This window comes from Gasterosteus aculeatus, chromosome 21 (assembly GCF_964276395.1).
Source record: "Gasterosteus aculeatus chromosome 21, fGasAcu3.hap1.1, whole genome shotgun sequence".
Taxonomy (NCBI): domain Eukaryota; kingdom Metazoa; phylum Chordata; class Actinopteri; order Perciformes; family Gasterosteidae; genus Gasterosteus; species Gasterosteus aculeatus.
In genome coordinates, this window is record NC_135708.1 from 10,738,782 (window position 1) to 10,875,726 (window position 136,945).

General features: G+C 43.6%; 3 protein-coding genes across 5 annotated transcripts; 2 read left to right on the top strand and 1 right to left on the bottom strand.

Annotated features, from left to right (window-relative positions):
- Window positions 1-56,488: 56,488 nt before the first annotated feature.
- On the top strand, window positions 56,489-67,095 carry LOC120811648 (myosin-7). The gene is made up of 38 exons (XM_040167206.2): window positions 56,489-56,535; window positions 56,815-57,026; window positions 57,124-57,267; window positions 57,362-57,518; window positions 57,623-57,650; window positions 57,736-57,841; window positions 57,935-58,027; window positions 58,224-58,287; window positions 58,384-58,482; window positions 58,564-58,667; window positions 58,747-58,885; window positions 58,977-59,095; window positions 59,181-59,330; window positions 59,409-59,579; window positions 59,659-59,968; window positions 60,079-60,149; window positions 60,228-60,433; window positions 60,949-61,072; window positions 61,158-61,294; window positions 61,375-61,630; window positions 61,734-61,976; window positions 62,371-62,547; window positions 62,630-62,775; window positions 62,871-62,961; window positions 63,049-63,438; window positions 63,691-63,817; window positions 63,998-64,116; window positions 64,194-64,390; window positions 64,496-64,679; window positions 64,767-64,932; window positions 65,029-65,153; window positions 65,242-65,550; window positions 65,647-65,850; window positions 65,929-66,225; window positions 66,310-66,414; window positions 66,513-66,608; window positions 66,717-66,851; window positions 66,968-67,095. The coding sequence occupies exons 2-38, from the start codon at window positions 56,823-56,825 to the stop codon at window positions 66,986-66,988; spliced, it is 5,814 nt and encodes a 1,937-aa protein (XP_040023140.2). The 5' UTR covers window positions 56,489-56,535; window positions 56,815-56,822; the 3' UTR covers window positions 66,989-67,095.
- A 1,083-nt stretch (window positions 67,096-68,178) lies between these two features.
- Window positions 68,179-83,058, bottom strand: LOC120811670 (uncharacterized). Of its 3 annotated transcripts, none has more exons than XR_013453998.1 (6): window positions 80,398-80,412; window positions 80,229-80,315; window positions 77,739-77,854; window positions 77,469-77,628; window positions 75,184-75,229; window positions 68,179-74,601 (listed from the first exon to the last, which is right to left on the bottom strand). XR_013453998.1 is itself a non-coding variant. In XM_078095665.1 (6 exons), exons 1-5 carry the CDS (start codon window positions 82,835-82,837, stop codon window positions 74,926-74,928), a joined length of 474 nt encoding a protein of 157 aa, XP_077951791.1. In that variant the 5' UTR covers window positions 82,838-83,058; the 3' UTR covers window positions 73,732-74,601; window positions 74,803-74,925. The 3 variants fall into 3 exon arrangements, 1 of the variants encoding a protein (XP_077951791.1); XM_078095665.1 differs by lacking the exons at window positions 80,229-80,315; window positions 80,398-80,412 and adding exons at window positions 74,803-74,958; window positions 82,719-83,058 and having other exon boundaries at window positions 73,732-74,601; XR_013453997.1 differs by lacking the exons at window positions 80,229-80,315; window positions 80,398-80,412 and adding an exon at window positions 82,719-83,058.
- A 1,567-nt stretch (window positions 83,059-84,625) lies between these two features.
- Window positions 84,626-105,920, top strand: LOC120811701 (receptor activity-modifying protein 3). The gene is made up of 4 exons (XM_040167315.2): window positions 84,626-84,965; window positions 97,869-97,898; window positions 98,252-98,411; window positions 103,948-105,920. Exons 1-4 carry the CDS (start codon window positions 84,914-84,916, stop codon window positions 104,201-104,203), a joined length of 498 nt encoding a protein of 165 aa, XP_040023249.1. The 5' UTR covers window positions 84,626-84,913; the 3' UTR covers window positions 104,204-105,920.
- Window positions 105,921-136,945: the final 31,025 nt, after the last annotated feature.

Below are 136,945 nucleotides of genomic sequence, written 5' to 3' on the forward strand. Positions count from 1 at the left end.
GATTCTGAGATGAAGAATATAGACGCAGAGGAAAAACAGGCTTTGTGTGACAATGCAAAATAAAATGTATGCAAATATTCTTTAATTCGGCTGACGTTAAGACGGGAATACACTGAGTGATGGATCAACCGCCGCCTGCATCGTGGCTGCAGAGCGCCTCGACATACTGCCAAACATCAGCTGAATGCTGCACGCTGAGCAGTGAATGCCACAGCAGAAAGATGAGCCGTGCACTTACCAGCCCCACTATGAGAAATTATGATTGATTACAGCTCCCTGAAGCGTCACGACTCTCCTCTCTGTGAATTGTATCTTGGCTCCGGGGCGAAGCACCATTTCGCACAGGGACATTTGAAAGCCAACTGCAGCCTGCAGAGGTGGTTAGCCTAGACCTGTCGCAATTAGCATATGAATAAATGCGACGTCACGCCAGATGAGTTTTATCCTCATTCCATTCCGACCGCACCAGCCCAGCTGTCGGCAAAGATTAGCCTATGGTCGGAAAGGGCCGGAGACTGAGCACCCAGACCCTCCAGACTGCAGCCGCGGCCTCAAGGTTTCTAAAATGTGTCTGGATTGTTGGCCCAGACAGTCGAGGTTCATGCAGAGTGAAGCAGCCCGAGACTCAGAACGTTTCTGTTAGTGTAGCTCAAGGGAGGGAAATGAAAATATACAGGAACTACAGGCACTTTCAATAACAATGCCCACTTTCACACACAGTTTGCATCGGGGCTTATTCCCAAATCCAGACCCTCCACTCACAATGGAGAAATCCTTCAGATAAATCCAACGACGTAATTACCCCACCCTTATCTGAGGCGCTGCAAATCTACTTTTCTCCTTAAAGCTGCTTTCATTTGATAGACAGAAGTTGTATGGCGTACTGGCGTATTTATCTTTAACTTATCGGCATTTGGCTGCTAAATGTGTTGCTAGCCACGTAGCGCACAACATGTTTGAGTTTTTGATTGAGTAGTGAGACTGATGAGATCATTTAAAGAAATCATTTAAAGACAAAAACAAAGTGTCATGTCCAGGGATCTGTGTTAGTCAAGTCGTCTCGTGTATATGTGTCTTTGCTGTTTTATTTTGAAAATGAACCTCCCTCTCGTTTCAGGCAACCTGCTCCTTCGCCCCGTGTGCTGCTCTGATTGTCTGCCCCGCCCCTGATTGTTTCCACCTGTGCCTCTACACTGTGTGTATATATTGTCTGCGTCTTGTCCCACGTCAAGGAACCAGTGTCTGTCTGCCGCCATGGCGGTACTACGTTTTTGTTCTTAGTCTTAGTATAGCGTGTTTTCCTCGACCACGAGTGATTTTAATTTCAGTGGCACTTGTCTTTTTGCTAATGAACTTTGATTTCTTTTGGAACTTCGTCTGTGGAGTCGTGTGTTTGGGTTCAGGGCCATTGTCCGTTTGTGACACAAAGAGCTGAAAACACTCGATAGTAGGTGATAATATGAGTGCCATTTCTCACACCACATCCCTGTAACAATCTGACCTTTTATTTACATACAAATATTAAATAGATCATCTTTTACCCCAATATCTTTAATTATTTTCTGTGATGTTCAGTGCTGGACTGAGGCTTAAAGCAGGCCTCTTATAAAAAGTGATTTCGCTATTTTCAAACAACGCAATTTCTCATGATGATCTTAAAATTGAAGCCTACTTTAATGACTCCGTGTAAGCAGCCCCAGATACAAGTGTTAGCTACACGCCTGAAATGTAAATGTTAAAAAAATGTAATGGGCTAAATTTGCTCTGGGCCAAGAATAATTGAGCTGCAAATGTGCCGTGAGAGAACCATTATCCTGCAGATGCTTCCCAGACGAATGATCACATTAAAGCAAAAGTGTTATGACATGCAAGGCCTTTAAAAATGCTAATTGTAAGCAAAATGCCCTGGGCTTCCTAAGACAAAATGACTCCAATAGTTAGGAAACACTTTGAGAAGGCGGCGTTACAGATGTGCAGCTGATATGATGACGAGGACTCCCATTAAGGCTGCGATCATTAAAAGACATGTGCCTTGCGAATGAGCTGAGTGAATTTGGAACTCTGGTGAGGAGTGGAAGGAGCACAAAGGCTTCAGCATTACATTCAGACGGATGGAAGTAGAGAAGTGGAAGCCCTCCTGGGTGCAGTAAGGAGAACGGAGTGGGGGCTCGCTGTGCTTGTTAACACCAAATAATGCAATCCGGAAAATATTTATTTTACAGACACACCTGCAGCTCAGACATTAAACCAACATAAGAATGCCAAATAAAAGTCTACCGCAGCCCGGCTACAGTGTATCGCTGATGATGAATCCTTATGGCCCACAAAAGCACCAAAAACAAATCCGATAGCGTCAGCTGTCCTGTCAAAACAAACGCTTTATAATATGTACAAAACTGAGGTAGCAAACATGTTAATTACACCTGCCAAAAATCTGCACGTTTGCGTTGACATTGTGTGCGTATTGGCATGCTAACATTAGCATTTAGCTCAACGCACAGCTGCCTCTAAAACCGCCAGAGCTGCTGGTGTTGCTGGACAATTAGCCTTTGACGGTTGCTCATTAAGTCGTGAATATTTAAGGAAAGGATTGGTAAGCCGCTATAATACTGCATGTATTCTGCTTGCACTCATTGCTCGCCACCTGAATCTTCCACATGCTACAGGCTTGACATCTGTGATCGCTAACGATAGCCTTTCGTTCACGTTTTTTAAGGTTCGTGGATCTCTTAAATCTAGCATACTCTTCTCTATCTCAAGATGGCCAACCTTGCCTTCAATGGTCCTATGGTTAGATTTATACAGTATCTCTCCCCCATGTTGTCTATTTCCACATCTTGACCAAATACAGCCGGAATTTTTGACGGATGCTTCACGCTTCATCAACATCCAAAACATCCCCCTGCATCACCAGCAGCCACCTGAGGTCATGTGGTCCATATGGGGAGGAAATGAATGAAAATGACATTAAACATCCCGTCCTTCGGGATAGAGACCGCACTAAGAAACATATGGGAGCATCACAGAGGGACACACGGTGAAAACGGACAAAGTGTACGTGCTTTCTGTCAGAAAGTGACCTGGCAGCATCGCCTACTAGACGACGTGTCGTTTCCTGGCAGCCCCCCTGCACGCACATGTGACGGCATCACAGGATGTCTCCCTGCTGCTTTTGACCCTGACTCATAAAATAAACTGTCAACTGGGGTGAGGATGATGTGCAATGTGTTCATGTGTGTGATGCATCCACATTGATATTTACTGTAAGTTGGTCTTTCAGTAGATTCAATCTTCCTCCGGTCATTTTTCTTTTCTTTTTTACTAAAATATAACATTAGCAAAATAAATAATTTGAACCAGGTGACAGTGTTCAATAAAAAGGCATAAATGGAGGTTTAAAACATTTGACAAACTGTAGCGTAGCAGACTATTGGTTGATTTTTATGTTTAAATGGATTGTTTCATAGAATTCTACACGAAAGACAAATCAGGAACATACTGCTAATATGAACTAATGGCAGTTTGGGAGAGTCAAAATATCTTATATAACCCGGATGTTGGTAAAAGTGAGCAACATGGCAGCAGTTCTGGGCGCCATGTGACCAACACTGAAGACAGTAAATGTTAAACTGTACATTTCCATTACTCCATTCGCGTTTTAGGACCAAGTAAGAAATGTTGATCCAAGGTGAGAGAGACGATTTCTATCCTCCTTTTTGACCGGCTCGAGTGCTGCGAGTCCACAATCTCTTCTCCCACGTGAGCTGCCGTGGACGAGGAGCTTGCGGCGCCACGCAGGGCGCCATCAAGATGCCCAAGCAAATAAATTCAGCCCAAGGGAGTGCTGCTGCTGGTGTGCAGCACAATCGATCAAATGTGTATTCATGATAGGATGATGTATTCATTCGAAAGGTCAGACTTGTCAGAAAGTGACGACTGAAGATGTTTGCAAATATTACATTATCTATTTATTGAACATTTTCAAACTAGAGTGGGTTCAGGAGACGAGCATAAGTTCAACCAATCAACAAATGCATAGAGATAGAGGCTGAAAATGTACTTTACTTTCTTTCTTTTCTCGAAGAAGCGGAGAGAGATGAGAGACTATTTTCTGCGTGAATAAACTGGTTGTCTCCAATGCGCAGCACTCCACTGACTTTCTCATCCTCATCAACCCACTTTACAAAAGCAAACAATAAGATTCGCCAATAATAATCACATGCCCCCGTAGTGTTGTGTAATTGATCCAGTGTATGTTGTCCTCCACTAGTGGCCTGATGCTGAGGCCAACATCTGTGAACGCCGCTGTACCGTCAATGATGCCCATCGCTTTCTGCATTATTATCAATCCAACCCATGTGGGTGCTTGAAGCTTGATTTAAAGCAGGCCAATAGCCAATAGACCATCTGTTGGGACTGTAATTAATGGCTATTAACTATTGAGGCAGCTACGCAGATTGTTTGGACAGCCAGTTGTGTGCCACACGAGAACAATAATCAGTTTCTGATTCTGAATGAATGTCGCGAGCCATTAAACAGAATAGTTCAATTACAGAGTTATCAAATAAAGAAATCCCTACAAGCATCAGATTTGGTTTGAGCTAGTTCTAAATACCACAAAAAGTCTGTTGCGTTTTCGATGGAACTGTTTGTCTCTGTCGGTCCCCGTCCATCTCCGACAGCCTCTCTCATTAAGACCATGCTGTCATCTGTTTTCAGTCTCACTCACACTCAGAAATGGGACATGTCCCTCCCACCGCAATCTGTCTCGGTTACACAGCGAACATGGGGGAGGGACTCCGGGTCGCTTTGCTCTCTCTCTCTCTCTCTCCACCCACTCCTCATTTGGTACCCAGATGGAGCCGGCTCAGGCTGAAGAAGCTTTAGCTGGGCACCTTAGTTTTAGCAAAAAAATGATCTGCAGGGCAAAGAGAGGGGGGAGAAATAATCAATGAACACCTTCGGTTGTCATTTGTGTCCAGCAGAGTAAGCAAATGGGCACAGAACCATAACGAGCTCAGCACTACAAGCTAAAACTAAACATTCATGACAAAAAACACAACCTGTGTAGAGATTGAGTGATCACGCAACACCGTCAGGTAGATGTGACCAATATTTTGCTTCGTAGCCAAATACTTGCCAATCTCACAGTTTCTCCATTAGCCAAAGGCTTGCTTTGCTTTAAATATGCTTTAAACCATGTTTGCACAAAATCGCCCCTGAGAGCTTGTTAGTCTGATTCAACATTCAGTTCTCAAAGAGCCGTTGGCTTGTTTATGAGTCATGTTATGGAATACTGGGGAACGACGTTAGTAATCAACATGTTTTCTTTTTTAGAGAATGTATTGCACAATGAGATTAGGTTTATATTGGTTTTGACAGGATCTTGTGCTCTAAAATGTGCAATACAATGCATGAATTTGCACGGGGTGACTCAGTCGTCTAAATGATATAAAACGACTAAATGTGTCATTGATTGCTCAAACGAGCTTTTGGGTGAATTTGTGTGAAATGCATGACTAGTATTTCTAATATTGACCTTTTCCCCAAGACGATATGAACACTGATTTGTGAAAATACAGGAACCTTTCATATAAAGGAAGAGCATCCAGTCTCCTACGCTGTTAAATGAACCCTTGTTTACAGGCACTTCCCTCTCATTCCCAACCCTGTTAAATAATCTGCTCATTGGTGATTTGGTTTGAAAAGTCTAACCATAGTGATGCCGTACGTGAACACTTGTTATTGTAGAAGCCCGTGGTTCAGTCTCGGCAGGAGACAAGCATGCTGAAAGCCCCCAATGTCCTTTGAACGAGGACACCTGGCTCAGCAGCACCAGCGCTCCACGTTCTGGACGATCCTTCGGAGGAGGGCGCTCACTGCACGAATGAAAAGCGCTTCAGCGTGTTGTCAGAAATGAAAACAACAGAGGTTGGCGAGGGAGTCCCGTCGGGGGGGAACAGTGGAGCTCGGATTGGATTACGGCTCAATTCCAAAACACGTCCTTCCCCCCTCACATTCTGTACATACATCAGCTGCCCTTCAGGTTCTCACAGGGAACCAGCGTGCAGCTCTGCCTTCTCACTCAACAACATGAAAGTGAGGAATATAGTGCCTCTGAACTCCCGGGTGGATTAGAAAAGGACTTCCTGAATATATATTATCTATTTAATAGAAAGAAATGCTGGTGGGGATTGAGTAGATACGCTCATTACAGGAACCGTGTGCAGTTTAATGAGAAGGTAACTTAGATGCATGCATCTTCAAAACCAGCGTGTGTATGGACAAATTATTATTATTTTTAAAAAGCAACATAGACACCTAAACATGTCCTGCTGTAAGCTGTTTGACAATTGCTGTTGCCGAGAGTTTATCTTGTGTTCACATTCTGAAGATATAATACTTATTATCATAGCATATTTAGATTTTTTTTTCTAAATCAGAAAAAAACACCTTAGACTTGACTGCACCAAATGTGGCAAAAAATCCGCTGTAAATAAACAAAAATGAGTTTGGAAGCCGGTCCAGTTGACTCCAAATCATCTGGAACAGAATGAAAAGGTCTGAGAACTATTACTTAGACAATGCCCCCCCGGTCATTAGTAGCACATTCATTGCTTTTTAGAAATCCCTCTTCACCTCTAAGTGAAGTAGAAGTTCCAGAGTAAATTTAATGACATACTTAGCTCTCAGCTCTCCGCCTGCTGTGTCAGAACATGAACAGCGGCTCCTCCAAATGTTCATTTCACCAAGGAGAAATGTGGGAGAGCATTCAGCTAATGCCCCCTGGCAAAGCACCTGGTTTAAACAGGATTCCATTAAAATCTTGGCTTGAATTACTTCCTGTTTTAATGCCTGTAATCAACAGAAATGTCCTGTCGACAACAATCCCCAACATGGAACATCCTACTGACCATTTAATATAATATGTGTTAAACAAATATAGGAAACCTTAAAACATGTATTTGATCCTGCGAATATATTTGCAAAGAAGGTTATGTGTCAAGAGACAAGAGCAGCTGTGGTCTTAAAGCACAATTCTTTAAATTACAAACGCAGGCAGAGTGATCAGGCAAGTGTCAAATGTTAAATGTAGTAAATAACTTCTGCAGTACCCAACTCCTCTGTGCGTCACCTCTATGGAATGTCCATTTCTGAGAGGTATTCCTTCTGAAGCACCTCGAAGACAGTTAAGATCTCTCAAAGTGAGGCAGCAATACCTGATATGAGTGACACATTGTGCAGATTTCTGAAAAATTAAAAACAAAAAAATCCATGTTGGTCTCTCCCTTTTGAATGAAGTTTTTTTTAAGACATCACCAAACTTTTTTAAAATGCATTTTCAAGACGATGAGGATGTGACGTAAATGAGCTTTATCTTTTCAAAGCAGTGAGAAGAACTCTTCCAAACACTGTCAGTCAGACGATAAAGCTAATGAACCAGCAAACTGCTTGCCAGTATGCGGCAATAGTTGTTGTGTTTGCTGAAAAGAAAAGTATTAGTAAGAGCTGAATGTCTTATTGTTTTTTCTGGGGGTTTTTGACAAATATGAAAAGGAACATAAAACAACAGGTCGCTCTTCTGTTATTTCTTCACTCTGCTTTCGGGCAAAAACAACTTGCTGAAACCGCTGCTATAGTGCATCATTGAATTGGCGAAACTTTTATGATGAGAGTGCACCTTATGAGAACAATAACAATAACCCCAATATTGATACGCAGACAGGAGCTCTGAAGGCACCACTAAAAAGAGACATTAACCCCCCACTGTTCGTATTGCGCGCTGCAAGCAGGAGCCGCCGAGAGTTTATATATATATATGTATATATATATATATATATATATATATATATACATTATACATTATGTATAATGTAGAGACAGAGCAAACTGTGGCATAAAAAACAAGCCGCTATGATTTTCTTGGGGGGAGTGTTTTTAATGTCCAAACCTAGATGGGCGAGTGAGATGCAATGAGTCCCCTTGACTGCGAGTCCTCCCACACCCCATCATTTCACAGGGGGGGGGGCATGGTGCACTTGTAGGAGAAAGTAATGGACTACAATTTGGGTTCCACTTCGTGGCACTCACCTGTGCGTCTCGCTGGCAGGTCAGCGGGGAAGGTCGGCCATTTAGCTCAATATGTGCAGCAAACTGAAAGTCGACGTGCCGGAGTTTCGCTCTGCAGCCGCTCCGGTTCATCTTGAACAAAAGCCGGTTTGTCAAAGGCAGGGAGGCCGTAACTCTGTGCGTGGGAGGGTGGGTCGGCGGTGTATGTCATTCGGTCCTGTCATCGGCCGTGGCCTGCCTCTGACTTACGGCCGGCGTGCCCCTGACGAGGTTTCCAGTGACCTGTCGTCGCCGTCTCATCTCACTTCGTCTGAGCTCTTTTCTCGTCTCCCGCCGGCCTGCCTTTCGCATTTATTTTTTGCAAAAAGTAGCATTTTCAAACATCTGGGCACCACGTGACATCGGACTCACGTACGAGCCGCGAATCCGGTGCACCTATGTGTCAGCCATGTGCCGTTGCTTATAACTGTAAACTTGCTAAGTTCATTGCGCCCTTCAAGGGTAACACCGCCCTCGAGGAGATTATTTGTCATGTCAGCGATTGGCTCAATGAGACACTAAAGAATGCCATCTCTTAAGAGCCATGGATCCATTTAAAAATGAAGGGAGCTGCTTTTTGCTGCACAATGCAAATGCATGAAGGTATATTTGTCTTTATTGCCCCAAAACAAATCTGAGACCTTTGCTATGTATAGAGCAAAGGTTTTAGATTTGAGATGTTTGCAAGGTGCCCCGCGTTTGTATAATGGTGTTTACCATTTACTTTAAAACTAATAATAATAAGTTTTCTTTCTGGGAAAACCTTTCGTATTTCACCGCACAGTTGAAATGCTCATAAAAAGACAAGGCTGTGTGAAAAGCCGTTTGGTAAAAAGTATTTGGACGTGTCAAAACTTCCTGCCTCTTATCTCACAAGTTAGAAAATGTTCTTTTTTCCTTCGCCGTCTCGGGTTCGTGATTTATCCATCTGGCGCTGCAGTCTGGGCCCAAATGGCCGATGATGAGATACCGCGTGCACTCTGTGGAGGTGAAGAAGGAGATGAAGAGCCAACGAACCGCATAAATGAGGTGGGCGGGTGAACTGTGTCCTCCACTGAGTGATCATCACGAGGCACCGCAGCCTGTCTGCTGATCATCATCAAGAGACTTCAAAAATAATAACATTTTAGTTACACTTCTACACATGAGAACTAACATGTGTTTTGGATTATATCAGCAACAAGCCTCTTTTCAGGAAATGTGTTTTTTTCTTCTTGGCATATAGAGTACAGAGCTCTTTAAAGGGATTTGCCTTTCAGCTGATTTTCTATATGCTTCACCACAAAAATGCATTTGTACTCTGGACCTGAAAGCACATTGTGAACTCTGAGCTTCACGGATCCTTTCAATCAGCATCTGCTAGCTGAATACGTGAAGTCCTGCACGAAGCTTTTTGTTGTTTGCTATGAGTTACCCGTATTTTACAGTAACTTTATTGTTTTTCAATGTTTTCAGTATATATGGTCTCAGTAATTGATCTCACTTATTATTTTTTCAAATATCTCCGGCACGGTGGCGTGGTGGTTAGCACTGTTGCCTCACAGCAAGAAGGTCCTGGGTTCGATTCCGCCCAGTGGCCTTTCTGTGTGGAGTCTGCATGTTCTCCCCGTGTCTGCGTGGGTTCTCTCCGGGTTCTCCGGCTTCCTCCCACAGTCCAAAGACGTGCTCTGGGGATCAGGTTAATTGGGGACTTTAAATTGCCCGTAGGTGTGTGAATGTGAGTGCGAATGGTTGTATGTCTCTGTGTAGCCCTGCGATTGGCTGGCGACCAATCCATGGTGTACCCTGTCTATCGCCCGAAGTTGGCTGGGATGGACTCCAGCCCCCCCGCGACCCTGTGTGCAGGATAAGCGGTTTGACAATGGATGGACCATTGAACCAATTGTTTGGAACATCACAAGGATTCAAATTCCATTGAATCCATGACTTTGAGGAATCAGGAACATTTATTGCCAAAGTATGTTAGACATACAAGGAATTTGACATGGCGATTCAAAAAGTTCAGATTGGAAATTACAAAAGCCTTTTTTGTGCCGCGGCGGTAAGAACCGGCTCAGCAGTTCACCTCCCAAAACAGAACAGAAAAATCCCTTTAATGTACAAGATTCTGTTCGCAGCACATGTTCAATACAAGCAGATCTGTGTGATTCTCTCCCGAAAGCCGCCAGAGAGCTCCAGTCTGTGGAACGTTTCTGGCTTCCTGAGCCGACCTGACTGCTCGTAGCCTGCCAGGTTAAGGGAGGGGGGGTGGCTGGCAACTCCCTCCAGTCTAAACCTTTTTATATGGGAGACAAACTTCGATAACGAACACAGAAAAACTGGCTTTTCAGCTTGACAGGGCCTCTGTGAGCAGGTGTTTCAGCTTAAACTCTGCAGACATGAACGATGCCTATGATGTTTAACACGGACTCGGAGGATCTCTTTCCCCCCGAATGGCATTTCCTCTTTTATTTTAAAGCTGGAAGCAATTTCAGCCCAGTGGGTTCGCCAACTCTCTCTTTTTCCCCCACTTCCCGGTCGTATCCCATATCAACCTTTGTCCTGTGCGCGAAACACACACAGAGCGTATTTACAGCGCAGAGACACGTTTCCTCTTCAAGGTGGACACAAACATGCACTTTGTCAGCGATTCTGGTGAAAGATTGTTGATGTTTGAACTCAACGCTTAAACAAATAGCAGCCTCGCTCCTCCCCCCTCCCCAGATTTACCGTGCCTCTCGCTCCTACTGCATTTCTTCTTTATACATCCATGACCTTTTCCCTGTCCTGTGTTTAAACATGAGCCCCGCCCCCACCCCCAGTTGCTGATTGGCTGGGATTGTGGCGCGTGGCTCGGTGCGAGCCCCTTTGTTTATTTCCCATTCAGAGAGTCGGGGCTGTTTGAACGCAGAGCAGGCGGCTAGAGGACGGATTAGAAACACGGACCTTTAACATGCAACATTGTACACACACACACACACATCCACACACATTGCCTCAGTTTGCACAAAGAACTAATATTCCTCATAATGATAATATTTCAATTTTGACACAGATATATTACATTTTTTACATCCTTGCCGGTTGCATTTCTTTTGGTCAGGGATTGCTCGTGGAATCCAGTTTTGCTCAATTTGCAGTGTGGTGACAACAATGACTGCATATGGAAAACAAGAAAAAAGACAAGTGAATTTGCATAGACTGCAGTGCGCTTGGCTTTACCTGATGTAAACAAGAATATTAGATGGAATTTCACTTTCATTAATGTTAACAGCTCAGTAGGGATATTGTCTTTTTTTAAATAAGGGAAAAAAATTCAATATTTTGTGCATAATAAATGCAACTGGCACCTGCTTTACATTCGCCTCTCCACTCGCATATTCCTGGAATCTCACCTTCCAGACAAGCAAACACACACACACAGACACACACTCTCTTTTCTCAGCCCGTTTAGGGTCTCTGCATTGAGGGGCCCCTGTTTGATCTGCCTGACGGGTTTCTGCTTCACAAACTCCTGTGGGGCTCTTTGAGAGAGCGAGGGAGGATAGAGGGGGATCGAGGATGAAAGAGTAAACTTTGAGGTTTAGAGATCAGTTCTGGATCTGACATGATCTCCTGTCAGCTATAAGATGATCCATTTGTACCGTTTTCACTTGGATTATGCAAAAGTCAAACAACACCACCCCTACTTCTGATCTGATGTGATCCACCTGTGTTCAGTGGGATAATACATTCATGGCTCCCAGATGATGAAGATGATGGAACAATATGTGTTTGGCCGTAGTGGCAACATCTCCCTTAGGGTGAACGTGTTGATTGGTCGGCATGCCACTTCGAAATTTGGGGTTGTGAGTAAAATGTTTTAACAATGGGATGGGTTACACATTCATGTCCTCTTCTTGATGAGCTGTCATAGCTTTGTTGATCCCGTAACCTTCCCTCTTTCAGTTCTAGCTCCAGGTGGAGATGTTACTTCATTCATGGCTTTATAGCTGCAACAATAATAACTTAAGTCTCTGTGGCAAATGTTAGCGCGCTATTACGTTACATGAGCATAGTAAACATTATATGCTAACCGCTAAACACACACGTTAGCCTTGTTGTCACGTTAACATGGGCCTTGCTGGTGTTTAGCATTTGGCTCGAAGTAATCCTGTGACTTTTTTTTTAACCCTTTCTGTGTTCCTACTAGAAATGTCCAAAACTTAATGGTAAGATTTCTTCAGGTTAAGAAGATGCATCCTCCTTCGGACAGGAAGCCTTTAACATTTTGGACGTTAAGATTTAGTTTTGGCTGGTCTTACTGTTTGGTTCTAGTGTCTATGACAAAACTTTACTAGTTGATGCTCCAAAAAGAAGAAAAAGCTTTCTCATTTAATTTGATTTTTTATGAAAGAGCAAGGTCACTGACACCAACACGCAGCCTGCCAGATTACCGGTTAATATCCACGTGCTCTTGTTTCTATGGGACCAGCCAGTTTGCTCTATCAGTCATCAGTCTCTGGTGAGTCACCGCTGGCCGGGTCAAACCCTGAATATTTCATAACAACATTTTGTTCCATTGATTTCTGGCGGAGTGCTGTTAACCGATTTACTGCGGCAGCTCGGCCCTCCACTCGCTGCACAGAGGAGGACTGTGTGCTGGAACCTGTCCATGCCCACTCGTCTCTATTGGTTATGCTGAGCAGTTATATTGTCATTTCATACAGAATAAAAAAGGATACATGATTGTTTGAGGGCCTTTGACGGGTTGATTTTTAAAAAGCTTCTTCCGGTGTTAATGCTAAGCTAAGCTAATCCCCTAATGGCTTCCGCTATATATTAATCAGACAAACACAATCTTCTGCTTTAACTCTGCGATACATCAAATAAGATATTTTCTCAAATATTCTGCTGTGTGTGTAAATTAATGATGACGCATCGCCCAAAGGGACCACGGGCATGAAACATTAGCCTTCATGAAAGTAGCACAACATCCCCCTCTGACACACACAGGCACATCAATCACACCAACGACACATGTTTACACATGTATGTTTACACATGTATGTTTACTAAAGTCGCGCCCTCACATGCCTGCACTAGCATATACTCCATTGTCAGCTTGACAGTAACCATGTGTCTCTGTCCATCCTTAAAAACCTCCTCACGGGGCCGCGCGGCAGTTATGGGAAAAAGCTGGAGGGGCTAATAGGTCCCCGTGTTTATTTAGGGTCAAACCGTCACGCAGTTTACATTCCTGCCTTCGGTGGGACTGAATGAACAAGCAGCACTGACATACATGTAAAACCAGAGCTTTGGGCTGCAGGACTGAATCATTATCGGTATGCGGTCATATATAGTGCGCTTTATTTGGTCTCAGTTGGATGAAATAACATTACAGCTCACAGTGGGGCGAGGCGGATTTGTGTGTTATTTTCCCGTTGAGGCTGCTGCAACCTAGAAAATTGCAAGAACTGTGATGTAGAGCCGGTCGATTAACCTGTTGGCGAGGAATGTTGGTGCAGTTCTGTGAGAATTTATTCTAAAGAGAAAACAAAGCTCTCAGGAGCAGCTGAGCTTTATCTAGTGTAGACCTTTTCCTGTCTAGCATGGGTTTTGAATTATACTCAACAGAGCACTACCACTGTGCTGATGATTGAATGGTTGTATTGATAACAAAAGTGACCCTGTGTGTGTGTGGTAGTCGATCCCGCTCTGACTGGTGGGAATGCGTGGCGTCTGGCCAGAAAATGGATTGCATTGACAGCAGGAACTGGTACTTTGGACCCTTCGGGAATCTCCCGCTGACTGACTCTCCCCTTGATCAGACGTAAAATATTTATACAACATTTTGACACAGGGCCTGTGTGGAGAGAGTGAGAGGGTGCGTGTGTGATACAGACTTTGCCCTGAGCTTTATGGGACGCTATAGAACAGAACCGGAGCGCTCGGCGTGCTTTGCTGTGAATCGGGAGCCTGGTGAGTTGCCATCTGCAGCCTGGCATCAAGGGGCCTCACGGATTATGTCCTGATACGCCGTCACCCACGTGGTCAGAACTCCACGGAAGCCATTTCCAACCATCAAAGAGGAAGTTTTACTGCTCGGCTTTAGTCAGCAAATATATTCACCGCTCGCTTACTAAAAACCTGCACTCGTGCTGGATGGTCCTCCGAAAGACGCCACAGCATATTTGGAAAGATCAGAGTTTATGCAAAATGAGAAAAATTGAATAGTTAGCTGGAAGTAATAGATTAACTAATCAAATAGTTAACTCAAGGTAGCAAATGGTTGGATAAATGGTTGAGCTTCGCTAAAAGGGTGTGGCCTTGTAACTAAAGTTTAAAAAAGATTCACTCAAGTGGTATTAGTATGAATATGAACTGCGGCCAAGCTGACCTAAATATGACATTATGAAAATGAATATAGCAACAATGTGAAATTTTAAATAGTGGACATTTTGAACAACATGGGTTTGCTTGTTTTTCACTAATTAATTGAAACACTTCCTTGTCTTATTGTGAGTTTACCTTTTTAGGTTTGGCTCGTGGGCCATTGCAGGTGATTTCCGTCACTCAGCAGGTTGATGGGTGTAATGTGCATTATCCTCTGTGAGACGTATTAAGGACACCGGAGCTCTTTCAATCAGAACCCGTCCTTCTCCCACCATTTCTATTCAACAGACACCAAAGCCAAGAAGGTTTTGGCAAAGGCTGCAGGGTTTTTCGCTACATTATTCTAATTGCCTTCAACCTGTAATTGATATTTACGGCACAGACCGGCCATTGGGTTAGAGGACTAAGCCTTTCTCCCTCTCTTCTTTTGCCTCTGATTTGATTAAGGGAGACTGCAGCCAGACTAAAATTGCTTTTCCTGGTTGCAGCTCTCTATAACTTGGGGATTTTTTTTCTCTTAACCTTATACCATTCAAGTCAAAAAGTGTATTCAGAAAACATTTGCCTCATAGTCATTTGAATAATGTGCCTAACACAGTGGACCTCGGCCACGCGAGGTGTGCAAAAAAGGCAATCGGAGCACCGACAGAAAGGTCAGATGGAAAGAAAATGGTGAAACGGAGGCAAGGACGCGTTGACAAAGAGGGGAGAGCACGGAGGAACTGGGGCAAGTATGAGGAACGAGAAGAAAAATAGGGCGGAGAAAGGAGAAGAAACACTGAGAAATCAAGTCTCCGGAGTGTGAAAGGCCAACAGCCCACGCTGTGATTCCATCTGGCCTCCTCGCTCAGACTGCGTGTGTGTGTGCGTGTGTGCGTGCGTGTGATACAGCGAGTGGAGGCGCTGCAGAACGACAAACGACCCCCGTATACGTGTTTGTGTAGCGTCAGGCTGCACATGTGTCTCTATGTGCGAGAACACGCCTGCTCGTCTGTGTTTGCTCGCAAGTTCATGTGTCTACAGTCTGTGAGTGAGTGTGTGCGTGATGTTCATGTCTGTGAGAAGAGTCAACAGCCCCTCTGCGTTAACAGTGTCATTGCATGGCCTGTGTACTACGTGGCCTGTGTACTACGTGGCCTGTGTACTACGTTTTGGACTCATTCAACTTCTAACAACAAAATAAAATCCAGCAGCATAATCCCGCCCGCTTAAACAACAAATGGTGTTGAAACAAAGAGCCTTTCATATCCCTCAGAACACCATTTTGTCACTAAATATTTCACGGCCTATTTGAGGATTTAGATGGTTTTACCAATTATACAATAAAAGCCATATCTCATGTGATTTTTTTACTGGTTTAAGGCTGCAAGCAAGTGTCTTTTTTTCAGTCAGCTGTGCTTTGTGGAGCCACAGCTGAATGTATAAATACATGCTTGTTACACGCAAAGTTTTCTATCTACAAGAACATTTTCACATATTTTCAACAAACAGCATTAGAAACTATTTCTTTCTCGTGGTTCAAAAAAGGGTGATTACATTAAACAGATAATAGCTAAAAATAGACAATATAACCCAGTAGAAAAAGACAAAATGGGTTCAAACAGGTGCTGCCAACAATGTCTTGGTGGATGAATATGATTAATTAATTAACAGCCAATGGTTTCCTCACCACCTTCTAAAATGTCCTCCAGATCCCCCAGCGTGTCTCGTGTTGACCTTTACCCATTTCAGTTTTTGGCAATGGGCAGATACAGCTGACCCTCCTGAGGAGAGTCACCGACTGTCACCGGAAGAGGACTGCGCAAAGAGGTAAAAAAAGGGAATAAATACGTCTGATTTCCTTTCAGGTGGCCTTTTCAAATCTGACATGACATGAGATTCTCAACCATCTGAATTCATTGAAATAAAAAAGGGATTCAGTGCTGATTGGCGCTGTCCAGATGCTGCCGGGAAGGAATTTCCACTTTTTTTGCCTGCTGGATGCAGACAGGGTTGCCTGTTACTGGGCTGCAGCACAGGGAACGTCAGCCTCCTCCAGCTATTCATTATCTTAAGTGTGTCTGCGGCAGACAGGGAGCGCTCAGCGGCACGATGCCGAGGTACTGCTGAAGCAAGCTTTTCAAAAAAGGAGATGTCACAGAACGCCGTCGATTAATCAGAGGACGTGATGAGTCGGATTAACGCGTCCCGCCCGCCTGCTGCTCCGACAACAATTGTCACTCTAAAAAAGGACTTATTGCTTAGTAGCAATTCTATTGGTTTGCTGATGCTCCCAGAATATATAAACTCATTATTAGTTTGCTAACGCAAAAGATTTTGTAATTATAGCTCATTCTTAAGATTCCGAATAATCCCGTGCTGGGAATAATTAGGACACGAAACAGAATAACGTCTTGTGAGGTTTTTGAGGTGGATCCGCCTCACCTGTCGATGTGCACCGTGATCACCGTAATGAGCCAGGAAGCAGGAGCAGAGGAAGACGCTGATTACTGATCTGATCTTGTAACCGGCCTACTGATTGATTAAACACTGTGAATGTTAAATGTTTGCTTGTCAAAGTGAGACAGGAAGAGAAACTCTGCTGCGTCTCTGTGCGCCGGTGTCTTCCAGAGAACTACAGTGATCCGTCACTTAAAGCCTTAAGTTAGTGCAGGTTCCTTTGGAACAAGCGTTACTGAGAACCAGAGTCCCTTTGTGAAACATCTCATTTCACGGGGACGTGGTCCGACAGTCCTGGTTCTCCAGCGCCTCCCTTCCCTCCAGCTGGAGTCTGAGCTGCAATCAGCATTAAAACGACAATCACTGGTCGGTTAATCTTATCTTAAAACACTGGATACTAAATGTCTCCCCTCCGACCGTTCTCTCTGTATTATCAACTTTTGCTCTGCAACAACATAAAATAAAGTCAAGTAAGGGGAGCACATGTTTCTTCTTGTTCATTGCCGCCAATCAACCAGACAGATTTTGTTTAATTTCCAGTATCATCAAGATTGATCGTTGTTCAGCCACATGAAAGGAAAGCTAATCAGTTGGGTTTGTACAAGGAAAACCACGAGGACGCTCGAGCAGCCGAGGTTGTCTCTTTCTTTCTCAGAGCGAAACAAATATCAACTCTGTTCCGTCTCCAGAAGTCTAGCCGCGGTCGGACCCGAGGTAATACTCCAATACGCCGTAATCCACCCAAGGACACATGTTTGCTCTGGTTTCTTAATTAAATATTCACGCTATTGATGTTTGGTTTTTGTTAAACGGTGGAGTTTGACGGCAGTGGGCAGAATCCATTTAGTTTCCTGTTAATCGTTGCGATGAAAGAAATAATTTGAGCGTACAGCTTGCACCACAAGTGCAAAACAAAGCCACAATGGTTGAGATTATTATTATTGAGATTATTATCTACAGAAGTGAATATTTAACTTACAATTGCAACTTTTAGGGTACACAGTAAAAAGATGTGGATAAAAGAAATTAGTATTTTCTCTGGAAAGCCTATTTTTTAAAATGTATTTCCATAATGGTCCCAAAAGGTTATGGAAATGGAATTACAATCGCAAATTAGAAAAAGCCGTCTCTGCTACATGTTATATCTTTTTTTCCACTCTCCACTTTTAAAGAGTCACTCCCGCTTTAAGCGGCGCAAAGCCAAGAAAAATCGCCTCAGACAAAAACAGGCTGTTATCTTTCTCTCTCCATAATAACGGGAATCCGGTACATTTCATTAGAAATTCTAATTACTGCCCGGTTTATAAAGGCCAGTCAATCAGTCAATATTATCGTCAGTCGGGGCTGGATGCCGTCTTAGCTGTGGAGCAAAACGAGGGCTGCGACATGACACGATGTCATATCTCGTTTCTGAGCTGCAGGGCCGACGCTGCAGACGCCCCAGATTTCTGTATTGAGAAGAGCCTGACGCAGCATCACGGGTCGTCTTTCTGCTTCGCTTCTCTCACTTTGCGGATGAGGTTGGCAGAGGCGGCGCGCTCCGTATTTCAGACTAATTTATGACCTCTGCAGGGGAGGGTGCATTAGGAAGATCAGCCACATCAACCATGGCGATGCTGCAACAACCGGCCATGAGGAGGCAGGAGAAGAAACCGCTAAAGAGAGAGAGAGAGAGAGAGAGAGAGAGAATGTGCATTCAATTATAGCATATCAAATTATTTTGGTACTCTATCAGTCTTCGGTTTCTGTTTCTGCTGAAAAAAACGGGCTTGGCTTTAAAATGTGGTCTTCAAATGGATGAAATGATTTGCAAGAAGGACTGGGGTTTAAATCCGTCCATATTCCCTCTTCCCGTGGACTTTTTGTCTTACAGCATGCCGGCGTTTGCTATTATTATTCTGCATGGCTCCAGGACGGTGCTTGACAGGAAAACAGAAAGATCCATTGAAAAGTTTCAACTAAAAGGCCAGGGATGTCTTGTTTCTGCTGAAGACATGCTATGGATTTCGTTATGAAACCAAAGCCTAACGTTACTGTATCGACATTCATGTTCACGAGACATCAATGTTTTGAGAGTCAACACAACTCAAAATTGATTTCCCAACCACCTGCTTACGCGTTCACGGTTTCTTCGTCATGTTAAAAGAGTAGTGGCCTTTTAAGATAATATACTAGAGTAACTTCAGCAGCTGAGGTGCCTTGTTGTCTCCCTCCTCCCCCTTTCACCTCGTCCAAGGAGGGGAGGGCAGAGGTACAGCCTACAGGACACAGCCTCCAGCACCGGCCTCCTCTGATGACAACCATGTGCTCCTATATGAAATATGTACGGCTGTGAAAAGAACCCGGCATGGGAAAGTCCATATGCTCCAAATCCTTAGGGAGGGCGTAGTGAACATGCACACATGGTTTCATGTAAAGCTGACGTCAACACCTTCACACATTTAGACAAAGTATAAGTCAGAGATCCCCAGCAAATGGAAATGCCGATCTCAGCTCAGCTGGGTTGAACCGCGTTTTTTGTGGGATCAATTTATACTCGGCTCCGAATGTCGCTCCAGCTCAACGCAGAGGTTCCATTGTGTTACTATTCTGCACGTTTCTCGAAAATCATACGTCTTTGTTCGGTCAATAAAAGGGTCACAAAGTGCTCTTTAGTCTCGCGGCGACCACACGGTGTGCGATGCCACGCTGCTGGGATGCAGCTTTAGGCTCTCGGGTTACAATCATTAACTACAGGGCCAAACAGGCACTTCAGCAGTGGAGACGCAAACCTGCAGAAAGTCACTGGATGACATCGCTCCTCCGCCTCTTGGAGCCTGGCATTTAATCCATAGAGCAGCTACTCACACGGACGTGATCTCACAGCCAGGAGAGCAGATGCAGTCACGTACGGGGATGAGAAACGTTAAATGTCAAGTGAGTCACGCCCTCTACGAGCCCTTTGTTTTTGTGCTGTTTTTTGTTTTTCTTCTACCCGATGAATGGTATGTTGTCATTATTGTGATGAACTGTGTATTGAATCACACACTTCCTGAGGTGGGATTTTCTTCCGTTAGAATTTTTGATTTCCACGTTGTCTAAGCTCTCGGCGAAAATAAAATTAAAGGATATTTTGCCAAAAAGAAAAATGGAATTTTGACAGATAAATATAGTCAAAAGCCGCGTACACATGTGAGAGAAGAGAACAAACAAATGGGCCGAGACAGAACAGCAAGTAGAAGAGAAGGTGCCACAACAGAATAATTAAAACTAAGGTAAACATTGACAACTAATTGTCTCACGTATGGCGTTGCGTGTCCCCGAAGGACAAAAAACAACAACTGTGACGTCAGTACGAGCTGCATGTAGACAGGTGTGAAATGAGTGGCAAGTAAGAAGAGCAGAAAACTGCAGGAGGAGAGCCGCTATGTTCCAGCAGGAGCTGCGACAAACGCCGCCTGAGAAGTGCAAGTGACGACGAGGATGAGCCGAGACGGAAAGAAGCTCAACTGGAAGATTCTGGCGGATAAAAGTTCAAAGAAGCCAGCGAGGGGCCTTTAAGCATTTCCCTCAGGCAATCAATAAAAGTTTTTTTTTCAATTTCATGAAAGCCTTTAATTCCCAAGATAGTTGTTCAGAAACTCAATAACGCAATTCTTTACTCCGGAGACAGACGGGATTTTCTTTGAAAACACACCCTCTCCTTCTATGAGCCACATGTGCATCTGTGAAGCGGAGTCCCGAAGGTCATCTTTCTATCTTTCATATTAAAGCAACGATGAGTTTGACCTTTCGGCGAATCGACTTCGACCCAACTACCGACAACACTTTGTGAACCACTGGTTGGTGACACCGGGACGTCCAGCGCCCCCAGTTCACCGCAATAAGACGCAGCCGGCGCTGCGCATGCCATCGCATTCATCTTGCACATTAGCGCACACACTGCATACACAAGCTCACATGTAGACAACACCCGCATACAAATGAGCCCTAACTATGTACAGTGAGCCTTTACAGCTCGCTAGATTCAATTACTGTGGTAACTCACATGATCTTGTGTTATTGGACGTATCCATGTCAAGGAACTGGAAAAGAGATTCTTTTTTTACATTGACATTTTCCTTTTTGGTGTTCAATGATTGTGTGGCACTACATTTGTGAGTATTAAGTAGTGGAAGATGTTACCATCTTTAATTTACAAAAATAACCCATCATCCCAGATGCTGCTGAGTAGCTCAATCTGGAGATCGTCATGTGAAGGCAGATTCATGCTTTACAGGTAGATTCACACCCAAAACACAGCAACAACAGTCTGCCACCCCAAAGCTAAGAAAGAAACAACCTTCCCATCTTCCCCTGGAACCCCAGTGAAGCGTCTGCTGACAGCACGTGGTATTTGGAGCGATCAGCGGTGATTGTCTGCTGACTCACCGCGACAGGAGCTCCCTGAGAGGCCCGTGAGTCATCGGCAGGAAAAGGTCAGCTCAACTGGACATTTAGTTGGACATTCAAGAAGGAATTCGGCGAAGGAGAAGGGAAGAGAATTCAATTTCGAACCGCTGGAGCTTCAATTTGAGAAAACTCGCCTGGGCTCTCGATGAAGTCGCCTTAGAGCTCCGGCGCGATGATTCACTCTGAAGATGAAACGACTGCTCGGTTTTAAAAGAGATATAAAGCCACACGCTGGGAATGATGGAAGATAATCAGCATTCGGAATCATTAATTCTGCTCTAATTACTATTGATTAGATTAGCTGGCAATAATCCATGCTTATCTGCGGAGGATAATGTGTGTTTGGAGTGCGCACAAACAACTCCGGGGCCAAATTAAAAATAACAACATTTTAATAATGGATAGAAAAGACTGACAGACAGAGTCATTGAACTTCCTGTAGAGCAACAACACAACTGTCTTTTCATGATAAACCCCGCAGCAATTAGCTTACTTATCTGCATTGCTCATCCCTTTCGTGGCGTTGTTTTGGATTGCAGGCGTTTATTTTATGACGCTGCTCGCTGCAGTTAAGTGGATGTCCAACGGCTCACAACAAGCACCACTTCACTCCGAATGGGGAAACTACTTTCTTTCTTTCTCGCTCTTTTCTTTTTGTGAAAGAATAAAACCTCCCCCCCGGCCACTCAAAGCTGCTTCGCTTCCTGATGGTCCGTCTGTTGTGTTTATCTGCAGCAGCACATCTCTGTGGTTTTCCTCCTTTAGGATTCTGTTTATGCCCGACTGGGCCCCCGCACTTCTAAAAAAAACCATGAAGGGGAGCTGCAAAGTGTTGTGAAAGGAGATCTTCTATTTGGATGATGTATTATGCTTATTATATCATTCGTTATCAGCTCACAGCAGCCGGACGGAAGAATGTGAGGAGACTGACAAGTTAACGCCGGTCCACCGGTTCTGTTTTCCCCGCGTGATGACAGCCGGCGTCTGCTGTGTGGAGCCTCCATGTGCTAAATGTGAGACAGATAAATAGAAACCGCGTGTGAAACCAGACCTGCGATTACACCATTCAAAACCACATCGGGATGTACTATTATTTTAGTTTTTAACCCCTTTTAAAACCAAAAAGAAGATGATGCTCAACCCTGGATATAAAATGCACTTCAAAATGGTTATTTCATAATGAGCTGGAATTGCCGAATGAGTGGCAGCCAACAGTTCTCAAAGGCCGTCCGAGCCGTCCAACGCAAGACATCATCGGCGTCGTGCGACATGCCGCGCTGGAGGCAACTCAACACATTAGAGCGGACAGTTATTCTGGGATCGTAGACATGGGCGAACATGTGCAATGGTTAAGCAAAAATCACCCACCAGAATTCAAAGGGTTTGTGTTAAAGCCTGTTCGTAGCCTTGCCAAGCGTAGGGGAAAAAAGCGAGCTTAGCGAGTCGCTGTGTTTTTTTAATCATCATTTTAATCATTCAAACCTCTACAAGTTTCCGGAGCCAACTGGCTGAATTTGCTTGAGATGCAGCGGTTAAAAGATTTTGAAGAAGTCGAGACGTTTCGCCTCAGCGTCTCATGCAAAAGACAAAAACACGACACATTTAGCCTTCTGGCACCATTTGGCTGGTAAAAACCTTCAGACACGAGCCATTACTGACATTATAATAGCTTATGAAAATAGTATTTTAAGCACTTCCGCATATCCAGGGTGATTGTGGACTAATTTTAGGGTGTCATCAGCTCAAAACTCTGGCTCACACTCCAGGAGATCTCTGATTTATTTACGTATGCCGACCACGTTTTCATGCAGATCTGTTGAAATTTTAGTCATAGTTACACGGTTGGCAAACACAAAGCTAGTTTACTGTGTTTATTTGTTCTCAGCGGCAGCCTCTAACTATTGCAAGTAATAACTGGCTGTGGTTTAGCTTGCTTGTGTCATAGATCTTTCATCATAGGTGTTTATAAATTAAAAATCTGATGTAATATACTGCATTGAACTATATCAAAATAATCTGTCCCAAAAAAAGTGTATTGGTCGATTTGGACATTTATTTTACACATATTATCCAAATGACCTCTTTTGGGTTTAGTTAACCTTAAACAGGTTTTGGCCGGTTGAGGCAATTCAAGGCTCAAAGAGCACGTCTCACGAACACGTGACTTAGCATTTATGAGTCCTGCACATCTGCTGCATATTCAAGGCAATGAATTTCTCACAGATATATTCTTAACAAAACAGAGCTTCTGCTGTTGTCTGTGCGCCGGGCCGAGCCGTGTCAGAGTGAGGGGGATTTAATCAAATGATCCCTTGTAAATGAAACCCCTCATTAGGCTCGGATAAGGTGGAGGAGCAGTCAGCTGCTACCCTGAAGTGCTGTTATAATTAAATTCACCTTTACTCCTTTTACATTCTGTTGTTGACATGGTGTCCACGCTCTCCACAGCTCTCCCTCCAGACACATCCACTAATAGTCACATCTCGGCAGCTGTGTGTAGTGTTACTGGAAAGGGAGGACCAATCAGATTTGACTATTGAATGATGTAACACGAGTCGAGAGATCCGCCGAGCTGCTGCACTTCAATGACGGAAGCATGTTCGCAATGTAAAACCGCTCCGCTGAAGTCTTAAAACTGACTTTCACACTGTTACAATCAGTTTTCGTGGTCCCGTTGTGTATGTATCATATCAAGTATAATAACAGATATGACACATGTATAATGAGACAGGTGTGTGTGGCTAAACATGTGAGGGATGAATTGTTTAGCAGCATCTATTGGATGATTTCAGGAGTACACGGTTACTATTCAATGCGATGGTCCATGTCGGATGAACCGTTTGACTTTCTTGTACTAATATTTGACTCTGACACTGTAAGAACCTTAAATGGAGCCAGAACCCAGTCGGCTAAATTACAAGATGGCAATGATAGAATACTGATAGTGGGGCTATATGCCATTACCAAAATATATATATATATCAATATTATGCTACTGGTTCTGACCCGGTTCTGGCTTTGTTTGCGCCCAAATGGCTAGCTGACTAGCTGTTAGCACGCGGGACACAAACACTGGTCTCCTGGGTGAACGTCCAGTGTTTAACACCCTACGAGAACTTGTGTGGACTTCGATTAAAGATATTTGTAATTGGTCAAATACAAAAAATTTAAAATTTGCCGACGTGTATGGTTTTCAGCTCACCATATCACATTAGACACAAGTTGTTGTTCTTGCTCGCGGCAGGAAACGGTTGTGAATATGCTCATGAAAAAAGATCTACTGTGTCCAAGCCAACGGCCGGGCGGAGCTTTAGCGGATTGCTGCTATCGCAAATGAATTCTCCAAATAAGAGAGATAAAGAATGTGACAATGTGGTTCCCCGATGGATTACGCTCTCCTGTCCGAAGTCAGGCAAAGGTTGCCGTGGAATTTAATCCCTGGTTTCTTCCAATTCGGAGCTGCTGTTGACGGTATTTTAAAGAGCGTAGGATTTAAGTCTCATCAAGACCGGCGGGAAAGATTAAGAGTGACACTTTTTGGGGCTGATGACTGATCCCTGAATAGCCGTCAGGGAGCATCTGCAATCTGTGTCATTGGGGCAAATGCAATCAAACGTGTGACCTGAGCTCACCTCAGAGTGTGATTCCAAGAGGCGAAAACGCCACACGTTGAGCCTCGCAAAATGAAAAACCTTGGATTTGCTTCACATTATTACGTTACAACGTGGTGGGAAAGGACACAAGTATCTGAATCACTTGCACGTGTCAACAACGGATTATTGTGGGACTTTGATGGGGGTCATCAGCTTGATTGCTGACACTCTGCTGAACCCACAATGTTTTCCCGTTGTGTGAGAAGAAAAAAAAAGAAGCTCCGGCTCGCTCCCCATCACACAGCAAGGATTAAAACCCCTGATCCGGTCTGCAGATCGGCGGTAGGATAAACGCGATGCGGTTTCGTTATTTCCCCCGTGTTGATTGCCCGAGATCTCAGCTTGACCCTCCGGTCGGCTGCCGCCATGGCGAGCCCACGCTTCACATCCACGTGGTCGGCGAACACAAACAAATACCAACACCAACCGCGGGGTTTCTTCTACTTTCCCCCCCTCGACCCTTCGCAACACACACTCCAGCAGCTCGGGGCAGCAGTCTAAACGTGTTGTGAGGGAAAGACTTCTTAAAAAGACAAAACTGCTCAAAACTATTTCAACAAACCACAGAAATTGATGTTTTTTTTTTAAAAAGGAAGGCGAAATAAGGATGTGCTTCCGTGCTTCTGCCGCTCCGGAGGAAGACCGACATCCACTCGCGACGGGCGACGTGTCTCGTAATTGAATTCCTGTCAGATCTGCTCGACGTGCCGGCCGTCGGCTTGGAAACGGGACGTCGAGCAAAACTTCCATTGTGCCAGTTAGCGAGCCCACACCAATGTGCCTACACGGTGACAGACACGGTGCGTATGAAACTCCCACCGAAACGATCAAAATGAAAAGCAATCTTTCATTTACAGTTGCAGCCATCTGTCTTCTACCGCAGTGGTCTTTGCTCGACGTCGGCCGGTTATGCCGTCGCTCAACTTCCTGCCCATCCGGTCGAGGGCCGCGCCTGTTGGCCTGTTGGCCTTTTTTCTTTTTCCTTCACATTTTGCAAACTCCACACCATCAAAATATCTTTTGGAGAGAGGGGGGGGCGGGGGGGGGTTTATTATGTTTCCGGCCAATCTGCAAATAGTGCGTGTACTGACGCGGGAACGGACGGGTTACTGTCTGCCTGCGCTGCCGGATTCCAGAACACGACGTGGTTTTTCGGAGATGGAGGAGGGACTTTTTTTCGTTGGAAGTGCGTAACATTATTTTGTAATAAAAAAAAAACCTGCCATTGTGTTTGTCTGCGTTTGTTCTCTCCTGCTTTCACCCACGCCGGAGCTATCGGCACGTGGATTGATAGCATGTATAAATCAACAATGCAATTGCTTATTCAGACGTCAGGTAATGAAAAAAAGAGAATTTATGAGTGCTCTTTTATTCGGACAAACACACGCACATACACACACACACACACACACACACACACACACAAACGTTGTTAGCAAGCTGAGCAGGGACAGCGAGCAGAGAGAATAACGATAAGCCTGATGCAGCATTGCAGTCTCTCTGGCCGCAGACTGATGGGCCGGGGAACTCATTGCATTAGAGAGTGAGGGATGGAGGACTGGAGCACAACACAGTGATATAGTCACAACACACACACACACACACACACAGAGTAGAAGTGCGTTCTACACAGGCACAAACTACCTGCCAGCATCAATTCCAGCTCCTCTGTGTCACATTTATGCAAAAGGTTAAACAGAAACGAGTGGTTGATTTGGCCCGGCGCTGAGGCTTAGCGGGGGCCCGGACCAGTACGCCACAGGGGTCCCAGGGTAGACGAGGGGCCGCCGGTGTACGGGGCTCCTGGACGGCTCCAGTAGAAAAAGGCATAGCTGTTCTGAGATGTGGACAGATCGAGTAAAATAAAAATAAATAGTTTCTTAAGTTGTTTCTAAAGTTCTGGGCAGTTCGGGGAGAACCTCAGTTCACCTCAACCGCAGCAAAAAAAAACTCAATTCCACAACTTTCCCAACACTAACAATTTCTCACAAACAGGAAAAAATGTGAGTTTGAGAAAATGTCATTTTCAATTTATCAATTTTTGTTATACTCCATGTAAGTAACTCTGCAGATCTTCTGGTAAAAGGGAATTGTACCTTTATTTTGAAAGGGTAAAAAGAGGATGTTTCTGCGTTTTGAATGTGAGCTTAACGGAACTTGTTACTGACAAATGTGAATTTTATTCAAAACTATTCGTTTAATGGACCCGTAACAATAATGGCAAAAAGCTCTTACGGTGGTGTTTTTACGCTGACGTTCAAGGATGGTATTGCATGGAAAGGAAGAAAATAAAGGAGTAATTTCACCAGCAGTAAGTGCCATGTCTCTTTATATGCGGGATCCGTTACAGTAAGAGCTTTACCTCGCCAGCTAACCTGCTGCATCAACGGACTATAACGGACTTTAAGGACATTTTTCACGGATATAAAAGAACGCTCGTACGGAAGAATGGAGAAGGGCAGCGGTGAAAAGAAGACGGCGACGTGGTAGGAAAGAGCAAGAAGAGGAGTAAGGCTAGCAAAATGGAGGGAAACGAGACTACTCGGCGCAGCAAGGATAAAGAGCAACAGATCGAAATCCTTCAAAAGGTAATTCAGGAATACAAGGAAATGATAGAAAGGGAAACCGAACAAGGTGCTGTTAGACAAGAACTAAAAGAGTCTTTGCTTAACAAAAAGGAAATGCTTGCTGAACTGTTGAACGATGACGATGAAAATGCTACAGATTTAGCTAACGTTAGACGTTTGGAACGCGCGCGAGCTCCCACGGAAAAGATGCTAGCTTATCGTAAACAAGAGCAGAGCAAACGTGCTAAAAGACTTGATAGCCTTTATGAACAGTGGAAAGCCCAAGCTCGACAAACACGGCAAGAACTAAAATCTGAACTAACAGAAAGTCGATTGGCATGTCTCGCAGACAATCTGGAAATAAGGAAAATCGAAATCATGAAAGTGTATGAAGAATTGAGAGGGTGCGGCCCGCCCGACACTGAGCTAAGGCGCAAAGTTGATGCTTGTGCTGCAGTAACAGGTGACATTATTAAAATCCTGAACGAGAGGCTAACTGGCGTAAATGGAGAATATGATGCAGAATATGAAGGACAGCGCTTGCACGAGCTACTCGAGCCTGACTATGCCCGGTCCATTTACGGCTCCTCTGCCTCAGCGCTGACTGGCAGTCATCGCTCCACACGTTCAAGTGTAGCAGCCAAGCGAGCAGAAGCAGCGGCGGAGGTAGCTGCTAAGGAGGCTGAATATAAAATGCTAACGGAGGAAGAGAGTCAACGGGAAAAGATCCGAGTTTTAGAGGAAGAGCACAGGAGGGAATTAGAAAAACACAAAGCAGAATTAGAACGATTACAAGCTGAAAAAGACTTAAAGGCTGCCCAAGCCAGACTTGAAGTATATGACAGAGAAGTGAAAGAGGAATCTGATGCTCAGTCCTTTCAGTCATTTCAGAACCCTATTCGGAACATTCTGCCTGTCGCAATAAATTGTCCTCCTCCTACAATTGTCACTCCATCTGCTCCCATTGATATATCCGGCCTAGCACAAGCTGTTCAGGACAGCATCGCTATTAACAGACTTCCAATGCCAGAGCCCCCAGTGTTTAATGGCAATCCCATTGACTTTGTTGAGTGGAAAGCTTCTTTTATTTCACTTATAGATAGAATGAACATTCCCACTACCGACAAGCTGCACTACCTAAGGAGATATGTAGGTGGCTCAGCTCACAAATGCCTAGAAGGGACATTCTATCGTAGTGACAGTGAAGCTTACAGCGACGCTTGGAAAAAGCTCAATCAGAGGTACGGCCAGCCATTTATCATTCAAAAGGCTTTTAGAGAAAAGTTATCCAACTGGTCAAAAATACAGTCAAAGGATGCTGAAGGATTGAGAGACTTCTCAGATTTCTTAAATGCCTGTCTGCAGGCCATACCCCATGTAAAAGGTTTAAACATCCTAAACGATTGTGAGGAAAATCAGAAGTTGGTGCGGAAACTGCCAGAGTGGCTAGCCTCACGATGGAACCGGCAAGTAACATTGCGTCTCACGGAGGGAAAGGATTTCCCTAGCTTCAAGGACTTTGCCAAGTTTATGTCTGTGGAGGCCGAAACCGCCTGCAATCCAGTCACCTCTTTCCTCGCTCTCCATCCACCTGATGGTTCTGGTCAAGAAAAGTGGAGCACAAGGGTAAGCAAAAGAAACAAAGCCAGCACCTTTAACACACAAATTGTGGTTGAAAACAGTAAGCAGACCACAACAAAGGAAAAGGTCAAGGCCCCTTGTATGCTTTGTAAGGATATCAGTCATCAGCTTTGCAAATGTCCAGACTTCATGCAAAGAAAACTGGAATACAGAAGGGCATATGTCAAAGATAACAGACTGTGTTATGGATGTCTAAAACACGGTCACAGCGCGAAGGAATGCCGACATCGGCACACATGTGACTCATGCAGAGGACGGCATCCTACATGTCTCCACGATGATGGCTACGGAAAAGTTGAGATCAAAGAATGGACAAATAGGGAAATGTCAGCGCAACACAGGGAAACGGAACCAACGTCTGCCGTTTCTCTCAATGTCACCAGTCAAGGTCAGTCAGAAAACACCTCAATGATAGTGCCAGTGTGGGTGTCAAGCGACAATAATCCATCCAGAGAAAAACTTGTGTATGCCCTGCTGGATACACAAAGTGACACAACATTCATTGAAAATGATGTAAGTAATGAACTTCAGCTGACTACTTTCCCTGTTAAACTGAAACTCACTACGATGATGGGTGAAAATATGATCTTTAAAAGTGAACGGACATCTGGTCTGCGTGTGAGAGGTTTCAATTCTACTGTGCACATCAAACTGCCTCCTGCATACACCAAGGACTGCATTCCTGTAAACAGACAACACATACCAACGCACGAAACGGCAAAAGGATGGCAGCATCTCCAAGCAATTGCAGATCAAATGCCGCCTCTTCTTAACTGTGAAGTGGGGTTACTCATAGGATACAATTGTCCAGGAGCTCTCATACCCAGGCGTGTCATAACAGGAAAGGATAACGAACCCTTTGCTATTCTCACAGACTTAGGGTGGAGTATTGTCGGCTGTTCAGCAACTCACTCTGATGCACAATTGTCAAACGGTCACTGTCACAGAGTAACTGTGAAGGAGCTGCCCGCAGTGACTCCATTGGATGCAATAAGAATGCTCGAGACTGATTTCAGAGACACTCAAGGAGATGACAAAACAGTCAGTCAAGAAGATTTGATTTTTCTTGACAAATTAAAGGAAAGCATAAAAACAAACAAGCAGGGACATTACGAAATGCCCCTCCCTTTCAGAGAGAGGCCCTTCCTTCCTGATAACAAGCAACTTGCTGCTGTAAGATTAAGCCACCTGAAAAGGAAGTTCATTTTAAATGAAAGCTACAAGAATGACTACATGAACTACATGAAGGACATCATTGAGAGAGGTGATGTCGAGGAGGTATGCGATGTGGGCACTTATGGAGAAAAATGGTACATACCTCACCATGGTGTTTATCACCCCAAAAAACCTGAAAAGCTGAGAGTGGTTTTTGACTGTTCTGCAAAGTACAAGGGAAGTAGCCTCAATGAACATCTTCTCCCTGGCCCAGATATGATAAACAGTCTGACAGGTGTTCTCATTCGCTTCCGACAGCATCGCATTGCTCTGATGTGTGACATAGAAAAGATGTTTCATCAGTTCCATGTCTCAGAAAATGACCGTGATTATCTACGCTTCTTATGGTGGAAAAACAGAGACCTAAGCACACCTCCCCAGAAATTCAGGATGAAGGTCCATCTTTTTGGAGCTGTATCTTCACCGGGGTGTGCAAATTATGGATTGAAGCAGCTCGCCAAAGAACACAGTCACACACACCCATTAGGGTCACAGTTCATTGCCAGAGACTTTTATGTGGACGACGGCATCATTAGTGTAGAGTCTGCTGAAAAGGCCATTCAAATAGCAAAGGAGGCACGCGAAATGTGTGCAAATAGAGGTTTACGCCTTCACAAATTTGTGTCCAACAACATTGCCGTTTTGCAAAGCATCCCCGCAACAGAACACGCCATGGACATCAAAACAAAAGATCTCAGATTCAATGATCCAGCTTTAGAGAGAGCATTGGGGATATATTGGAACATCGAGAGCGATTGTTTCACTTTCAAAGTCTCTCCAAAGAACCAGCCCGCAACACGTCGCGGCATCCTGTCATCTGTCGCCTCCATATACGACCCGCTGGGCTTCGTAGCTCCCTTCCTCCTCAAGGGAAAGAAAATTCTCCAAGAAATGTGTCATCAAGGAACAGGATGGGATGATCCAATTCCAGAGCGGTTGAAGCCACGGTGGGAGAAATGGGAAGATGATCTTGTTAAGATGGAAGGAATACAGATAGCTCGCTGCTATCAGCCTCCTGGCTTTGGAAAGGTGATGAAAACTGAATTACATCACTTTTCAGATGCCAGCACCACGGGCTACGGCCAATGCACATACCTGAGACTGAAGAATGAAAGAGGAGACATTCACTGTGTTCTTCTAATGGGAAAAGCGCGAGTCTCGCCGCTAAAGGTCACAACTATTCCAAGGTTAGAACTTGCCGCAGCAGCTGTCTCAGTCACAGTGAGCAATATGCTCAAAGAAGAATTAGGCTACTGTAATGTAGAAGAGTTCTTTTGGACAGACTCAAAGGTTGTATTAGGCTACATTAATAATGATGCTCGCCGTTTCCACACCTTTGTAGCAAATCGAGTGCAGAAAATCCGTCGTGGCTCAGACCCGAAGCAATGGTTCTATGTACCAACTGATGAAAACCCAGCAGACTATGCATCAAGAGGGAAAACAGTAGATGAGTTGCTCTCTTCTGATTGGTTCACCGGCCCTAGCTTTCTGTGGAAAGGAGAAATAGAAGTGCCAACAGAGGTGCCTTTGGAGCTACCTGTTGGTGACCCAGAAGTTAAAAGGGCTCAGACATTCCAGACAAAGACCTCAGAGCAAGTTGATCTTGTAGGAAGATTAAAGAAGTTTTCATGCTGGTCTCGGGCCGTCGGGGCAGTGGCGCGTCTCTTGCGGCGTGCTAGAAAGGTCAAATCGTGTGACCTTTCAACAGTCAGCGAAAGACAAAGTGCAGAACGACTTATCATCAAGGACATACAAAGCCAAGCGTACGGAGAAGAGATTAAACTATTAAAAAAGAGACATCAGCTTCCAAGACACAGCAAGCTGTATCACCTCGATGCTTTCCTGGATGCAGAGGGTGTGCTCAAGGTGGGAGGTAGGCTCAGTCGCTCACCTTTTCCTAACTCTTTTAAACATCCAACAGTCATTCCTCCAGGACATCACATGACTAATCTGATCATCGCCCACCATCATGAAACAGTAAAACATCAGGGCAAAGGCTTCACCATGAATGAAATTAGGTCCAATGGCTATTGGATCTGTGGACTCAGCAGAGCAGTCGCAACACACATCCGCCACTGTGTGACATGTCGAAGGTTGAGAAGACCAGCTGAAAGCCAAAGGATGAGTGACCTGCCTGTTGAAAGAACAGAACCCACCCCACCCTTCACTTATTGTGGGATGGACTGTTTCGGCCCCTTTTGGACAAAACAAGGGAGAAAACAAGAAAAAAGGTATGGATTGCTCCTTACCTGCTTCTGCTCTAGAGCCATTCATATTGAAATGTTGGAGGACTTGTCCACAGACACATTCATTAATGGATTGAGATGCTTTATTGCTTTAAGAGGTGCTGTACGACAAATTCAATGTGATCAAGGCACCAACTTCATGGGTGCAAAAAATGAGCTGAGTGCTACATTAAAGGAGTTGGACACGAATAGATTGAACGTATTCCTCACAGAAAAGCAGTGTGACTTTGTAATGAATGCACCTCATGCCAGCCATGCAGGTGGTGTGTGGGAAAGGCAAATCAGAACTGTCAGAAGTGTTCTTAATGCCACTCTGTTACTTGCCTCTGGTAGGCTAAATGATGCATCATTGCGCACCTTCTTTTATGAAACCATGGCTATAGTGAACAGTCGTCCGCTCACAGCTGATACCTTGGACAGCCACAACAGTTTGGAGCCACTCACTCCTAACCACTTGATCACGATGAAATCCACCACAGCCTTGCCTCCACCTGGCAAGTTTGAAAGAGAGGATCTCTATGGACGAAAGAGATGGCGTCAGGTGCAGTACCTGACAGAGCAGTTTTGGAGTAGATGGAAAAGGGAATATCTACACAATATCACAACAAGACAATGCTGGCATAGCACTAAAAGGAACCTGCAGGTTGGTGACATTGTACTGGATGCTGAGGACACTTTACCACGAAGCAAATGGAAACTCGGGACAGTCTCAGACGTCATTAAAGGCAAAGATGGACTTGTGAGACGGGCCAAAATCTTGTTTGGAGAGAAGGAGCTGAATCACAAAGGAGAGCGCACCAACAGGCCTGTTTTGGAGCGCCCTGTCCAGAAATTAGTTCTATTGTTAGAGGCTGTTTAAGCACTATTGCAGTTAAGAAATGCTATATTGTTTTCTGTGTAGTTTTAGCCCATACCTTTGAAAGGTTATTCTGTAATTTGAAATTGAGTGTTTTAAGGTTTCTATTTTGTAAAAACACTAATTTGGTGGGAGTGTAAGTAACTCTGCAGATCTTCTGGTAAAAGGGAATTGTACCTTTATTTTGAAAGGGTAAAAAGAGGATGTTTCTGCGTTTTGAATGTGAGCTTAACGGAACTTGTTACTGACAAATGTGAATTTTATTCAAAACTATTCGTTTAATGGACCCGTAACAATAATGGCAAAAAGCTCTTACGGTGGTGTTTTTACGCTGACGTTCAAGGATGGTATTGCATGGAAAGGAAGAAAATAAAGGAGTAATTTCACCAGCAGTAAGTGCCATGTCTCTTTATATGCGGGATCCGTTACACTCCATCTTATTATATTGCACATTGTTAATAATTTACACCAGGGAGGCACTTGTGAGTCAGCTTAATGTGTTTACTTCTGACCATTAGAAATGTTTTTTCTGCCGATTCGGTTCCTTTCTGACGAAGCCGGCTAATGATAATTAGCTTCTAATCTGCTCAGCTAAGCTCTCCGTTCCTTTCACATCTTCAGTGATTCATATTGAAACGTTAAGGTTATTCATCTCTTCTTCTCGCTTGTCAAGAGGACATTTACCCAAAATGTAAGGAAATGCTCTTTAAACGTCATCGTAGTGAATGTTGGACACGTTTGCAGGAGGGTTTTCTTCACCAAATGTTTGCCACATGTAAGCTGCAATGTGCAATATTAGATGATTTCCGGTTCCAACATAAATGACATCATTGCAGGAAGCTGTCAATTACTGAGTGATTAGTGTGAAAAGTGACACAATTTGTGAAAAGGCGCTGCTCGCAAACGGCTTCTGTTAAATTAGGGCCCTTTCCTCAAGGTTATATGTAATTGCATGAGATTTACCATTTAAATGTGATGCATTCGTCTGAAGCTATATTGATAAAATAACACTATCGTTTTCCTATACCGACATCTATTAACAGAAGAAAGTGTTAATGTTAGTGTACTTCAAGGAAACACATTTTCAGCAAAAAATGTAATTTCCATCAAACTTTGTCACAAATTCTTACCTGATGGAAACAGGAAACTAGGGATAGTTTTCTAGATTAAAGTCTCTCTCGTGACGGCATTGACCTCAGAGTAAGTTAAATCTATATTCCAACAAAGGAAATGAAAAGGAAACGTTTAGTCCTTCCCAGCCATTCATTCTTTGCTCTAAAAATCCCATTTAAAGTTCTTTTCATGCAAACTACACATGTTGCATCCTTCACCCCTTTTCCCACTTGTTCACAAAAAACGATTCTTGCTCTGAACAATCCTGGAAATACTTTACATCTTTCAAACATTATTGGTATTATTCACTTCTTGAACCAGCCTCGGCTCAGCAACAGAACATATTGCACGGGTTTCAAACATTATTGGTATTATTCACTTCTTGAACCAGCCTCGGCTCAGCAACAGAACATATTGCACGGGTTTCAAACATTATTGGGTTTCTTCAACTTTTCAGGGACCTCCATAGAAAATAAACCTATTTCTACTTTTCCAACTACAGTAATCCCTCGTTTATCGCGGGGGTTACGTTCCGAAAATGACCCGCGATAAGTGAAATCCGCGAAATAGAAAACTTTTTTTTTTTTTACAATTAGCAACTATTACATGTATACAAATACAGTGACTCGCGTGTAGGCCGTTTCACTGCTCTTCAGACTGGGCCGCTGCATCCTGACTGCGCTCTGCAGTGTTCTGCAGGTGTGTTTGTTCGGGAGAAGAACATAGTGATAGGCAGCTGTTGTCGCTCTTTTTTCTTCTTTGCAAAAAGATCCTTGTACACCGACATGCCACCATCGATTACGTTGGAGAACTGTAATGAACGGCTCGGGAGTGAGTTTTTAGCGAATCAAAATGCAGAGCACAATGCACCAAAAAAAAAAAAATGCAATATGAAAATCCGCGAAATAGCGAATCCGCGATAAGTGAACCGCGAAGTGGCGAGGGATCACTGTATTTCTACAACTTAACCTCTTTTCCTATACATTTAATCTTAACGCAGTGCAGCGTCCACTCTGACAACTACAGTTGCCATTTGAGTTTTAAATGATGTTGTCAGGGTGGGTGGGAGGCAGGACTCAAACGCAGACGTCAAAAGCAAAAAAGACTTTAATAGTCATAAACTCCAACACAAAATGACCAAGGGGCAAAAATACAGGTGTCGGGGGGGAAAAGGCAGGCAGGAACTAGAGACATCCAGGACGATAGACAAGGAACATCCGGGACAATAGACAATGACGCCACAAGTGACACAAGAGACACACGGCTTAAATACACATGGGAGGTGCAGGTGATTGGACACAGGTGGAAACGATCAGACAATCACAGGGGATGACAGGACAAGGCAGGAAGTGAAGTTACCCGGGGACACGAGTGGCAGAAAAATACAAAATAAGACAGGACGTGAATCACACCGTGACAGATATCATGGCTTAATTACTGCAGGTTTACCAGCTACAGCTATAGCCATGCTTTTAGATCTACGAATACAAAACCCCTCCGGTAGAAAATGGCCTTAATGAGCTCGGGGTGATTGATTTCTGAGTCAAAGTCGTGCTCAAGGAATTGCAACAATCAAATCAAAGTTATACTTTTTTGCCAACTCAGATCCAGGAACATGCTTGCATCTCCTTTCCTCTTTTTCCTTTAGACTTTCTTGTCCCCAGCTCCGTCAGATGCCATGTAATGATCCGCTGACTCAAAGTGTTGTTATTGACGTCTTTGATGTGTTAATTATACACTGGCACAGAAGGCCGGGGTAACAGCAGACGTGAATCACTAACGTGTGCAGTGGGGGGTCCATTTCCCCTCCCTTCGCTTCACGCAGAACTTTCCTGAGGTCATTCTTCACACGTCACGTCTTCAGAAATGGCGAACTGGTCCCTTAATAGACGTTGAGTGCGTCCGATGGGGCCGGTTGTTGAAGGCGTCGCACGCGGGGACAAGTGACGCTCAGGGAAGGGGCTCAAGGAAGGGGCTCATGTCGGCGATCCGTCTGCGAGGCCTCAGAAGGACTTCCGAGCGAGAGTGTGATGAGAATAACACCTCGCCACCCACGGCCGGGTGAAGCCAGACAAACACAGAAGCCGCACCTGCGGAGGAGGAAAGAGAAGTCGATTCCAACGACGCAGGAGCGACAAATCATTCAGCCCTCGCTGTGCGTGTGCACTGCGAGAAACACAAGCGTCCATTCACTGGAAGTACGTTTATTTCCGACGCAGCCCGAAAGGGGCAGTCGAGGTCAACAAGCCGGGCGGCCGGCAAAGATGAAGCCGGCCCCGACTGAACTTTGGTGGAGCGGCCTGTCGGGTTTTGAACAAAGCGTCGGCCTTGATGCCTCGTGGCATTTCGGATATCCTCAACTTGTCTTCCTGTTTATCGCAGCCTCTCTGACATTGACGAACAAATGCATTCTTATGTTCATCGCAAATGCAAACCCTTAAAATGTGATGCATAAAATAAAAAGAATCTAGGCCATTTTCATTTTTCTAAATAGATGTTTTCTCTTTATTACGTTTCAACTGTTTCAACAGACATGAAAATATAAGACGAGTTGCATCATAGTGCACATCAACTTGCGTGTCTTTTTAATAGTAGCCCATTTAATAGTCATAAAGAAATATTCAGACTGGACGTGATGTTTATCTCCGTTGTTTTTGTAAATTTCACCTCTGAAATGTGCGTTAAAGTGGTTTTACAGTCAACATGTTGTACAACTGTACAGATGTTATGTTGTGTAAAATATGTGTTTTACATCCTGAAGTACGACTGCAAAAAGGGTTTATTTTACCCATTTGACTTGTTCCATTTAATACAGCCTTCGCATTCACCTCTCTGTCGCTATAATTAAACACATCAAAGGCAATCAAGGAAATTGTTCTGTATCAGCATGTACATTAGAAGGCATATTGTAATGAAAGGAGCTGACGATATTACCAAACGTTATACAGACTATAATCATTGAGTGGTCTACACACAGCAGAGTCCAAACAGGCCAGTTAGAGACCCCCCACCGAGCAGAGACGAGGACAACTCAAGACAAACGTTGTCCCTGGTGAGGCATCCATGTCTGTTTACTCTTTTCAGGACGCGCATGGAAAGTCTATTTCTATTTTGCAATTCAAAACACAATGCAGCTTGAACATGATTTACATTTAATCTCTAAAAAAAAAAAAACTAAAAGTGCCAAATCCGATATTTCCCCCAGTCCCCTGGTTGTAAACGTGGCTCGGATGCCGACCTCAAATTCTGACCTCCAAAACAGACGATTGCGCTTCCTGTGACGTGAGATAAACAGCATTATGCTGCAGCGGTGCCTCCAGGTGAGAACTGATGTGTACGGTTGTTCTAGTTCACAAAAAAACCCTGATGATAATCTACTGTTTACATCTACATTACAAATGTTGGGAGAACAGATATTACAGAGTATAACTTTGTGTCCTTGTGATTTGTATTTGCACATAGGAATATTTTAAATGTGTTCCTTCTGGGCAATTGTGATCTAAAAAGCTAATTAGATTCTCTCACCAATATGAATGAGCCGCGGTGTTTGAGCGGGAATCAGTGAAGTTAAAGGTGACTCGTGTTATGAGTGCACTGCAATCTTCTGGTAATCACATACCGATGAATCATCACTCGAGTTCACAGCGTGCAGATCTTACTAATTACCGTGCAGAGTGGGTTTGTACGCATTAGTAACCACGGCGATAGGCTGAGATTTCAGGAACAGATATCAAGACAAGACTACTCAATATGCAGCCCCGAGGGAACATCCAGTAGCACAGTCGCCTTTGTGTAGGGACCGGGAGGACGTGTTGTTGGACAGGCGAGACAAAAGTGTGAGAGGGAAGGTGTGAGAGTCAGGTGTAAGAGTGCAAGTGTCCTTGAAGAAAAACCCATTTTAAATTGTGAGACTAATGTGACTTTCTCCCTGTGTTGGCAGCCGGCCACAGCTGTGCTCTGTCACATTACATTTGTCAAATGAGGAAAATGACAAGTTCAGCTCACTGGATGCAATCAAATATATTCTAAAGCATCCTATAAAGCAATAATAGCTGAATCATCCATAGTTCTCAGAGTAAAATGACGTTGTCTTAATATCCACTTCAGCAACAGGTGGGTAGAAGAGGGAAGAGTTTATCCTCTGAAACAGAGTTTGGGTTTGTGGGTCTTTTGATATTGTAACAAGAACCATGTTTCTCTGTGTGCTCCAACCTAACATGTGAGATGGAAAGGGTGCTCTGCACAGAGAGAACACATTGTTTGGAGTCATTTACATCCATTATCTCCCTACTTTCGTGGGTCTGTGCCAACATAAATGTTCTACAAGAAATGGACTGTACTTGTATAGCGCTTTTCTAGTCTTCCGACCACTCAAAGCGCTTCAACACTACATGACATCATTCACCCATTCACACCCATTCATACACTGATGACAGGAGAACCACACACAGTGACACCTGCCCATCAGTAACTAACATTCATACACTGTAGTCGCAGCTACAGGAGCAATGTTGGGTTAAGGTTCTTGCCCAAGGACACATTGACATGCAGGTTAGCCAGGCCTGGGATCGAACCGACAACCCTCTGACTGGAGGACGACCGTGCTCCCCACTCACCCACAGTCGCCCGCAAGAAAGCAATTTATTTCAATACAATTTCTCTAGTTTTACATGATAACAAATTAACTCCAAGTTTTGAGCTCAAAACTGCTGCTTAATATTGTACGTATGCTACTCGAAGGCAGGAAACAAAAAACAGGAAAGTAAATAAAGCAGTAGAGCGTGTGACACCCTGAGTGTACTAACTGAATGAAATCCACGCGTACCGACACACACTCGGGTTTATTACGTAACGCACAAGATGGTGTTCGTTTATTATACAACCTGTCGTTCACGAGTAAATGTTTTAATATTATACAAATGTTAGGATGCAAAAAGAAAAAAGGCTTTGGTATTAAAGTAGTAAGTTCAAAGACTTTATCTGCCTTTTGAAATTCCCTACGGATCAGAATAAAGTTGCCTTGAGCTTCGGACCATTAAACATCCTCAGAGTTGAACACATTCCCAACAAAACACATTTATATATATAAATATATATTTATATATCAAAGGGTGGTGGGTTTTTTCAGTTTTTCTCTACTTATGTGCATCAGCACTTGTTCCCCGGCTCCGTGTTGGACTTTGCGTGGCTCGCTGCCACTTGCTGAGCTGCATTTATGTGAGGAGGGTAGTAAAGAGAATCCTGTTCAAGAAAGTAGTTTCTTCAAACAAGTGCTTCGCCTCTGAGGAATTTCTGCCTGTGTCCTTGAGAGGCATCGTGAAGTGCGCCTTGAAGGCCTTTTTAAACCTCCTCCTTCCCCTCTGCCGCTGCAGGGTGGGTGTCTCTCTCTCTCTCTCTCTCTCCACGCTCCCATGGGTTTTATTGGCGGCGGTTCAGTCATGGAGGACGCCAGCGTGACTCTCGATGTCGCGCTTGATGAAGATGGATCAGCACATAAAATTAGGCGAAGCAGTTGTCTCTTCCATGCGGTTAAAAAGACAACGTCCGGCGATAGCTGGAACATCGTCCGGTTGTCGGTGAGATTCATGTTGGGTTATTCGTCGCCTTTTATATCAAGCCTAAAGCTTTATGTCGGTATACAAATCACAGCAGTCGCCGCACTAATGCTGCCCCAAAATTGATTCATGTTTGGATGCTGTATATTTTATTATTCAAAAAAACAACAGTCACGTGTCAGCGAGTGAAGAAGAGCAGTATCTGTCAGGACGAATAAAGTGGTACACGTATGACGTTGTTGTTGTTGTTGTCGTGGCAGCAGAGACACAATTGGGAGTTTTTCCACAGAATTTCAGATAATCGTTTGTGGCAGATATTAGGCAGTGAGTAAAGCCGACCTCAGGTGAGGCCCGGGGGGAGCGCGGCCTATTGCTGCTTCGGCCACTTGTTTGCAACTATTAAGTACAATTAAAAGCAGTTGTTTTGTTTTCATCCTGCTTGTTTGATTTATCTCTCTATCTAGAAAGCTTTAGCTTTAGCTCAGGCCTTCGCAGCTACTAACATTAGCTTTTACTTGTTACAGCTGCCTGGTTTGAGCCGTTTGGTATCAGGCAGCTGCCTTGTTGTGATGGTTCATTTGTGGTTTAACAAATAAGTGACTCAGTAAAGTGCCCCCCCCCCCCCCCCCTCGTGTGACTTGGTTCGCACCGTATCGGCCCTATTTAACTAGAACTGAGAAACTGAAAAGAGAAGAAAGGCCTCAAGGACGAATAGCGTGGCATTTTATCCGTCTCCGGGATGTGGCCAAAGCGGCGGATGAAAGCAGCGTGGAAGCCAAAGCTGTGAGGGTGTGTTGTGTTTGATGACAAAGCGTTGTGTGTGTGTGTTATGGGGGGGCGGCAGTCCTTTACAAGTTCAAATTGTGTTACGCCACTGCGATTGATGGAGAAATGTCCAACACCCACTGGGGGCGAGAGATGAAGACCGAGAACGAGGGAGAGTTTAAACCACCCACAGTAATTTGATGTCCGGCCCGTCCAAACCCCACGAAAGGCAAAGACGGGAAGTCGTCTCCTTCGACAGGCGCCCTCGCGGCAAACGTCCCTTGGAGCGCCCTCCTCGCCGAGCATTTGCCCCGTGACCCTGTGTTGTTCTGCTTATTAACACTTCATTTTGAGGGCTTCAAAATAGTCGATTCGGGCAGCTTTCATCTAATCAAATTGCCTAAAAAGAGGTTTTCTCCCGGCGGCGGGCGATGCTGAGGCGCAGGCCGTCAATAACGAGGCCGAGGGAATGTGGAGAATAGCATCCTGCCGCCCACCGAGGCTCCGCGGGAACGCTGCTATTCTAGTGCAACAATCAACAGCTATTTTTAAAGGCCGCGGCGCTCACAGAGTGGCTTCGGGTCCTGGTGTAACCAGACAGTTGAACCACACGGGCCAGAAGTTGCACGGTACACAAACAAAGGTGTAAATTAAAAAACGCTTGTTTGAAGCTGCGTTTGTTGTCGGTGAGGCAGCGCGACGCGGCGGGAGGAGCGACGTGCGTGTCGGCCCGTGAAGAGCATCAATTGAGACTGATCTCATTCCCAGCAAGTTGAAGAGCATCGGTGGCCATGGCAACCCACTCCCATATGGGTGAGTGGCGGTGAGGCTCGCCTCTCTCCTCCTCCTCCTCCTTCTCCTCCTCCTCCTCCTCCTCCTCCAGCGGGAGTCACCGGGATTTGTGGAGCAATTACCGCACAGCCGGAGGAGAAGGAGGACTTCGGCCAGACCGGCCAACCCGCCTAATGCGAGGGTGAGGGGGGCGAGTCTGGAGCGGGAAATCGAACCAAACGCAAGGCAACGTGTCATACGAGGCGGGAGGAGGCCCGAAGAGTTTGCTTTGTTGTTCGCAGGTCCGGTGTCGAGGAAAGAAGGAGGCCAAGAGGAGACGTGAGGAGAAAGCGAAGCTGAAGACAGAGAGTAGGTTTACTGACTGCGGTTTGTAAAATAGCGCCGAAGCTTTGGAGAAAACGAAAGCTGAATCAGAGTGGAAGTGGGGGGGGGGGATCGCTCTGTGCAAAAGATGTCCTCCCAATCCCGTGAAAAGAGGTGTCAGTCAAAGTCGCTCCTAATAAATGTCACATAACCACAAGCTGTGTCCTAACCGGCTTCTTTATTCTCATGAGCGGTCCCAGCAGGGCGGGTTGCGTAATGGGGACGAGCTCATTAAAATGATCAGCGTCAACCCGCGGACCGACGAGTTGGTGGGGGAAACACTTGAAAAGAGTCATAGACGGACTATCGCGCTGCGGAGGCCTCATTTCTCTTCTTCTTCGCTGTAAATAAAAGCGCAGACCATCTGCTCGTTTCCAATGAAACCCTCATGGTCACAGCGCGTCTCCACGGTTCCCTCGTGTCCAAACAAAGGATTTTTCCCCGACATATTCTTTTAGCCGTCAGCATGTTGTCTAGTGTCTTGACCTGAGGGTTCAGTAGATCATAAGATATGTTGCAGCAAACCAACCAACTGCTTTGGAGACACTTTAGTAAAAAAATAAACTGTAAGGATTAAGATTCATCCTCTTTGCATCATCAGATATATAAAAATTGCCAATTGAACCAACGCTGTGAGCCGACGGACGTGACAACATTTCCCCCCCGGAGCCACGTGGCCACAGCAATGTGCATTAAAGTGCATGAAAACAGGGCGGCGTTGGAGCACAAGTCTCAGTAAGCAGAAGGTCTCCTGGGCAGACGCTACTCTGCTGACAGCACCGGCACACTGGAGCACTTTCCACTACTTTGGGTTCATGACAGAAGGACTCGATGTATTCCTTCTTCCACTAGCTGTCCGCAGCAGACCTGCTGGGCGGTGCGGTTCACCTTTATGCGCACTGACACAGATTTACTCAACCTCAGCAAATACACAGTGTTGTTGAAAGCTTTTTGGATGAATAAATTCAGGTCATATTCAGGATTTACATATTTCCCACAATCTTGAAGTTAAGGTTCCCCTTTAATGGCCCCTGTGAGGGTCCTTGTCATATTTCATTACATGTATGTGAAGGGAATTGAATGGGCGGTGGGGATGTTTGCATAAACAACCGCGCTGTAATGTCTTTGTAGACTTGGTAAGAATCAACAACATGAGTTGAATTTGGCACTTTTCCAAACCTCGCCCAACTAGCAACTATTTCTCATCACTCAAGGAGTCTGCAAAGCGTAGTCATTAACATGAAGATCTATCGGTTCATGAAACCCACCCCTCGGCTTTAGAACCTCTATTTTTAAATTGTTCCGTGGCCCGTTTTGCATGTTGTGTTTGTCTTCCATTGCATTCACGCTCTGTGTAATCTGGATTTGCTTCCAATGTTGGTGGACAAGTCGCTGGGGATTTGACACGCGCACAGATCTCACAGTATGTACCAAGCCACCACCGGCTCGGTTATTTGTTGTCAAAAACAGCATCGGGAGCCTTCGACAGCCTCCAGTTAAGCCGCTTTACGACATGTATGAAGAGCAACAACGGGCTGTCAGCCGAGTCCCCTCAGGCACGAAGACAAAATGTCCATGGCTGAGCGTCCACCACCACAGGATGTGTTTGAGCAGTGTGCCGGATCAGAAAGTGGGTTACAAGTGAACCGCAGGCCCATGCGAGAAGCGCTGCGCGGGTTAATGGCGCCACCTGGTGGATGAGGGGAGAACGTGAATCGAGGACACTCGGTGATAAGCGTTCATGTCTTGGTCTGAATATTGAGGTGATGGTGGATAACGTCTGTGATGCGTTATAGTAAAAAAGCGACAATCTAGATCACTTTACTCTGCGTCATCATCAGTTCTGATCGGCCTATAACAATCGGTGTATTCCTCTCCAGGCTCTACTGCCATGTTCAAAGTAGCTTTGTTGTTTGGTGCACTATATGTATATTTAATCAATGGGGAGTTTTCACATATATTCACAAAATGAAATCCTACCGCAGGGATTGAAGCTCCCTCGGACACACGTCGCTTCACCGGAGTTGCACGCGTTACTGGTTCATTGAAAACATTCAAGTTATATTCCATCTGTGTTCATTGCGTATCAGACCATTCAATTGTGTCAACCATAGAACAGCTTACATTAGATGTGCAAGCTTACTGTATGGAACAATAGTGTGTGCAATTTACTGTCACAAAATGGTCATTATAATTTATTGTATTAAGACATATCTTCATATTTTATGTGTAATTTTGTTTAAATGCATTTCTTCTCCTCAAATAAATGACTTTTAGTTGCCTCCATGTTTAAAATGTGACATACGAGTGTAATTTATTTGCAGTGGGCAATTCACATTGAACAGTTGAATCAGGTTTTCAAGCTTCATGTTTCATGATTATGAGAAACACATTTAAGATTCATTAGTTTACTTTCATTTAGAGTTAAAGCTTTGTTTAATTATTCAGACAGTAAATAAACATATTGTTTACTGCATTTGTGAGCAAAACGAGTTCCAGTTTTAAAGTCGAGTCCATCTGTGTAATCCTACTTTATTGTTAAATAAAAAAAAATAGAAAATAAACCGAGAGACATTTAGTCTCGCTGACCGATCGATTTACCATCGCTTTACCATCACAGTACTCACCACATTCATTAGCTGGTGGTACGTAACGGCTGATGGATTTGCTTTGATGCAGCATCTTTGACCAGTACGCGAACGGATTTGTCTCTTGGAACTTTTTAAATCTTTGGTATCTGGTCAGCTTCAGTTATATTTCGTATCAATGAACAGGCTTTCGTTTATTTGGAACTCCAACCATGTGACGAATCTTCCCCAGCATGCACTGTGGTCCAGGTTTGTTTAGCGATCTGGATACGTTGCATTTAACTAAATGATGTGTGACGATGTTGGTGGAAGATGATGTAATATCAATAAAACTAAATGACTGAAACGCAGATATTATGGAAGTACTGTGAGTAGGCAAAGGACCAGGATGCACCTTAGTAGGTCAGATGGCGGTCAGATTTCAAATGATTGTTACAGTGAGACACAGAGTCTCCACGTTTGTTCTCTCGCCGATGACCTTGACAAGACTTTTGGCTGTTGAGGACTCGTTCTTGCAACCTGTTTCTGTCACATTTGTTTTGAGTTCCTATAGAAAGATGGAAGACCCTTTTATTCCTATATGGAAAGAGATAAAAGGGTATTTGGTATTAATGTATCAGTAGTAGTAATGAACTGATTACTGCCTTCTACAGTAAAACCTCTCTAGAATAAACATACAAATAGGACGAGACTCACAACAAATAAACACTGACCGACAATAGATTCACGCACAGTGCTGGGGAAGGTTATTGAGTGACCTGGTTCATTCTCTCTCTAACCAGTACACTGTGTCCCACTGCAACCGGTACACTTAAGAGCCTGTGTCCCACTCTAACCAGTACACTGTGTCCCACTGCAACCGGTACACTTAAGAGCCTGTGTCCCACTCTAACCAGTACGCTGTGTCCCACCAGTACACGCTGCCTTTCTCCCACTGTGACCAGTCCCCTCGGCCTCTCTGACCCACAGCACATCTCTGATTGAACACGTTGGACAGTGAAGGACGGCCTATGGTTTGAAGGTCAGATTCACAATGCTCTTGTCAGCATTTTGTAGCGTTACCCAGAATGCACCTGTTTGTTTGCGGAAAATAGAGGGTATGTTTGATTTGGGTCACACAGCATACTGACCAGGTGGTGAAAAACACTAATCTCAGTTGAAGCCCATCAGGACCCCACCATATATAAACATTTTACCTAACTTTATTACAAGTATTACAATTACAAGTAAACTTTTTAAACAATTTTCTTGATTTACTTACCAACAATTCTAGGTTTGCCAGGTGAGCAATCAGAACGGAGCGTTTGCTGCCATCTGGTGGATAGTTTGAGAACGGCAGGTCTGAGGATCTACAGGCATTTTAGTGGGAGATTTTATGATGAAGTGAGTGGAGGATGAAGACAGAGCACAAAGCATTGAAATGCCTCAGGAGGTGAAATAACCTGAGCATTGCTTAAATCGGAGCAATCCTTGTTATAGCGTTTTAATGAATGCAGTGGTCACATCTAACATAGAGGAGGACAGTACCTGTTAGAGCCACAAGATGGAGACAGACAATTAAAGCGCAACACATCACGTCATCATCACAACATATGATCAACCAGCGACATAAAATATTAACCGTCTCATTGCTCACCTCAAATCTTTATTGGCATTGTAAAAGATACTATTATTTAATATATGTGTGAGAATGTTAGAAATCTACTGATGTTAAAAGCTCACAGAGCAGCTGTAGACCTTTTATGAGGCCCTCATTGATGAAGGGACGGGTTTGTTTTTCAAATAGAGTAATAAAACTAATATATATTTACTAGAATAGTAGAATATAGTATATGTATATGTTACGGCTGACTCAAGGCCGCAACAAAAGAGGGGAGACCATGCCACGAGCAACGGTGCCAAACATAAGTTTATTGTGCCTCAAACACAACTTTAAACAACAAAACCAACGATGAGGTGTGAACGGCAGTATCAGTGGTGTAAAGCAAGTGTAGGGATGTGTTGTATGTGTGGGAGCAAGTGTTGGTTGTAACAATAAAAGACATAACCGCAAATAAACTTAAATGTGCATCTGTCACGTCCTTGGAGCCCCAAGCGAGGTATGGAGCCGGACGGGCCAACCGAGCGGCATCTGATCCCCCCGTCCCCAGACCAGCGCAGGAAGAAGACCCTCATGCAGCCGAGAACCTCCCATTTAACCCCCATCGTCCCAGGTGTCCGCAATTAGGCCTGAAACGAGAGGAGGGGCAGGAGAACGACCAGAAACAGGCCAAGGGCCGTAACACCCCCCCCTAACAAAACAGGGACCACCTACGGGTTCCCTTGAGCTGCAGGTATCCCATGAAACTACGCAAATTTTTAGGCGGCATATCTTACCCAACACATTGGAGACCGGGACAACGCGTCTGCCACCACATTGTCCCGCCCCTTGATATGTCGAATGTCCAAAGTGTAGGACTGGAGGTGGAGAGCCCAGCGCATCAGGCGCTGGTTAGGAGTCTGTAGAGTGCTGAGGAAGGTTAGAGGATTGTGGTCAGAGAAAACTACCACCGGACCGGAGCCCAGATACACACTGAAATGCTGTAACGCCAAAATAAGCGCAAGCGTCTCTTTCTCTATGACGGAGTAATTTCGCTGGTGGCAATTAAATTTCCTGGAAAAGAAACACACAGGCTTGTTAATCCCCTCATCATCCTTCTGCAGCAACACTGCCCCAGCCCCAACCATGCTGGCATCCACCTCCAGGCAAAACTCACGATCCCACCTAGGAGCCACTAGAACCGAAGCATTCGATATCAGAGCTTTTACCCTCTCGAAGGACTGCTGGCATACCGGAGACCACACATACTTCGTCTTCCCTTTCAGAAGATCAGTTAGAGGTGCGACCACTGTAGAGAAATTCCTGCAAAAACACCTATAGTAGCCCACCATACCGAGAAATCTCATGAGCTCCTTCTTTGTCGTTGGTGTTGGGATGTCATCAATTGCACATACTTTAGCACGCACTGGTCTCACCGACCCCTGGCCAACCACACGACCCAAGTAGACCACTGTGGCCCTAGCAAATTCACCCTTTGCCAAATTCACTGTCAAACTAGCATGAGCTAGACGCATAAACAAAGCTTGAACACGCCCCAAATGCTGTTCCCAGTTGTCAGCGTATACCACCACGTCATCCAAATACACTGCACATCCTTCCAGGTCACGCACCACCAAGTTCATTAGGCGCTGGAAAGTTGCCGGTGCATTCCTTAAACCAAAAGCCATAACATTGTAGGAGTACAGCCCCCCTGGTGTAATAAAAGAAGCAATCTCCCTTGCCCTGTCTGTCAATGGCACTTGCCAGTAACCTTTAAGTAAATCCAGCTTAGTCACAAATTTCGCCCCCCCCACTTGATCAACACAATCCTCCATACGAGGAAGAGGGAAGGAGTCAGGCTTGGTAACTGCGTTCACTTTACGAAAATCTGTACAGAACCGAGGAGTATTGTCTGGCTTTGGGACCAAGAGACAGGGTGAGGCCCAACTAGAGTCAGAGGGAACTGCTATTCCATTATGAAGCATGTATCTAATCTCATCCTCCAGGTTTTTACGCTTCTCTGGGTGAACACGGTAGAATCTTTGCCTAATGGGCTTCGCACCTCCAACGTCTATATCATGCTTTAGTAAAGTTGTACGTGACGGCGTATCTCCAAATAGGCAAGAGAAACTTCTAATCAGTTTAACTAGCTGTACCCGCTGACCAGACTCTAGATGACCCAAAACGCTTTCCAGTTTATCTAAAGCTTCCTTATTTCTTAGCCGACCAGAAAACATAACCTCATCAGGCCCTGTTAGATCCTCCACCTCTAACACAACTGAGGACGATGGCATAGCCAAACAGACAGGACGAGCTTCAGACAACTCCACCTCCCCCTCACTCCCAAATGATGCACGGGAGACATAAGGCTTCAAAAGATTAACATGACAGAGCCTGGCCTTGGTCCTACGAGCGGGAGTAGAAATTAAATAGTTCTGATCAGACAGCTTCTTCAGCACCGAAAATGGTCCCGAAAATCTTGCTTGCCACGGAGAGGTAACTATGGGCAACAGAGCCAAAACCTGGTCACCTGGGAGAAACTCTCTACGCTCAGTTCGACAATCATAACGTTCCTTCATTTTAGCTTGTGCCCTTGCTAAATTCTTCTTGGCCACCTCCTGAGACATATAGAGCCTATACCTGAACCCATTCACAAAGTCCAGTAGGTTACTTGGAGGCTGAGCCTCCTTCCAGTTGTCCTGCAACAGAGCCAGAGGACCCCGCACTTTATGACCAAAGATCAGATCATTAGGGCTAAATCCTGTACTTTCTTGGATTACCTCTCTAGCAGCCAGCAACACGGTAAAGCCTCTTCCCAATCACCCTGCATCTGAACACATAATGAGCGCAGCATGGACTTAAGTGTTTGGTGAAACCTCTCCAAAACACCCTGGCTTTGAGCATGATAGGCAGACGCCAAATTATGAACTATATTCAACTGTTCTAGTACTTGAGCAAACAATTTTGAACAAAAATTTGACCCTTGATCTGACTGAATGACCCGTGGAACTCCAAAAATAGAAATAAATTGGGACAATGCACGAACCACCGACTTAGACGTTATACTACGCAGTGGGTAGGCTGCAGGATACCTAGTACTTTGACACATCACTGTCAACAAATATCTGGAACCTGACTTTGACGGAGGCAATGGACCAACACAGTCAATAATTAGATGCTCAAATGGTTAAATTATAGCTGGTATTGGACACAGTGGAACGACCTTCAAAACCTGGTTAGGCTTACTTGTCAATTGACAGGTGTGACACGACTTACTGTACGCCGCCACATCCCTTTTCAAACGAGGCCAAAAAAAATACAGCAGAACTCGGTCATACGTCTTCCTGACCCCCATATGTCCAGACTGGTCATGAGAAATCTGCAACACAATATTCCTATACTTTAAAGGAACAACCACCTGATAAATCGGATCACCAATAAACCCCTCAAACTGAGGCGTCCATTTTCTCATCAAGACATTATTGTGCAAAAAATAACAACACGACCGATTTCTGACCTCTTCAGGGGAACAAACCCCACCCATACAAGACTTCAAAGTGCTGTCAACTTTCTGCTCATGCATCAGCTCATCATGAGAAACAGACCAGGGGACCACAGGTAAAAGTAGGCGAGGACTGGAGGCCACACTTTCAGAGTGATCACCATCCACACGCTTTGAACGAGTTACTGCACAGGCCCTGAACACATCAGGGAAGTGTACCTCACTCTCATCAGGCTTACTGCACACCAGAGGAGTCACCGTCACTCTGGCAGGCGGAGATACATCAGCCCATACTTTATCACCGGCTATGTCGTTACCCAGGATCATAGCAACGCCATCCATCGGCAACGCTGGGCGCACGCCAACGGACACCTCCCCCTGGAAAAGATCACAGTGCAGCATCATTTTGTGTTGTGGTACATTCAAAACCTTTAAACCCATTCCCACTACAGGAACGCTTGAGCCCAAAAAGGTGTCATTTGAAAATGGCAAAGTTGCAGCTGCAATAAATGAGTCAAACGCACCAGTGTCACGTAAGATCTTTATGCGCACCTGCTCTTTGCTTCCCACTAACGAAACAACACCTTCTGTAATGAAAGGCAAGTAAGATTTCAACTCTGAATTGCCTTCTCCAGTGATTCCAGCTAATTCCTGGTCCGTAACAGACGCAGCACACATCACCGGATTAGCCCTAGGAAACGCTTGTTTTGGACGAGACTTCAGAGCATAACAATCATTTTTCCAATGACCTCGCTTGTGACAGTAATTACAGACTTTTTCTGAATCCCCTGAAACACGACTACTTTTATCTTCAAACTGCCTACTTGCTCTTGCTTCATAAGGGCCAGCACCATTTCTTGAAGTCTGAATTAAGAAATAATCGTCAGCCAGCGCAGCAGCTTCACCAACAGACTTGACCCCACGCTCACTAATATAAGTGGCAACGCCTTCCGACACAGAGTTTTTAAACTGCTCCAAAATGACTAATTCACGGAGGTTTTCAAAGGAGGCAACCCCAGCCGCTGAGCACCAACAGTCAAAATGTCTAGCCAAATCACGCATAAACTCTAAATGTGACTTATCGCCACGTCTCCCACCTCGAAAACGCAGTCGGTACGCCTCTGGCACAAGTTCATAAGCTTTTAGAACAGCTGTTTTCACCACAGAGTATTTACCACAATCAGTGCTGCTTAAAGCTGAAAATGCCTGTTGTGCTTTTCCTGTTAACACACACTGCAACATTAACATACGCGTAGAATCAGCCCAACCTCGAACCTCTGCCAGACGCTCAAACAAGGAAAAAAATGTCTCTGGGTTCTCCTCATTAAACCTGGGACCTAATCTCAAATCACTCAAGTCATCTTGCTTCATGCTCACCATCGCGGGTCGGTCAGCCCGGAGTGCCTCGCCCTCCAGCTTACCTTCTCTGATCAGCGCCAGTCTTTGTCTCTCCACATCTAACTTCTCCCGCTCCAAATCCTGCCTCATTCTTTCCATCGCCTGCTCTTTCTCCTGTTCAGCTTTAATACGTAACAAAAGCAACTCTTTCTGCTGCTCAAACGATAAACCAACTGGGCTTCCTCTTCCCGACAGAGATGATTCACCCAAAGTGTCAACCTTACCTGGCATCAAAACCCCATTTTCCAACAATTTCGCTTTCAAATTACCTTTAACATAGTCCTTTGTCTTTTGGCTATCCCCAATATCAACCTTAAAATACTCAGCAATCCTGATCAATTGTTTCTTAGTACAAATATCTAATCCACATTCCTGTGGCGATTCAATAAAATCTTCCACCACTTCATCCATGGCTAACAAATTCACCAATAGAGACGAAGCTTAAGTGACAAATTTATCAGTACACAAAGGCTTTCAGTTTCAACCACAGCCCCAAGGACGGCGTTTCCCCGCTAACTACCTATCCCAAACGCTAACTTACTGTAGCCTAGTCTTCGTGAGGCGTAGCGGTGGGTTTTTATGCATTTACAACCCGATGGTCCGGTAAAGGCGACCAGCAAACTGGCAACCCCCCTGAAACCACGGACATGCTCCCGAGCCGATGTAGGGAAAGGGAAAATGGGAAGCTCTACCCGCCGTACCTCCACACTAAAACAATAACGCAGCTAACCCCCTATTGGGACACGCTGCTAGGCCTACAAGGAAAAACGCCAGCCCACCACTTAAGTGCACTTTAACAAACTGTCACTTACCTTCACACGTCTCCAAAAACAGCCCCCCACACACGCCCAATCCTTCCCACTCGAGTACGCCAGCACACAAATTACAACTAATCAAACTCAGGCACGTCTCCCAGAGCGCAACAATTAACCATATAAGGGCAACGGCGTCACGGGATTTCCCCTCAACCGCCAATCAACACGTACGGAAAAAGTCACCATTCAAGTTCTCATATGCCCCTCAAGCGCTCATATACAAATTACTAAATCCAAACACAACGCTCACTAAACAAAACCAAATGACTAGCATAAATCACGCGGATCCCGGACGAGCCCCCAACTTGTTACGGCTGACTCAAGGCCGCAACAAAAGAGGGGAGACCATGCCACGAGCAACGGTGCCAAACATAAGTTTATTGTGCCTCAAACACAACTTTAAACAACAAAACCAACGATGAGGTGTGAACGGCAGTATCAGTGGTGTAAAGCAAGTGTAGGGATGTGTTGTATGTGTGGGAGCAAGTGTTGGTTGTAACAATAAAAGACATAACCGCAAATAAACTTAAATGTGCATCTGTCACGTCCTTGGAGCCCCAAGCGAGGTATGGAGCCGGACGGGCCAACCGAGCGGCATCTGATCCCCCCGTCGCCAGACCAGCGCAGGAAGAAGACCCTCATGCAGCCGAGAACCTCCCATTTAACCCCCATCGTCCCAGGTGTCCGCAATTAGGCCTGAAACGAGAGGAGGGGCAGGAGAACGACCAGAAACAGGCCAAGGGCCGTAACAGTATATAACATTTTAGATATATTTACACACATGTGATGTGAAATGTTTTTATATTTAACGACACATCAGTATATAAAACATTCAACTTTGCTCCTATCTGGTCTCCCATTGGAAATATTTACCCTGCATTCTGCTACTGTTATTCCTCAGAAAGTGTTTCACACCCTCTGATAATTTACATAAAGGAAGATCTATTCTTGCTCGTCTTCAGATGGCAGACATCCAACAGTCCCGTCAGCCAGCTGTCTGTCTTCGTCAGTGGACACAGCAGAGAGACGTGGTGACGCTTGTAAAGCAGCTGAGGGTTTGTGTGTATTGTCATGTTCCACCCGGGTAGCTAAACAAGACCCTCGAGGGTGCGTCGCTCTAAACATGAGATGTGGAGCCGCGAGAGCCAAAGTGCAGGCCCGGGGTGGTGTGCAGGTCGTCCTACTTTCTCCAGACATACGAGAGCACATTATCGCCTCGTGGAGGGACCTTCACTTTCCCCAAAGCACCACCGCTCTCCACCTTCAATAACGACACCCTGTGAAGTGAAACATTTGAGAGCCGGCGCGCTGAGCTTAGCACCTTGTTATTTATTTCTAGACTGTTAGAATTCAGAAGCCAGCTTGAAAGGTCTGTTTGGATTTAAGTGAATATATTGTTTTACCTGCTACATCAGCCACTTAAACTTCAAAATAAAAACTTCTGATAACTTGGCTAGTTTTCCAGCCCTGCTACGATGCCAGAGTTTCTCCAAAGCTGTTGGACCAACTATTGGACAGAGAGTCGTGTAGTCGTGGAGCTCCTTCCGTGAGGTTAAAACGAATGGGTTGGTGTTCATTGTCCCCACAACGCCTGGATGGATGGTCATGAAATGACACAAAGAACGACAGGAGGCCAAGTCAGTTCGTACGCCAGCTGAGAGATGAGGTGCAGACAGAGAGCAGTGAGGAGGCCAATTAGAAGTCCTGCGGGTCGAGGGCTGGAGGTGTTGAGCGTCCGGTGTTGAAAGGTTGAAAGGTCTTGGAGGAGTAGATGTCAGCCGCGACTGTCTGAGACCCATTTTCACCCTTGTAGACGGCTTTGCACGTCGCGTGGTGCACAAATAGCTGGTCTGATCCTTGTGATGATTGTGGCCACTCGAGAATTCAATCAGGCTGCAGACTTTACAAGTTAATCCTTTACACGCCGCGTAGAAGCGCCCTCTGCTCTCTGATCGCTGGACCAATTAACGTAGAGATAATTGAGTTTGTTCTGGGGGCATGTGATCTTGTTTGTATTGTCAAAAGATGGTAGTACGTTAGATCTCGGTCCAAAAAAAACATGGAATTCAACAGCAGCTATGACTCCAGACAGACCGGGATCAGTTTGTTTCATCTTACCAAATACACTGTGTTGTTAACGGTATGACAATGACAAATGTTGAGTACAATAGAAGAAACCCTAAAACACTTTCACAGGGTTGTCTTTGTCCTCAAGGGTAAATAGCAGCAAGCAGTGGCGGGCCAACAAGGAGAGTGGAGTTACACTGAAGCAGCAGTCATGCAGAGCGCTGATCCGCTTGTTGAGCAACAGCTGCTCGCATGCTTTAGACACTAAACGTTCATCGTTGCACCTTTTCTACAGCAGAGATTCCACATTATCTTCATTTCATCCTTTTTTTTGTACATTACCGTATGTTTATGGTTCCAGTCCACAAGGAGGAAAACCCGTTCTTGTTAACCACTGTTAATAATAATAATAAATGTGTGTATAATAATACACAGAACTGCTCACTACCAAAAGATGAATCGATGTCCCAGTAGTATATCAAGCAATGCAGTTTTAAATTAGCCGGGCCGGGGGGGTGAGACAGAGCCAGTTAGCGTGAGGGTGTGAGTCCAAGTTTGATCGTGTGGGTCACTGTACACTTTTGATCCGCCTCAGTGTGCCAAAGACATTTGTGGCGGCTTTGCGAGTGTCATGTGGTTCTTTGAGCTCAAGGACAAAATCATAAACACCTCCGGCGCTCGGTGGCCTGCGTTCAAAACCTTTTCACTGACTTCAATGCAGCAACTGCAGCAACAATTTAATCCTTAAGCTACAACCAGTTTTGCCTCGTTTCCAATCTTTATGCTAAGCTAAGCTGTTTGCGGGCTTTAGCTGTATAGCAAATGGACAAAGCAAATGGAAGAGGTGTGAAACTTTTGAAATTTCCCCAAAACGTCAAAAGTTTACACTCTTTAACACTGATACAAACACATCAAATGCATTTTTTGTCAAAGACTAGCCTACTATTTGTTCAAACTTGAACCCGTCTCTCTGACGGCAGCCGACCACATTCACAGATTGCAAAATATTGCTGTCCAGCCTTTTTGTCTGTGACACGAGTGGTTCACCTGCATCCAACCGAAGCCGGCCCCGATGCCGTTTGCCAATGCTGCTCCGACTGTAACGGCTGCAATTTCAACATTCATGTGCCAAATTTCTGCTTGGGAACAATGACGTAACCGCAGTATTTGACGCATTCACATGAGAATGTCGGCCTATATGATTTGTGTTGTCAATCCATCTCAAATTCTTAATTAATTTGAAACAAATAATGACCTCCGATCTAATAAACACAGTCGACCCACAATATAACACACAGACACACACACGCACACAAAACAATACAACCATGTCCCATGACATGTCTGTCCACAAGCGTCCATCTGTCTACGACTCGACTTGAAACTAGACAAAGGCCAACACTTGGTATAAGAAGGCTCGTGGAGCTTCATCGTGGGTGTTGACAGCAGAGGGACGCTGGACAGCTGGGAATGAAGCCCGGTCGCTGCCCTTGATGTGCGGAGGAATGGTACGCCGGGGGTCAACTGTCCAGACCCGCACGGTCTCAAGTGGAACGTGTGAAGTTGTTAAGGTCGAAAGCGCTCGTGCGCTTCTTGAGGAGGTCTTCGGGAAGTCTACTCAATAAACAGCTGATTTAAGGATCCACTCTGTTAACGCGAGAGCTTTTAGGAGCGTTAGCCCCCGCTGTCACTTATAACATGTACACGGGGGAAGTGACAAGTGTTTGTATATATTTAACGTATGGCCTCTGAAAGCCGGCAGCTGTCAGTCTTTTATTTTAGATGGAGGAGGGTCAGCTGAGCTCCACTGGGAGGCAAACAAGGGACCAGGAGAAGGAATACCAGTAAAAAGATTCACACGTTCATCTTTGTCCTCCAGGAGAATAGAATGTAGTCTGATAAAGTCTTTGTGATAGTGACAGCGGACCAAAATTATGTTTTGAAAGGTGTAAGGAAGCTCACATTTTTATGTAAATCATTTTTATGTGATTAATAAAAAATATTTTAAATCCCTGAGATGGATCCACATTTCTGACAATAACATATGTATGAGAAACATGAATTATCAACTGAATAATCTCCTGTGATTAAATAAAACGTTTCAGTCACCTGAAGGACAAAATAAAAATAGATGCTAAGGCCAACTCAGAAGTTCCAATTCCCCGGCCACTGCATACGTGAGCCATTGTCCACACCTTTATCTCCATATAAAGATCTTTCTTTTTTTGATTAGCGCCCATTGTTTTCTGCCTGTGTCCTCATAGGTTGGCCAGGTGCCGAGGCTCTGCCTGCGGGGTGAATATAAAGAGCGGTTCAGAAAGAGGAGCAAGGACGCGATCACAGCACCTGCAGGCAAGTATCCATACATTTTACGCATGACTTAACTATTATGTCAAATGTTGAAAACCCATTGTGAGCAGTTTGTTTTGTTTTTTTATATAGAGAGAATTCACTAAACCTTTCAACGCAGAGAGGAAAAGAAAACAGGTAAATTGCTCTACACAGTCTGTTCTTCAAAACCAAATGAATGGATTTCAAATGAAGATACAACCAGTTTGGTTTCTTAAGTACCTCTAAATTATCATCAAGCTGACTTAAAAAAATGAGCAATAAACGCAGCTTCTCTCCTTGATAATCCTAATTCACGGCTAACTGTTGTTACTTAAATTCTGTAAAATGTTATATGTTTAGAAATACATTCAATCAGGAACTTGCTCCAAAGACCCTTCAATCACAATCCTTTCACATCATGTTCTTGGTTCACAGCTTTCAAGATGTCAGGCGACGCCCTCATGGCGGAGTTCGGGGCTGCCGCTCCCTTCCTGCGAAAGTCCGACAAGGAGCGTCTGGAGGCCCAGACCCGATCCTTTGACATAAAGAGGGAGTGTTTCGTGCCCGACCCTGAGGTGGAGTACGTTAGAGGCAGAGTCATCTCCAGAGAGGGGGACAAAGCCACCGTGGAAACCGAGTTTGGAAAAGTAATTATGTCCGGTTGAAACAACTTTGCACAGCGCAACCTCTGATGACTTTTACAGCAATTCTAATTGAGATATTCTCCGTGGTAAATATTTTCAGACTACAGTTCATAAGGAGGTGGATGTCCACCCTCAGAACCCGCCAAAGTTCGATAAAATTGAGGACATGGCGATGTTCACCTTCCTCCACGAACCGGCTGTGTTGTTTAACCTCAAAGAGCGATACGCAGCATGGATGATCTACGTACGTAATAAACACTTTTCTGAGGTTTTTTTTCTACTGTACAAAATCTTCATTCCAAATAAATGGACTGTTTTTTATGCGTTGTTGTCCACAGACCTACTCAGGGCTGTTCTGCGTGACTGTGAACCCCTACAAGTCTCTGCCGGTGTACGACCAGGCGGTGGTCAACGCCTACAGGGGAAAGAAGAGGAGTGAAGCTCCTCCGCACATCTACTCCATCTCTGACAACGCCTACCAGTACATGCTCTCAGGTATGTTCAGCTCTTTTGAAATGGCATCTCATCTCCGATGCAGCGCTTTATAATCTCTATCCAAACATTTTAAAGATAACTGAACGTGGTCTTAAATCTTGCAGATAGAGAAAACCAGTCCGTCCTCATCACGTACGTTTCTCAAAAAGTCTCATCTGATTCTAATTTGAGGATCACAGGTAGTTTGAGTACAGTTCCTGTTTGTTTGTATGCGCAGCGGAGAATCCGGTGCAGGGAAAACTGTGAACACCAAGAGAGTCATCCAGTACTTTGCCAGCATTGCAGCGGTTTCTGGTAAGAAGGATGCCGCTCAGGAGAAAAAGGTTGGTTTGATTATTATATATATTAAGATTTATTTTTAAAATCACACAATGTTAAGTTCCATGGCCTAAATGTTGCATTCATTAAATACACAGGGTACCTTGGAGGATCAAATCATCCAGGCCAATCCTGCTCTGGAGGCCTTTGGAAATGCCAAGACCATCAGAAACGATAATTCCTCCAGATTTGTGAGTTTTTACTCAACTCTTTAAATAAGGAAGTGCTACTGTGCCAATCAGCTTCCCAGAAGCCAGATTTACTTGCAGGCTACTCAACACAGATCACAGCTAATTTTCTAAACAATAGTTTTTGGATGAAATGAGGGGATTTTAGGCCACTAAAACCAAATTTGTGACTTTATCCGCTTTTTCTCACTTCTCAAAGGGTAAATTCATTCGAATCCACTTTGGTGTCAGTGGAAAGTTGGCTTCTGCTGATATTGAAACATGTAAGCAAAGGGGGACTTGAACATCTCCATGGTGCAATACAAAATCTTGGACGGTTTGAGCACTTTAACCAATCATATCAATGATATATTTGTCAGATCTGCTGGAGAAATCCCGTGTGACTTATCAGCTAAAGGCTGAAAGAGACTACCACATCTTCTACCAGATTCTGTCCCAAAAGAAACCGGAGCTTCTGGGTGAGCCCTCGACCAACCAAACACATTTGAACATGAAGAAATGCAACATACTCACACAGACTGAAACCTTTCTTTTGACAGAAATGTTGCTCATCACCAACAACCCCTATGACTACGCCTTCATCTCCCAAGGAGAGACAACTGTGGCCTCCATCGACGATGCAGACGAGTTGATGGCTACTGATGTAAGGAACAAAATGCGTGCCATAAACTGCATTCATGAGGTTTCACTACCAACTCGGATGTATTTCTTTCGTGTTCAAGGCGGCTTTTGATGTTCTGGGCTTCACCCAAGAGGAGAAGAATGGCATCTACAAGATGACTGGTGCCGTCATGCATTATGGAAACATGAAGTTCAAACAGAAGCAGAGGGAAGAGCAAGCAGAGCCGGATGGCACAGAGGGTAAAAGACTATCGGGACTGTATTAAAAAGAGAATATAACTACCACCAACTCATAACTGTGTCTGCTTCTCCTAAACTAAATCCATTACAGATACAGACAAGGTTGCATACCTGATGGGTTTGAACTCTGCTGACCTCATCAAGGGCCTCTGTCACCCAAGAGTGAAAGTAGGCAACGAGTGGGTCACCAAAGGTCAAAGTGTGCAGCAAGTAAGGCGCCCACCACTGACATCCATCATGGGTCTTAAGCATAAAGTGAGGATTTGATTGGAATGGATTTTATGCTATTTCTTAGGTGAACTACTCTATCGGTGCATTGGCCAAGTCAGTGTATGAAAAAATGTTCTTGTGGATGGTGGTGAGAATCAACCATTCTCTGGATACCAAGCAACCCCGTCAGCACTTTATTGGTGTGCTGGATATTGCTGGATTTGAGATCTTTGATGTGAGTACAAAAGGTTTTATTGAGACTCGAGTGTAAAATACACTTTCACTGACTTCTCTCTTTGAATGCTCTTTCTAGTTCAACACATTTGAGCAACTGTGCATTAATTATACTAATGAGAAGCTGCAGCAGTTCTTCAACCACCATATGTTTGTACTGGAACAAGAAGAGTACAAGAAAGAGGGCATTGTGTGGGAGTTCATTGACTTCGGTATGGACTTGGCAGCCTGCATTGAACTCATTGAGAAGGTTGGTGCAACGTTAAATTGGATTTCACAATTCCTTTGACAAGCGAAAGTCTTTTTTCAATGATACGTTTTCTCCTTAGCCCATGGGCATCATGTCCATCCTTGAAGAGGAGTGCATGTTCCCCAAAGCCAGTGACGCAACGTTTAAAGCCAAACTGTATGACAACCATCTGGGTAAAAGTCCCAACTTCCAGAAGCCCAGGGCGGTCAAAGGGAAACCAGAGTCTCACTTCTCCCTGGTTCACTATGCTGGTACTGTCGACTACAACATCGGTAACTGGCTGGTGAAGAACAAGGACCCACTGAACGAGACCGTGGTTGGACTGTTTCAGAAGTCCAACTTAAAGTTACTTGCCGTCCTGTTCGCTGGGTACGCTAGTGCAGATGCAGGTAAGGACTCTTTGACAACACTGATTATTCATACTTAAATTGTTCAGATTATCAACAAAGAAAAAAATGACAATTACACCCTTGTATCTACAATTTTGCTGCAACCCAAGATACAGGAACCAAGGGAAAGGGGGCAAAGAAGAAAGGTTCTTCCTTCCAGACTGTATCTGCATTGCATAGGGTAAAATATGGCTTTAGTTTGTCACGTGTCCCAAATATAGTATGGAACCTGTTCATATTCAGTTATTTTCATTTGCAGGAGAATTTGAACAAACTGATGACCAATCTCAGGTCCACTCACCCCCACTTTGTGCGCTGCATCATCCCCAACGAGACCAAGACTCCCGGGGCGATGGAGAATCCCCTTGTCATGCACCAGCTGCGCTGTAACGGCGTGCTGGAAGGCATAAGGATCTGCAGGAAGGGATTCCCTAATAGGATCCAGTATGGAGACTTCAAACAAAGGCAAGATCATCTACGTTCATTTATTGCTCTTTCACATCAGGAATCAGGAATCAGGAAACATTTATTAACCAAAATATTTCAAACATACAAGGAATTTGTCTTGGCGGTTAGTGCGCGACAGTAGACAGACAAGACAACAGTGGACAAGTAATAAAATAAAGTGGAATGAAATGCTAATGCAATGGGTTAGTAGAATAAGGCTATGGGTTAGTATAAAACAAGGGAATAAAGTTAAAAAAAATTAAATATTAAAAAGTTAAAAAGAAAAATATTAAGCATAAAGTGCACTAACGAACAAGTAACAGACAAGAGACAAAGTGACGAGTGACGACAAAGGACGACATATCTCGCGGGATACACAAGCAGTGATGTAACGCGGTGTCACGGCAACTAGCCGGTTCCCAGGCGAGGGTATGATGGATCAGGATTTATCAGGTCCTAACTTATGTAGGCATGTCCAAAGGCATCACCGATGGCAAATCCATTTTAATGGTGTGATGGTTGTACCATTTCAGATATCGCATCCTAAACCCTAATGCTATCCCTGATGGACAGTTCATTGACAATAAGAAAGGAGCAGAAAAACTTTTGGGCTCTTTGGATATTGATCATGAGCAGTACAGACTGGGGCACACAAAGGTTGGTTTACACGGAGGAGAGTTCAATGTTGAGACGAATAATTAAGCTTGAGAGAGCTAATTAAAAAACTTTCTTTCAATTTCAGGTGTTTTTTAAAGCTGGTCTGCTTGGTCTTCTTGAGGAGATGAGAGACGATCGACTCTCTCTCATCATTACAGGTCTTCAAGCGAGATCCAGAGGACTACTCGCTAGACTGGAGTTCCAGAAAATAGTTGAGCGCAGGTCAGTGCTTGTAAAATATTAAATGACGAAATACTGGATAAGGTGCAGAAAAATTTATTCTAGCTGAATTATGTTTACAGGGATTCCTTGCTGGTGATCCAGTGGAACGTGCGGGCCTTCATGGGTGTCAAGAATTGGCCCTGGATGAAGCTGTACTTCAAGATCAAACCTCTGCTGAAATCAGCTGAGTCTGAAAAGGAGATGGCAACCATGAAGGAGGAGTTTACGAAGCTCAAGGAGGCCTTCGCTAAATCTGAGGCTCGCAAGAAAGAGCTGGAGGAAAAAATGGTCACCCTTCTCCAAGAGAAGAACGACCTGCAGCTCCACATTCAAGCTGTAAGATCAGTCATTCCGTTCAGTCAGACCTCAAACTGACCATGATCTATAGTATATACTAAAATGTGAAGGATAACAAATCTGCTAAATCCACTCATCACAGGAACAAGACAATCTCTCAGATGCAGAGGAGCGCTGTGAGGGTCTCATCAAGAGTAAGATCCAGCTAGAGGCCAAAAGCAAAGAGCTAACAGAGAGACTGGAAGACGAAGAGGAGATGAATTCAGAGCTGACCGCCAAGAAGAGAAAGCTGGAGGACGAGTGTTCAGAACTCAAGAAGGACATTGATGATCTGGAGCTGACTCTGGCTAAAGTGGAAAAGGAAAAGCATGCCACAGAGAACAAGGTAATGAAAGCCGGCAATTTGAGGTCTGCAGTGGTCCACCTGCCTATATGCTGTAGTCTTACACAGAATCCATGCAGAATGAACAGGATTTTGTGGATGCAAGCGGTGGCAACTAGCCTACACTTTGCACACACATGACCACGGCTACTGTCATTAACATTAAGGCCGCTCATTTTGTATTTGAATAAAGTGAACACACTACTAGACATAAGCTATTAAAAGAGATTTTAGAGACTGCCCCACAGTACTCCATTTATGAGGCCTTCAGGTCCCTGTTTGCCCAACAAGATAGCCGTGGTCTAAAGAGTGGTCAAAAAGTATGAAATAAAGACAGTTGTTGCAGATTTAAAGACTGAGGAATGGTTCTCTGTTAATGACTGATCTGATTGTTAAGGTTAAAAACATGACTGAAGAGATGGTAGCTTTGGACGAAATCATTGCTAAATTGACCAAAGAGAAGAAAGCTCTTCAGGAGGCTCTTCAGCAAGCATTGGATGACCTGCAGAGTGAGGAGGACAAAGTCAATGTTCTGACTAAGGCCAAAACCAAGCTGGAGCAGCAGGTTGATGACGTGAGTAAAGTGGTATTTTTGAACTGATCCTCAAGTTCTCAAGGCACAAATGATGGAGCAACGCGTATGTCATGTCTGTTAGCTTGAAGGATCATTGGAGCAAGAGAAGAAAGTGAGGATGGATCTGGAAAGAGCCAAGAGAAAATTGGAAGGGGACTTAAAGTTAACCCAGGAGAATTTGATGGATTTGGAGAATGACAAGCAGCAGCTGGAGGAAAAACTCAAAAAGTAAAGCTTTTTTTTTTTTTTACAATCACATGCGCAATTCCCAGTGTGCGAGAAAAGATGATTACTCAATTGAACCATTTTGTACTTAATTGCAGGAAAGACTTTGAAATCAGCCAGCTAATGAGTAAGATTGAAGATGAACAAGCCATGGGTGCCCAACTCCAGAAGAAACTGAAGGAGTTGCAGGTAAAAGGGGTTATTTGTTGCATTATCTTCCACTTCTGAATCTTCTTCATACCTAATTTATATAATAACTGGATGAATTTCCTCAAGGCTCGCATCGAGGAGCTGGAGGAAGAACTAGAGGCAGAGCGAGCTGCCCGGGCCAAGGTGGAGAAACAGAGGGCTGACTTGGCCAGAGAGCTGGAGGAGATCAGCGAGAGGCTGGAGGAGGCCGGAGGGGCCACTACGGTCCAGATCGAGATGAACAAGAAAAGGGAGGCGGAATTCCAGAAGATGCGCAGGGACCTGGAAGAGGCCACTCTGCAGCATGAAGCCACCGCCGCCACACTTAGAAAGAAAGGCGCAGACAGCGTGGCTGACCTGGGAGAGCAGATCGACAACCTGCAAAGGGTCAAACAGAAGCTGGAGAAAGAAAAGAGCGAGTTCCGAATGGAGCTGGATGACATGGTGTCTAACATGGAGCACATTGTCAAAGTTAAAGTAAGATATTGAACGCATTTGTTCACATTTTGTTCAGAAGAAACAATCATTTGGCAGAGCCAGGCTAGAAGTTTCCTGTGTTTGCAAGGCTACAGAAAACTACAGAAGGCAGCTACCTAAGAATAATAAAAAAAATTGAAGATTTTTGAAATATTAAACCAGGCTTACATGTTGCATAATATACAGAAAAAATATTTTTGGGGGATGTTTACATTCTATGATTTACATATTAATATGAATGATTCAACCTAGACCAACATGGAGAAGATGTGCCGCACTCTGGAAGATCAAATGACCGAATACAAGACAAAATCGGAGGAAGGCCAGCGCACCATCAATGACTTAACGATGCAAAAAGCAAAGCTTCAAACTGAAAATGGTAATCCTTCTAACATCCACTCAGATTCCTTTTTGCTGTTGCCCACACATGCCTTAGAGCAACAAACCCCAAACTATGAGTGCATGCAGACAAAATTGTTAGATCTCCTTCAGAAAAAAGGTGAATAAGATTCACCCCGTGCAGACTTCATTTCTGTGCTTGCACATCTTTATTTCACAGGTGAGTTTGCCAGGCAGCTGGAGGAGAAGGGCTGCTTGGTCTCCCAGCTGACCAGAGGGAAGCAGTCTTTCACTCAGCAGATTGAGGACCTCAAGAGACAACTAGAGGAAGAAGTCAAGGTACGGACCCTCTTTGAGAAATACAACGCTTGTCCACTATCGGCAGAAGGACCTCACCCTGTGTTTCTTTATCAAAGGCCAAGAATGCACTTGCTCATGCAGTGCAGTCTTCCCGCCATGACTGTGATTTGTTGAGGGAGCAATATGAGGAGGAGCAGGAGGCCAAGGCTGAGCTCCAACGCGGCATGTCCAAGGCAAACTCTGAGGTGGCCCAGTGGAGAACCAAGTATGAAACTGATGCCATCCAGAGAACAGAGGAACTGGAAGAAGCAAAGTAAGGATCCAGTTGATCCACCTTGAGGCAGCTCAAACGTTTGACCATAATATTCCCTTTTTTATCTGAGAGGTATTAATTTGATACTTTCATTTTTACTATTAGGAAAAAGCTAGCTCAGCGCTTACAAGACGCAGAAGAAGCAGTTGAAGCTTCCAATGCTAAATGTTCCTCCCTGGAGAAAACCAAGCACAGGCTTCAGGCTGAGATTGAGGATCTCATGGTGGATGTGGAGAGATCTAATGCTGCTGCTGCTGCTCTGGACAAGAAACAAAGAAACTTTGACAAGGTAATGAGACATAAAATGTGCACCTTAGTTCAGATTGCAGTTCTCAATGTGGATCCATAGAATCCGTCAACATACCAATGATTGTAGGTCCTGGCTGAGTGGAAGCAGAAGTATGAGGAGTCCCAGACTGAGCTGGAAGTTGCCCAGAAAGAGGCTCGTTCCCTCAGCACTGAGATCTTCAAAATGAAAAACTCTTATGAGGAATCTCTAGATCACCTGGAGACGATGAAACGAGAAAACAAGAATCTCCAAGGTAGGAAAAGAAGAAAAAGAAAAACATGATATACGTTAATAAACTGAATGCATTGGAAGGGGTTAATACTAATGTAAATGAATATGCACAAAACAGAGGAAATTTCTGACCTGACTGAGCAACTTGGAGAGAGTGGAAAGAGCATCCATGAGCTGGAGAAGGTCCGAAAACAGCTGGAACAGGAGAAGGCGGAAATACAATCTGCTCTTGAGGAAGCGGAGGTAAACAGCTCCTAAATGTTAAGGGAAAATGTACCTGATATTTTTACATTTTGATGAAGGACATTCAGCGTTTTACCGCTTCCCACAGGGCTCCCTCGAGCACGAGGAGAGTAAGATCCTCCGAGCTCAGCTGGAGTTCAACCAGGTGAAGGCCGAAATGGAGCGCAAGCTGGCGGAGAAGGAGGAGGAGATTGAGCAGGCCAAGCGCAACCATCAGAGGGTGGTGGACACTCTGCAGAGCTCTCTGGAGGCGGAGATACGCAGCCGGAACGAGGCTCTCAGGGTGAAAAAGAAGATGGAGGGAGACCTCAACGAGATGGAAATCCAGCTGAGCTTGGCCAACAGGCAGGCAGCCGAAGCTCAGAAGCAGCTCAAGGGAGTCCATGCTCACCTGAAGGTACCACACGGGCTCTACAGGTTTCCTTTCTTCTTTTAATTATCGAACAAAAGAGGATTTCAGCTAAGGCGGAAAAAAATTCTTCTTTGTGAATAGGACGCGCAGTTGCAGCTGGATGATGCTCTCCGTGCCAATGATGATCTGAAGGAGAACATTGCCATTGTGGAGAGACGTAACAACCTGCTGCAGGCGGAGCTCGACGAGCTGAGGTCCTTGGTGGAGCAGACCGAGAGAGCGCGCAAACTGGCCGAGCAGGAGCTGATGGATGTCAGTGAGAGGGTTCAGCTGCTGCACTCGCAGGTATTTGAAATCCTCCATCTTGCGGTATTTCTTTCATTTGACTAAAAGTGATCAGTGTGAAACTATGAATCTGTGCAGAACACCAGCCTGCTGAACCAGAAGAAGAAGCTTGAGAGCGACACAGCTCAGCTTCAGAATGAGGTGGATGAGGCGGTGCAGGAGTGCAGAAATGCAGAGGAGAAGGCGAAGAAGGCCATTACCGATGCTGCCATGATGGCGGAGGAGCTAAAGAAGGAACAGGACACCAGCGCTCACCTGGAGCGTATGAAGAAAAACATGGAACAGACCATCAAAGACCTGCAGCACCGTCTGGATGAAGCGGAGCAAATAGCCATGAAAGGTGGCAAGAAGCAGATCCAGAAGCTGGAGGCCAGGGTGAGTATTGCTAACCTACACCTCGTAGTAGTAACAGCATTCATTTCAATAAAAGTCCCAACTTTCATACCTGCTCTTTCCCAGGTGAGAGAATTGGAAAACGAGGTGGACATGGAGCAAAAGAGAAGCAGCGACGCGGTGAAGGGCATTCGGAAGTACGAGAGGCGCATCAAAGAGCTCACCTACCAGGTACGCAGCACTGACACAACCACTCTGGGATAAAGAGGCACCAAAAGATGGAAGGTCAAGCTTTGACAAGCAATGCGGCTGGTGTACTGATTCAACAGACGGAGGAAGACAAAAAGAACCTGAGCCGTCTGCAGGACCTGGTGGATAAGCTGCAGCTGAAGGTTAAATCCTACAAGCGAACCGCAGAGGAGGCTGTAAGCGAAAATACGACTCCTACGTTTACTGAAATTTGCCCCTTTATTAAGAATCAGCTCAATCCCCGTGTTTCATATTCTCATCTGGATTTCTTTTTATTGTTTTAGGAGGAACAGTCCAATGTAAATCTGGGCAAGTTGCGCAAGTTACAGCACGAGCTGGAGGAAGCGGAGGAGAGGGCTGACATCTCAGAGTCTCAGGTCAACAAGCTGCGAGCAAAGAGCCGCGACATCGGTGCTAAGGTCAGTGCTCATCATCACAAATAATGCCACTGTTAATGGGTAGCTGTCGTGGAATCATGCAAAGCAAGTGACTTAAGAAATGAATCTGATTATGTAACATTGTGTTCTTTGTACAGAAAGCACATGATGAAGAGTGAAGCTTTCAACAAGGTCTTCGAGGATAATCAGCAGTTTGATCGTAGTATGTTAGTTCCTTTATTCTCCATGTAACATGAGTGGAATAAAGAGTAATTGAATGCACCAATTTTATTATGTTTGTGTATTTTATTTTTGAATCGCTACACTGGGAGAGAAAAAAAAGGAATGTAGAGACCTGCACTGTGAGTTAGCAACGCGACGTTGCTTTTCATGTCTCGACATGCGAAGAGCGGACGAGTTTAAACCTTTGCTCCTTGCGGCAAGTGGTAAAGAGTTTAGGGACTTATTAACAGCAAGGCCTCGTAAAAGACTATTTGATTGATTTTGATCCAACTGAAGATCTGATGTAACATCTCATCTGAGGTGGCCTGCCAAAAGCTGCCCACAGTATTCACTCTATAATCGAGCGATTGCCAGGATGCTCGGTCACATAACTATTCAGTTATCATTTCCGTAGCTACAGCAAGCAATCACCACAGGGAGATTCTTCATGGTAATGGATTTTGTATTTCTTTTCATTTGAAGTATGTTATACCGGTCCAGTGTGGTGGTAAACAAGCACCAACAGGCTAAAATACAATTCAAAGGATTTACATCAAAATGTAACTAAACTACATCATTCCATAACAATATGTCTGATCATAGGCTTATTTAACTCAGCATTCAAAGCTATTTTTTATGTTTGATAGCTCTTTTGTTTCACTGCATCAGCGATATGGTCTGCATAATACGTTTACAACGCACACACAACACCATGGCCTCCCCGGGGTGTCTGGTGCCACCATGACGGGATGCTACAACAATGCGAAAATAGGCTGTGAAAGCTGACACTGCTGTCATGTTCATTTAGTGAATTCAAACCTGCAGACTGCAGTTTTACATCTTTATTTAATCAGATGCACAAATAAAAGGAGCCTAAAAAAAATTACCTTATCTTATCTTTTGGGTTGATTTGGGATGCCTTAAATGAATATGAGCCAATTTAACACTACGACTTTACCTACATTTATTATACAAGCCATGTACACCGAGCTTGTTTAACAAAGACCCAACAAATGGCCAAAGCAGCCCTCTAATGTTGCGGCTTGTTGCCTTTATCACTATACAAATACACAAGATAAGTCCCTTGTCTCGATTATGAGCTTAGTGCCACTAACAAGTCTTTCGCCATTGCTCTGAAGCTGCTGGGTGGAGCAAGTGTTGCACTTTATTTATGATGACAGGATGGAAAAATATTCATGCAATAAAAACAATTGCTAAAATGATGACATGGTGCAGAGCAACAGTGTCTTTCCCAGTTCATGTCATGGCTAATAATACAACGCAGATTGTCGTGTTTACGTGTGAAGCGCTCTGGTAAAAATCGAAAAGAACAAAAAGTACAGTGCTAACATACACATGCAGCAATTATTTTACAACTCAACCCTCCCTGTCAAATGAATGTGTTATCTAACCATCACCATAACAGTTTGTGTTGCCACAGCTAAAAACAAAAGGGGAACTCCCACTTTCATAACGTCAATCTGTTTAAGCCACACCTAACACACTTTTTAGAGCAGCAAAGTGTCGCCATTAATGGTCTTTGAAAAACCTCCCAGCAGGCGGGACCGTGGCCTCAGGCGGCAAATCTTCTGTTTGCCGCTCCAATACTCAGCATACCATTTCACTCAGCAGGGCATTTAACACGCCGATGGGACACCGTGGCAGTTAAGGCTAAAGCAGCAGTGCAGACTTTAATATAAAAACGGTTAGTTATTGCTGGAAATATTACATTTATGTTTAAAATAGATGTATTAAGACTTCAGAATATCACTGTGTAAAATGGATAGATTACTGTACAATGTTGGACATTAAATATCTAATTGTACCATACATTCTGATTACATATTCCCTCAGAATAAAAATATGAAATTAAGAAAATAAATCTGTTATTACAACATTTACCACAATTCATTTCAATCTTCAATCATAGAAGAAAACAGACAATGAAATATTACATAATAGCACATGTATCAATTTAACTGCCGCAGGATGAAATGCAAACCTAAAGATAGTTATGTCAAAATTATAGCTTTAAACAGTTTTGAAAAAAAAACTTTAAACAAATTTGAAAACAACCACACCCAGATGTTCATCCCTCAATGATTCCATGCAACTGTCCAAACTATACATGTTAAACAATGCAGATTGCAGGTACATGCAGTGTACTGTACACACATACATTATTATTAAGAATTATTATACATTTGCAAACTTTGCTGAAAATATCATGCATGCTCATTTACTGCCTTCTTGATAACCACCACTTTCCAAAAGCAAATCATGCAGCCAAAAAAAACATTGACCTCAAGTCTCTGACAAGAGAACAGAAAACAGGAGTCAAGCAGAATACCCTTTACAGAATGTACACGTTAGCCCTTTTTCTCGTGTATAATGAAGTTCAGGAAAACAGACTTGAAATAAGGGAGGATTTAAAGCAAATCTTTTAGTGTCACAATTCAGTCTCTTTTTCTTCACCCGTCTCTAAGTAATATTCATCGTCTGTCGTCGTGTCCGAGCTGCTGTCTGAGGACTCGTCAAAAGTAGTAAGGCTGGATACATAACCTCTCGACGGCAAAATCCCTCTGGGGGACAAGTTGTCCACTTGCTGCGACACTCCTGATGCACCGGGGACGGTGGGGGAGGAAAGGCGGGGAGGTTTGGACATGCGTCTGGACACTGGTGATAGGGGCGGGGTTGGAGGAGGTGTCGGAGGCCCCTCTGTATCATATGCAAAGTGACACGTGTTCTTGTTGGGGCTCCATAGGCGAGCAGCCTTAGAGGTGGTGCTTGTTGCAGGTTGGGAAGCAAAGGCTTCTGAGCTCCAATTTGCTAGGCGCCTAGTCAGTGATCGAGGAAGAGATCTGGATCTCATCTTACCTGGGTCGCTGGGGAAACAAGCCTGTCGACACTCCTTACTGGACTGGCAATCATAGTCACTGGTCCATTCAGGATTAATAGACCACTGATCCAAATCTTTTCCAGGCTTGCCACACGTTAATGCAGAGAGGTCACCAACACTCATGAACCTGGATCCAGTGGAGATGCGTCCTGGACCCGAGGGACGACTGGACAGTACCGAACTGACGGAAAACGATCTCCCAGGCTCAATGCCGTACTTTAAGTCTGCATAGGAGGACGCCAAGCGTTCATTGTCCGGTCCTGGACCTGCACTTGGAGGACCTGTGGATGCCCGGCTTCTTCTCGAAGCCCCCAGGCGGATTCCCTCCCCCGGCTCACACAGTGAGGGGGATTCTCGGTGACGGTGCAGCTTAGGGCTGAAGAAGACATTGTCATCCGTTGAGGTAAGTTGGGAGACAGGGGAAAGAGAAGGAAATGGGGAGAAGGGGCTCCTGGGGCTGGATGTAGACTTGCTGAGCTGAGTGGGAGAGTCGGCAGAGGATTTAGGGCTCCTACCAGGACTTTGACTGCTACAATAGAGGAACAGGTTTGATGGTTTAGAATCTGTTACATTGTCTTTGTAAAAGTCTAACTGCTTTGTTGTTGGGCTAGTTATTGTCAAATGAGGATGGTTTTGACTTTCGGTGTATTCTGGATATGCAGTTTGTTTGTCTCGGTCAGTTTCTGGAGTGGTTTGGTCTGACCAACTGTACAGCTCCTCTCCTGCCACTGAGGGTGGTATGAGACTGTATCGGTTTGTTTTCCATCTATCAGTACAATCTGTTCCCTTCTCATCGTCTTTGATCAACATCCCTTTCTCCTGCTCCTCAAGCTTTTGGTTGCTCTCCACGGTGTTGTCACTGACATCACCTGATCCACCAGCTGAAGTTGTTTGAGAAACTCGCTTCCATTTCCATGGAAACATATCCTCATCAGACAGTCTAGTGCTGAATTTTTGTTTTAGTCTGCTGAACACCTGGTCCATTTTGTTACTAGGCTTGCTGGTTGTCTCCGACTGTGATCTTGACAAACTGGAGTGTGGTGTACTGTCACTTTTCTTCAGTGCAAACCGGCTTCGCTTTGTGCTTTGTTCATTGTTGCTCTCCATTGAAAAAAATCTACTTTTACCCAGTACGTTCTCCTTCACTTTTCCGATGGAGCTTGAACGGCTGACACTTGGGCTCGGATCTGAATGACAAAGGGGTTCTCTTGCTGCTTCCTTACTTTGCATTCTGTGTGACTGTTGACTTAACTCGGTCTCTACAGAAGCCTTTGTGTTTGCGTCATGTGGCGAATGGGCAGCTGTAGCTGTCTCTTCTTTAGATTTAACAGTGTAGACTAGTGTCTCAGTTACATATTTTGAGGAGGGGCTATGTGCCTCATGAAATCTGTTGTGGACAAGTACTAACTGGCCATTCTGGAAATCTTGCCTGTTGCTCTTGCTGTGGTTATTATTGACTTGATCAGTATCTGAAACCCCCCCTTTTGTACTTCCTCGGGTGGTAGTTTGGTTTTGGAGAGGCAGGCCGATAGGTGAGAGAGGAGGTTTGGATGTGGGCACGGTCATGTCTGCCACTGAATCAGTGCATCTAGAAAGGTGTGGAGTATAATTTGATTGAGACTGTTGGAAGAGGGGTGATCTGGATAACATAGTCTTAGTTTCTCCCTGTGTTGGCCTGGTAGAAATGAGAGTGGAGTATGGTGGAGAGCTGTAGCGAAGCTTATAACAACTTGAAAAGTCAGGAGGGAGGGAGAGAGGAGCAGAAGAACGGCACTGAAGGGTGTCAGAATCCACTGAGAGAGTCCTCTCCTGTCTGGGTGTTGTCACATCCCGCATTCCCTGGTCAAAGATCCTAGTGTCACTCGGTCTTTGCTTAGACCTTTGATGGTCTCTGGAAACTAAATCAGCACAGTCAGATGACAAAGAGCGATACCTTTCCCCTTTCAGCCCGTGTATGCTGGAGGTTTTGGGGCTGAGGGAGCAAAAATGAGCTGCGCTTGTGGTCGGACTTCTTGATCTTAGAAAAGAAGCGATGGATGTAACTTTGCTGCTTTCCGGGGAGCTTGAGCTCAATGGTACGTGAACCGGCTCGGCTTCGTCGACTGCCACAGGTTCAGAATGCTTCAGATCCACAGAGTCCTCCCATGTGACTCGTCTCACTCGCTTTCCCTCTACGCGGTGCTTTTTCACTGGGTCGTTTTCTGGGCTGTTTGAGAATGTCCTTGCCTCCTTGAGACTGGAAGGGGCTGAATCGTTGGAGGTAATATTGTTAAGCGTGGCAGGTGGGGTTAAGGGTGAGGAGGGAGAAGACATAATGCCAGGAGATGAAGAAGAAGTAAGGAGGGATGTTCTAGGAGCAGTTATTGCTACATGACGGCTGCCAGAGGCAAACGAATAGCTGGGAGAAGCAGTGGATGCTGTACTGTAGTTGGTCTTAGAGTAAGCACCAACTGTTGGACTCGATACGGTTTTAGGGTGGAAAGGCTTATGAACGGAAGCAATGCTTCTTTCATAGCGAAGAGGTGCGTTATGAGTTTTGGGAATTTGGGAAGGAGAGGCAGTGTATGGTGAAGCATCAATAGTGGTTTGTGAAGAAACTGGATGAGAGTGGATGTAGGAAGTAGGTTTAGTGTATGGGCATTGGGAAAGACCAGAGAGAGAAGTAGGCTCCTGAATACAGGAAGAGTTGGTGGTAACAAGAGAAAGAGGTGGTTTGCCAAATTTTTGAGAGTCATGTTTGTGTGAAGATGCGGGGGAGCTGTTGGTTTTGGATGCGCATTGAGTGTAGCTGCTGCTGCTCTTGGTGGGTGTATTTGAGCTCTTGGGATTTAGCAAAGTTTTGTTTGCTGTAAATGGGGTAGTATTTGAGTCATGGCTGCTGAGATCTTTAGGAGGATGATTCAGCGTTGTTTGCTTTGTAGCTTTGCTAATTATAGAACTGAGAAAAACATCCGGCAAACTGTGAGGCTTTTGTGCGTCTCTGTTGTTCAGATTGGAGCTATATTGCTGTTTGACCATCCTGTCTGACCCACGTCCAGGTGAATCCTCACCTATTCTTGGTTTGATGTTGTCAGTTCCTCCCTGTTTTGTCATAATACGGTTCATGTTACCTCGGCCGACTGACTCTGTTGTGTTATTGTTGTCTCGGTTATTGTGGATTTGACTAACACATCTTTTGTTGTCAGTTGGACACGCAGAGGCTAGGTCTCGATTATCATTGTAGGGTGGAACAGAGGGTGTGTTTAACTTTTCTTTGATGTTTGTTGTATCATTGACAGTTTGATTGGAATTACATTCCGGGGCAACTTGTTTCCACCAGGAGGTGGCTGTCAGGTTGGTCCTTCTGGGGAGGGAATGGGTATTTAGGAGGGAAGACCGGTCAAATGGGGAATGTTTTGGTGAATAGGCAGAGCTCTCAGAGAATACATTTGTACTTTTGTCTGAACACCTGCAGTTCTCTGTTGGCTCTCGCATCGGTGTTGGGTGTTGGAAACATGAAAGACTGGACTGGGTCCTACTAGTCATTGTTTCAGCTTGTTGGGAAAAGGGTGTGTCTTCTGTGTTTTTGCTCGTGGGTGAAGTCGAAAAGAAGCGAGTTCCAAATGTGTTCCTTTCTCTGTGGTTGGAGGATGATGGGGAAATGATTGGCCCGGTTTCAGTTGTCCTATTAGAATTCCCTGATGGAGAGAGGAGAGGCTTTGACCTCTCCTGCCCGTTATTATTCAGGAAAGTTTGAGAGAGGTGTGTTGTGAATAATTTTCCATCTTGATGACGTGGCGAAGGATTCATCTCAGGGGTGGGGGAGGCAGCATTATTGATCCTGCTATTTGAATTGCATCTTCTTAAAGAGAGAAGCATTCTGCTGGTTGTCGGTTTCGAGCTTGGGGACAATCCTCCTTGATGACCAGGGTTCGTCCTTTGTTCGTGTATTTCGAAGGAGAGGGGAGACACAGGGGTTGCAGCTGTGTGAACAGGACTTACAGCACCTGCATACATTTGTCTACTGTTCATCCTTCCAGAGTTGACATCCAAAGACACAGTATGATTAAATTTCCTCTTAGATTCATAGTCTAAGCTTTCAGGTCCACTCTTTGTTGACCAGCCCACCGTATTCCTCCTGGTCCCCAGAAAAGACCCCCTTGATTGGGCTTGCGATCCATCTGCCGATGACCTATCTAGAGACTCATGAAAGCGCCCCTGGGAGCGGTTTGCCGCAGTGTTTGTCACATCGTATAAACCCCCCTGGGCTTCCCAATTGCCCGTTACCTCAGGTCTTTTGGTTCGTCTTGGTCTGCCATTCCAGTGTGGTGCCAGGACAGTTACCACAGTGGAAGACAACATGGTCCTATTCAGGTTGGACAGTACCACAAGATCAGTAGGTTTCTCAAGCCTTGTATGGTCCTTTATATCTCCTCTTAACTCAACTGATCTTGTATCACTTGTCGGTTGTGGTCCACATGGAAACATGTGCAAGCCATTACAGTGATATGAATCCAATTCCCCATTTGAGATACTATGAGTTTTACTCAAGCCTTTTCCAGTCTCCGATTCATAGCAAACAACCGGGAGAGACTCTTCTTTCTTCTCGGATGGAAATGGTATTCTTTCAGATAATGTTGACTCACTGGCTTTCTTTATAAAGATGTGTGGTGGGAAGGTTTGTCCATTAACCTGTGGAGAGAAAAATAATTAGAAGTGACCATATATAGGAATATACAGGAATGTGCTCTGCATTTCAATGTTTTAGAATACATTTCGGGGAGCAATTTATATGACCACACACAATCTTTCACTAGATGTTTGTATTGCTGCCACACATCATCTATAGCGCCATCGTTAAAGTAATTCTTATAGGAAATGCAACTTACTTACATGCTAAAACACTTTCTGGAATTTACAGTAAGTATGCGACAGTGGCCTGCTGTTTGAAGTGTAAACTGTGCGATGGCAGAGACGTGAGCTTTGCTGAAGCTCATGTTCCCATGGTGTGGCTATTTAAGAGCTTAGGGCCTTGACAAACAGGTTACTCTATAAGACAGGAGATTTACAAGGATTAACACACAAAAGAACACACACCCTGTCCCTTCTTACGCTAAAATAACGATAATCGTTCTGATGTTTTTGAGCATTTGTATTAAATTATGTTGTGATGTTAACACGGATAATTGCTTTGTGTCATTTTTCTTCTTCAAAAGCCGATGGCTTTTCACTTTGTGTAGCAGGTACCGTAGGTATTGATTGGGGAATTCTTACCTGGAAGCTGCTATTCTCAGTCTCAACCTGCTGTGTTTCAGTTGAACTGGCATAAGAGAGGGAAGACAAACAAAAACATTATTCATACAAAATCAGGATTCCACAGTTCACTTAACTACAGATGAACATTATGCTGAAACTGTAAATGACTATAAATTTATTCTATGGTGTGATGAATAGGTTTGCTGTGGATCTTTTGTTATTAAATAGTTTTATCATGGACGGGATTACTCAATTCTGATAGGCAGCCAGGTGTAATTCTTTATGATAGAATAAAAGAATATTATTAGACACCGACTTGGTATTTATAGTTAATCTCATTGTCAGTTCAGCACAAGGGAAACAAGCAACAATGGAATGCAGACAAGGGAGAAGTTTTTCGGAGGTTGGTCTCAAAAAAAAAAGAGCAATTAGTGCTAAATATTTGATGCAAAAGTGCTGCAACAGTGAATGCATTCTTAAAACATGAATAATAATTTTCAAATTAAACCCTGGTTAAAGGCAGTCTGCACTGATCTATGAATGGATCTGGGTGATTCTTACAGTAGCCATCATAAAAGCTCCTACATGTCGATAAATCCATGTGTGGTCCTTGAATTGCAGTGCAAACATCAACTAACTGACCAATTATTAGCACAGTAAATTGTCAGCTAAAATAGCACGGGTACAATCAAATCACTTTTTTATTGTATACAAATTAATCTTCCATCGGCCTGTTCTGGCAGGGCTTCAAATGTCTTACTTACGACAAAACTGTGCCGCTTTAAATTCATGAAAAGTAAAAATAATATTCTCCATAAAATAACTGGGTGAATGGTTTGAATTTGTGTTGAAAAACGCCTGGAAATATATAAAATGCCTGTGGTATTAAAAGTCATCTTACAGGATCATGCTGTATCATATGTATTACTGGATGTGTTATTCCTATCAAAAACGGAGGTATTAAGAAATACAAATGTATCAATCATTAAACATCAACATGCGGACGCAGGTTTTTCTCTCATTTGTCCTGTAAGTTAAGCACTGTTATGTATGTACATATATATTACACGCACACATATTTAGATCTTGTGCATTGTTCAATATTTCATATTGAGATTGGGGATGTTGGGGAATCCTGATTGTTGAGTTTCACACAGAAAGTCCTGACTAGCAGTCAGACCAGCCGGCTGAACCCATTATGGAACGGATAGTCAACGTGTGAAAATACACTTGTATACTTGACAGTTAAAGATAACACACCCAGTCATCCTGCGTTCTCTACTGTTTCTATGAGAAACATTTGAGAGAGTGAATGTTTCTCAGCAACGCTGATCAACAGGAAGGTCCGCATTCCTCTCGGTCCAGTTTACTAAACGTTTTTTCTCACAACCTGAGCACTGAAGTCACACCTCAATTGTTAACTAGAGCGCTTGCAAGGTTTTTTTCTGATAAATGTCTTAGCGCTTGGATCAGACATGCGCACATACACACGCACATATATATATATATATATATATATGGACCAATAAAAACCTGCATTGATACCACTTTTGTAATCTCTTGCACACACTGCATCACATAGAGGCATGCAAATATGCTCAAGGGAAAGTGTGCAGCACACGCACATACAAACCTTCCTTCTTATGCACAAAGTCAAAAGCAATTAAGTCAAATCAGATACATCTGAAAACAAGGTTGAAATATGTAACCCTCAGGAGAGAAGTCCAAACCTAAAGTGACCTCCAATTGTAAGTAATGAAAAAAAACACTTGCTGGTGGATGATTAATGATACGGGGGGTGGAAGGTAGATTCAGGCTTCCTTCTTCCTGAAAGAGAAGTGCGTTTAATCTTCCTGTACCGGATACCAGTGCACGTAGCTTGAAGTCTCCATTCTCTCTATCTAATAGGCGAATGCTGCTCAGTCATGGACGGACAAACAAAGAAACTAAAACGCAGCCCGCCGGACCAAGTCCTCAGACGTCACGCGGAGGTCACACAATCGGGTCCACCTCCTTGTTTACACAAACCCTTCCAAGATGGTGTGTCGCATTCTTGCGCGGGCAAGTAAGGGTTGAGTTACTGTTTGACTAAATGTTAGAGAGGACTTGTGACTTCAGAGACTCTGAGCACAGACGTTGGTCTGTGCGGCTCAATAGCAGCACCCTGCTGTTGGGACGGTTTAGGGGATAGACTCATTTAAGATGGCAAGTGGCCAAATAAATACATGACGCAAATGACAAATCACCACTGCATTCTGTTGATACTTGGCACTGGATATAAATCTATTCCTTTCCTTGCCTACCTGTGCAAGCAGGGGTCGAAATTTTGGAGTGTTAAATTGGGCTCATCAAGGCCCAGATTTCTGGAGAGTCTGAAGAAGAGGCAGGAGGTGATTCTGGATCTGTTGGGCTTCTGGTGCGCAGCTTCTTCCTTTCCTAGTCTGTCTGAACTTAATACAAGTGCTGCAAAGCAAATGATTCAGAACAAGGGATCATGTTTTGGTCACTGCTGTAAATTTAAAGATTTAACAGAACAGAACACTTGCTGTATGTTTTGTGTGCGTGCATGTCACCTTGGTGTGTTTCTTCCTGTCCGATGGCTGATGGCTGACACAGTTTTCCAGTCGGGGTTTCATCATCATGATTTTCCTGCTTGAACCTCTCACCAATGTTTTCATACTGCTGTTCTCTGAAAGAAAACAAAAAACAAAGGGTGAGGGACTTCCTTCTAACGATGGCCGAAGCGATTACATTTTACACTTGTGGAGGAATACAAAAGAATGTGCTGGTTCCAGCTCTACAGCCCGACACGGTACAGCTACGAGTTATGCAACAGCAGTTAGTAACACGTTTACATTTGACACCTTCCATTTCTTTTAAATTAGCGGCTTCCATAATTATAGCTCAAACTACTCATTCTATTATGCCAAATCGTTTAAATTTTTCCGAGTGTAAGCTGTTAGACAATTTAAATAAAGTGCCAACTGTTTTGTTCCCTCAGCTCATCCGTTGTGCGCGGCTGGACTGATCAGCAGCAGTTATACGAGCGCTTTCGCTTACGACCAGAGCCAGCACTCCCACTCAAACAGGCACATGCACATTTACTGCTGCAACCCAACGGCGACCCGCCGCCACCGCGCCAGCTGCTGAGCACCACGACACCAGAACAAGGCGAAGAGGCGGGTATCTGAAGAAGTGCACGTGTCACTAGGACCTTCCTCACGGGATCCCTTTCATTCAGATTGCGCGGCGCCTGTGTTGCTTTGAGTGAAGCATTTGGTCTTGTTTCTCAATGTTGTCTTAATAACAAGGAGCCTCTCGCTATCCACCTTGCCTTCAGGGGAAACCTGCAGAGCATCATCAAGGCTTAAACTTTCTAAAAGCCTGACGTGACGTGACATGAGAGAGAAGCATGGAGTAAGAAATGGAGGGAGGGCTCCGAGCTCTTCAACCACTACTTCAGTGCCAAGGCCAACATAGCGCCGCTGTGGATGGTGCGGCGTGTTTTTGATCCTACCGCTGCCTGAGGCAGCAGAAGAACATCAAATCACAAGTAGATCAGTGCTTGTAAACCTGTAGGTAAACATGTTTTTATAGCTGAAGCCGAAAGTTTTGATGAGGAATGTTTCCCTCTCACTTTTGTTGGTTTGTCAACCTCAATTTGCTTTTTTTCACCCACCAAATGTTTTCCTTTAGTTGAGGTATAAAAGCAGCAATATTATATGTTTTGGGAAGCTTTTTTTCCTGATTAATTAATCAACCTTTTTTGAGAGTTTTTGGCTCCAGGTGACGATACACAAAATAAATATTAATCCAAAAAGTGCTATTTAAATGTCAACTTAAGACTCGGGGAAAAATGGACCATTTCCTGGAATCGCAGGAAAAAAACAAAAGACAAAGCCAGTGATTTAGAAAACAATCGCAGTCCAACAAATGTTGGAAATGTGAATGTTACAATTATCATTTGCAGCATTACTATCACGCTTGTCTGTCTGCACAGTATTTACTGTAACAGCTGATGTTAAAGGTGGCTTGTTGTGCGGCCATCGGTTAGTGTGACCACAATGCTACAGGTCAGCACAACTCAATGTGGAATTCTAGTTGGGTGGGGATTTTCCTTCTAAACCAACATATTTCTTCTCATCTTTAAGTCTGCATGTAAGGCCTATTCTCATTAGTTATTAATCCATTATTAAAAAAACAGAGTCAAAGGCTTATTAAAAATGTAAAGAAAAAAGACAAATGTTCTGTTCAATATCATTGCACATATGTCTATTGTGGCGAATCAATCAATTTGAAAGTGCCTTTGGAACATTTTAATGGCCATTTTCCCCCCATTTCACAGTATTCGACACGGCTTGGTTACTGGAGAGAAATGATTGACAGAAATATTAAATATTTTGTTGGTTGCAGACCTACTTTTAGAGGTCTAGTTTTCCTAAACGTGCCGTGGTGAGGGAACAATATGATTTTGTGGAGGATTTTATTAATTCCATAACACGAACGTAAAAGCTAAAAGCTTAAAAGACGTCTCACACTGTGTTGACACAAACTGCAGCCAGGCAGCGTGCGTGCCATTTGTACTGTGAGAACGGTTTGTTGGCGACTTCATGCCCGATTGTTCTCTTTGTACGGCTCTTTTGGCTGCTCCATTATGCACAGTGTGTCTCATGCAAGTATGTTGGTGTATTCTTCAGTCGGTGTCAGCCGCGCTGTGGGTGTGTGCCCATATCTGGCAGCCAACACTTACATAATGGAAGCAGCCTGAACTTCAGTGTGGGAGTGTGCTCAACACTGACAAAAACATGTAATGTTCCAGCCACTGCAAATCATTTACACCCTCAACGACTTATGATTCAACTTAATGACTCCATGCAGCGACGAAGTGAGCGGCGACCGCACATTAGGGACTCGTTCTGTCTCTGCCGTCACACCTTCACCGTCTGTTTCCAGCGGATCGGTAGACCTACTGAGCCTATGAATGCAGGAGGTGGCGATGGAGGGTATTAGGAGCGGTGTGCAGATAATAAAGTAGAGGCAGGGCTCCGGACGTGCACAGGCACCTGCATTGTGTGGATCCATGGCAGGAACTTGAACTGCTGGCGCGGAGGTGCGTGCGTGAGCTCGCCTGCAGGGCCACTGAAAAGGAACTGAAATGCATCGAGCTGGGTGCTGGGTGGAGGAGGCATATTAGGATTTACAGTGTTGGTTAGGTGGGGAGAAAATGCATACCGATGGAGGCTCGGGTGTGCGTGTTTGGCGTTATTTGTACCGGGTAGGACCTACATGGTGGCAAAACCTACGTTGAGAATCTGTCTTCCATATTTGTTCTGAAAGTTAAGGGTCCAGATGTGACATGTAAACACCATTTTGACACGGACATTATTCAAAAATCTGTCAAATTGCGAAAAGCAAGCCCAATCAGGAAAAGTTAGGGGTTTCTTTACATATTGCATTGCATTGATTTTTTTATTGCATTGACCCCAAAATAACATTTAACCCTCCTGTTGTCCTCATTTCCTGTATACACCCCGTGTCCTCCGGGTCAAAATGACCCGTCTTCACTAAACCCCCCATATAAGCAGCTTAATTAAATTTTAAACACCAAATTTCATCTTGCTTGAAGAAACAACTTGTCATTCACCACAAAATGTGTGACTACCTCAGTTTTCCCTCTTCACTTTATTTGTATAGCTTAAGAAAAGAAAAATCTTTATTCATCCCAATGACTCAGTTTCTTTCTTGTTTTTCTCTTGAACAATTTAGGACAATGTACACTACAAAAATATGAAAAATAACATAACCAATTCAACCTATTAGCACATGTAGGGCAGTATGCAAGTGTACCGCCTTTGCAGATATATATTTTTTGCACCTGCAGCACACAGTATGTGTTTTACAGTCCTTCTTTTGAGGGCAGAACTGACATCTCTTCCTCTTACTTGCCCTAGCTGGGGAAGTGGCTGTAGTAGCTGGATCCTCAGGTTGATCAGGAGCTCCTGCACTCTGAATAGCTTTCACAACTTCTGCTGAGACTTCTGTGCAGGGGACATGCTTCCTTCTTTCAATGAGTGGAGTTACAAGAGCCTTTCCTACCTGCTCCAGGAACACCCTTCCCTTGCTCTGCTTACGAGACATCCAGGTCGGGTTGATCTCTCTCCAAATCACAAAGGCATTGTGGGAGGAAACATCAATGATGTTGTGGACGATGGCCAGGGGCCACCAGGCAGTCATCTTTCTGCAGCTGTATGTTCCAATCACCTTATCCAGGTTGTCCTGGACACCCTTTGTTGCGGTTGTAGTTCAAGATGATGACTGGCTTCCTGTCGTCACGATCGCTAATGTCACCGTCTGTGTGCAGTGTGCTCAGAAGAACTACATTCTTGTTTTTCTTTGGGAGGTAAGAAACTAGAGCGGTGGTGGGAGTGAAGGCGAACTTTGATGATAAGACCTCTCTTCTCTTTGACGCAAGCAGTGCAGGTGGGAGCTCAGGCTTGTTCTTTCGAACTGCACCAACCATGGTGATCTTCCTCTTCAGGAGCTGCTGTCCAAGTTTACACGAGATGAAGAAACTGTCACATGTCACATTGTGCCCCCTCAGTCCCTCTGTCACATGTCACATTGTGACCCCTCAGTCCCTCTGTCACATCAAGCACAACTCGCATCCACTGGTTCTTCTCTGGGCGTCCACTGGTCGGCTTCCCGGTATAGACTTGCATTTTCCAAGCATAGCTTGATTTGGCATCGCAAGCCACTCATGACTTGATCCCATATTTTGCTGGCTTGCTGGGCATATACTGCCGGAGAGGACAACGACCTTTGGACAGCAGTCTGTGAGAGGACCACCTGATTTGTCTTGGTTACTTCTGCTACTGATTGATCTGAGACACAACTGAAACATTGTAACATTCTGTGGTGTGTAAATAACTGTGTGACCTTGATTTCAACTCTATTTGCCTCATGGGTCATTTTGACCCGAAGACCATCTTTGTACCTTTTTTTGTACAGCTTACATGGAAATGTGAATAAAAGCAACCTTTCACTTTTTCTACTGTTGGGGCCAATCTAGGAAAAGTCATAAAATTTCAAGTAAAAAAAATATTGTTTAGGGGTATTTTGGGGGTTTTTTAACACAGTGGCGGGTCATTTTGACCCGAGGACAACAGGAGGGTTAAACATATTTTAGTGCTAGTTCTTCGCTCTCACTAAGTTTCCCCCGGTTCCCTCCGCGGTGAAGCGAGTGTAAAACGCCAAATGAACGCAAAAGCTCGACGCCGAATATTCTCAAACTTGCTCATAAATAGCGAGACGTTTTTCTTGCCACGGAGGGAGACGCACGTCCTTGCGCACACGCGCGAGGAAACTCAAACACGCAAATATCCGCGCGCAGTCCGGCGCGCGGGGTTCTCCCCCCTTCGAGAGAACAACTCGCGTCAAAAAAAAAACCTCTCCAGAGAGCACACAGCGACCTAAAAGGAGAACAGCGACATACACCACTTTGCAAAAGAACTCAACTAAAAAACTACAATCGTTTTAAAGACGTTTTCACCGACCTGGCAGGCGTCGTCCGCGGCGCTCGCGCTGCTCGCCGCGCGCTGCTGTCCGGAGGCGTCGCTGACGTCTCTCCGCCTCCACCGACGAGCTCCGACTCTCCTGCGTCACATGTTGACATCCTACTTCAACCGGTCCGGTTACGTTACGCCTTCGCTATTCGGGCGGGCGAGAAGATGCGCCGCGCAGGAGAGAAGAAAAAAAGAAAGAAACCGCCGTGTGGCATTCAGCTATAAATGACCCGCGGTGAGGCGGTTTGCCGCGAGCGTGTCACTGCAGGGGTGAAAGGTCAACGACACCTCCTCGTTGTCAGGTGAGGCGGAACAAGTGCGCCCGTGTGATTGCTCCTGAAAAGCCCCCCTCGCTCGTCCCCCTTTATCTGCACACTGTGGCTGATTCAAGGAACACATTACAAATGCCCAAAGCGTTTCATGAGCTGTTGGCCACAAGTACCTTATTTCCCCATACTATAATTTTACATTACATACATTTAGGAGTATTCTTTTTTTTGTATGTTTTTGTTGTGCAAAACCGTAAACACAAACAATCAAAAATATGCACATGCACATGCATATCACTAATCATAACAGGACTCGAGTCGTAACGGCGTGCAGTCACAAACTCAATAATAAAATAAAACATGGCCCAGGGTGCTTTCAAGATTCAAGTAAGACCTCAGACCTCAACGCCATCATGAGTCGTGCACTCCCACAGCCGCCACCTCCTGCCACAAGCGCTCTGCACCTTTGGCCTCATGCAGTTTGTGCATGGAGACGAGGAGCAGCGTCCTCTTCCTGTTGGGACTTGGACTTTTGCTTCTGTTTGCATAAAGTGGAGGAGGAGGAAGTAGTGTTCAAATAAAAGTTAATACCAAATGTGTTTTCGAGCTCTGACCATCAAATAACTAAACATGGCATTCAGATGGAGGAACATTTAAGATTTGGATGGAGTCTAAACGTTCTGCTAACCAATGACATGAGATGCAGAGACCGTCTTCCAAAGTTAAATATTTTTTGGGGACAGATGTTTCCGTGAACACAGTGCAGGGACAGTGACGCAAAGACGGAATGCAGATCCACTTTGGGGAACATTTCTGTGCATAATGAGGACTGTGCATTGCGTCTCCCACCACTTACATTAGAGGCATGTTAGGAAGGGATCTCCTTATGTCCAGTGTGAGCAGGAACCAGGAACTCCTTCCATGATCACATGGGCACCTGAACATCATTTGAAAGCATAAAAAATAGTGAACATATCCTTTAATATATTTGTTTTTTCGGGCTAAACACTAAAGAGATGAATTGATACAGTTAAGGTCGATAGCCGTTTTTAATTTAATGATTATTAAATCAATCTGAGCTGCTGCATTAATGTTATTGAAGGCTTTTGGGATTTCTATGCTAACTCTGGGCAGACGGGGTTTTTCTGATGTCTGGTTGGGTTGCGATTTAAAACTACACCAGACGAGGTCAGTGTTGTCTCATAGAAAGAAAAAAACAACACACAGCAATTCATCGACAGATTCATTTGAATATAGGTGATCATACATCATACTTATATAACAGTGATGTTAACGGTACAGTTCAATTTAAAATTAAAAAAATAAAGTACAAAATTGATATCTTCCCCTTTGTAACAGACTGTTTATTCATTTTAGTTGTGTAATAAATAAAAAAAGGCTAATAATAAAAAAGGCTACTGCCTTTTCTTCTTCACAGGTTGCACATTGGGTCCTCTCACACTTTCCTATGTCACATTCATTTGTCTAATTCATGCCTAGTATAAAAAGGTTTTCTGTGCGCACTCAGTAAACATAATCCAGCAATGCTTAGGAGGAACCCTCTCCTCCTCCTTCTCCTCTTCCTCCTCCCCCTCCTCCGTCTCCTCCTCCTCCTCGCTCTCCTCCCACAGAGGATGCAGGACGGTGTAAGTGGTCCTGAGCTCTGACTCCTGATTTGCAGAGGAGGACGGTCAGGAATCGTGCTCTTGGATCAGTTTGGGGGGTGGAGGGGGGGTTTGGTGCTGCTTATCGCGCGCTCCAATTCCCACACCTCTATTCATCTGGACTCCTCAGAGCATGCCGGAGCTCGGACTTGCACATTTGGGATGATTTTAATAATGGTTCGCTTCAAACGCACATTTTCACGGAGCTGCAGTTGAGCTTTCGATCGAAGCCTGGCTGAATTCTCGCAGCGTGATGGATACAAATGAGTCCACAGTACTGAAACTTTTTGTTGTCGGGATTTTGGGTGAGTGTTGTTGATCTTCAGAAAAACAATTTGTAGCTCACATTACAATGACCAAAATAATAATATTGTGTTAGGAGTGCTGTTTAAATAGTTTTGACCCACTTCCCCACCAGCCATGCAATGCGTCTCCAGCATATTACTGGTCCAGAAGTGTAACACGCTTCTGTCTATTACATTATGTGCCCCTCAGTACTGTGTGTCAGGTTGCAAAGTGCACATAATACGGATCGCTGTGAAGGATCAGGGAAACCATCACATCTGAACTGCACCACGCCATCATGCCCCAGTAGACAGGTCTGCTGGATCTGGCTCATTAGCTGCTGGTACAAGGATGAAAAACCATGTAGGAAATTATGTTTCATGTGTGTGACTCACATGCTCCCCAAATGTTTGTCGTGATTGTGCGGTTTGTACCAATGCTCTGCATGTTTCCTGCTCCACATTCAATCCAGAGGGACGCTCGGCATTGATTGAGACGAGTCAAAAGCATGAATTCAGATAATCTGTTGTGGCTATTCTGTTATCTGTTAAGTCCTGTTATCTCCTATAACTGTAGCAGTGTAGGCAGAGCAGAAGCAGCACTTGGTGCGTATGACTCAGTGCTAAAGAGGAGTTCAGATACTGAGCTGATACGCGGCACAGTGACTCTCGGGCAGCTGGAGTGCTCTTCGGGAGCGGTTCTTGAGCTGCTCTTGGGCGCCAACTCGTCTGACGCTGACAGAAAGGACCTGGATCCCTCCCCATGTGGACACGCGCTCCAGGCGATACGGGACTTCAATTTCAAGGCCTGTGGTTCAGAGCCACTTCAAACCGAATTGCTTATCTACAGGCGTCTTGCTGTTTACCTTTTTTGCCTTTGGAGGGGGTAAACCTAACCGTGGATCGATAACAAAATGCAACAGTCTTTAGAAAAGCTTATTGACATTTGACAGAATTTAATAGATTCTAGGTTGTGATCCATGTCTGGCCGAGTCCCTCTGCTTGGACTCCTCCGGATCTCCCCCATGTGACAGCTGTGGCCCTTGCAGCAGTGTACGGCCAAGCAGATAACCATCTTAGATTGTGACTTTAAGCTCTGTCTTTCTAAATGCCGGGGTAATGGAAGACAAATCCCCAAAATGACCCGGCTACGGTACATTTTGGCTGTTATCAGAGCATTGAGAGGCCATGTTCCAGATCCTGTTGAGACTTGCAGTGGTGGTTTCCTGATAGCTCTTGTCCAGCCCAAAAAGTCCATTTTTTATGTATTCATTGCAGAGAAGACAGGTGGAGGCCAGACGTGTTCAAGGAGAAGCAGATTACTGCTCCCAGTTTGAGGTGGAGCAGGTTGATGCCGTCCCCGTCTGCACCACACAAACAAAAGAGCGAATCCATCTGACCACGGGAGCACGTGCTCACAGCTATCCACTCCCAAATAAACAGCTATCCACTCCCACAGCGAGGGGAAATGTCTCGGGTTCCTTCTGTGAATTATTGGAGTGAAATGTTATTCATAGACCTGTGATGAGTTGTGAGCGCGTTGTGCTGCGTTCATTGCATGTGGGGGAGGGTCCATAAGACATTCATCCATCTATGGATGAATGTGAATGTAATGCATTCAAGATAAGCAATCAGCAGGTGTTGTTTTTAGTCAGATTGTGTCTTTACAGACATTCTACAGGTGGGCAGGAAAGAATTGATTTGTCTCATTGTCACTATAAAAACGTTAGATCCAACAATGAATGCATGAAACAAACGAGTGTGTGCCTGATTCAAAAACTATATATAAAACATGTTAATGAGCATTAATGAACAGTTACACTCAGGAAAATAAATCCTTTACTGAAAGTACTTCTAAACCAATGTAGCAAACTATTTTATTAACTATTATGTGTTTTTGTATCTTTGCAATCCATCTATTATGTTGCTAATCTAACAACTCGATTGGTCTATTCTCTAAACATCTAATAAATGTTTCCCGGAAGACTGAGCCCTTCTCTTCTTGAGGTTTCTTACCTTTTTTCTCCATTAGTTTTCGGGAGAGTTTGTCGGAATAAAGGGTGTTAATAAAAAACAATGTATTTTGAAATACACATTCAGAAAAATTAGCTAGAGATGTGTCCGAATTAGTAAAACCTGCCATCCCAGCGGGTATGAAATTTGGATTTAAAATACCGTGACCAGTGAGGCCTCTGTTGCTGTAATTAGTCCAGAGAGTACATTGAAGTTAGTTTATTTGTCCAGGCTGAGCATCCGGACGCTCTGTTCCCCTGCAGCCTAAAGCATTGAAACCACCCCAAGCAGGTTTTGTGTAACCTTAAATGCTCCCTCTCTATCTAGCTCGACTGCAAGGGAAGCATGTTAAAAGCATTATTAATCTTTCAGTTGCGTGTAAAAGATGCATGCACCAAAAAGGGTCTTGATCTCTGTGTCTTCACTCGTCCTGCTCATATGAAAGGCTCATGCTGAGGTCAGTGTGTCAGACTCAGCATCATGTGTGACAGACGATTGCAGAGGCGTTTCGTACTTTATTCTGTGGACGCACATGTGAACTCATTGCTAATCTATTCTGACTGTGCCATCTGAATATGTAAGCACACCGCAAATAATGTTGATTGATTGTAAATATAGTTGCATTCAATGGGACATTCATTGGTGTCGTTGGCTGTTATGTCTTTGTCCTGTCACGGTAAAGTGGGGTTGTGACTGTTGAACTTTTAAATAAGTCGACTTTGGAGAAATTTAGATTTTCACTCTAGACCAAAACATTTATAACTCTATTTCCCCTTGATGCAGATGTATAAAAGTGAAGCAGTCAATGTTACTGCAAATGTAGTAATAAATCAAAGCAGCCGGCTTCAAATAACAAATCTGTAATTTGTTTGACAACTCAAATAGTCCGAGGAAGAAGCAACAGAACGAACTGAGTCCTCATTATCCCGTCTCCTCGGGATCGGCTTGCAGCTAAAGAGCAGACATGTAGGAGGAGGAGGAGGGTCGTTAGTTATGTCTTCCTATATCAGAGTGTAGGAGATCTTACAGAGGTCTTTTTTTTTCCTACCACACACCAGTCAGATGCCCAATGTCAAAGCGCCATCTTACCGAGCATGGAATGGAAGTTGTAACTGATGGTTAAAATAAATGAAGACGGACGGACATCAGCTAATGATGACAGCGGAGGGTCACAGTGTGATTCAATCATTTTAGGTTCCACGGACAAAAAGTACTTTAACAATGAGATGAGTTTAAGTGAGCACAGCAGGCACAACAGCGAACCACGTCTGACGAAGTCAACCAGGGAAATATTCACATCTGTTTCGGTTTAGTCGACGGTGCTCCGCGGCACCCCGTGTGAATTGGTCGATAATTTAAAGCATGCTGAGATAAAGCTTTAATTAACATCCAGGCAGCCATTAACATTCAGAAACAGAAATGCCGAGGTGTTAAGAGAGGGCTTTGCTTACTGAGGGGAGCCGTTTCCTCACCACAGACACATAAAACAAAGCTAAAGCTCCTTCAGTAAAATGTTCAGTTTATTTTTGAAATCACCTGGAGACACTTTCAACAGGTTTGAAAATAAATAAATCTTGGAGTTAAAAACCAGAAAGAGAGGGCTGCCCAACACAACATTAGAGTTGTGGCTATTTCTAATGAAAGCGACAAAACATGAACTTCTACTGTGGAATCAGGTGTATACTGGCGTAAATACAGCGAGTAATGTGTATTGTTTCATGTGTTTTAGCACAGCAGCATTCAGGCAGTGCGTTTATTTATGTGCAGACCTCCTGATGGTGAATGATGAATGAAAAGAGTTAGATTTAGATTTTTAATTAATGTGCGGAAGAGCAAAGAGAGCACAGATACGTCTACGAAAGGGCCCCTCCAGTGATGTTACAGTTCTCTCTGGCATTGAACCAGAACCATGATGTCAAAGAAGGTCTCGGATTCATTAGTGTATATTAACATTGCAGTGCGCCCTCACAGTCTCTGACTCGGTGTTGCAATTTGAATTCATGGCTCCGTCACGGCGTCTCCATTTTTGCATACCAAACTTTCTCCCTCTGCCTCCCCTTCTTTTCTCCCTTCGCCCATTCGTCCCTCAAACAGGCAGATGAACAGCTTGTTGGCACAGTCCTGCCGCCTCCACGGCAGAGCGGGCTTTGGCAATGCCGTTCAAACGACTGACAGGGGGGGGAAAAAAAACGTGATTTGATTTAACCATCGCTTCGTTTTTCCATATAGACCCAATCGGTCTGTTTAAATATCCATTACATCCCCGATGACAGTTTGGAGTGATCGTGCAATCATTCACGGGGCTTTTTACCACAAAGACTGTGCCGAGGTACCGTGAACTTTAGCCAGAAGAAGGTGACATAAATATAACCGATCCCTTTTTGGGGGGTCTGCATGGCTGACAGTATTTACTGTCATGCTGTGTTTCAACAAGTTCCGACATATTAGAAGAGTGAATTCACTTTGTGTGTCATTTTGGCCCAAGGAGGCAGGACAGTGATTTCCTGTCTTCCACGGCGAGCCCATCTGAACTTTCAGCTTATTTATCCGAGGAAGAAAAAAGGACTTCTAAATGTATAGCTCTGTCTTTTCGACTCCTGTCAGAAGCATTTTGAGTTTTTCTACAAAAGGAAAAGCCGACTTAAAGGGGATAATTAATGCCTGCCACGATGTTATTGCAGACAACAAATGCTTTTTCATGGAGGAAAGCATTCGTCAAAAGTGAGGGGTGGGGGAGAAGAGTGGCTTTCAGCCATTTCAAGCTTTTATCTTTTGGAATTATGCAGTTGTCTGGATTCGAAAAGACGTGGATGGGGAATACTGATGAAAGCATGAATGGCAATGCCTCTCTAATGCTATTTTTCCAGTTAACGATCTTTGCTAACGAAGAACAATTGGGAGTTTATGTGTGCTGACTCTGCCGACTCAGTGTGTTACAATCACATCGGTGCTCCTTATCAGTCACCAACAGCCTGCACCGTGTGAGCACCACTGCTCACGCTCAAATTCACACTTTTCCGCAAATTCACACATTATTTTATTTCACTATTTTGTCGAGGCGCTCCCACCGCAGACGAAATGTTCACGAGACGCTGAGTGCAGCCACGTTAGCTCGCAGACAGATGGGTTTTCTCTGCGGGGGCCCTTTCTGCTGAAGCTCGCCTGTAATTTCCCCCTCCACGTGGTAAATGGACTGCATTTATATAGAGCTGTTATCCCAAAAGCCCTTCACGGAGCCTCGTGTTCACCCACAACACGCTATCAAACCACAACTGCGCAATCACAGGCCGGCCCGCTGCGCCACCTGCACACAAACGCACACACAAACGGTGTGATAGGTTTAGGGGAATTGCGTTTGCCTACAAAAGCCCCCCATCACGGATTCTCTTTTCTGCGCCACCGGCAATTTATTCTCCTCCCCCTCTTCCTGCTTTTGTTTGCCAATGCCCCCCCACCCTCCTCCATCTTGGGTATGTCATTCTCTAGTCTCGTCTTCCTCTCTATTTGACCCCAGGATTCCCCCCCACACACACAGACACACACTCAGACACACACTCAGACAGACACACTATGACAGGAACAGCCTGGATGCTTCAACTCAGGTCTGAGGGACGAGAAAGTCCATCTGGGTTTATCTCTCACTGCGTGTAACTTCTCCTTCTATGCAGTTTAATTATTTCTTTATCAGCGAGAGAACAGCTTTGCTTTATCAGTGGACACGTGCACCACACTATACAGAGAAAACATTTGGCCTTTAGTGCAACATTACTTTTCAAAATGACTTTTACTTACTTTTAATTACTTGTTTAGACCCAGTTTCTTCACTCCTGACCAGCTGGTCGGTCCATCCAACAGAGGCCCGTTTTTAGGGGCCCTCAATAAAGAGAATACAGAGTGACTTTATCTTTTGAGTAAAACATCTTCTGAACTAAGACGAGGGAATTAAAATAATTCCACATCTGTCTGTCTCTACTGTGAGGGTCTCGATATGTGTTAAATACCTGATACTTTTCATCCTCAGCTGGTTGCCACACCTGACTGAGGAGAAATTCAGATTTAAATATCTTGTGTTAGCAGCGGTCCTCTCAGTCATTGACAGGTGACATATCCATCTTAAAAAACGATGTTGCTAATCTGTAAACTTTCAGTATTTGTTGGATATGAGCTGGAAAGTGTGCTGAATACGACAAAATGACAATATTTCTACTCCAATAGCTTAGAATTTATTGAAGCACTGAGCAATTTCTCAGATTGAGCAAAACGTTGCGCAGAGTTTTATCCGCTGCTGTCACGATGGTTCGGAGTGACGCTCTGTAACGTAACGTGACCCGGGCGTGTTTCTATCACATCAACATCCTTTCCATGAGAAGAGAACCCTACGTGTCCCCCTTTAGTGGCCATCTTCATCTATCTTCAAATAGTGACACTTTTCAGTCCTACGCTTCAAACTGCGGCGCCCCAGAGACCCCTCTTGCATCACCTCTGGATGAGTCGGGAACAGCGAGTCACTTTCCTCCTTGTTACATACTTGTTCCTAAGGAGGTTTACTCGTTTTTTTTAAAGTTTACTTGCACAACAAAACTAACTTTGTTGGCATTTGTAGGGTGAGCAAGCCATGCAACACAACCGTGGTCAATGACGGTGCTTCGGTATCAGAGGTCGAAGGGCGCAGAACCAACCTGTGTTGGGAATGTGACCATGTTGTCCATCACCGTCTGTCTGTCAAAGGGTTATCGTCGCTGCCGCAGGGTCACACTGAGAAGTGGGTGACATCAAGCCTGGCGCTCCTGCATGCAGCTCTCTTAAGATGGTAAATGTTCAGCGCCTTCCCAGTCGTCTGACCCGTCAGAGTACTTTTAACTACCTGATGCCCAAAGACACATTCACTGGGACTTTCAATGCACTTCATATTTCACCTTAAATAATTAGGAACATGTTGGATGTGTGTCAGCTTTTTCTGAAGAAATATGTTGCTTTATACTTATGTAAATCCTTTACTTATTTGTTGACATCCTTTCCAGCCAAAGGAAAAATAAACTACTTCAAGGAGGAGGAGCAGATAATATAAGCGGCGACGTCCTCTGTTAGGAATAAACACTCGTACTTTAATGTCTGTGAAGCTAACAATCTGATTTTATATGTCGTGTCCAATTGAGTTAATGTTCTTAAATAACACCTTCAAATGATATGGCTTCACAACTTAATAATGTTTAACACAAATGACGGGTACAGTTGTTACTTAAAGCATTTTTTTAGATGTCAAATTGCGTTATATCTGCTTGGTTGCTGTACCTGACAACATGATCCTCTTCAGCACCTGCAGTTCACTTTACCTCTGCTCATGCCTAAAAGGCTTTCTATTCATCTGTAGGGAGTGAGAATGTTTCTTAAAAGCAGGCTCTCTGCCTCAGTGACCTCAGTCAGATAACCTCCGTCATTGTTTGAAGAGCTGTGACTTCCATTGGATCTGAGAAGGAATAACACATCCAGAGAAAAGTATCTTTATTCTGGTAAAAGCAGACACAATTCCATTGTGGCATCTTTTCTAAAGAGTCTCAAAAGTGTTTTGTGGGAAATTTAAGAAAATAAATCAAGTCTCTTTTTCGATATCTTCATCTATTACAGTTTCTTAAAGTCTGCAAAACAGTTCCTCACAAAAGTGTCATTCGACCTCTATTCTGAAATCAGATATCCATTATATTCCGTTGTTTCCTCCTGGCTTGCATATATATATATATATATATATATATATATATATATATATATATATATATATATATATATATATATATATATATATATATATATATATATATATCAAGCGCGGCTTGAAAAGCGTTATTCGTGAACGCAGAGCATTTTTGGCAGATCCAAATGAGCCTCAAATTTAACTAGAAAAGCAGCGTTTTGGCTTGATTCTTGTTGCGCGTCTTGTTTCCTTCATGCACGTTTGAGTGGTCTACAGTGCTGAAGTATGTACACAGACACAGACGCTCTAACCGCTGCCGTCAAATTGGTGCATTTGCCACTGGATTGCAAAAGAGTGCTTGTGCGGCTCCTCTCATTAATTTGTGCAAGGCCCTTGACACATTTGATCAAGTGAGCCTTGTAATCAGACCCATGGTTCTTTGCTAGGACCGCTATAATTACCCATATTAGTATATATTCTCTGATTTCAATGCTGGTGATGACTGCTATGAATTTATTCATCTTATCCGTTTTTGAAAGCTGATTCTGTGCAATTGTCCGGTTGATGACGATGCCTGAGCAGTGCTCATCGGCGTATTGACATTGACTCACAAGCTGTCCTTTTAGCGTCTGTGTAAGACGCACCAGGCTTTCAATGAACTCCAATTACCCTTCAGGTCAATTATTAGATGCGGAGCAACGGACGCTATTAAAAGGGAATCCATGCTTTGTGATGTTCAGGAAGCCAATGAGCATTTATCTCCTCCCCCCTTTTCTCAACTCCACTCTGCCTGTACAAACTTCCGCTGATTTTCAGTGAATTAGGTTTGTCCCTCTGTGGCGGAAGACACAGCAAAAGACAGGTGGTGCAGGCAGAAAGACAAAATAGGCCAAAGGACAGCCGGTTTATTTCCCTTTTTAATTTCTCAGATTGGATTTTAAATAAAGAACGCGTCATTGCCCTATAGGCATAGATTCAGACTGAGACAAAAACGTCTTCATATCCTGCTGGAGTGTATAATTCCATCCTCCCATGTGTTTAAACCAACAGACAAAGATTTTGTAGCATCATTAAATCAGAAATGGCAGAATACTGCATGTGCAGCCAAGTGCCAAAATGTTCCTCTCTAATCAGATCTGATTGTTATAACGAACACTCCTGATGAAGATGATGAGACGAGGCAGCACCTGTATTAATTACATGCCAGAGGTGGCTGTACAAATCCTGCCACTTGTGCCTCCTGCTTCAAATCAGCTTGGACAGTTCTGGCATTTCATCTACTTTCCTTCATGTTTTGTTTCCTCTCGTCAACATTTATCTTGCCAAACTAACCGGCCGTGGATGACTGCGTGCCAACCGAGGCGACACCAGACCGCCACGATGTGCACCTGCGGGTAACAACTCTGAGCACCTTGATTTAGTTATCGCCCGGTTTAAAATAGCTCTGCTGGGCCGGCGTAATTCACAGGTTTAATGTGGCATCAGTGTGGCACTAAGAGCACATTTCAGTTGACTCAACGCTTTTCATTGGTCGGGGTAAAGCCCGCCCCTAAAGGCAAGTATTTACTGGAGCATGTTGTCTTCTTCTCGATTTGTTTTAGAGGCTTTTAAAGGACAACAGAACAAATTGGCTTCTTGCTCATTTTAAATGGTCCAGTATGTACAGATTATATAAGCAACGCCCTGCGGTGTGGATAATTCCTTCCTTCATACAAAATAAGATACTCTTTTCCAGTTGTATCACGTTTGAGTCTTTTCAATAGTCCATCAACAGTTTAGTTATTGCAAAATAAACAGCGACAGCGTTCATGTGACAAGGCAAGAGCCGTGCACAGTTGTATTCAAAGCCAGACAAAAGCTATTAAAATATTAAAATATAGTGTTTAGAAACGTTTATTCAGCCCTGCCAGCCGTTTCTCCATTTCATAAGCATAATGGATGTGGTGGTATCATAAATAAAGAGGGTCTTGATCCGTGACCAGCGGCATCCACAGTGATCAGGAATGATTTAGTCACCATAACTCTGAACCCGGGCGAGCTGGAACCTGGTAAGTGTTTTGAAATTAGGTGAGAGCGGCTGGATGAATGCACAAATACCGAAACCGTCCACCCACACGTGGCTAATGACAGACTGAACGATTCAGCAGCCTCCACCTTTGGGGTTCTTAATTGGAGACTAAAATGAATTTGAATTGATTACTTTTGAAATGTTTAATTTTATATTCTTTTAGAAGTGACAACCCAATGAAATAAATATACACGCGCCATCTGTTTCACGCGGCTCAGTGCGGCTTTCGCAAATAGACCCAGGTGGTTTCAGTAAATGGAAAACACATTTCCACAATCTACAGGTCACAGATAGTAGTGACAGCAAGATAAAGCTGCCTTGTTGCTTTTGGTCTGCACACATAAATATGAGAGATGCTGCTGAAAGGCAGATTTTGGTTGGTGGGTGTCTAATCTTTGATTAAAAAAACAGATACACGTATAAATGCCAAATCGAAACAGCTCACGTTGACTTCTCTCCGCTATCATTATGGGACTTAAAGCTTCTCTCCAATGCAAAATCCACCAGTTAAACCCAAGAAATAATAAAGACTTTATCTGTCTAATATGCACATAAAAGGAATTGTAAAAGCAACATGTTTTGGTGAACATGCTGCTCATGTTTGTTGGCTCGGAGCAGAGACTTCCTGGAGCCGTCACTGCTACTGTCACTGTGATCGACCAGCAACCGTTGCCTTTTATTACCCTCGGGAGAGCCAGCTGTGTCTCCCTGTTTGCAGAATTTATGCTTGGTTGAGCTAACTGGATGTTGGCTGTAGATTCACTCTTAACTGCAGTATCAATCCAGCAACTTTACAATGTGATTATGTCCGTGTTGTGGAGGCAGAAAGAAGAGCAGGAGAAAATAAGCAGCTTAGAATGCTGAAACAGTTGGTTAAAGTTCTCCCTCTGTATTTTCCATCTAAATCCAGAATGCTTTCACTTGGCAAAGTGTCACACGCCAGGACGAGAGATGCACCAAGCAGCTATAATTCATACTCTGGCACTGTAGCCTGCAAATCAACCAAATCTCCCCCACAGTTTATAAAGCTGAGTCAATTTAGTATAAAACTTTCTCCCTGCTGCTGCTGTGCAGAGCTCATGCTGAAGGGAACCCTGCTACTGGTTTGTTGTGGCTTATTTTCATCAGTACTTCCATCCCGCTGGAGTTGAATTAATCACTTCAATATTGATGGGTTTGTGTGTCTCTTGAGAATCATTCTCTAACAAGAAAAAAACAAAAAACATCATGAATTTGTTCCATCTGAATAGTGAAAGCTGCACTCGCCTTGAAACCGCATTCATTTCAGTATTTTCTCATTCCTGTAGCAATTCTTCTGAAACCGCATTGTTGAACTCGCCGGACACGGTATGAACAGTTTATGTGTTACAGCAGCACTGCAGCTGCGTTCCACATGAGGAAGATAAGAATGAATTCAGAGACAAAATAGCCCAGCGAACACGGATACCCAACCCCTGAAAATAAAAGCGTTTCGTGGAATTTTTGCAGCATATTTACTGTTTTTTGTTCTATTATGGCAGACAGCGTTTGGTAATCTGGTCATGCTGTTTATAAAAACACAAATCTGTAATGTTGGAAAACATATATTCACTCTCTACTGGTGGAATCAATGTCCGTAAATTAAGATTCTTCACCTGCACTCACATTGCTTAAATGAATCTGCGCTGCAGTGTCAAGTGATCAGGAGTTTGGTAGAAATGAACGGCGACAGGAGACCTCGGGGAACCAGCGGCAGACAAGACTTTAAGTTTTTAAGTTGATGTGTTTTCAAAGAATGTCATTTTCAGAGTGCTCTGTAATTTTCCATAGTATTTGATTTGATGTATTGATTAAAAGACACAAAGGACGTACTTGCTTGTTATCTCAAGAAATGATTTTCCGTCTGCGCCTTGAATAGAAGACAGGAAGTGGATTTAATGGCTCGAGAGGTTCCACAGACAAAGATGTGCGTCTAGATGTTTGACTTTGTGACATGTGACTCGCTCGGGGGTATCGGGCGGCGCCCCCGGCTGCCTCTCCATCCCATCTAATAAACCCGCCTGTCATCCTCAGGGCCCCGTTGGCTCTGAAGCAGCTCATCTGAGTCCAAGTCCTTGTCATCTTTAAGCTTTTACTGGCTTTTCCTTTTTTTGCTGGAATCCAAACAGTGCAGAAGTGATGTGTTTGTACATTCTTTCTTATAACTCTTTCGAGTCTTTGAATTCAGCACATTCAGTTCCTAGCGATATCTTCTCCTATCTGTCAAAGGTTGGTTGGGCTTTGCCATGAATCACATTATTTGTTTATTCTAAAAAATGAATTAAAAAAAAAGAACAATAAACAAAAACACACACGTATAATTTACTCCACAACTTCAATGCTGATACAGCTTTTAAACTGAGAACTTTTGTTCTTATATCAAAGCAATAATTTAATATTTGGGGGATTGGGATTTGCATCACTGCAAAGAGTTAGAGGACACAATGGATACAACACATATTTTCATCCAACTCTTAACAAGAAAGCACAACATAAAAAATGTCAGGCTACTCCTTCAAACGATTCGTAAATTAATCTTGTCGGGGTGAAACGACATTAAAAAAAAAAGTACAGCAATTAAAACCAAGCCAGAAACGACTCAAATAATTGATCCGTTTATGGTATTAAAGACAAACACACAAATATAATACCTGAAATAGTCATAAATACTGCACCTCACACAGGGAAATATTTCCATTTAGCACGCTGAGCCGTCTCTTTCTTTGCTCCGTACGATGCAGCTTCCTGAGCAGCAGCACGTTTGGTCATCAGCAACACGGAAAAATATCAGCTACTGTGAGCTTGAATAAGAGAACATTGAGGCTTAATAATAATAATAATTTGATAATGTTTCGCACGTATTAACTTTACTCCGTGTCATTGCAAATGCAAACCTCGGTTTGTGCTCAGTTACTGCACTTGCTGGAAACCGATCCACTGAGAGTCCTGATAAAGAGTTAATGGCCATAAGTCGATGTAATTTCACGGAGGGAAGCAGAAATGAGATCCATGTACTGTTGTAATAAATTGCAATTAAGAAAATATCAGTTTTCTTATTGAATATACGTAATATAACATGTGGGTAACATGGTATCAGTTCTCTATTTGATACGTTCTCTCTCTTTCTTCTTTGCAGTCAATGCCTGGATGATGAGGGGGTTGTCAGGTAAGCACATAAATCCATCACATGAAAAGAGATTACACCGCCTCAGTCTCTGGGGAAAACTGAATTCAATTGCTGCATAAAAATTGCAACAATGGGACGCAGAAAAGAAAAATCCGACTGTGGAAGTGGAACTGACGTTTCCACTGTTCCCAAAAACGTGGTGGGTGAAAATTAAACCCGAGATGGAGAGTATGAAATATATAAGTTACAGCTCTCAGAAAGGAGGTCATAAGACCACAACCATCTTGTTCACCATCAGTCATTTTACTCACGTGGCCATTTTACTCTGCAGGCAAAGCCTGCTGGGCAGGACGCATGACCTCTAAATGCTCTGCGTCTTTCTGTCCTCTCAGCCGCCGACAGCTTGGACATCGAGCCCACCGCCCCCCGGCCGAAAAAAGCCTGCAACGAGTCCCGTCTGCGCTGGGAGGTGGAGGTTTGCGGAGAGGTCTTCAAGCGGGACATGGGTCACATAGATCCACAATACTGGTGTAACCTCACACACTTCATCAGGTATTACGCAACGTGTTCTCATACGTAACCTTGTGTTGACCTTGAATTGTCATTTCAAACGGAAATCTCTCTTCTGCATTTACTTAGAGACGCTGGCGGACTTTAACTTGTCTCCTGCAGTAGTAGAAGTCTCATGTGCTGAAGGTGCAGGCTTCACTATTGGATTTTCCCAGCTGTGCAACATCTGTCGAGCTTTATGTTGCACTGCATGACATATGCAAATATGCAGTGCAACATAAAGCAGTTTAGAGATTTATTATCATGAAAAGTCATGCTGGTTTTTAGTTGTTAGCATTAACATGGTTTACGGATGGTACAGAAAGAATAAAGTCTGAATTGAAGGAGAGGAAATGGTGTGAATGGAATTGTTTCAAAAGATGACAAATCAGAGTATGATTTGTTTACATCTCTGATGCATCCTCCATATCAATCAGCATTTGTTTGCCTCACATGTTGTTATTTATACACTCACACACACACACACACACACACACACACACACACACACAGAATCAGCTCAGTTAGAATTGCATTTCTCACTGTCTAACTGGATTTTGTTACATTCCCAAAATTGATTATCAGCCGCTAAGAGGATTTCAGCTCTACACCATTGGGATAACTGTACCTGTTTGCCTAATTCTTAAAATAGCTCCCAGTGTTAAATGGTTTTCTGTGATTATCCCACATTGGCTCACAGCAGAGAAAAGCATTCCTCCCCCGGGAGCCTGTATATTACCCTTATAGGCCCAAATAGATGACCTGATACTAGAAAGAGTAGAAAGTCTCTTGTGAGAATTTTTAAAACCCAACTGCCTCCTGATATAAAGTTAGCCTCTTTTCTCTCAGTCCTCTTTGCTTACTTACTGTGTTCTTTCTGTCTGTTTGCACTTGTAATCTCAGTGAAGGGGTCGACTGTTCTTCACGGTGCACTTTCAACAAAACACTTAAAAACACTTGATTGATAGAAGGACTGTGATCCATCTCAGTCCTTTAACCGTACAGCTGCTTGGCTGGATGTCTGTGGGGGGGAGAACAGCTGGAGGTCTGGAGGCTTTTCAAAACTAGAGCTGTTTAAATAAAAACCATCTGAGCCTTGACCACCCATCCGTATCTATCTTTATCCCGCTCATTCTTTCCGCTCACCTTTGACCTCTCGCATGCAGATTTTTTTTCCTTTTAACTGCAGAGCCAGAGAGGGAGGGAGAGAGCCATGAGACTGGAAGAGCTTAACATTAAATAATTGATATTTTGGAAGATGGGTTAGGGTTAGGGTTTCCGTCTTTCTGTTTATTTGAAACACTGTTATATTTCAGGAAAAAAAAGGATTGTGAAATGTGATATGAAGGTAAAGATGGAGACATTATGGTCAGGGTAAACATTTGGGAGGCTAGTTAGTCACTCGTATTTCAACAGCCATCTATCGGTCTGCTGCAAGCGGTGGGACCAAGTCTTAGTTGGTACAGAAGTCATGAATACCATTTGGAAATGTATACAAAGAATGTTTTGACGGAAACAGTAATTAGAAAGAAAATAGCAAAGCTGTGGTGCGCTGAAATGTGAAATTAGATTGTCAGTTGTCAAAGCAAACCGAATGTAAAGGCTATCAAGGTTAAAGCTGCTAGTTAGTATTCTTCTAATGGATCGAACTACTGCTTTAAGGAGCATTCATTGTGTCGTCTGGCCAGGAGATGTTCTCTTCAGGTCCATTCACAGCGTCATGTCCACACACAGCAGGCAGATGTTTATGGCGTGACAACCAACACCTGTCGACTACCTGGTGAAAAGGGTGGAACATTTAACAGCTAAAGAGACAGATATTTCTAAAAACAGTGAATATCGGATTTATATTCTTTCAGTTGGCACAGTCATGACTCCAAATGGATGCTACTGTTTGTTACTATTGTTGGTGTTGTGTTCAAAGTTAATTTCCATTACCCTCAAAAACCCCTTCATCTTATTTCAACACAGTCTCACAGCAAAACGTGTAACAGCTACGTTGTGGAACGTGGTATTCTCACGCTTTCTCCCCCAAATCCTGACAATACTACGTTTTATTTTAGCCCATTCATCTACATTGCCTTGCAACTACGTCACTAGAAACTAATAAACGGAAGGTCTACATTCTCTGATAGAAGATTATGAAAATATAACGTATACTTCTCACTAGAAATGCCATCGAAATGCATACAAATGCTGATGCTTTCTTAAAATATTGTGTTTCCGCCATTTTCTTTTTTCCACAACGTAGCTATTACACGTTTTGCTGTGAGGCTGGGTTGCTTTTTTAGTCTCTGCTCTCCTCTCTCTACACCGTTGAGGGTCTTCCCCAAAAATGGTGAATTCCATATAGATCTACACTGAACCCCGGCCTGGAGTTCTGCTCCAACCACCATTCTTCAAGTTAGCGTATTGACAAGTATTAAATCTTCTACATTATGCAGCTCAATCAAAAGTGTACATGCAGGACTTTTAGGACATCTGTCAGGCAAATGGATGACAAGTTCCCAACAGGAGTCTCAGTTAAAGTTCTGCTTCTGTGCTTCGCGACTCCACCTTCTGCTCTGTTGAATTTCACACGGCAAATTATTCAAAACCGGCAAGATGAGGTTGAAGTTGAGGGATCCTTCACAGAAAGATAATTGGAGGTTAGCGAATCAGCTTGAGGCGGTTGAATTTGGTTTGATTGTTTTTAAATAGAAGTGTTACTCGTAAGCTTTATGACTTTCAATCCAAGAAATACAGACTGTCGGTTTCGATAGAGAAACATAAGACAGGACTTTGATTTGGCACACGTGTGCTGTTGGATTTCCCACGGGAGCTCTGCCAGGAAGGGTTTGTTTTACCCCAAACCATGATCTCTTCTTGAACCCAACCAGGATTTATGACAGAAAGTCTTAGAGGCGAGCTTATCCCATGTGCACTTGGACTCCATGTTGAACTGATCCGATTTCTCACAAAGATGTCTAATAGAATAAATGTTGTGATGACATTTTGAAGAGACATGGGTGTTATTACTGTTGATTCTAGCTTCTACTTGAAGGCGCAGGTTGGGGGGTGAAAAGTCTTAAGTGTTTTCTTCTTATCCTGCTGCAGTCTTAATGCTCACCGCCTCAACCCTAAACAAGAGAGAAACAATATGAAAAAGCAAATAAAATCGGGCCAGGAACCAATTGTAGTATCTGTGATATTAAAGACACACAACACACAAATATAGTCTCATCCAATCATAAACACTGCACCTCACACGGGAAAATACTTCCATTTAGCACGCTTTTTTTAGCAGAGTGAATTTCAGAACGACCTTTTATCAACGTCTGATCTGTGGGTTTCTGCGTCTGACACACCAAAAGTGACTGACAGATGAAAGAACATATTAACAAAGACTGTTCCATAGTCCAAATGGAGCGGGGGGGAACACAGAGTTACGTACGTCTCCGAGAACGCTGCCTACGTGAGTCCACACTTCTATAAGGACTGTTTCGCTCGTGGCCGTATTCCTGTTACGATACTTAATTCATATAGACTTTCTCGGTGGCTGTTTTACTTTGGAGCCTGGAGGAAGACGATAAGAAGGCGGGAGAGAAAAAAGGCGCAGCTGAGGCACAAAGAGGAAGAGGAGAGCGGTGAGAAGCATCTGCCTGGGAAGAGCAAGGGGCCTCGTGTTTAAACAAGCAGCGACCCCTGCGAGGCTTCCCCCTCTTTGACAAACGAGCGGTGCCTCTCGGGCTGCGATATAGCTGCTGGCCAAACACTCAGCCAACCTGAGTGTTATTGTTGGAAATAAGCCAATAAAGCCCCAAGATACAACCTGAGTGTCTGTGCGAGCATTTACGCGCTGGAATCGTTTACCTCCAATAATAATTGATTTTCTTTTTTGGGGCAGTTCAGATAGCAGCCGGCCTTGATGTCGAGCAAAATGGAACCGGGGAGCAGTGGTGTCGGCTCTATCTGGAGCTTTTAATCATATACTGGGTATTCACGATTAGGAATTATGGTCAGTCCCTGTGCGGAACAGATTCCGCTCTAAATTCATCACAGCTGTTTCCTGCTGCCAGTAGGGATCCATTTAGATGAGCAAAACTCATTTCAATAGGGCTACGAGGTCCACACAACTGCAGAAGACGGATACCAACAACTGTCCCAGCCAGCCAGCCACGGAAAGAAAAGCCTGTTTAATGGTTAAAAATCTAAAAATGATGCAGATACAGATAAAAGATATATGCATAAACAGTTTGCTTTGCCTTATTCGCTAGAATTTTGCTTCCGCGCTTTTCAAGTGTTCATTTGTTTAATCCGATCAGTCCCAGAGGGCGACGCACAACTGAAAAGCAGTAAAGGACAATGATCACAGACGGCATTGCATCATCATACTGTTGTGTGTTAGTGTGTGTCTGTTGCGTGACTGTGCTTAGGCGGGCTGATCTTTGCAGATGTAGAGTGGGTGTCAGCAGCATTCATGTATCAGTCAGCCGAGAGAGCCGTCTTAACTAAAATGTACATTTTGAGATGCACCAAAGGAACATTTGCAACAGTATGAGGAAACATGATGTGCAGCGTTTATCGGCCGTTAAACAGCCGGGGGAGTATGATTACTGTGGGTTTAACTGGGAGCTATAATAGAAGATTTATGGGGAGACATTATGACGGAAATTGTTTTTTGGCATTGAATAATTCATATTAGATTCTATATATATATATATGTATATATAGTATAAACTATCATTGTAAGTCGTCAGAAACTGCCATGCACAAATATAATTGATACCAAAGTATCACATGTATATGTTGTGTGTTTCAAGTAAAGTTTGCAATTATATAATGTATTTTATTGACCGTGAACCCGGTCAGGCTATTTTTATCCTGTGTACTGTGCGTGAAAGACGATTGGAAAACCGGTTAGCTGTTGTGTATCTGGGGAAAAAACTTCAAAAGCCTCGGCATTCCTTCCAGCGCTGCATGCTGCACTGTGGTAACTTATCTCTGAGGGCTCTGATATTTAAATTTCCTTTCATTCTCCATCCTTTTATTTCATTCCCCAATCACTTCCACAATCTGGTTCCACAAAGAATAATCCTTATTAACAAGTCATTAGTTTGATAGAAGAACCTTTTACTCGGAGCAATACAAAATGCAGTTAAGATGACTCCCAATATCTTACAATATTAAAATATTGGCATAAGTTAGCTTATGCTGGCTCAATATTAAAGTGCCTATTTCCCTCATATATTATGTGCATAATACATATACACATAAAGTACTTTATCATAATTCATTATCTTCCAGGTGTTATCTTGTCAAAGGGTCAGAGGTTTAAATCACCATTAGGGGGCTGGTGTGTTGGGAGTTTGTTTAGGGCTGGCTCAAGGAGCCTTTCAACAGTAATGCACACATGTTTAAATAGAAAAGTATGTCGCAATGATGGATTGGTTACCAAGCTTAGGATGCTTTGAGGAATTCCATCTAAACAGTAACACGGTTTCCTCTGATCGTGGACCTTCTAATCCTTCCACTTTCTTCCCCCCGTTTCTCCTCCCAGCGAGTACCACCACTTCACCCGCTGCACAGAGCTCAAGGCCGACGTCGTCAGCTGCTACTGGCCCAATCCGCTGGTGGAGAGCTACATCATCCGCATACACAAGCACTTTTTCTCCAACTGCAGCGCGGACCATGTGGTATGGGTGGACCCGCCGGACGACACGCTGACCATCCTCATCCTCATCCCTGTCTTCCTCACATTGGCCATGATCGCCCTGGTGGTCTGGTGCAGCAAGAGGAGCGATATCCTGGCCTAGGAGGAGAGGAAGATGGAGGAAGATGGAGTTCAGACCTCTCCACTCAAACAATTCTGTGGAGAGGAGTGCACAAAAGGTTTTGAGCGGTTGCTTCAGCTGGTCAAACTACCCCATAAGTGATGCCACAAATCACCTACATTTCCAGGGGAAAAAAAGGAAAAGTAGTTCCTGGGAGTACAAAGTAGTAGTTTCCTTAATATATTATGTGTGATTTTTCACATTTATGACATTTATTATCTTACTATCACTCAAATTGTTCAATGGTTCAAGCACTTTTAAGCACAGTCTTTTTTTGCAGGATTCAGAAGGAAACTGGCAGCCTGACTCTGTCCAAAGGGTTAAAAAAAACAGCACCTGTGTGGCTCACTTATTTACACGCTCAGTGACGCTAGTTTATTCCGTACCTGAACAGAAGAAAAACAGTTTTTCGGCAGTACCTGAACAAAAATATAAGGAACATCCCACTAAACCCCAACTCATCGCTTTTACAGAGCATTAGAGATGCCGGTGTGATTGGATGGAGCCATATTAGCTGTTTCCCTTGCATCCAGCCTGAAAATACATACATCACAAAATGACCATTTGTACACCAATAACGTTTACCCGAGAATTCCTCTAAGAAAAAACAGTTTCTCTTGCATCACACGGGCTGTGTGATAGTTTGTAAATGTAGATTGATAAACTTCTGCTGTTGTTCTGTTCTGTTTTCTTCAAAATGTCAGGTAACATATGGTAAGTAAATGATGTGCAAATGGTCACTGTTTGGGTGAAGTATTCTTTTAAACTAAGTTAAGCTAACCAGCTGCTGTCCATAGCTGTTTTTTCATTGTACAGATATAAACGTGGTGTCAATCTTCTCATTTAACTCTCAACAAATAGCAGATGAAGCTATTTTCCCGAGTGGTCTAATTATTTCATGGAGACAGAGGAGGACATGGACACCGCTTGTAGGGCGATCCGACCAGTGGGACAACCGACCAAATCTTTGGAAATTCTTTGTAGCTCGCGGATCCGGACCGTTGACCTCTGAGATTTATTTGAGCTCTGAACCTTTGCCGAAGGCCAAAACATCTACTAATCTTTTGAGGCAGTGACTCAAGTCTAACCTGGTGGGAAATGACTCCCAAAGACCACCACTGTAACATGATACTGTATGACGGCTTGGATAAAAGAAGAAAAAATCGGATTTAATACTGATTCTTGAAGTTGTATCTTACTGATGAGTGACTGAAAGGATCCACCGGTCAAAGACAAGGCAACCCAATGACCCATGTACTTTGGGACGTACTTCTCGTGTGACTACCTGAGCCTCAAAGGACTGTTTTATAACAGTGTAAATGATCAGACACTGTTAATACTCACAAAGAAAGGGTTCTCAATGGAAACGAAGGACTATGAACTGACATTGAAACCTCATCCTGTACAGTTATGCTTTCTGTCCGTGCTGTCTACTGTATCTGCATCGACTCTCCGGTGTTATTCAGACCGGTGAGGAATACACACTGAGGCTTTGGAGTGAATTCCTTTGGGGAACGGCTTTATTCGATGTAAGCACTTCATGGGTTTTTTTGAACCGCAGTCGTCAGCAACCACGAGGCAAACTGCACCGATCAAATGCTATTTTATTTTCTTCCAAAGCATAAGGCATCAATCTCTGTTCATCAGCCCTCACCTGCACACGTTTGTCTATGGAAACTAATTAAAATATATCCTAAAATAAGTGGCTTCTGTCCTTCATTGCAAAGAAAGTACACAGAAATCAAACACTTTGTACCTCAGTTTTTTCATTTCAATGTATTTTTGTTTATATGTGATTAAAGTCATTGGTCCGCACGCAATTAAGCGTTTGTACCATCAGGTTTGCATTCACCAAATTTTTGGTATTTTTAATTTCATCTAAGGTAGAGACACAATTTAGGAGTGCTCAAGATGGATGGATGTGTTGGATGTTAAATTAGTCAGCCACAAAGTAATCCTTGGTTTACCGATTTCATTAAGCGGTTTTTAAGTTTGTTCTGTTCGGACTTGAATTCAGGACACATGGGGCAGGACGCAAAGCCCATTGTGATGTCATTGTGGGATGAATTAATATTCTATTTGATAACAATGTAGAAAACTTGCTAAAACCACTTAGATGCCAACAAAAATATACTTGTCAGATCGCCTGATACCTCTGAAAAATCCAGATACTCAACTACTACTAACTATAGCTGAAGTTAATACTCTTGAGATTCCCAATAATCAAACGTCGTCTTTGAGACTGCTGTGAAAGCCACTCAATGTGTTTCTATAATTACCTGTCGACAAGGATAGCAACCGGAGGACACAAGTGCACGACTCGGGAGACGAGTAACAGGTGGTTCATTCTCATACGTGGCCAGGTTCGGGACACTAAGTACAAAGGGGACGGGCAGAGACATAATCACGTTGGACATAAACTAACTAGACGTGGGAACAAAGGGTGCTGGAACGCTGGCTGATCGTTAGAAGACTGGCAACAAACAACTTACAGCACGAGTCCTGACACCTTTCTACACTTTGCTTCTCAGCGAGCTGGATCCATTCTGCCTTTGTTCAATTTTCCACTAGCGCCTCATTTAGACGCAACCTGTGGTGTTTGTTCTGTTCGTACGATTGTTTTTGTTTAACCCCGTTTTGAAAGAGCTCCAGCCCTGAGCAGGGGTCACAAGGTGCAAGGTCACTCACATACTCCACATTCAATCAAGTGTCACAGTTCATCACGCCGGCCTGCAGGTGTTTCCTAGGTGAAAAAAAAGCCGCCTGGAACCTGATGCCTCTGAAGTCCTCCAGGAGCTGCTTCGCCCGCCTGGGCGGCCGCTGCCCGCTGACGGGTACCGTCAGACTACCTCGTTTCTCTCATCTCATGTGTCATCTGAGAGGTTTGTGCCTCTCAGCCCTTGTTAATTCAAAGCAAAACTAGTATGAAGCAGTGTTTTTTTTTAATGGTTTCCTTTCAACAGGAGAATAATATGGAGAATCCTCAGGATCAAAGGCGGATTAAATACGTCAGTCTATTGTTGAAATTATTTACTCCGGTTAATTGTTAATATGCATTAGTTTTAACTCTCACTAAGCCTAATCAACCATCTGGCATCTGATCAATCACTCAGTTGTTGTGGGCTTTTGAATACAATATAAATGTTTCACATGGACAGTGCTGTTTGGTGTCTTTAACCTCAGCCAACACGTCCCTTAACTCTGGTCCAGTTTATTTCATTCTCTCGCCATTCTACTGTCCTTAGATGAGGAAGAAAACCAAACTAATGCCTCATCCTACTCACCCTCAACCCCTGAGAACGTGTGCGTGCATTCAGACTCAGACTTCATTCTTTTATTAAGACAACAATATTATCCCGAACTACACAAACAGACAGCTGAATCCATGAGAGTTTGCCTAAATCTTGAAACAGTACAAAGAAAACCCAGCGCGCTTTCAAATCTTCTCTTTGCATCATGTAAATAAAGTCAGAGTCAAACAATGCACTCATCTCTGTGGGTGGGTGACGGGCGCTGATGTTGACATTGCTGTTGAGTCCAGATTCTCAGCCACGAAGCCGGAAAGACAAACTCAATGACCACAAAACAATCACAGTATCATTGCGTGCTCCTCCTAAACAAACAAGCGGATAGATATCAGGCAATATTTATTCCATCTGAAACGGTCCAGGAAGCAAAACAAGAGAGGGCGGGGGGGGGGGGGGGGGGGGGGGGTTTGTGAGAGTTTACAGACACAAATAGTAGACAATAGTTCAGTCTGTGCTGAGGGGACACATGGCAGCGCGGTTGCCCTCGAGGATGCCTTTTTACAACGCCTCCACGGCCGGCGTCTTGGGGGCAGGAAGGATATTAAAGGTTTTTCCCAGAGTTGACAGAAGAATACAGGGAAGTGGGTTGACCCGGCGGTTTTGAGCAAAAGCGCTGCAGGAAGTGCGAGAGTGCCATGCTTCCACGCATGGCCGCGCTGTTGTGACTGGTGACCCGCTGGCCAGGCGCAAAGCGACTGTGGCTTCCTCGCGGTTTATGTCACTTCCTGGCAGCCCGACTACGGTTATGTTTCGGTCATGTTTTCCACTTCAAACAACCAAATTCCTCTTTGTTATTTATTTTTAATACGCACGTGCACAAACAGCAGGAAAGTTAAACGAGCGCCGTGCCGACAATCAGCAGGTTTCGACTCCCCACAGCAGGTGACTTCCTGGAAGAGTTCGCCCCCTTCAGTGAGGTTGGCTGCTGAAGTATGTGGTTGGAATAAAAAAGACAGTTTGTCCTCCGCGGCGCGGGATTCCCTCTTTCTGTGACATACACGCTGCATAAGAATGAGGATACTCGCTGTGTTTATAGCATCAGAGATAATAATGACAAACATGAAACAGCAGTTTAGTGAACTGCCAAATGATCGCGTCAGTCTAATCCTGAACTGTACAAACCGGTGCAAAGACTTTCACACGTCTACTCCTCGTGAGATGGACGTCGGCCAGCAGAAACGATCCTAACAGGAACTATTTGCTGAGAAATAAATTGAAAGAAACAAGCATTAGATCTATATGTATATATATATATATACATGACTACTACCGACGTCTCACACGGGAAACCAACAGTAGACTAATTGGTGAAAGTCCAGTGTTTGTTGGACCGTGTATCACATTGACATCCCCACTCAGAAGATTTCAAAGGACATTATTAATGCGTGAATTTAGTTTGTAGGACAAAGGGCTGATACCTCAACAGAAAAGATATCTGGGTTCTGTTTTCAGCCGCTGCCTGAGGGTCGGCGTCCCGCTATAATGAACGCTGACTCACCGTCACGCTGTTTTATGACACTAATGACAGCAAAGTGTTTCAAAATGTTTTTATCATATAAATATATAATGAATGAACCCTGCCTGTTTATCAATGAAGTGAAACATCAAAAACAGTCTTCGGTCTCAGTGAGACGCCGTGTTTTTAAATGGCTTCTACTGTTTTCCCAGTTGAATGTCCTCCTTTTTTCTGTTGCCCTGATCCCAGCATTCACACACACACACACACTCACACACACATGGGTCTACTTTGGATGCAATGTACACAGTGTAACTACAGGGGTCAAGTGGTATGTTGTTTGCTTTTATAATTAATGTCTTGTCTTGTGTTTGTGTGTGCAGAGGGGAAGGAACAATCACGCAAGACTGAAATGTACAAATACACAATATATACATTTCAGTGGGCTTCTCCTTTTACAAGGACATCGCACTGACTTGAATTAACTTGATTCAAACCAGGCCAAGCTCCACCCAGAGCTTCTGTCAATGACTAAAAATCACCATGACGACCATATAAAATGTCCTTCAGTTCTCACAAGTAACTAAACCAGACCACACACACACACACACACACACACACACACACACACACACACACACGCACACACACACACCACACACTTTCCCACAGTAAAATCTTTGAAGCACATGACCCAAACAGGACATCCTCCCAATCTTTCACCCTCTTCTGTTCCCGCTCTGCTCCTCCGCCCCCCTTGTGAACCCCTCTTTCCAAGTTCTTTACTATTTTCCCTGTTACTTGTTGAACAAGCCACTGTGTTCTTTCATCAGTCAAATTTGGATTTGGAGACATTGATTAATGTAATAAAAAACCTTGAAAAAAAAAAAAATCCTTTTTTCAAATTCAGAAATTTCCTGTGGAAGACGTTATGACCCGAAAATGACTTCTGGGGGAAATGTCAGCATCAGACAAAGTAACAGTGAGTCTTCCACCTCTGTTAACCACTGAATATTCAAATATATCTGCGTCTCTGGTTTAGTGTATATATATATATACATGACTAAAAAACACTAAACCAATTGTAGCACTTACATTGGGACTTAATAATATAACAATATCATTATCTATAGCGAGTTGTAAATCTGCTTATTTGATGAAATTGCAATTTCTTGTTTCTTGTTCTTCTGGGTTTGTATCCTTATGGTTGAAATGCACTTATTGTAAGTTGCTTTGGATCGTCAGCGTCAGCTAAATGGCATGTAATGTAATGTAATGTAACCTTAGCACATGGCAATGTGTCTAAGCCACTTGAGAGAGTCAAACAAAAAGAAAATACAGCTTAACTTCAATATAAAAGTTACATTGCTTCATGGTGCAGGTGATTTTATGCTGTCAGAAAAAAAGAAAAGAGCGCGAGTAAGTCACACAATCACTGCTCCGGCTCCTTCTGTGGCCTCACTTCATCCTCCATCTTTATTTCATCATCCACAGTGCTCATCACCCAATGACATTTTCACTATCACCCTGTAATCCTCTTTTCCTGCTGTCACCTTTCTCATATATCCCTCCCCCTCCTCCTCCTCTCTCCTTTTCCCCAGTGATCCCTTTGGCCTTTTCTGTTTGACTCCCCCTGTTACTGGCCAGATCGGCACACAGCTGGACTCTGTCACACACACTGACACAGTCTCTCTCTCACACAAACTTGGTTGTAATGTCTAAATCCAAGCGGTTGTGTGAGTGTCCAAACTGACCAGGCTGGGGCCACTTTTGCACAACTTTTGGATTTACTTGCATAATGTTTCCAATAACATTTCAACATGGTCACATGGCAACTGGCTTTGTTCCATATATTGTTGATTTTTTGCAACATCTGTCCTTTATTCCCGTTATTCCCCTGTCCAATGTGTATGACCGGTTTTAGAGTCAAGCGTCCAGGATCTTGTCTCATTGGCCTCACTTGCAAGACGCCGATGGAGAAATCGGTTTGACACTTTGACTCCCACTGGCTCAATCTGCTCCACAAAAACCCTCAGAAATATCTCTTGTTTTTTTTTCCTTTTGGCTACAGAAGTTTTTCTTCATAGCTCACAATCCCTTCGGGGCTGTATGTAGTTGTAAACGCAAAATTCCTACGTCTTCATGAGTAAAACTCCACACGGCGAATGAGATGAACGATGAGATGAAATTTGAATGATTTCCATTAGAATAAAACTGGGTCAATGCCGCAGTAAGAATCAAATGCATATAATGTAGCAAGAACACGCAGATACGCGCTTGATTCTGACTTCCTGTTTGAGTGAAATCTTATTAAGTTCTTCTTTTGACAGATTTACAGGCTGCCAGATGTTTGGAGTTTTCACATCTGGTCAGTGATTTGTCACATGACTTCACATAGCAGGTACACCAGAATGCATCGTTAACAATTCTACACAGCAAGTTCATTTTCCGGTGTTCGGCAAAAGGCATTGAAGTGCAGAGTTGAAATCACACTGCAAAAAGTTGATTCTACTCTTACAGAGTCAATTGTACGAAAGAGTTGGAGTCATTATCCAGTTTCAAGACAAGCTTCATTGTCGACAGTAGAGTTAAAGTAACTCTTTTGATAGGTTTGAAATGTAACTGTACGGCGTCACACTTCTTCGTGTTGGGTTTAACTCCGGATGCTCCATGTCCCATGTTGGAGTGTCCCAACACACCTGACCCCTAATTGCTAATTGCTCCCCGGGCTAAAATGTAAAAACCATGGGTTAAAAATGCAATGTAAGTCGCTTTGGATAAACGTGTCAGCTAAATGACATGTAATGTAATTTAACACTGGGCAGATTTATTTCTGACACTTATTCCGAGTTAACTTGTTAACACTTCGTTGAGTGTTGATTTAACACTGACAAGATTGGGACAATATAAACACCAGCTTACAGTTCAAATTCAATCTCAGAGAGTCAATTTAACTCTCTGAAATTTGCTGTGTATTAAATTCACTGCCAGACTTTGTGTCGAATCTTTACGCAAGAAGACATAATGAATAAGATAAGCAAAGCTTACCTTTTTTCTGCTAAATTATCTGGTATGTAACAGAAAAAACCCTTCGACGTTTAAAAAAAAAACATGCTCATTTGCATTCTTGTTTGAAGTTAGATGAGAAGATGAATCGATTATTTCAATACTCAATAGGACAGCTAATTAGCTTAGTTTAACATAAAAATGTAGGGGGGGGGGGTAAGGGAGCAGTGTCCTTGGAGAGGACAAAATCAGCCCACCAGCACTTCTTAAAACCAGTTATCAGGGAGTCGCATTTGTTTAATCTCCACAAAAACTAATCATATACGGAGGCTGTGTTGATTTATTGATGGTGATTGGATACCGGCTGCGAGCGCTGAATGTCATCTCGGTAGTTGGAGTAAAGAGACGAGATTATTAAGTTTGTCTCTGGATAAGAATGCTGTATCGAGAAGTTTTCTTTTCTACATTTTTCCAGAACAATATAAAAGGTAGCTTATTAAAATATTGCTCAAGATGGGGTTGCGAAGGTTTATACAGCTGTGCAGTGTTATTTTTTAGGTCTAGTTTTATTTGTGGTTGTCCTGCCGTTTAGCAGATGAAGTTTCCCACTGCATCCAACCTCAAGTCCAAACCAATGAAATGGAAGTTCAATCGCGCCCAAATTCAATAAACAACTGAAAACAATTGGTGGGATTAAAAGTTCAACATTAACTGCATCCAGCTACTCCTCCCCGAGTCTGTGCCGAGACGACGACTTCTTATTCCTTTTGACCCCGACAAAGACAGCGAATACCAGATTCCCTCTTTCCGGTCTTTCCTTTCACAATAAAATCCCTAAACATGTGCACTGCCCAGTGAACTCCAATTCATTCTCAGCATTTCTTAAAAAAAAAGAAAACACAATGAAATAGTTTACAGTAGTTAATGCAATAAATCAATCGACACAGACTGCCAGATGCTGCTATGGGCCAACAGGACCCTGGTGAGTAGATAACAGGAAATCATTCACAGGAGAGTATTTTATTAGGGGAAATATGGGATTAAGTTCATGGATGTTTTAGGTGCATCTTTGATCTATTTGTAACCTCAGAAGTCAGTTTCACTTTTCCGATGACGTGTTTGTGCCTTGTTGTATTCTGGGTGTTGCATCCTGCTCCTGCGAGTACAAAAGTGAATTCAAAGAGCCCTTTTTCTAAAAGGAGCTCTGTCTTCCTGTTTATACTTAATATAGACGTTTGCGCGCACACACACGTGCGAACAAACGTTGATATTTTCTCAGTTTGGAAACCTACACGTGATGCGTTAACGTAACGCCCACGGCCCGTACGTGCAAACCGCCGCCGCTCGCTGATCGGAACAACTCGACGGATTGATGTGAATATTATACGCCTCATCATCATATGCTCTTTATCGTGTTTTTGCCTACTGTGTGACTTCCCACAATGCACCAGTGAACTAGTGCACCGATCTCTAAGCAGGATGTCCTGCGACATCATCAGTAACTGCAGTTTTTGTCTGCATCCAGGGCAACGAATTAAACCCACTGTGGAACACACGTGTTCTTCCTTTATTAACAGGCCGCTAAATGAGTCATTGATTGACATCTACGTTTGTAGGCATTGGAAGCCGCCCGGCTCCAGGAGAGACTGTGTCGTACGCAGGAGATGGAAACAGGAGTCACATGAGTCACGCTGAACACGAGAACAGAATCACAATTCACCTCATAAGGAAGTAGCTTGAAGCACTTTCTCTTTTCTTTTTGAGGAGAAAACTCACCACAAGAGATCGCTTCAAGAATAGTAAAAGGTCAAAAAAAAATAAAAGTATATAGGAGCTGGAGAATCCTTGAGATTCAGCTCAAATGTGGGTGTTTTTCAGATTGTTTTGCCAGGAGAGGAAAGACGGACAAAGAAGGACATTGCAAGACACAAAGAAAAAAAGAATTGGGGAACATTGTGATCTGTATGTCTTTTACCTGCTGGATATAATATAATACATCTTTTCATATCCACAATTTGGCATATTCAACAGTTTTTGTCATAGTTGATTTTGAGAGTGGAAGGAAGACACATTGGAAGTTATTGCCGTTCCCCTTGAAATGAACCACTAAGTGTGTCAGCAAATAAAGGGAAGATGTGTAGTTGTTTGTCACAGCAGTTAAAAGGATGCAAAGAAACACTTCGGATGCTGCCTTTGTCATTACCTTCCTATAAAAGCCTAATGCTGCATTGAAGTGAGATGTTGTAATAAATAAATCGTGGGGCCATATTGCTTCCATCATAAAACGCTACATTAATTTGACTTTTGTTGGTCTTAAATTACCTCTGGCAACACAGCAGGCTTGATCCAAGTGTGTGTGTGTGTGTGTGTGTTGAGTTTGTATCTCCTCATGAGTTACAATCAACATGTCAGCAGCAGGCTGTGTTTTTTTAAATGTCGTATCCTTATAAAGGCGCTGAGGGGTTTCTACGCATGCAATGTTTTAAACATACAGAATAGATTGTATCGACCCGCTAGAGCCGACACACATAAACACAAAGAGGGATATCGGCAATGTGGTGTGATTCCATGAGAGCAGGTGGGGGCCCTTGTGTCCTGCAGACCCCCTCACCCCTCAGGGAATCTGCCCACTGCCTTCGTGTTGAGGCGTCAACACCCGGAGAGGAGAAAGCGTCCAGTGTCACACAGGCAGAAGCCGTTGAAGGTGAATCCGTCCCTCCAGGAGATCACAAATGCCAGTACGGACATTAGAATTCAACGCGTTCCTGCAACATTTATACAATACAATGTTGCAATATAGGATGTTTTTTTTGTTGTTGCATAAGCCAACAGGATGCTGCTGATTTGTATACAGGTTTCATTATTTCTACAGGAGGTGGAGGGAGATTTAATATATAAGCCTATAGTGCTTCAATACGAAAGCTCTCAGAAATCAATAATTAGGTTTTTGATTTGACATGATCTTTGATATTTGACTTAATAGATTCGCTACACCACTCAAAAAGAATAAACTCTGTTTGGAAGCTGATAAGAAGTCGACCAGAAGTAGGCTGTAGAACCGGTACATATATATAGCGAGAGATAGAGATCTATATCCCTCTCCCCCTCCCTTTCTCTCTCTCTCTCTCTCTCTCTCTCTCATTGAATTGACAGCCCGACAGAAATCGTTAAGTGCTGCTAAGTTGCCATGGTGACCGGCCAGAATCACACTGGATGTGTGACGTGCAGGACACTTGAATGGCACATTTTGGAGTTTGAGTAAAGATTGCATTTTTCAACCCTGACTTCCTAACAACACAGAGTCCGTCGCTCTTCATGCTCACTGGTTCAAGAAACACAAGGTTATTTTGGGATGGATGAATTACAGAGTGCATTTCATTGAAATATGGTCTATTCAAATGAAAGTTTTAGAAAGGAGCCAATGGTATATGGGGAGAAAATGAAGATTTTTTCACAGAGGATGTTATAGATCATTATAAATGATCGGTACTGGCAGTATGTCATGTCCTTATTTCATCCACACTCTCCTTTGTCTTCACTCCCAGAATGTTCCAAGAAATTCTAATTGCCTTCTGCAAGAGATCAAGATCCAAAAAGAAATCCCCAGAAATTTAGATCTTGCATATACTAGAACAATATGTCATGAAAATAACTCCAGAAATTAGATTTTTGAATGAGGTATCCAGAAAAATGGCAGTATTTTGGATTATCCTTCAATAAGTACGAGTCTTCTGTAAATGTCTTTGTGGCAATGATAATGCATGGATACAGCACACAGTCCAAATTCAACAGTCTTTATTTTGTTGCTGTAATGCGTCACATTCAGAAAGTATCATGCTGTGCAGCAGTTTTTATAGCCTCTTTTGAAATAGAAATGTGAAGATGTACATAACCGATGAGCTGTGACACATTGTCTGAGGATCCACCGGGATCAACCCCACACAAAGCTCTTTATAACGGCAGTCAGATGCTCTTTTCACAGAGGGGCTTATTTGATGCAGCTCAGCCAGTTGCACTTTGCTGAAATGTTTCTTTCTGAGAAACTTCTGCACCATAATTTGCTCTCGCAGCAGCGGCTTAACACAGCGACAGCGGCCACGACGACGACACGAGATGGGATCATTCATCATGACCTCGTTTGCCTTTCACATCATAAGACCCGAGTCCCTGCAGATTGTTTTTATGGACATGGTTTAGCATAAAATCCTCCTTATCTTGTTGTTGGGAACAGGAAATCAGAGTGGAAAATGACAGCGGAGGGGCAATACGCCGTAGAAGGATAAACAAAGCTTCTGTTTTCCCGTCATGTCGACTGGCGTTTTCCATCTAAGTGAGCGATGATGTCTGAAGGCATGACGCAGATTCTCTGGTCCCAGGGTCAAAAGCGCTGCTGACCTCGGGTTGGTGACACTGTCATGTTTATATTTGAGCCTTGTTTTTAACGTTACTTTATCATGTTCAAACTCAACTAGCTGGGAGGGAATAGTAAACACTGCTGGAGCTGTCTTTTCACTTCCCGTACAGCTTCATGGACATTTTTCAATACTGTGTCTCCAAACATTAAAGCTGTATTTCACATATTTGTGGCATTGACATATTTTATTCAACAATTTGGTATAAGATTTGAATGTACAGCATTCCTTCACCTTTCTGCTATTACCCAATAATAGTACTTGGTAGCAGTTACATCAAATTTATATTTCTAACATAGCGAGTGCTGCAGCCTTGCAGCCTTGCAGCCACAAGCATATACATTGAATGTCAATATATTTCCATTTGGTTAGAGCAAGTGATGTATTATAATGAGCGAGCGCTATGTAATGCCAGGTGGTACAATCAGTATGGTGAAGAGTATCTGTCTCGTGAGAAAGTCCACAAAAGGAAGCTACGGTAGATTCTTAGTTTTTGATGCTTGTCATATTATTATGGTATCTGGTACTATTGGTTTTAAACTGAACCTGTTACGGTTTTGTTGTCCCTCTAATGATAACCAAGCCCCAGCAACGTGTCATTGAGTCTTTCTTCAAAAACTTATTCATGAACCATATTAATGGTTCAGAAAATTGAAATCCCTTTGTAGTCAACATTTGGAGGAGTTATAATGCACCTTATTATTTTTACAAGCTGTAATCTTCTCACTAATATCCCATGACTGTTTTCTCTGATCTCTAAAAGAACATCTTTGTTAATAAGGCAGCCAGAGACGCAGCGGTTTGGAAAATTTAAAAGTTTGAATTTGGTAGGACTTTTTTATTTTTGGGGGGGTCGTCTAATAGCTACAATGGTGAATCCTGGCTCATTTGTTGAACATCTATAGAATCAACAAAAACATACTTACAATCATGATCGTATATATGCATCCAGGAATTGAAGCAAATGGCCTACGGGGATGAGAGGGAGCCTCTTTCCCAGCTTTCTGTCTCTTTTATGAATTGCTCAGTACGCAGTTCGTGCAGATGGGTTGTTGAGAAAGACAGACGTGAACAGACACATGTTCAATCAGAAATGAACAGTGAAATTGTGAAGTGGTAACAAATGTACTGTGTGGGTTTTGTGTTTGGAAAATAAACACTAAAGCTCCTCAAAGGCAGCGTAAAGGGATCTCCAATGCGCTTGCATCATTGCAAAATAAAACAAATTGCACTGTCAGGTGTGAAAAGGCCCTTAGAAACCATGTCCATTGGATTCCTCAATAGATCCTTATTTAACCGCATACATATTCCTCCCTCTCCCCCTTCACTGCGTTGGCGTTCTTGGGAAGGATGTTTGGCTTTATCTTGTGTTTGGGCTAACGGTCCTGTGGAGATGTGTTGTGTAAACACACACATAATGTAGTTTGGGTCGACCACCGGCCTGCATCCTGCCAGCCGCTGACTAACCTAGAGGAATACAATGGACTCCCATGAATCATCTCCCTCAGAGGGGCCGGCCTTTTCCTAACGTGGGTTGGTCATCCAGCGGGCCACCTTTGAAACGGTCCCCACCCAACCTCCGGGTCTGACATGAGAAACCAATGCGGAAAGACCAAAATCTGAATTAAACACGAGTTTAGGGTCTAAATCTTAACTTCCACCCAGCATGATGATCCGTTCATGGCCCCATTCAGAGTGAAACTGTGTGACTTTATTTCAATTCCTACTTTTTCATGTCTGTTTTTTTAGAAGCGATGATCGATGGGACCTCAGTGGGAGCTCAGTGGTGAATGTTTGAGATTAATAGGACCTGAGTGTTCGGGCACCTTCTACACCAATATAAACCTCAGAGGCGATCACGGGGGGGGAGATTGGTTTTATGGGAACTTTACAGAGCAATAAGCCACAATGAAAGTCTTCTGGGAGATCATGCTGAGAACGACAGATTGTTTGTTTGGGAATAAGTGGTTCTTCTTTTCCTCCGGGCACTGGATCGAATTGCCTGACCATAACGAGAAAACAAAAGCCGTTGGTTATGTTTTGATTGTATAAAGATAGAAGGAAAGAAATGTTCCGAGCTCTGAGAGATCAGAAACTTGGACCGGCTCATTCCTCAGACTTTATTTCCACTGGTGAACGTTAAGATGCATTTGCATCTCTTCTTGAAATGCATTTTTAAACAAAATGTTTCAGAGACATATTAGCACTTTTAGTATGTGATACCACTATGAACAGAAAAATATCTGTTTAAAAAATATAACTTCCTAATGATTTTGACAGTGCTTTGGGAACAATTATAACGCAGGTAAAGTATAGTAAAGATCACGCTTGTTTAGAGGATCGATGGACTGCATTCATGTTGGGATCGAGCTGCAGCGCGTTGGGTTTTTAGCAGGTAAAAAGAACACTATACATATAAATAGAATCATTAATGGTTTGTATTTGGGTAAATTTAACACAAGGTTACATCTCAACTGTTTGATAGAGAGGGGTAGAAAGGTTAATATCAATGAATATATAACATAATGTTAAATAGATTAATAACAACAAGGCACCACCCTGGAATCAGGAACCAATAGTGCGGATACGACTGCACATCTGTAGAGGAAAGAATGAGGAGTGAAATCTGAGCACCGACTACAACAACCAGCTGTGAATAAAACACATATGCACAAAATAATCATAGAAACTGCTCTTTAAAATGATAGAGATCATTTAATTGCTTGTGGGATTTTTCAGGCAGGTTTTTCCGTCCTCTTAGCAGCGTGCGTGGAGGTGAAACTGTGCACCTTGCAGGCTGTGGTCAATAGTCTGGTGACATTATGGCCTCTTCACTGTGACTGTTGTGGTCGGCCTGATTGACTCGGTTTAAACCAGATCAGGCTTTTGTTTATACATGTAGGCCGCTGTCTGTTGCCCTTATACGGTGAAGTCCCAAAACGTACACATTGCCTTTGTATCCTAGCAGATAATATGCTGTACAACTTGCATCTTATTTACTGTTTTCACACAAGCAATCAAAGGCCGTGTCCATCCCGAGCCTTTGTGGGATCAGCGTTTCGCACGAGGACAATTGGACACGAGACATCGAGCTGCCAACCTTGTGACTAAAGTATGGACTGCTGGACCAGCGGAGTCTCACCCGTCCCTTGGTTTAAATTACTGGTTTGTCGCAGTAGTTGTGTGTTTGTAAGGCTGTGTAAGCCTTTGTGTCTCCCAAAGCTTTCAGAGACGCTTTCTTGTTAAACTTACCAGAGACACAGCATTTAGTGTATGTGGGGGAAGATTGGACCACCGAAGACAGTCGTGAGCACAACCAGGAGGCTCATCAAACCATCACACGTATATAAAATGTTAATTTTAGGACGCATTGGAGATATACAAACAGAACAAATGTATTTTTGTCACAGTTGAATACGTGCACAGCAAAGCCCAAAATCCTGTACAGTCTTTTGGTTTTCATGTTCCCCACTAAACCCCTCTGCAGTACACCAGGTCCTGCATGTTTTTATTCTATCCGCTTATCCTGCTCAGGGTCACGGGAAGCTTGAGTCAATCCCAGCATGCAATGGGTGAGAGGGACTTACAGCCTGGACAAGTCACCAGTCTATCACGGGGGACTCTTGAAGCTTGTGTGTGTTTATTACCTGTGTTGTGGGGACATTAATCTATTTAGGTAGTAACATAATGGGAAGGAAGAGACAAAATGTCCCCATATTGTAAACCATTACATGTAATGGGACTTAGTTCAAGCTGAGAACATGGTGAGGATTAGACTTGTAGGGCTTGTGGATAAATGACAAATTCATTTAAAGGACTGAAGGAAATTAGACATCTTTTAAATTAAGGAACAATTTTTTTACAAAGTCACACAGAATCCAGGCTTGTTTTGCACAGTCTAATCCTCTTAATTTTAATTGCAAATACGCTGTGCAAGAACAGGTGTGCCAGCAATGTACTGACTTGGTAATGGTCAAGGTGAATTTGAGTGAGCTGCTTTGTGGTAAACGCCGTCTGCCCAGCTTGTGTTTGTAATGAGACTCACTGTGAATGTGAAGAAATACGCCAACGGTCCGGGTTCGGGGTTGTGGAAGTAACCGGTCCCTATTTGGCACCGAGAGCAGTCGCTCTTTGGCTCAACCAGATATCGCTGCAAGTGTAGCTGACGTGTCCAGTAAGCATTGGGGGATGGCGGAGACCACGCGACGACCCTGCAAACACACTCACGCACACATCCGCTGTGTGGCATTTAGATTAGATGGCTGAGCTGCGCTCTCCGTCTCCTGCTGCTGCAGGCCGTAGTGGAATTGGATGCTCATTCTGGATTACTGTGTTTAGATGCAGTAAAACTATACAAATGTCTTTTTTTATAGCAAAGGCTCATTATTAAAAAATGTAGATTCAATGTTCTCATGTTTTCTGATTGCAATATTATGAGGGAAGTTAATTTATTTATTTAGCAGCGTTTGGTCGAAACTGCTGTCATCCCAACTGTCAGGCCCAAGTTTAAAGAGAGGACTTAAGAGCAGAAGGAACAGAAAAAATGCCGTCTTTATTTGGCTCAAAAATCACAAAACTCCAAAAACTCAAAATCACTCCATTAGGAGGAAAACACAAAAAGGTACAAACAGGCTGGAGGAACTGAGTCCATAAACAGAAACTAAAATTCTTATAGAACGAGAACTGGGAAAAAGCAAGACCGAACCAGGCAGGCAGAGGGACACCGAGTTACAGGCGACAGGCTCAGGTTGCAGAATGGTCGGTACACTCCTGCACCGGGGAAAGGGAGACACGGACTATGAGACACGTGAGGGTAATGGGAAACAGGTGGACACAATTAGGGATCAGGGGAGACGATTCGACTGGCGACACAAGTGACCTGAAACGAGAGAGGGGTTAATCTTTCAAAATAAAACAGGAAATGACAAGACAAGGCACGACGAGAAAACCCCAACTTGATCTCACCAACAAAGCCACTGAGAAATAATAGCCAGCCTGCCCAGATGTTTGACGCACGAACAAACAACCATATCATGTGTGTGAGTGTGACGCAGTCCGGGTCGATTTGATAAAATAATTATTAATTATTAAGAGCCAATTATTGGCTTCCATCAGCTTTCTGTGTCTTGTTCTTTTCCTGCAGCCACATAAAAGACAAAACAATATCAAATCAATAGTGGCTGTGTGGTAATAAGATGCTCGCCCAGATTGCTTTACATTTAACTCTGTTCTGGGATACATTGAATTTGTCCCTCAGGCCATATTAATATGTGGTCACTGATTAGCACATTGTGCTCTGCGCCGGCCTGCAGAACGGAAAGCAAGCTAATTTCTCCAACATTTCCCAGGATGTTGTTGTTTCATTTTGGTTGATTTCCACCTTACTGTATCAATAATGCATTGAGTTTTCACAGCCTTCGGGCCCTGGCGTTGGGGTGGGAGCCAGATTCATTGTTGAAAGGACCTGTAGCGTCCCACTGGGTTTGAAACATTGTCAGGATTTTACTCACGTTCAGAAGGAAGTTATAGGGAGGGATTGAAAGCCACTGAAATGATGTCACAAGGCGGTTCAGATTCTCCATTGAATTAAGAGAACAAAAGCAAAACTTTTATCTCTGACTCAAAATCAACAGAAACAGAGTTCCTTATTTTGTCTTCAGCTCTGTGCTCGGCAGCTGGATAAGTCCTGGAGAAAGACCTTCTTTCATCTTTAACATTGGAACTTTTAACAAAAACTCTCTTCCCTCAGATTACACTGTCTGCGATAGATAGTGAGAGCTACAGATGTTCCTGCTCCAGACATCACAGCTGGGTCTGCAGCCCGCATGGACAGACATGAGACATTAGTGCTTGTGAGTCTGGATTCCATTCTGACTTCCACACCACAGCTGTGTATTGACGCCCATATCGAGCGCGGTGAGATCTTGTAGGGGAAAGTCATTATTTTTCAGTACGCTTCAACGGGCACTGAATGTCGGACAGTCAAACAATGGGAATCCTCCACCTCGCACAACTTTCTCTATAAATGGTGCGGCTTGTTGTAGCTTATAAAACATTTAGGCCTAAAAAAACAACCAGCCCAAATACTTGTGTGATGTGTTGATACTGTGTCTGACCTGCTGGTTTCCACCAGTATGATACCAGTCTATTCTTGTCATCTAACTGCTGAAAATACCCCGCGGTGCTTGAAGGCATGTTGAACGGCAAGTCTGCAAAGAAGCAACTTATGGCTTGAAGAATCATAAGCACCACTTTAAAGCTGCAAAGCGATTAACTACACTGACCGCAGCGTAACCCCGAGGAGACAAAGGGAGCAAGGATCGGAACTCGTGACCCTCAGACAAACATGCTTAATTACAGCATCACACACACACAGTACACCTTTGTTACAGCGAGCGGAACCCTCGCTCAACCACTGTGGGATGCAATCAAGAGGTTTTGCTAAACCTCTTGATTGCAAGAGGTAGACGTAGACGTGGAAGACCACGTGTGCTAAACGTGTTGACCTTCGATCATGTGGCCATTAACGACAATTATAATACGGGTAGATGAAATCCAGCCTTCTGATTGGTTGCCAGTGGGTCACAGGGTTACATTATTGGGCGATAATGTACAGTTGCTGTTCACATTGACCCGAGCGTTCCGTATCACTGCGCACTCAAAGTAACAGGTTAGATTTTGCTCTACATTATTGGACGATATAGTACAGCCTCTCGTACCTTATTGCTTTAGTACAGGCTGTGATGTGGACGAACACAATACCTTGTTTTGAGTAGCTTGTCTTTTCTCACTCCAGCTCTTAATGTATGATTATTCCCAATCTTTTGTTTTTAGACCCCCAAGTTTGCCAAGTCCAAATGTTGGTCTAATTATTGTGAAATGAAGGGAATTGATGAAGCTCGCTGGGCAGTGACGCTGGTTTACAAGGAGCATTACACCATTCATCAAGCTCGTGACATTTACAATCCATCTAGTGTCAGCTTCCTCTGCACTGCTTTCTTGTTGACTTACGGCTTGTTTGGGAAGCAAAGACGCATAAAAGGTCATCAATACGTTTGCACGTCAACTACAAATGAAAGATAACACCTTCAGCTGTAAAATTGAAAAGCAGATCTAAACCAATGGATGATATGCATCAAGGGTCACGTTTTATATTATTTCCAAATGATAGTGCCAATCCGCTCCAGTGCACAGTACTGTTCAGTAGTGTGGCTGCATCCACAGTTCAGTAGTGGAGCTTTGCAGAATAACTATGAATGACGACCCCAAAGACCGAGGCTGTACTGTAAAGTCCATGTCCAGGCTGAAAGCCCATAGAACTAAAGAAACGTTAATGTTCCTGTATTTGTTATTAGCAGTCCTTGTATTATAAATGTGATAAGGAACAATTTCAAGATTAGATGATGCTGAGACACTAGGCAAGCTTCTAAGAGCATCTGTGAAGCATTAACACTCCTTAACGCTCCTTGCTACTAATATCTAAATTGACTTATTTAGTCATGTAAGTTACTGGCTGCAAATCCTTTTCAGCCTGAAATAAACAAAGAATAAAACCTGGAGTTAACTAAACATGTTAGAAAATTCAGACAAATTGAGTTACTGGGATTTTTATTTTATTTTGTTTTTCTTCATGTGAGTCATTTATAAGTTAAGAGACATGCTGTAAAGCAAACGTGGCGTGTTTGCATGAAGAAATAGCAAAAGCTAGGAATAAACAGAAAAGTGCAAAGCCACTATAGCAAATGGACTCTTGCACATTTCTATCTACAGTCGGATGGAAAGCTGTGATTTATGCGCAGCTGCTTGAATCTGAAGTGGTAGCTTGAGCTTGCATATCAACTGAGTCACACTGCTCGTTTATTAGACTGTAATACACTCTCTTCCTCTGAGTCCTCTTTATGAACAAATGTCACTATGCACTGTTTCAGTGGTGTGTTATGAATATGCAGCTGCTGTAGTGAGATGAACCGTGCTGTGTAGGTGTTAACATTTACACTTTCTCGCAATCGTTTTTACTTGAGTAATTTACGAGTAATTTAAGTAATTTACTTGAAATTAGCTTGTGAGATTGAAAGTACGGATGCAGACGGTGCAGCCAACCGGAACCTTAAATACATAAATAACTTAACAATAAATGTCCTCACTCTGAAGGTCTGAACCTCCGATCGGTCCCCACAAAAGAAAGCTGCACAAGCACACAGTGTGTCGCTGAATTCCTCCAGATCACTGAACTCTGCAGACCTAATGTGCTGCACGCTGCTGTTCTAGATTACCAGGCTAGTGTGTTATGATTAGAGTGAATGTCTAAAGTGTTTAATGTTAAACAAATCCCCAGATTATTCATGGGAATATTGTTTACGGGACTCAGTGGGAAAAGGGTTGGAGAGAAGGGGGGAAGAGTTAAAAGCAGATCAGGTCACATTAGTATGCGGCCTCGCCTGCAGAGCCACCAACAAAAAAAGTTCTTCAATTCTGCAGAGTCATGAAAAGTGGGTTTGAAAGTTTGTTTTAGTTTCTGCGGATGTATGAAACATCTGCATTGCTGATACTAGATGGTTATTTATCAAAATAGTTGGATTGTCAAATACGCCCCGCTGAATGTTTTCTGTTGATTAGTAATTAATTATATTATAAAACAACAAATGATTAAAATGAATCCATGCTAGATGTACACGCTGCTTTATTTCTTTCCTCACGTCTCCCCTTGTTTCAGATCACTTACCTTCTTGCCTTTATGTGTTTTTCTACTGACATTTAATTTTAACAGTTGATTCAAGTTAAAAAGTCCTGCCAGTTTCACAAAGAATTCAATCCATTACATCCTGTATTCATAGACTGTGCACATCTATATATTATCCACCCAAAGTCACTTTAGCTCCATGAGAAATGACACAGAAATGACACAGAAATGCTGTACGGTGACTTATGCTCAGTTGAAGGAACTTGTATAAAGTTTAGGGTTCACAGGGTCCCATTTATTGAATAGGATGCTCCTTTCAGCAGCAGTTTTAAATCACTGCCATTTTCTGTAAACCCCCTAAGAGTTGGTTCTTCTTGTTAATATTAAATGAACTCTGTGACGAGTGAGCAGCGTAAAGGACGACCTTTCACCTTTTCCTCTTTCCTTACTTCCTTCACATGGCAGCTTTATATGTCTTCCCCGCCTTCGGCCTTAAAGTAAGTATTTCTTTCTAATCGTTTTGTCCCGATTGGGGAGTGGCGGCCGGTCAATAGAGGTCAACGGGGCGTCACTCACCTGGAGCGCCCCTCCTTGAGATTTAATTTTTTTTAAACGCACAGGAACATAACTAAACACACACATTTGTGCGACAAGCAGTTTTACAGTTTGTTACAATTCTCCCGGAAAACAATACGTTGACTTGAAGCCACCGGCTGTGGTTCCAAAGGAGGATCACATACATAAGAATGTGTCTTAAATACAGGTACCAGACAATTTAATCAATTGAGGTCTGTAATCCCAATTGTTATAAGATAAACGTATATTATCTATTCAAAAAGTTGGGAACTCATTTAAATTTAAAAGAAGCAACTTCAAAACAATCAAAATCCTGCTTTCCTCTTGGCGCTGATGTACTTAACTTATTCGCTAATTCACTTTCCTCCCTCCGGACACCACTGTCTGTGGGGAGAAAAGAAAAACCAATCAAAGGAGAGCAATCGGCTGGCAGCCTCGCTTGAGGCACAGACTCTGAGTCAGCCGGGGGGGTGTTGTTGGTGTTGTTGTTGTTTACCTGCTCGGGAACATTTTTTGTGACATGTGACGTGACAGCGGTCGACCCGCTGACAGCACCAAATATGCCCCGATCACTTCATGGAGGTGATGGATTCCAGATGTCGTGTAATGGACGTGTTTGTAGATGCATGTTGATCGTTGACTGTAACATCTGTCATCGTTGCATCTGCTCTTATGAAACGCATCAATCTCTACCGAGTACGTCTGTGATTTGTTTATTGCCTGACACAAAGAATAATGGACGCCTTGAGGAAACAGAAAAGCCTTTAAGTTACGAATGCAAATTTGCATTCACATTTTGCGCCGGGACCCATATTGCTGTATTCCATCATAACTCGGTCAATCTGACGGGCTGAGTTCATTGATGTGTGTGTGTGTGTGTGTGTGTGTGTGTGTGTGTGTGGTTCTGATGCCTGGTGGATACCGGGGGTTCTAGCGTAGCATTAAGTGAACTCAATCTGAGGACTTTAGATAGGAACGGGCGAGTTGTTCTGATAAGACTTAGTGTGTCTGACTCATCTTATCTCCCCCGGCGCTCGGTCCAAACACTGTGTGGGCCTCCGTCTGCCACAAGAGATGCAATTACAAGCCCAACAGCTCAATGACATTTGACAGGTTGAGCTCCGAGGTTTTTTCACGAGCCGCTGGGCACCTTGCGATGCGCGTTTGACGAATGTCATCAGGGCCCAGCCGGCCCACACAGCAGGTCAGTGACACTAATGTCTGATGGCCTTCTCTTGTCCTCACAGGAGGCAAACAAAGTCAGTACAATCTCAGACTGAACTCGTTCATAAGGTGACGAAGCTGCTGTTGGCCGGCTGTAAAGTGCTTTTTATCCCTCTTTGTAGAGTCCTTCTCCTTCTTCCTCCCCATTTCATCACAAACTGCCCTCTGACTGCAATTGAACTTCAAATGAAAATGTCCATGAAAAGCAAATGAGCGCATATGTTTTAATGTAAACACAAAAAATAGGAGCACAATCGTTGACTCGAGCTCAGTGTGGAACTGTTCTGTCACCGAAAAGTATGTTGCACACTATAAGATAAAATGACGATCAATAATGTCTGTTTTCTTCCAGTTGTATAGAAACAGTTTCTATAATTGATTATATTCCGGTTTTCATTTTCTCCTCCAAATCATCAAAATGTTGTAATGAAATGTCTGCGTGTGACAGTAGCTGCTCGCATTAGCATGGGGATGTTTTTCTCGTCCTGCCTTCTCCGTCTGCGAGCCATCAAACGTCTCTCACGGCTGCTGCATCATCATCATTTTCTCCGTGATGCCTTTCATGCCACGGTGGACCCAATGCGGAGCAGGAGTCAGGTCTCGTTCGGGCCGAGCCTTCTGTTCCATTAGCTGCTGCATCTTTCAACCTCGGTTCTGATTTTTTTTTGGTTTTGGTAAGTGTTGGTTTTGAATGAGGTTTCGTCATTTGGAGCACAAGTTCCGGTTTGGTATCCACAACGGAATCCATCCCGCCCGAAATGGCCACGTGTACTCGCCCAAGCGCATGGACAATTGTTATGGCAAAGCAGATCAACGGGCGATAAAATAGACTGTTCTTTGTATCGCTCCATCGCTGATTTATTTCCGCTTGCTTTGTTACATTGTTCTGCTGATAAGGCTGAAACATATTTCCTGTAAAAGCGTCACACACAACCATAAACAGAGGGAGAGCCAAAGTCCCCGCCTGCTTCAACAGCTTCTTTATCACAGATTTGTGTCCTGACGCAGTTCCTATGAGCCGGTACAGCTGGACGAGGTCAGAATCCGCTGACCTGCGTGTAACTTGAAATGCTTTCCTCCTAATAGCCGCTCTTTCTAATGCATCTCTGGTCAGATGTGTGCTGATGGGAAGGTACAGTAATGAGTCTTAGTTTATGCTGGCAGTGACCGCAACCCTTAGGTCCCGCTGTGAGGGCATCGTGTGTGTGTGTGTGTGTGTGTGCGCGTGCGTGTTTGTGTGGCGGGAAGTAGAATAATGAGTCAAAGTTCACCTTTATTTGTGCAACTGCAGGGTTGAGACGATGTTCGTGATGGTACAAACATGTCGGCAGGGGATGCGCTTGGCTGAATGCGCCAGTGAATGTGAATGTGTGTGTGTGTGTGTGTGTGTGTGTGTGTGTGTGTGTGTGTGTGTGTGTGTGTGTGTGTGTGTGTGTGAACACAGGAGCCGTGAAACCAGCGTGAGAGCTGAAATTCATTGAACATCCCCATTACATGTGTGTATCTATACACTGCTATGAATGCATTACTCCATGTACAGCAACCCCACCAGCATTCCTCCATCATGACTCCACGGGAAGGTATTTTTTGACTTTGTCTTCAGGGGGCAAAGCTGTCTGCTGATGTTAAAAGACATAAAAGACCTGCCGGCGTAGTGGTAAATTCTACTGGTACTCTGTGATGTTTCTGAGGAATGCGCACAGGAAGAAGTTCTGTTCAACACTAACATACTGAACGTCCCAGTTGTTTGAAAAAAGATGTTAATGTCATGAGAATATACACACAATTTCCCACAATAGAAGTATTAAAATAAATGTTATGAGGAAGAGTAACAATTTATGGCCAGAATTGTGATATTTGGCAAATAAAGTAATGATGTGATGGAATATCATGGAAACAAAGTCATTATCCTCTTTTTTAAGTTAAATATTTTTATAAAAAGTCCTAATATTCTTGCCAGGAATGCAATTGTATAATATAGATTAAAATCCTAGTTTTGAGGTAAATGTGATTAAATATTAATTAATTCTAAAGAATTATCTCAAGATTATGAGAAAGGAATATTATTAATCAAAGAAATTTCTTATAGCAACAAGCAGGGAGAACGTGTCAAAATGAGGAATGGTTGCTCTGCAGTTACAGGTTTAAGAAGCTCATTGTTTGTTGGACATTAAACAATCTGCCATCAACATTCATAACATTTAGACCATTTACAACAGCATGTTGGCGACAGATAGATGCATTTATTCTGGATATGTCCGCCCCGCTTTTTGATCATTCATCATATTTCGATTTTGTTCTGATTTTCAAATAGCGGTGATCGTCTTTTTTCAGCACTTGTCCTGCAAAAGTCCCAGCTTGTCCCTAATAGATAGAGTGCTTGGTTTGGTAAGATGGATGGCAGAGACTTGAACAAGCACTCAAAACCTTTCCTGAAAAGACTCCAGCAAGGCAAAAGAGTGTGTTTATACCATAATGGAGAAAAATGAAAACCATAAAAGACGGACAAGCAGTAGTGAACAAAGAAGGGATTCATTTAATTTCTGAGTAAATGTGTTTCATCATTGTGAGAGTGAACAAAGTAGAGAAGCAGCAGGAGAAGCACTGATGTGAGCAGACGAAAGGCTTCCATCCCCCCCGGTGTCAATAACTACTCGCTACGAGCATTGTTCTAAGCACCAGCTCGCATTGCTGCACAGCTGGATTTATGAGCACCTTTGAGGTAAATGATCCAAGAAATGCAAAAAGGTATCCAGCCAGTTCCATTTTGGGATCATAAAATGGTTCAAATATTTCAACCCCATTTCAGATTGAAAGAAGACCATTTTCTACCAAATGAAGAATGGAACAGCGCTGTTGGATTAATTGAACACAAACTTTTTTCAACAAGTTTTTCCTCTCAGTCGTGTTTTGATCTTGGTGTGAGTTTGTTCTCTTTGATTGGATTTTAATAGTCTCCCGCTTTTATTATTCCATAAGATGTATAAAGAAGTCGTATTAGAAAATCTCTTCACCCATTAGTGAAGATGAATGTCATTTTTTAATGGGGTAAGTGCAGTCGATTGTGTGTGTTATCCTCACCGCGGATGTGATGTGAAGACTTATGACAAACAGTGGTGTGATGCTGGCTGTGCAGCGGCCCTCTGTCAGCCGTCTCTCTGCCTCTTTGTGTTTTCTATCCACATCTATAAACCCTCTCTCAGTCTGATGGTGACCTCCCCAAGTTCGTCTCAAACATGTCTGGAAAATGACTTCATAGCGCGTCCTCAAAAGCACCACAAGTGTATGTTAATCAGCATTCTACATTTTTCATGATTAAACATCTTCACCTAACCATCTAAATTTAGTCAGCGAACAGATTTGATTACCTGTTGCTACCAAGCTAAATAAAACCAATTAGGAAAACCATCACTTCCTTTAAGTGTTTCCTACATTCAGGTCACAGACTATTTTTGGAATCTGGGTACTTAAAATAATACCATATATTTAACGCTCAAGTAGGATTATGAAATGCAAATTCTCCACAAGTTACCGACCAGGCATGAAGATTAAAAGTCTTTGTTCTGCTCCAACCTTTAATCATCGTTATTTCTATTTTTGTCTCTTTTTCAAGATGCAGAGGACATTACTAAAGCAATAAGGTACGAGAGGCCTGCCGAGGGTTGCCGGCACTCCGCTGCTCGTCGGGCCTTACAACACCCCCGATAAATGACCTTATTGCTTTTATTATACGGTTACCAGCGAAATTATAAATAGTCCGTAGATAGCTGCCTTTTAAGCAAGTTTGGGATACTTTTGATTTCTCATAAGGGCTAAATCCACAAATTTCCACCACACCTTTCAGCACAAAATAGTATTAGCCACCAGACGTTGTGTATCTCATTTCAGTAGTCGAGAGAGAAAATAGTCCCCGTACGTGCACGTAAACAGAATTGTTTGTGGGATTTCCGGGGGGGTTTTCGGCGATCGCCACCGAGCTAAAAGCTGAAATATCGGTCGAGCAAAATCTAACCTGCTACTTTGAGTGCGCAGTGATATATATGCAATTTCATTAAATAAGCCGATTTACAACTTGCTATAGATAAGAGCCGTTACAAGTACAAGGATGTAGTGGAGCTAAATGCTCACTTCATTGTAGCTTATTCTCATTAAAAAAAGGACCAAAACTTAGTTGGAGGCAGTAAATATTTAACTTGATACAATTACTTAATTTACACAGCCTTGAGTCAGTCTGGTTAAATAGTACTCGAAATCCTCGTGCTGTTCTTGAACAAAATTTTATAGCTCTTGTTTGAATTTGAAATAAATTAGATCTGCTCAAACACGATCCAATCCCCCGGTGTAACTGAGGTGTGCAGCTCATGTAATGATTACAACAACTGGACTGCATGGTGGCGTTAGACCAGCTCCACAATAAAAAATATCATCAAACGTCTGATTCCCTCCTGTTCTTTGTGAGACTAATTGTGTTTTCCTACAAAAGGTCTCAGAGGAGGCAAAGCAACGCTAAATTATATATTATCAAGGCACAATCAAAAAGCATAGAAAGGAAAAACAAAATAAAATAAAAAATTAAATGTGTGTATGGAAACAGAGTTAACAGAAAGAGCCATAAAAATGTTTTAACGGCATTTAAGGTTTTGAAATTGAAATTTGTTATTCACGTGCGTGATTGTAAAGGTCGGCGGACAAAAGCTGAACAGAACGAATCTTTTAAAATTGGACCACTGCAGTGCTGCAGCATAATTAATGCATGTGGATTGCATAAGACCGTCGAGGTGTACCAAAGAACCTGCTAATTCAGTGTTAATCAAAGGTGGCCCAGAAAATCCATCCAGTGGCGTGTGAGGATGTAAAACATGTGACGTCACGCTTTGCCGTTAGGAGCCGTCCAACTGCTTTAATGAACTTCATTAGCGTGACTATCAAAGACGATTTAAACCTCCCATTGGGACCTGAGTCGGCTGTTTCCACCTCTCAACAATATCAGTGCAGCAATAAAAAGATTCAAACTTGAAATGAAGCAAGTCTGTGCAACGCCAATGCAATTCATGTTACCACCAAACATTCTATTCCATACAACTCTCACGTCCTTCAAAGGTTCCTTTTCATTCGCTTCACACGTCGTCAGGCATCAGGTGCAGCATGTAAACCAGTTTTGGAGGTCAGACAAAGCTGAACGGGTCACATGACTCCTGTCTACTGCCTTGGACGCGACAACAAGCGCGCCCCGACAGGAACTGTGGCAACTTTTTGCAAAGAAGAAATTCCTACATACATTTCCATTCTCAAGTCAAATGATGTCATCGCAGCTGCAAACACAACAGGGCACGCCGGTAGCAACGCGCACGTGACTCTGAATGCTTGAAAACATGAAAATGATGGTTCCATGAAAATGATTATCTGAATATGGAGAAGACTGTTGAAATAACTGCTCATATCTAATGACGGTATATGAATTATTACATTATTCCTCCACATCAGCACTTCACAGCTTAAAATCCAGTCGTGGTTTATAATATTCACCTTCTTTCAACAACACATTTTTCAGCCTGTAGTAAACAATCGGCCGAGGCGAGGCAACATCTACTGGAGCTTGACGTGATTATGACAAATGGCCGCCAATTTAAATCTTTTCTCTGCTCTTCCAGCCTCCACTCAGAGCCCACAAAGCCAACATCATGTGAGTAATGCACACATGCTGCCAGGGGCCTTTATGGAAATGCACATTATGATTAGAGCCATTTTTGGTTTTCACCTCTCGCACTTTGTGTGACTACAGCAGCGTTTGTCTTCAGGGAAACTACAGTATGCACACTATTCACGCACGCACACACGGCTCCAACAGAGAGACACGTTTAAACAACAGGAGAGGACGTCGCTCACCAGGGGGACGCAGGGGACCGAAGGGAGACAAGACCACATTTGGTACAAGTGAAAGAAGCAGCAGGGGACATCAAGGGGCCGGTGTGCCACAAATCCATGGAAGACAGAAAGACGACAGAGAGAGAAGGTGTTGGAACGGTTACAATAGGAATGAAGGCGACTCTGGGGGAGAGATGGAGGTTAGAGAGAGGGAAAAGAAAGCTGGCAGGAGGAGCAGGAGGAGGAGGAGTAGGAAGAGGAGGAGGAGGATGCACGACTGCATCGCTCTGAGAGACGTACACAGGCACAAAGACATTTGGAGGTTATTGTATTAGGTTTGTCATCCACTCATGAATCGATTATATTGTGCAGGTTTTTTGTGTTGGGATTTAGTCTGTAGGTCTCCAGTATGAAAGGATCCTGGAATGATTTTACTGACGTTAGAACCAAATTTCCTAAAATTGGCACGAAGCCAAACAGCATAATTTGGTTAAATGGTGAGAACACATGTTCACCAAAACCTTCTGCTTGGTTCAACTATGGGTCAGTCTGTTCTCAGAATTATGGGAGCAATTTACTCAAATGTACGTAGATAAAGAGAGCAAGCACAAAATAAATTGCTTTGGAAGTTCCATTTAAATCATGCTGAATTGATTCAATTGAAGGAGAAGGAGTGGGTTCCGTGAAATTGGTCTCTAGTACGAACTCTAAATCCACTGGATCTTCCCATCTGCTCTTTGACTGCATTCCCTTGTTGGCCTTTTACTGTAAATGAAATATTTCATTGTTCTGTTCTCCCATCTCTGGAGTCTTTGCTCAGATTTGATGAAGCTGCACTCGCGGCGCCGGAGGCCATGAAACAACTGTTTGCAGCGGCTGAGCGGCAGTTTATCACTGACGCATCACTGTTTTCAGACGTCGGGTCCGTCTTCGGCTTGACCTGAGGACTTTAATATCGTCTACTCTGAAAAATATATCGCCCGCGCTCATTTTGTGATGTTTTCCGTGTAATGCGAGCAGTGCTCAGCCTCTGTACCACTTGGCTTATGTTTCACACTGTAGTTCCCAGCATGCATCATCCGACATGCTTGATCAGCAGTTTCGGGGGAATCTTATTTAAATGTCAAAGCTCCGCTGCCTGTTTATCTCGTTGCTGATGCTCCAAATGAAAATGCAAGAATGTTGTTGACGCATATATATTCATATGGATAAAAATGTAAATTATAACGCTGAGTCGGAAGACGAATGAATTAAATCATGTTACATGGTCCAAAAGAAGCCATATATCATTGACAAAATAATCCTGAATATCCTTTATTGTTACCTTGTATATTTTTTTTTTTGTGAAACGCGTAGCGGAACGTAATCTAACCCAGAGCATCATTATTATTATACGATCCCCCGGTGTACGACGCGCTAGATTCTCGTACAACGTGGATGAGCGGCGCACAGCGAGCCGCCCTGTGACACGTAATAAACAGCAGCTGCCAGGCTCAGCGGTGCACCGTTGACAAAGTAAATTATAACTCCTCGCGCTTACGAGACAGGAGGACGGCGGAGAGGCCTCAGGGGAGTAAAATTCAGCTGCATCATTCTGTCCACTTGTCACGAGCGTCTCATTGCACATGCAGACGGTGGGTGTAATTTTAGATGTTTGTGTTGCAGGGAAGAGGACAGTGCTGTCACTACTTGTTTTTCATCACATCTTTCCAGCTTATGTTATTCTGTGTGGGCCAATGGCATCCCTTTTCTTAGTGGTCATGAGTGATGACAGCCATTTCCCTGCTGCCCGGACTGCAGTCATAAGAGCGTGACTATCGAGCCGGACGATTTCTTCGTCCTCTTTGACAAATTGTCTATACTTTAAAGAGCGGAACGCGCTGCATGTAATATTTTTAAACAAAATGTACACACTGAGTATGACAACAATCTGTGGTCATTTTCAACGGATTTGATTTCAAATGAAATGTGTTGAATATTTTAAGTTACTCAGCTCGCATACGTTTTGTTTTCCAGGAACATTTGGAAGGTGGAAACTGATTCACGGTTCCCTGACTTGGAGACATCGATAGTCTTCTGGTGGCTTTGTATCACCTCACCTAAAAACAGGAATGGAAGTAAAACATTTGAGCAACGTAGCTTCAAAGGATATTGATGCTCATTTCTAAATCTTGCTCATTAATAATAATGATAATAATTCTCTGCTCCCAAATACTCACAGAACCCTGGAGATGAATATGAAATTCCTCTACTTTACATATTTGCCCTGCTTCTAGGAAAGAAGGGTTGCGAGTTGTTACAAGTTGTTTACTGTAATGTGTCTGACAAGTTGGAGAGAAAACGTGTTTACATGGTCGGTAACTGAACCGGGTTCAGCAACAGGCAGCATGTGCAAACAAGGCTTACTGGTCCTTCTGTTTTCTCTACACAAGCCATTTCTTGGCATTTTGTTCAGAAAACCCTTAAGTAATGAAGAGTTATTGAAGAGGTGACAAAGTAAGTTGTTCAAGCTCACCAGCCTGTTAACTATCCATCACCAAACTCTTGACTTATTGCATACGGTTCCTATGTTTCTATGTTCATACTCATGTCGAGGGTTCGCTTCAACAAAGGACTTCAGGTGAGCTCCAATAGATTCTTCCATTTAGGTCACTCCTGCTCTCTCTCCCCTTAATGTCGGCACTGCTAAGATGACTTGCTGTTCGTCCAGGGTCTGCATTTGCAAAATCAATAAAAAGGTCAAGTTCAACCCAATTCGGGATGTGAGCCTTTAACAAAGTTAGTTTTAAATTCTGTGGTGCAGCCACCAAGTCATGTCAGGCATTCAAAGATGAGCGTGTGAGAGAGCTGACATGATTATATATATATATATATATATATATATATAATAGACTGTGCTGTGCTAATCTCACGACGTCTGCCCCCTCCCCCCCTCATGGCTCGGTGGCAGAAACCAGTGGAAGTCGCGTGCATTGAACACTTGCCTTGGACTTTCTGAAACACGAGATATTTATTTTGTGAAGGGAAGGAATTGTGAAGGAATCAGAAAGCAAGCTTGAGGTGCGCCGAGCTCTGCACATCTTTGAACCGTGTATACGCGTTCGATCAAAGCAGCACACAATGGCGCTTTGAAGTCGTAACACGGGGGGGGGGGGGGCCGTGTTTGATATCTAGGAAGGTCATTAGAGCTGTTGGAATTGTATCTCTTCTCTCCTCTGAATTCCCGCGGGTTGCATGATTTCATCAAATGTTAAAGCATATATTAAGACTTGAGGGCGGCAATAAATTGGCTAGACTTAGATTGATTGTACAATATCTTCCTGGTTAATTACTTTGGAAAAACATCCTGTAAAATCCGTAGCCTATATTTACCCAACTGTCTCGCAATTATCTTAGTGAAGGTAACTCAAGACATGATGGAATTGAATCAAATAATACTGTGACCACATACATTATACTGTCTTAAGGGTATCCGAGACATTAGAAAGCTCATCAAAGACGTCAGTCTTCATTCTGATAAGTGGGCTAAATTATTCCACACTCAGCATACTACAGAGAAAGAGCATGTCTAATGAACTATTTTAAATAATTGCATACAACAGTCTGTCCAGTCCGTATATACTGTTTATGCGAGCCGGGCCGTTTAATATTTCAGCGACCCCCGCAGGGAACACAGAGTGTGGCAACATCTGGGCCCTGCAGCTGTTTCCTTTGAGGTCTGCAGGAGAAGCATCACATCAGACATCAGCTAGAGGCCGTCGTGTGATGGGAGCCCACAAACTGTGACAACAAAAGCAACACACAGCTCAACTACACACCTGTAAAGTTCTGTGACCCGTGTGATATCAACATCTGGCAACACCTTAAAGCTCGTAGGGCTCTGCGGGGCCGTTTTTTAATACCATGACACACACGTTGTTGAAAAGCCTTTATTAGCCATGAAGTTGAAAAGCCATTATTGTTCAGATACGTGGCGAGCAACCCAAATATAAACATTGTTAAAGCTTTGAGAAAGGTAAACACCCCCAAAAATGTATTGTTGCTTCCAATTCTTTTACGTTATCATCGTTATACTGAATAAGTCGGAGGTTTCGCATTAATGGTTTGTTAGATTAAGTAAAGAGGTTCCAACTGAAACTTGAGAAAAAGTTCTAATTATTCGGACAGGTTTATTGGCCAGGTGTCCAATCATTTATC

Coding starts and splice junctions, on each gene's coding strand:
- LOC120811701 (XM_040167315.2), top strand. CDS start 84,914: ATGGATACAAATGAGTCCACAGTACTGAAACTTTTTGTTGTCGGGATT. Junction 84,966..97,868: donor TTTTGTTGTCGGGATTTTGG/GTGAGTGTTGTT, acceptor TCTTCTTTGCAG/TCAATGCCTGGATGATGAGG. Junction 98,412..103,947: donor AACCTCACACACTTCATCAG/GTATTACGCAAC, acceptor TTCTCCTCCCAG/CGAGTACCACCACTTCACCC.
- LOC120811648 (XM_040167206.2), top strand. CDS start 56,823: ATGTCAGGCGACGCCCTCATGGCGGAGTTCGGGGCTGCCGCTCCCTTC. Junction 64,680..64,766: donor AACAAAGAAACTTTGACAAG/GTAATGAGACAT, acceptor CAATGATTGTAG/GTCCTGGCTGAGTGGAAGCA. Junction 66,852..66,967: donor GCCGCGACATCGGTGCTAAG/GTCAGTGCTCAT, acceptor TTCTTTGTACAG/AAAGCACATGATGAAGAGTG.
- LOC120811670 (XM_078095665.1), bottom strand. CDS start 82,837: ATGTCAACATGTGACGCAGGAGAGTCGGAGCTCGTCGGTGGAGGCGGA. Junction 77,855..82,718: donor CCGCGGACGACGCCTGCCAG/GTCGGTGAAAAC, acceptor GTTTTCTTTCAG/AGAACAGCAGTATGAAAACA. Junction 77,629..77,738: donor ACAGGAAGAAACACACCAAG/GTGACATGCACG, acceptor TTTGCTTTGCAG/CACTTGTATTAAGTTCAGAC.